Source organism: Patella vulgata, chromosome 6 (assembly GCF_932274485.2).
Source record: "Patella vulgata chromosome 6, xgPatVulg1.2, whole genome shotgun sequence".
Lineage (NCBI taxonomy): Eukaryota > Metazoa > Mollusca > Gastropoda > Patellidae > Patella > Patella vulgata.
The window spans coordinates 72,032,457-72,176,635 of NC_065884.2; the positions used below are offsets into that span (position 1 = coordinate 72,032,457).

The 144,179-nt window shown below is 37.0% G+C and overlaps 4 protein-coding genes and 4 long non-coding RNA genes across 9 annotated transcripts in view; 6 read left to right on the forward strand and 2 right to left on the reverse strand.

Moving 5' to 3' along the window:
• Positions 1-36,315: 36,315 nt before the first annotated feature.
• LOC130013239 (uncharacterized) lies at positions 36,316-38,040 on the forward strand. The gene is made up of 3 exons (XR_008788612.1): positions 36,316-36,663; positions 36,853-37,055; positions 37,577-38,040. It is a non-coding gene; the product is annotated as an uncharacterized LOC130013239 (long non-coding RNA).
• A 2,198-nt stretch (positions 38,041-40,238) lies between these two features.
• LOC126825513 (ankyrin-2) lies at positions 40,239-43,895 on the forward strand. The gene is made up of 2 exons (XM_050555157.2): positions 40,239-40,768; positions 41,530-43,895. Exon 2 carries the CDS (start codon positions 41,812-41,814, stop codon positions 43,396-43,398), a length of 1,587 nt encoding a protein of 528 aa, XP_050411114.1. The 5' UTR covers positions 40,239-40,768; positions 41,530-41,811; the 3' UTR covers positions 43,399-43,895.
• A 92-nt stretch (positions 43,896-43,987) lies between these two features.
• Positions 43,988-47,639, forward strand: LOC126825548 (uncharacterized). The gene is made up of 3 exons (XR_007682051.2): positions 43,988-46,767; positions 46,963-47,037; positions 47,202-47,639. It is a non-coding gene; the product is annotated as an uncharacterized LOC126825548 (long non-coding RNA).
• Positions 47,640-50,742: 3,103 nt separating this feature from the next.
• LOC126825504 (mediator of RNA polymerase II transcription subunit 25) lies at positions 50,743-87,367 on the forward strand. Of its 2 annotated transcripts, XM_050555145.1 has the most exons (21): positions 50,743-51,071; positions 55,654-55,699; positions 57,899-58,023; positions 60,186-60,284; positions 60,982-61,102; positions 62,401-62,466; positions 63,139-63,229; positions 64,476-64,541; positions 65,397-65,486; positions 66,467-66,573; positions 66,827-66,860; positions 68,182-68,466; positions 69,432-69,720; positions 70,181-70,346; positions 71,107-71,265; positions 74,976-75,044; positions 78,040-78,138; positions 79,183-79,377; positions 80,158-80,287; positions 85,003-85,118; positions 86,357-87,367. In XM_050555145.1, the coding sequence occupies exons 1-21, from the start codon at positions 50,959-50,961 to the stop codon at positions 86,510-86,512; spliced, it is 2,622 nt and encodes an 873-aa protein (XP_050411102.1). In that variant the 5' UTR covers positions 50,743-50,958; the 3' UTR covers positions 86,513-87,367. The 2 variants fall into 2 exon arrangements, with proteins under 2 accessions (XP_050411102.1, XP_050411103.1); XM_050555146.2 differs by lacking the exons at positions 65,397-65,486; positions 66,467-66,573; positions 66,827-66,860; ... (8 more) ...; positions 85,003-85,118; positions 86,357-87,367 and having other exon boundaries at positions 64,476-65,181.
• A 70-nt stretch (positions 87,368-87,437) lies between these two features.
• On the forward strand, positions 87,438-93,758 carry LOC126825544 (uncharacterized). Its single transcript, XR_007682046.2, has 2 exons — positions 87,438-92,798; positions 92,849-93,758. It is a non-coding gene; the product is annotated as an uncharacterized LOC126825544 (long non-coding RNA).
• A 3,954-nt stretch (positions 93,759-97,712) lies between these two features.
• On the reverse strand, positions 97,713-99,268 carry LOC126825551 (uncharacterized). The gene is made up of 3 exons (XR_007682053.2): positions 99,131-99,268; positions 98,667-98,771; positions 97,713-98,058 (listed from the first exon to the last, which is right to left on the reverse strand). It is a non-coding gene; the product is annotated as an uncharacterized LOC126825551 (long non-coding RNA).
• Positions 99,269-99,411: 143 nt separating this feature from the next.
• Positions 99,412-111,806, forward strand: LOC126825223 (uncharacterized protein KIAA0930 homolog). The gene is made up of 8 exons (XM_050554789.1): positions 99,412-99,526; positions 103,010-103,170; positions 105,775-105,879; positions 106,790-106,867; positions 108,458-108,559; positions 110,046-110,186; positions 110,708-110,908; positions 111,777-111,806. The coding sequence occupies exons 1-8, from the start codon at positions 99,418-99,420 to the stop codon at positions 111,804-111,806; spliced, it is 927 nt and encodes a 308-aa protein (XP_050410746.1). The 5' UTR covers positions 99,412-99,417.
• Positions 111,807-143,290: 31,484 nt separating this feature from the next.
• LOC126825564 (cytochrome P450 4F4) overlaps positions 143,291-144,179 on the reverse strand; it is a 17,370-nt gene continuing 16,481 nt past the window's right edge. The window contains exon 13 of the mRNA XM_050555219.2: positions 143,291-144,179. This exon is cut by the window's right edge and continues 1,358 nt beyond it. The gene's annotated coding sequence lies outside the window, so the exon portion shown is untranslated.

The following is a 144,179-nucleotide window of genomic DNA, read 5'->3' on the forward strand; positions in this document are numbered from 1 at the left end:
CTCTACAAATCCATGGTTAATTAAGCAGTCGCTTCTTTTTTTCTTAGCTTCATTCCTAATAATGCATAATATAGGTTTATGGTCAGAGTAATAACTCTCAAGACAATTTGCTTCCATGTACTTCTCTTCAATATTACTGAATATAAAATCTATACATGTACCAGAATCTGTTGTTGGTTTTATTATCCACTGCCTCATTTTAAACGTTTCACACAATTTTTCATACTCTTTACTGCTTCTCTGTAAATTAAAATCCCCCAGAGCCAAAATGTTCTCTTCTTCACCCAAATCAGCCAACAAGGTCTGTATAGTAGCCAACAGAACAGGCAAAGGTACTTTTGGTGGTTTATATACACCTACCAATTTTAAGATTTTCACCGAGTCGCCTTTCTGAATACTTGTCTTAACCACTGACATTTCAATTCCATCCTTGTTCCAGTTCTGAACTTTGCTCATCTCCTCTAATTCCTTTTTTATGTAAACAACCATTCCATGGTGCCCTTTGTCATTCTCAGTAACTGCGTCATTTCTATGCAAGGAAAATCCTTCTATTTGTAAAGTATTTTCAGTCTTACACTTGAGATGTGTTTCAGATAAGAATACCACTGCAGCATGCTTAAAATATCTCTCACATTTGACATCGTCTAGATACTTTCTCAGTGACCTTACATTATGATAAACAAACATTAGACTATGAAGAGAAAACTCTGGCAAAGTACAAAATTCCACCTTCAACATTCTTTCTTTTCTTAGCCTGTCCATTTCAAGTTTTACATCCTGACTAACTTTAATCTTCGTTTCGGCTAAGTTTAATATGTTCAAACCCTGTAATGTTCTTACTCTACTCAGACCCACATAATGCATGTGAGGAATTCTCACGCCTTCAAAATCAACCACTACCTCATCCAATGTATCGCCCTGTGACCTGTGAATTGTTTTGGCTGCTGATGGTCTCAGAGGGATTTGCGTTCTCATCACTTCAGCGTTTTTATGCCTCCCGATTTGAATTTGTCGTGAAACTGGCATCACAGGTGTCCATTTTTGTTTAATATTGCATTTGAACAAGGTCTTCAATTCCTCCCGTGTCCTTTTCCCGACATCTTCATCCTCAAACTCTACCCAAATAACGCTTCCAACTGCTGAACTTTGACTTGATGTTTCAATATGCGTTACTACACAACTAGCTCCATTAGTCATACCATCATCTATTCTTACATTTATACACATTTCACATTTTAGTCCAACTGCTATCTTCAGGTTAGTGCTTAACTGCATAGTCTTTTTCGGATCATCAGGAATGTTATTCAAGACCATTTCTTTCACCGTTTGAGCTGCAGTCCCAACAATACTATCTTTAGCTTTGATAATAAACTTTTTACTCTCTATCTTATTAAACACTTCAATGTTAAACTCTTCTACTTTCCGGTTACTCACAAACAAATGCTGTACTTGGTACGGATAATGACTTGTATTTCTTTCGAGCATTCTGGTCTTCAAGAGATTAAAATCACTTTCCTTCTCTTTGTCACTTTTATAAGTGCACTCCCTGAGTCTATTTAATAACTCTGCAAATACTCTGCTATCCTTCTGCCTCATTATTTCAGTTAGCTCAAAAAGCTCAAAATTATCTTGCCAAATATTACTTGCTAGTGGACCATATCCATGTTTATGATTCTGAAATACATACCCATCAAATACTGGTTTTAACTGAAATAGATCACCAACAGCAATGACACTAATACCACCAAATAATAATGGACACCCCTTTATATCTTGGAGACGTTGTTCGATAAAATTCATCATTCCATTTCCAACCATTGATATTTCATCAATGAATATTACTTTCAAGCCTCCTAGTTCTGTCCTTAATGTATTCAGGCTACTACAGTTTAATGCTCTATAGACAAATGATTGGCATGCAGGCACTCTCAACGCTGTATGCACGGTGTTCCCCTTTATGTTATACGCGGCCTTGCCTGTAGGAGCGACAAGCAACAAGCGTGTTGTTTGGTAATCATCTCCTGCTCTACTTTTATAATACCTTAACAAGCTCTGATACAAAGCTGTGGTAACCAAGCTTTTTCCTACTCCTGCACCACCAGACAAAAATCTGAAAACTTGTCTTTCAGTAGTCTTTAATACATGTAGTGTGTCAAATACAAACAATTGCTGTTTTTCATTCAGACATCTCATTAACTTCCTATAATCCTCATCTGGCATTTCATACAGTGTTACTTCATCGCTTTTTTCCAATTTAGGAATCCCTAAATCTCTGCTCATATCATACTCATATTGAACATCCTCTCCCTTTTCTTTAGTGTGGTCTTTCTCAGTCTGCTCTTCCATTTCATCTTCTTTATCTACTTGTTGTGTTAGGGGTGCTTGATTATCCCAAATTTCTTCCTGGTCATTAAAGTCTGCCCCCATGGCAGCATCAACCTCAGTTCTTGTATTTTCAAACTGTTTCCTTTGCTCTTCAATGTCATTCTTATTTAACTCATAGCTCTCAATATAACTTTCGCATCCATGCAACAAGTCTACTTCTTCATTTCGCCAACATGTGAATAACATTAACAACTCTCTATAGTGTTTTTCTGGATCCTTATCTACATTAAAGTGGACATACCTAATAACTCTTGCTCTCTGCCTAATTTTTTCGGATTCCATGCCTTCATCATCTGAATTATGCTCTTCTGCATTTTCCTTCAGTGTGCCATCCTTTTCAGTTTTTGATCTCTTTGAATATCTTTTTTTCTGGTCATATCTTGAAACGTAATCTGCTAAAGTCAACTTAGATAACGATTGAGGTCTTTTCTTATACCGTTCAATAATATTACTTGATTGGACATCTCCATCGTCGGATTCCATTTTCTCCAGTTCTTCCTTACTTTTTATCAGCACCACTCTTTCATCTGGGGGTGAGGTATTGATAAATACAACCTCTCTTGATGACATTCGCATAGGTAACTGCAAGAGGACATATGCTGCTTCCTGGGCACTGATCTCCACATTATTTAAAAATCTGTTTCCTATTTCTTTTACTTGCTCACGAACAGTCATATTGCCTTTCCTTACATCCTGACATGCTTTACGTAATAAATCACTTATGCCTCTCTGAGATTTCATTATATATGATGCTATATACATTGCACATCCATATACACTCAATACAAACTGAATGTCAATGTTAGCCCTCCAAGCTCTTAGCAAATCATTGTTGAAGGCATTTAAACGCAATGCATTTGGTTCTCGTTTCAATAATACAGCATCATCTTTTAAAGACGACCGAATTGCCAATATGTAGTTTTCATAACTCAATGAAGTTTTCTCCAAAAACTCATCAAACGTTATATCTTCACCTTGTTTCATACTTTCCATTATTTCATTTAATTTTCTATAATTCTCTTTGTGCCTTTTCTTTTCCTTCTCATCCATTGTCTTTTCCAGGGGATCCAGTATCTCTGTCTGCTTCATTGGTGGCTTTGGAAAACCAAAACGGCACACATTCTTTGCTTTTTTTCGACAGGTATGCGAGTGTGAATGCCACTGGTATTGCACTAGATTCTTTAATTCTTCATCTACATTTTTGTTACATGTCATCGTAGAATCTATGAACTTTATAACATCCTCATTGCTACTCTCCCCATATACCGGAGCATCATCAACCCACAACAATGAATGAATATGTGGTGAACCTCTGTGTTGAAATTCCACTCTATAAAAATAGTCCGTCACTTTTCCAATAGGTGAATTTTCTTTTAGCAACAGTTCTTTAAACAGTTTATGTACCTGATGATCAAACTGTCTTGCACAAGTTACAGGATCACATGAAATCAACCGACACTTGGTTTCCCAGTCCATTTCTTCAAGCTCTTCGTCATTATAAATTTTCCCATCTTGCACTTTACCAAGCATTTTTAACAAATGTTTCCATTTTGATTCTGCAGCAGAAAAGCTACAGAAAAAATTTGCTGGTCCTAACTGCCTTATCATAGCAAACAGATCACTCTGTGCTTTCTTAAAGTATGGGGGTGATCCTCTTACACTCTTCAGGATCATATATCCTTCATTAAACTGAATCAATCTATCAACATTCTCGGCTTTACATAGATCTCCAGCAGTCACCATTTCACCACCAGTTTCTTTCTTCCTTAATGCAAGCTGGACTTTTCCAAGAACACTTTTCATTTGATACTTTTTCAATTTGAAAAATATATTATCAACATCATTAGCAGCTCTTCTATCACTTCTCCTTAACTCCGACTTACATATTTCACTATAGTATACCTTTGCTTTTCTTTCTGAAGCTCTCATTCGGCCTTTACCCATAAATATATTGGGAAATGCCAGTTCTTCCGCAAATTCATCCATAAATATACTTACTGGTACATTACCTTCTCCAGGAGCAAATGCATGAATTCGGTCTTTTTCATTATTCTCTATAAACTCTGGAGATGTCAACAATGTATCTTTTGTACCAACATTATAATTTTCATCGTCTTCACTCCATTCATCATCACTATCAAGTTTATCAGCAACTTTCTTACAGCCCTTTCCTTCTGCATTTGTACACAAAATCTTCACTTCAGTATCTTCCTCTTTTAGTTCATTATCTTGCATACATTTATTAATGCCATTTTCTTCTTCGATACATTCATCACAACTTCCTTTCAAATGATTCAATCTATGTCTTTCTTCCCTGGAACTACTCAGATCCACATCCCTATCATCTTGTTTATCCCCCTGCAAGCAATTGGAAACATAATTTTCACTCTCTTCTTTATTCCATTCTAAGTCAAAACAAATTCCTTCTCTTTCATACAACTCTCCATGCTTTTCTAGCCAAGATGCTGCCTCTCTAATTTTATATGGCCGGATATTTTCTGTCATTACAGCATGGGTATATTTCAATTGTCTTTTCAACTTTGCAGCAATCGTCATACTATTATCCACTGCTCTTGGAAGCATATTCACAGTGTTAACTACATTTGCTGGGACATTTACTACATTACCCCTTATCTTTTTCTGCTTTCCGCGTGGTGCAGCATACACTTTCATAAAGGGAATCCTTGCAGACAACAAACGCCATTCAAGAGGATATAGCTCCATTATATCTGGCTTCTCCGGAAACTCCATACCATTTCTTACTGACATTGGAGGAAGCTTGTCTTTTCTAATGTAGCGTTCACATGTGCCACACACCCAACCTTTAGAACCCTGGGTTAAACAATTCTGTGCTGTATCATTTAAATTTCCCAAACGAGCAGACTTTTTCACGCTATGCTTAAACCACAACTGATTGCAGCACTCACAAACATATACTGGGCCTGTATTTATTGCCCTGTGAAAGTTTTCTATAAGTTGATTAACAGTTCCAGGTTGCCTTCGCCTCAGTAATTTCCGTTTACATTCCTTTGCACGTTCAGCATTCCTGTAATTTGATTTAGTTCCATCAATTTTTGTACTAACTACATTTCTTCGTCTCTTCATTGCTGATGCATTTTTTTTTCTCTCCAACTTTCTGTATTTCCCACTGAGTCTACGTTGTTTCATTGTGGTTAAATTCTTCCGTCTCTCCCTAGCTCTGTTCTCTTCGCATTGCCTACCTTGCTTCATTCTAGCTAAATTCTTCCGTCTCTCCCTAGCTCTGTTCTCTTCACATTGCCTACCTTGCTTCATTCTAGCTAAATTCTTCTGTCGATCCCTAGCTGCATTCTCGTCACATTGTCTGCGTTGTTTTATTCTGGCTAAATTATTCTGCCTCTCTCTAGCTGCATTCTCGTCACATTGTCTGCGTTGTTTTATTCTGGCTAAATTCTTCTGTCTCTCCCTAGCTATGTTCTCTTCAATTTGTCTGCGTTGTTTTATTCTTGCTAAATTCTTCTGTCTCTCCTTAGCTCTGTTCTCTTCACATTGCCTACCTTGTTTCATTCTGGCTAAATTCTTCTGTCTCTCCTTAGCTCTGTTCTCTTCACATTGCCTACCTTGTTTCATTCTGGCTAAATTCTTCTGTCTCTCCCCACTTCTATACTCCTCACTGTCTCTACGTTTCTTCATTGCCAATGCATTCAATTCCTTTTCGCATTTCTGATCATTTAAATTCATACTTTTCCGTTTTAGTTGTCTAGCCTTCCGATCTTTTGCTTTTTCTTTCAATCTATATTTATTTTCATTTGTCATCCTTGCATTCTTTGCCCTAGTTTCATCTTGTTCAAACTGGAAATATCTCTTTAACATTTCTGTCATTTTATTAGAACTTCCCTTCATGTCTAAGTCATTATCTGACATCCATTCTGGACAAATAATATTGCTGTCGAGAATATTTTGTACTCCATTTGCACATTCATCATACTTCAATTCATCCTTAGCATGATTACTTCCATGATCATGTCCGCCTTTAACAGAATCCGCATATCGTAATCTTTCCATAATGTCTCTTTTCTTCCTTAACTTTTTAGCATAACTATCTTTTTTAGTTTTAGGCATTCTTCATCTGGGGCCTAGTTTGTAAAATAAGAACATAACAACAAAATAAATTGGTTGGTTTGGTGGGTGGGGTGTAGCCGAATGGTTCAGACATGCGCGTTTGATAACTAAGTCTGTTATTGAGTCGAGAGCATGGCAATAAAATAAGTGCTTTTCAGTCATATCTGAGTGACGTCATATGGGTATTTTCCCATCAGAATCGCTAGTACCTATTTTAAAACTGAAATACGCACGTTATTGTCAGCTAAGATCGATTAAAATCGAATAATTTGAATGATAATGTCACAAATATTTATAATCTGGATGATATTACAAAAACGTAGGCTATATTTAGTCGAACTTTAGCAAATTTAACAGATAAATTCTGTTTTCTACGACTGTAATTGTCGGATCTCGGGGTAGGCCTATCACGGACCATAATAATGACAAAAATGTTATATATCGTTTGATTGGTTCTATGTCAAAATCCACCGGAAACTAAGGTGCGGATTCACCAATGAAGTGAGTCGTAGCAATGGAAAGTTCCCGGTCGCGTGACGTCAGAGCGGTATTTTCCACCGAGTGTCTCATGTAAGTGGTAATTTTGCTGATATTTCGATAATTTTTGAGTCTGAATCTTTGATGATATTGAGAATGATATTAAACTATTACAATACAATTGCTAGGAATACATTTTAAAAAAATAATAATTAAAAAAACTGGCAGTCCGATTTCACGCTAAAGTCACGTGATCAGAAACTTCTACTGGATATGTTTAATTTGTCTTAAAAGTATAAAATTTGTGTCAAATTGCTTCACTCCGAGCAGAGAAAAGCTTATATTTTAAAATCTATGTAATTGTAACCGCTGTCACGATAATTAACAGTCTCGATTATCCAACTTTGTGTTTAATCACAAACAGCATATTGGATTCAAATCCAATGGAAATCTGACACATAAGATGACATAGCGAGTTGATTAGGATCATTTCATGTTAATAAATGACTAATTAATAGTTCACATAATATTTTAGACACAAAGAAAGACCTGCGTAAACAACACCCACCCCAGTCAGTGAAAAATGCATTGCGCGGACGTTCGTGAAAGCATTTGCGAATAACGTGTAGTATTTAGCTAAAAAAAAACCAACAGATTTTAAAACCAGGCGTATTGAACAGTAGAGAATTAGATTTATTTATATCAATATACGTATAGGCTTTACGGGTCTAAATATTGAGAGCATGTGCAACGATAGTCTTCTTACGCCACGGTCTAACCGATCCGGATGACGATAGATATATCACGCACGCCTGTCTGTCTGAATCTCACTCCCAGTCCTTTAAAAGATTGACAGTAGTGAAAGATTTGAAAATAAAGTACTTGGGACACATCGATTCTTACCTCAGATGATCTGCCGAAAAGTGCAAACTGCGAATGATGTACAATAAGGAAAGTGTCATTTGATGACTGAGATTCCTTGGTTTCACGCACGTTTTGTATTCCGCTTAAAATTAGAAGTATCGGGTACCGGACGTTTCGCCGAAACGAAATGAATAGACTTAACCTTGCCAAAGTCATGAAAAAATAGTTGGAGTCTACACATGTCAAATGCATTTGCATTTCTCAAAATACTGTAAACTGTGGTAATTTGATCTAGTCTAAACTTTTCAATTTCTACTGTCCGTTGGGGTTTGCTATTTTTATTATTAATCAATTATTAATAATAAATTTGGGACTAAATTTTAATGACGAATGACACCCAAACAAATAACCGGTATAAATGCTTGTAACACTTTTATTAATTTTCTCTGGTTACAAAGCGTTCTGAAACGTCAACAAATAACCGGCATAAATGCTTCTAACACTTATTAATTTTCTCTGGTTACAAAGCGTTCTGAAAAATAAGTTTAACAAAGGCTATCAGAAAACACTCACAAAAACCCGAATTTTACATGGGAGACAACTCTTTAAAGCATATCACGCCGAATTTTACATGGGAGACAACTCTTTAAAGCATATCACGCCAGTTTGACATTGTTAGACGGAGTTATCTCCTCCGAACCAAGTGAAACCGAAGTCTGAAATTAAATCCCAATCTGACAAAAGTACTTAATATTCTTAAAAGACAAATTATTAATAATAAATTTGGTACTAAATTATAATAACGAATGACACCCAAACATAAGACTTTTTAAAAATGTACATCCTGAAAACGCACATGTACTTGCAGTTACATGAATTTATAATTTATTTAGTGTGAGAGAGAGAGAGAGAGAGAGAGAGACATTGTCATTGCAGTACCAAAAGGTCTTTAGCAGTGGGAGGAAAGGGGGAGAAAACGGTGGTTTGAAACGTCAACAAATAACCGGTATAAATACTTCTAACACTTACAAAGCGTTCTGAAAAATAAGTTGAACAAAGGCTCTCAGAAACCACTCACAAAAACCCGAATGTTACATGGGTGACAACTATTTAAAGCATATCACGTCAGTTTGACATTGTTAAATGGAGTTTGACATTGTTAAATGGAGTTATCTCCCCAAAATCGGGCATGCACCCAAAAGAAAAGGGACCAACCTCAGGGTATAAGGAATATGTATTTTAAGTTTCAAGATGATCGATTTAGAATTGTGGCCTGTAGGCGACACACAAAAAGAAAATTAGCATGGCTCTGCCCCTGGGGGTTGGGCATGTAGGGCCTACTCCAAATGATAAGGATGTTCCAAATGATAGGAATGTTCCTTAGGGTACAAAGAATAAGTATATAAAGTGTGGCTCTGCCCCTGGGGGTTGGGCATGTACCCCAAACGATAGGGATGTTCCTTAGGGTACAAAGAATGTGTATGCAAGATTATAAGTTAAGAAATGTGGCCTGTAGACGACAAACAAACAAATACTAGAAATGGGCGTGGCTCTGCCCCTGGGGGTCGTGGGGGATGTTCCTTAGGGTACAAAGAATGTGTATGCAAGATTATAAGTTAAGAAATGTGGCCTGTAGACGACAAACAAACAAATACTAGAAATGGGCGTGGCTCTGCCCCTGGGGGTCGGGCATGCACCAAAAACAATAGGGATCTTCCTTGGGGTATAAGGAATAAGTATACCAAGTTTGAAGAAAATCCAGTAAGAATTGCGCCCTGTAGGCGACACAAAGACACACGAAAAGAAAATGGGAAATGGGCGTGGCTCTGCCCCTGGGGGTTGGGCATGTACCCCAAACGATAGGGATGTTCCTTAGGGTACAAAGAATGTGTATGCAAGATTATAAGTTAAGAAATGTGGCCTGTAGACGACAAACAAACAAATACTAGAAATGGGCGTGGCTCTGCCCCTGGGGGTCGGGCATGCACCAAAAACAATAGGGATCTTCCTTGGGGTATAAGGAATAAGTATACCAAGTTTGAAGAAAATCCAGTAAGAATTGCGCCCTGTAGGCGACACAAAGACACACGAAAAGAAAATGGGCGTGGCTCTGCCCCTGGGGGTTGGGCATGCACCCCAAACGATAGGGATGTTCCTTAGGGTACAAAGAATGTGTATGCAAAGTTTCAAGATTATTAGTTAAGAAATGTGGCCTGTAGACGACAAACAAACAAATACTAGAAATGGGCGTGGCTCTGCCCCGGGGGGTCGGGCATGCACCAAAAACAATAGGGATCTTCCTTGGGGTATAAGGAATAAGTATACCAAGTTTGAAGAAAATCCATGAAGAATTGCGCCCTGTAGGCGAACCACAGACACACACACACACACACATACATACATACACACACACACACACACAGACAGGGGCGACGGCATAATACGTTCACATTATGAATGTGGACGTATAAAAAGATGGCTCTAGTACCCGAGAGTTTGCTGGAAAATTTGCAAACACCTAAACCCCAGATATTACAGCCACCCTCTGTGAGAAAAGTTTCTGAATTAGACGTCGAAATACGACGCATCCTCGAGGACCCCGAAATGGATGAAAAATATTATCTAAAATACTTAATCATTCAATATTCCATTATTTTGAAAATAAAAACCACACAAAAAATGTTTAGGAAGCAAATTTCTGAGCGTTAATATCCCCGTGAATAATATTATCTAAAATACTAAATCATTCGAGTTACCGTATATCCCCAAAACCTGTAAGAAATAAATTAATTGTTAATTATCATCCTAGTTTATACATGCAATGTGTTCATTTTATTGTATTTCGTACTTGGTCACTTTTGAGAGTAAATAGCAGTTTTATCAATAATTTTCTCAAATTGCATCAATCACACACCAAACGTCAATTGTGATTAGCTTATCAAACGGGGGGAAATTTGTTGCAATAAGAAATACCTATATTCAGACATTGATTTACTATAACATTAATACATCAGCAGTAACTATAAAAAACGTTAAAGGAGCTAAATCGGTAATATTTATGGGACCTAGAAATTGACAGAAATGGGTCGCAACGAATATAATAATGTAATATGAATGTATATAAACTGATTTACATTCAATCGTTTCTGTTTTTACCGTAATTTCTAATCAGTTATGTTCGGCGAAATGCGCCAAAGTCTCAATTGAATGACGATCTTTAGCGTCTGGTTATTCCAGTCTAAACCGATGGTATTTATTGCGCATGCTCTCCATATAAGAATATAGCATTGACATGACTTGTGGAATATGTCTAGCCTCGGTCTTCGAGTCCCTTGTGCCAAATGGTAAATGTACCAATGGTAAAATGTTTCTTTTGTCTTGAATATTGGATATCAGAAGCTCATCTATTCCTTGTAAGATCACAAGACCAATGCTGATTTGAATTGACAAATAATTCGTGTTTTCAATGTCGAAGATTTTGATGATATTGAGTTAGAGACTTAGCTACTTTAACAATAATTTTTGTAGATATGGAAAAAAAGATATTGATCACATAGAAATACCAAAATTTTTTTAAAGATATGGAAAAAGATGTTGATCACATAAAAATACCAAATTTATATTCCATAAATGGTAGATGTAGACATTAAACATACATTATGCAAGGGCTATATCTCCCTATTGCAGGACTTCCTTTAGGCCTGAAATGTTTTCTAAATTATTAATTAGACATTAATTAACTGATCCAAGGCCATAATTAACTGATCCAAGGCCATAATCAACTCTCGATTGCTTCGGATTTCTCAGATATTAAATAGATTAGAACGGTTCAGCCATATTTTAAGGGCTGCAATTATTGCAACGTCTTGTCAAACCTTCAAAGGCTAATATCTTCTCTCGCAATAGAGTAATTGGAATGAAAATTTCAAATTATTCACTTTACATTATCTATTGTCGAACTATTATAGCAAGAATGGCTAGCTCTTTATCGAAATCTTACATACTGTATCTTTAAGTTAAAGATAAAAGTTACAAGTTTGTTTTTATATGAAATTTTACAATTTTATAATAATCTACCGGAAATATACATAACAGGGATAAAGCATAACGTTTCCACGATATAATAACCATGAATGTAAGTGAATAAACAACAAACAACACTTCAAAATTCATACGTTCATGGAAAAATCTTACCAATCGGTGCATAGATACGATAAGCATTCATTAAAAATCACAGAGAATATAAAATATGTGACTGGACAAAAATATTACTATATGATATATATGTCCAGACTGAAAAATCTCTGTTCAGACTGATATAATAAAATATCTGCAGTTTATAGCGAACTCTGTAAGATGCACATAAGTATATACCACTGTTTTATTTCGAACAAGTATAAAAACATTTCATTGGAGAGATTAAACATTATTGACATAGATTTATAACGATGTTTAGTTATTTTCGAAAGATATTTACTCGTGAAGTAAGGTTTGTTAAATAATCTCTTCAGTGTTTAATCAATTGTAACGGTGATTTTCCGAGTTGTTTGACTTGAACCGTGAATGTTAAATATGTTTTGTACTAGACAATGTAACGGCATATATATACATTTCGATAATTGCACTTTTATTAAAGTTCAAATGTTCGGGGTGCATATTCCATATGTCGTGAATGCGGCGAGGAAAATGATGCATGCCTATTTTTTAAGTCTTCATAATAAACCATCTAGAAACCTCAATTTAAAGCCGGAAATCAGCTGTATCGCGTTATGGGGAATGGAAGTAATTGTATAAGGTATTAGACAGGGAAAGATTTGTCAATGAATGTCGGTGAAGGGGAAATTTCCAAATAATGTTTAACCCGTTTCATATAAGTTGTGAATAAAAGGGGTAGCTTATTCCAAACCATATAGCTCATATTGTCTTGATCATCCCTATGTTCGTAAATAATCATCTAATAATGTGTTTAAGTAAATATAGCCTCATGCAACAGAATGACCATATGTTCAGATAGGGAAAAATGCCTCTTCAGACTAAAATATCTGCAGTTTTGCAGAACGACGAAGTCCATTTAAGTTTATCCACGTAAAAGTAACTCCATCTCGACAAATAACGACACCCCAGTTTGAAAGGTATATTATTTGTGTGCTGGTGATATCAAATGGAAGTACTAAAATGGCTGAAGTATGTCGAATGTACAACCGTCTGTTATCAACACAATGACGACAGGGTATTACATTATAGTAGTAAACCAAGCATCCATTTTTTTAAATGCAGTTACCCCCCCCCCCTTTATTATATAATCTGTTACTCTAATGAACTTTTAAAAAAAACCAAAAAAAAAAACGAAGAATTAATTTATAAAATTAAAAATGAATTTATAAAATTAAAAATGAATTTATAAAATCAAAAATGAATTTATAAAATCAAAAATGAATTTATAAAGTTAAAAATGAATTTACAAAATTGAAAACAAATTTACAAAAATAAAAATTATTCTACAAATTTAATTTATTTCTTTTTTTTTTTAAATTGAGGATTATTTTCCAAAATTAAAAATTATTTTCCAAAATTAAAAATTATTTTCCAAAATTAAAAATTATTTTCCAAAATTTCGATTTCCATACTCCCCTGGCAATACAATCTTTTGTTCTTCAAGTGCTGACAGAATCTATTTTTCACTGTCAGAGCATCTAAAATATGGAATAATCTTCTAGATACATACTTAGTCTTCGTTGTGTCATTAGTAACAATAAACAAATTGGAGGGGGGGGGGGTGGAACAAGAAAACTAACAAAATTCATACTTTCAAATGAAATCTTTATTATACACATTACGGTATCAGAAATTTAAAATCGAAAAGATTATGACGAATACATATATATTTATATATATATATTTATATATATATATAAACAACATATTAACCATGCCAGTATGACAAAATGTGTATTGTTTTCAAAACGTTTTAGGTATGCCACTCTAGAATTTCGTTGGATTTCGTAATGGGGTTTTATTATCTTTCGAGACTTGTTGTCGCAGAATCTCCATTTTAAGTTTATGTTCATTCACGATAGCATTGATCTTAGCATTTAACAATGCCCGTCTTAAATCATGCGCAGATGTCCTATTATTTACACTGAATGGTTCGGAAATGATGTCGAGTGGTTGCTGACTGATTACATTCGGATCTACATTACCACCGTGGCGACCGCCACAGTATTCAGTATTATCTGAAAAAAGAAAATATCCAAATAGTTTAGTCTAACAAGGACATATCAATATTTTAATTATGTGAATAAAATATGTTGTTGCAATGTATCTAAATCTTTCAAGCAAAAAACAACGTATCCACCGATGCATCTAATGTGTCGTTTTAACATAGTATAGTGTTTTAAGTGGCTTTTAATTACTTACCAAAAGAAGCCCCATTTTTTACGCTTTCACCCGGCCTTTTCTTTGACGTTCTTGTTAGCTTCATTTCGTTTCTTTTAAGATGACGCCAGTAATTCTTTAATTGAGTCGAACTTCTAACAGGGAAATTTGGCTGTGCACAGAAACGTTTTTCAATTTCTTTCCAAGCCTGTTCTTTGAGAGAAACCGATTCTACATCCCTTCGCTTATTATCAATTATATTTAGGAATTCTTTTACCACTGTCAATAGGAATTGTTTCTCGAAATCTGTCATTGAAGGTGAGTGACTTTTTGGGGTATCCATCACGTACAAATTATGTCTGTTGTACTGAGAAAACTTATCACAACTCTACTTTATAAATAATCACAATAATACAATAATAGAAGCATTGCAAAAGAAATTGGCCAGATTATAGTACAAACGGTAGTTGTGTACAATATACACAAGATCTGCTACGTCACACAACGTCTTTCAATGCGACTTTTCCGACAACGATACCATTTCGTCCACGCCGTCAGTTATTTCGCTAGAAAAATTTTTGTGGTAATTCACTGTTTAAACAAATAAGCTTCGAAATCAAGTGTTTTGGCTGACATGTTGTCTATATCCCACTGTTTGACTTTATCTTCTTTGCAATTCCACTCTGTCAGGAATAAATAAGATCTACCCATACTATCAATATAGCTAAAGTCGGCTTTCTTAGCAGCGTCAATACATTCGGCTTTACACTTGTACAACACACGGGAATGTGCCAACTGGATGACTTTTCCATCTAGTATTCCTTTGTATTCCCATCGGTAACCACCACCCAAAGACCCTTTAATCATTCTCATATAGGGGCAGTTTGGTTTATATTTAGCATGTTCGTGGAATGGATCGTCGAATGGCTTCCAATCCTTCAATATCAATTTACAACTGAAACACTGCACACGACCATTATCCCCGAAATAAACAAATCCGGATTCACTTAACTTGTAAGGTGATGGATGAACATGGGTCCATTGGTTGTCAAACGTGGCTAGACGATTATTATACTCAATGTACTCAGACATGACCGTCTAGTAATGATGCTTGGTGTGGTGTGTGTGATGCGTGGTGTGTGTGGCTGTGTGTATGATGTATATCGGGGACCAAACATCTGAAGGTACAATTACCACAAAATTTGTCCTATCGAAATACCTGATGGGTGTGTGTATGGTGTATATTGGGGCCAAACATCTGAAGATACAATTACCACAAAAATTTTTCTAGCGAAATAACTGACGGCGTGGACGAAATGGTATCGTTGTCGGAAAAGTCGCATTGAAAGACGTTGTGTGACGTAGCAGATCTTGTGTATATTGTACACAACTACCGTTTGTACTATAATCTGGCCAATTTCTTTTGCAATGCTTCTATTATTGTATTATTGTGATTATTTATAAAGTAGAGTTGTGATAAGTTTTCTCAGTACAACAGACATAATTTGTACGTGATGGATACCCCAAAAAGTCACTCACCTTCAATGACAGATTTCGAGAAACAATTCCTATTGACAGTGGTAAAAGAATTCCTAAATATAATTGATAATAAGCGAAGGGATGTAGAATCGGTTTCTCTCAAAGAACAGGCTTGGAAAGAAATTGAAAAACGTTTCTGTGCACAGCCAAATTTCCCTGTTAGAAGTTCGACTCAATTAAAGAATTACTGGCGTCATCTTAAAAGAAACGAAATGAAGCTAACAAGAACGTCAAAGAAAAGGCCGGGTGAAAGCGTAAAAAATGGGGCTTCTTTTGGTAAGTAATTAAAAGCCACTTAAAACACTATACTATGTTAAAACGACACATTAGATGCATCGGTGGATACGTTGTTTTTTGCTTGAAAGATTTAGATACATTGCAACAACATATTTTATTCACATAATTAAAATATTGATATGTCCTTGTTAGACTAAACTATTTGGATATTTTCTTTTTTCAGATAATACTGAATACTGTGGCGGTCGCCACGGTGGTAATGTAGATCCGAATGTAATCAGTCAGCAACCACTCGACATCATTTCCGAACCATTCAGTGTAAATAATAGGACATCTGCGCATGATTTAAGACGGGCATTGTTAAATGCTAAGATCAATGCTATCGTGAATGAACATAAACTTAAAATGGAGATTCTGCGACAACAAGTCTCGAAAGATAATAAAACCCCATTACGAAATCCAACGAAATTCTAGAGTGGCATACCTAAAACGTATTGAAAACAATACACATTTTGTCATACTGGCATGGTTAATATGTTGTTTATATATATATATAAATATATATATATAAATATATATGTATTCGTCATAATCTTTTCGATTTTAAATTTCTGATACCGTAATGTGTATAATAAAGATTTCATTTGAAAGTATGAATTTTGTTAGTTTTCTTGTTCCACCCCCCCCCCTCCAATTTGTTTATTGTTACTAATGACACAACGAAGACTAAGTATGTATCTAGAAGATTATTCCATATTTTAGATGCTCTGACAGTGAAAAATAGATTCTGTCAGCACTTGAAGAACAAAAGATTGTATTGCCAGGGGAGTATGGAAATCGAAATTTTGGAAAATAATTTTTGATTTTGGAAAATAATTTTTAATTTTGGAAAATAATTTTTAATTTTGGAAAATAATCCTCAATTTAAAAAAAAAAAGAAATAAATTAAATTTGTAGAATAATTTTTATTTTTGTAAATTTGTTTTCAATTTTGTAAATTCATTTTTAACTTTATAAATTCATTTTTGATTTTATAAATTCATTTTTGATTTTATAAATTCATTTTTAATTTTATAAATTCATTTTTAATTTTATAAATTAATTCTTCGTTTTTTTTTTTGGTTTTTTTTAAAAGTTCATTAGAGTAACAGATTATATAATAAAGGGGGGGGGGTAACTGCATTTAAAAAAATGGATGCTTGGTTTACTACTATAAGGGAATACCCTGTCGTCATTGTGTTGATAACAGACGGTTGTACATTCGACATACTTCAGCCATTTTAGTACTTCCATTTGATATCACCAGCACACAAATAATATACCTTTCAAACTGGGGTGTCGTTATTTGTCGAGATGGAGTTACTTTTACGTGGATAAACTTAACTGGACTTCGTCGTTCTGCAAAACTGCAGATATTTTAGTCTGAAGAGGCATTTTTCCCTATCTGAACATATGGTCATTCTGTTGCATGAGGCTATATTTACTTAAACACATTATTAGATGATTATTTACGAACATAGGGATGATCAAGACAATATGAGCTATATGGTTTGGAATAAGCTACCCCTTTTATTCACAACTTATATGAAACGGGTTAAACATTATTTGGAAATTTCCCCTTCACCGACATTCATTGACAAATCTTTCCCTGTCTAATACCTTATACAATTACTTCCATTCCCCATAACGCGATACAGCTGATTTCCGGCTTTAAATTGAGGTTTCTAGATGGTTTATTATGAAGACTTAAAAAATAGGCATGCATCATTTTCCTCGCCGCATTCACGACATATGGAATATGCACCCCGAACATTTGAACTTTAATAAAAGTGCAATTATCGAAATGTATATATATGCCGTTACATTGTCTAGTACAAAACATATTTAACATTCACGGTTCAAGTCAAACAACTCGGAAAATCACCGTTACAATTGATTAAACACTGAAGAGATTATTTAACAAACCTTACTTCACGAGTAAATATCTTTCGAAAATAACTAAACATCATTATAAATCTATGTCAATAATGTTTAATCTCTCCAATGAAATGTTTTTATACTTGTTCGAAATAAAACAGTGGTATATACTTATGTGCATCTTACAGAGTTCGCTATAAACTGCAGATATTTTATTATATCAGTCTGAACAGAGATTTTTCAGTCTGGACATATATATCATATAGTAATATTTTTGTCCAGTCACATATTTTATATTCTCTGTGATTTTTAATGAATGCTTATCGTATCTATGCACCGATTGGTAAGATTTTTCCATGAACGTATGAATTTTGAAGTGTTGTTTGTTGTTTATTCACTTACATTCATGGTTATTATATCGTGGAAACGTTATGCTTTATCCCTGTTATGTATATTTCCGGTAGATTATTATAAAATTGTAAAATTTCATATAAAAACAAACTTGTAACTTTTATCTTTAACTTAAAGATACAGTATGTAAGATTTCGATAAAGAGCAAGCCATTCTTGCTATAATAGTTCGACAATAGATAATGTAAAGTGAATAATTTGAAATTTTCATTCCAATTACTCTATTGCGAGAGAAGATATTAGCCTTTGAAGGTTTGACAAGACGTTGCAATAATTGCAGCCCTTAAAATATGGCTGAACCGTTCTAATCTATTTAATATCTGAGAAATCCGAAGCAATCGAGAGTTGATTATGGCCTTGGATCAGTTAATTATGGCCTTGGATCAGTTAATTAATGTCTAATTAATAATTTAGAAAACATTTCAGGCCTAAAGGAAGTCCTGCAATAGGGAGATATAGCCCTTGCATAATGTATGTTTAATGTCTACATCTACCATTTATGGAATATAAATTTGGTATTTTTATGTGATCAACATCTTTTTCCATATCTTTAAAAAAATTTTGGTATTTCTATGTGATCAATATCTTTTTTTCCATATCTACAAAAATTATTGTTAAAGTAGCTAAGTCTCTAACTCAATATCATCAAAATCTTCGATATTGAAAACACGAATTATTTGTCAATTCAAATCAGCATTGGTCTTGTGATCTTACAAGGAATAGATGAGCTTCTGATATCCAATATTCAAGACAAAAGAAACATTTTACCATTGGTACATTTGCCATTTGGCACAAGGGACTCGAAGACCGAGGCTAGACATATTCCACAAGTCATGTCAATGCTATATTCTTATATGGAGAGCATGCGCAATAAATACCATCGGTTTAGACTGGAATAACCAGACGCTAAAGATCGTCATTCAATTGAGACTTTGGCGCATTTCGCCGAACATAACTGATTAGAAATTACGGTAAAAACAGAAACGATTGAATGTAAATCAGTTTATATACATTCATATTACATTATTATATTCGTTGCGACCCATTTCTGTCAATTTCTAGGTCCCATAAATATTACCGATTTAGCTCCTTTAACGTTTTTTATAGTTACTGCTGATGTATTAATGTTATAGTAAATCAATGTCTGAATATAGGTATTTCTTATTGCAACAAATTTCCCCCCCGTTTGATAAGCTAATCACAATTGACGTTTGGTGTGTGATTGATGCAATTTGAGAAAATTATTGATAAAACTGCTATTTACTCTCAAAAGTGACCAAGTACGAAATACAATAAAATGAACACATTGCATGTATAAACTAGGATGATAATTAACAATTAATTTATTTCTTACAGGTTTTGGGGATATACGGTAACTCGAATGATTTAGTATTTTAGATAATATTATTCACGGGGATATTAACGCTCAGAAATTTGCTTCCTAAACATTTTTTGTGTGGTTTTTATTTTCAAAATAATGGAATATTGAATGATTAAGTATTTTAGATAATATTTTTCATCCATTTCGGGGTCCTCGAGGATGCGTCGTATTTCGACGTCTAATTCAGAAACTTTTCTCACAGAGGGTGGCTGTAATATCTGGGGTTTAGGTGTTTGCAAATTTTCCAGCAAACTCTCGGGTACTAGAGCCATCTTTTTAGTAAATTCCATTACAACCCGAATATTTTAGGTACCACACTCCCTAGAATCCCTACCAGAGGTGCTAGCAAGCTAGCAAGAAATCCACCCCTCTGCAGGATTTTTTTCTTCTGTTTCAGGGCGACTTTACGGTCCGCTAAATGTCTTAGACTACGTTTGTGTTTCGACAATCGTTTCTTGTGGTATGCCGAGAGTCGAACTCTCCCTTTCAAGATGTTAAGACAACACTCACACAATGCGTCAATGACTGGTTTACTTGCGTTTTTAATAATATGTATTCGCTGTCTTGGTTTGACCCGCTTGAGTGCTTGTAATAGCTTGGCGTGACGATCTAGACCATACATTATCTATTTTCGGCCCCCCTGGGGTGTAGGGGGTGATAAGAATATACCCTTCGTATTTCCTGCGTGTCGTAAGAGGCGACTAAAAGGATCCCTGTAATGGGGCAACGTGTTTGCCGTGCGTTGCGACCCGTGTCGGTGGAGAGTGGAATCCTGGTAATTGAGTGGGGATTTGGCTTGCGAGCCCTTTCTCTGCAACACATTACTTTGGCCCATGGTTCACCTAGACGGGAGGTCAGAGTGGCCCACTCTGATCAATCGGCTCTGGTCGTTTTTAGCTTTGTAGAATGTACCCTTTCCAGTTTAATGCTCTGTTGTTTATTCACTCAGCATACTACTTACCTTTGTGTCCTTAGTACATTCTACAGAGCGGCGGCTTGGGTCAATCAGGTTGGAAAGTATTTTTTTTTACTTCTGGCTTGAGTATACCCCTCTTCGAGCCCTGAGGCCATGCACTGGTGACCCGTGCTAGTCCTCCCCCTGGTAGGCAGGGCAGTAACCTGGGGGACGACGAGGGGTGAAACATAAAAAATAATACTCCATGGATTCCCCAATCCCCCCAACCCCAATAAATAAAAATCAAAACAAGAAACGTCCTAATTCAGAGGACGTTTCTAATATATTTAATATTTCAAGTAAGGTATTGAAATCTTGGCCGAGGTTTCTCTTGATTGAGAGTCCCTCTAAGGATTTATCGAAAGTTTCACCATTCTTGATAGCAAAGGGCATAGCTGGCTTAGCTGGTGAGCCTAAAGCTATTAAGAAATTAAAGAACGGAGCACTCTTGATAGAATGCGCTAAAGAGCAACATGCTACCATGTTGCTTAAATCATCAACATTAGCAGACATTCCTATCAAGGTGTCTCCCCATAGATCTTTAAATTCATGTAGAGGTGTAATTCGCTGTCGGGATCTTGAAGGCAGCAGTGAGGATGAGATGGTAGAATACCTTTCTCCTCAAGGTGTACAACACGTTAAACGAATAAGTATACGTCGAGGAGACAAGGTGATTCCAACAAGCACCTACATCCTCACTTTTAATCGTCCCGACATTCCGAAGACTCTCAAGGCAGGTTATCTCAATATACCTGTTGATTCTTACATAGCCAATCCTCTTCGCTGCTATAAGTGCCAGAAATTTGGACACAGCAAAACCGTCTGTAGAGGCAAAGACACCTGCGCTCGCTGTGGCCTTGATGGTCATGAGAGCAATGCCTGTCAGGCTGAGTTTTGCTGTATAAATTGCAAGGGTAAGCATTTTGCTTATTCTCGCGAATGTCCAGTATGGCAGAAAGAGAAAAGAATTCAACAGGTAATATCTGAACGGAAAATTCCATACTATGATGCTAAGAAGCAAGTAGAGCTTTCTTCACTCTTTCCCACTGCACCACAAGGGAAAACTTTTTCGAGTGTTGTTAAAGCATCTACTAGATCCATATCTGTTCAGACAGATATAACCTGGCCGCGTAAAGAGAAAAAACCTAAAAATATTACATCGGAGCATATTAAAGGGGCCTCGAGTTCCTCTAATATATCTGAGAGCTCAACTCAAAGCACTGCTTTGATACCCGATGAGGATGAATCCTCCTTGCCTCCTTCTGGAGTTATTGGGACTATTCCCAATACTCCTATTAAAAATGGCAAGGGGGCGCCGCCATTGTGTACTTCTCAAATTGATACTGTTGGTCCCAGGTCCACTGGGTCAGGGGTGCAGTTTAAGGGTACTTCATCCTCAGAGGAGAGAACAGTGCTTTCAAAGAAGCAACAAAAAATTTTAAAGTTGCGGGAGAGGGATAAAAAGGGTTCACAAAACCCTATCCTTCTCTTTAATAAATATGGGGATGCTTCGATGGGCGACATTACCATAGCGGATGTCCATATGGACCCCGTTGGTAAGCCGCCAAAAATTAAATTTCCCTGACAATGGTAAATTCCATTATTCAATGGAATTGTCGTGGTTTAAAACCAAATTTTAATGAAGTTCAATTATTAATTCAAAAATACAATCCTTTAGCTATTTGTTTACAGGAAACTTTCTTAAAGAATTCTGACACTTTGTCTTTTAGACATTTTGTTGGTTACCATCATCACGCAGTTGGTGACGGTAGAGCTCATGGGGGTATTTCTATTTTTCTTAATGGAGAAATCCCTCAGAGTCAAGTCACCCTCAACTCGCCTTTACAGGCAGTTGCAGTTAGGGTGACTTTGCATATTCCTATAACACTCTGCTCTGTATATCTTCCACCAAGTTTACATCTTAATCCCAGAGATCTTGATGACCTTGTTGCACAACTTCCTCTCCCGTTTATAATTACGGGAGATTTCAATGGTCATCATTCCCTCTGGGGTAGTCCAGATGATAACAACAGAGGTAAACAAATAGCGGACTTCATTAACATTAATAATTTGTGTTTATTAAATGATGACTCGCCTACTTATCTACATCCTGCCACAGCTTCTTTTTCTTCCCTGGATCTCACCATTTGCTCTCCGGTCCTGTTTCAGGATTTTACATGGAGGGTAAATGAAGATCTATGTGGTAGTGACCACTTTCCTATCTTGATTGATAATAATGGGCCTTCTCCGGTCGAAAGACCGCAGAGGTGGAAGTTGCATAAGGCTGATTGGGCTCTGTTTGAATCTTTGTGTCTCTTCTCGTTTGATGCAAAGGAGTTAGAAGATGCAGATGAGCCCATGACCTTATTCACTTCAATACTACAAGATGTAGCTGAGCAGGCGATTCCAAAAACCACGACTGAACCAAAGCGTTTCAATAAACCATGGTATAATGACGAGTGCAAATCCGCTCTCAAAGAGCGTGATCGTGTCTTGAGACGATTAAAGAACCATCCTTCCATGGAGAATATTGCGGCTTACCAAATGGTCCGGGCGAAGGCCCGTAGAACCATACGTCAAGCAAAGAAGTCTTCATGGCAAGGTTATGTCTCAAGGATCAATTCCCGTACCACATCCAAGTCGGTATGGGATCGGATTCGTAGGATTAAAGGTAAAAGTAGTGCATTATCAGTTAACCATCTGAATGTTGATAATACCACCTTAACAACATTTCCTGATATTGCCAATTCTCTGGCCAGTACATTTTCATTCAATTCATCATCCAATTTCTCCTCTGATGCTTTTCGGGGCATTAAGAATCAAGAGGAGAAAAGGCGACTTAATTTCAAGTCCCGCAATGATGAATGCTATAATGATCGTTTTTCCATTGCAGAGCTCCGTGATTCATTAAAACGAGCTCGGGACACTGCAACTGGTCCAGATGAAATACACTATCAAATTTTAAAACATCTACCTTATCCAATACTTCTAATTTTACTGGATCTTTTTAACCGGATTTGGGTTGATGGGAATTTCCCTCCTTCGTGGCATGAAGCCACAATAATTCCTATCCCTAAACCGGGTAAAGATCATACGAATCCTACCAACTATCGTCCGATCGCTTTAACTAGCTGTATTTGCAAAACCATGGAGAGATTGATCAATCGAAGGCTTGTTTGGTACCTTGAGTCCAACAACCTGATTGCAGACCTCCAATGTGGATTTCGGTCCCAAAGGAGCACTCTTGATCATCTCGTTCGATTTGAAACGTTCGTCAGGGACGCTTTCATCCAGAAGCAACATTTAGTTGCAATATTTTTCGATCTGGAGAAAGCTTATGATACTACATGGAAACATGGTATCATGCGCGACCTCCATAACCTCGGCCTACGAGGTCGCTTACCTATCTTCATTAAAAATTTCCTGGAAGATAGGTCATTTAAGGTACGACTGGGATCAATCTTCTCTGACCCTTTTCCTCAGGAAATGGGGGTTCCCCAGGGAAGTATTTTATCTCCGACATTATTTGCAATAAAAATTAATACCATCCCAGCGTGCCTTAAACCAGGTACAAACGGGGCTCTCTATGTTGATGACTTTCAGATGTGCTATGGTTCTACAGACATGCGGATAATCGAACGTAAGTTGCAGCTTTGTTTGAATTCACTTCAACAATGGGCAACCGAAAATGGATTTCGTTTTTCGAAATCCAAGACTGTCTGCATGCATTTCTGTCAGAAAAGAGGTTTACATCCAGATCCAGAACTTTTCTTGGATGGCAAACGCCTTCCAGTTGTGGATGAAACCAAATTTCTGGGGCTGATATTTGATAAGAAATTATCATTTATCCCCCATATTAAAAACCTTAAAAAGAAATGTCTGAAAGCCCTCAATATATTGAGAGTCCTATCAAATACTGACTGGGGAGCAGACCGCAAGGTCTTGCTCCGATTATATCGAGCACTTATAAGATCAAAACTCGATTATGGGTGTATTGTGTATGGGTCTGCCCGCGAGTCTTATCTCAAAGAGCTCGACACCATACACAACCAGGGACTTAGAATCAGTTTAGGAGCATTTCGTACATCTCCAGTGGACAGTTTATACGTCGAGGCGCATGAGCCCTCACTGCACAACAGACGGGATAAGCTGGCCCTGCAGTATGCTACGAAAATTGCATCACTTCCAAACCATATTTCATTTAACACCATATTTAGACCTCTTCATGAACATTTGTATCTTGTTAAGACTAACGCCATTCCATCTTTCGGTATTCGTATTCAACCCCTTTTGTCTGAGGCTGGTATCAGTCTTGACAGTATCGCGAATACCCCTCTCTTTGAGACTCCACCATGGGCTGTATCTCCCCCAAAGATCGATTTCGATCTTTCGCAACATAAAAAGAGAGATACTAGCTCGACGGTGTTTCAGTCTCTCTTTCGAGAGTTAAGGTCTAAATATGGTGATTATGCTCCAATATATACAGATGGTTCGAAAGATGATGATCGGGTAGCCTCAGCTACTGTGACACCATCTGAGACAATTTCTGTCCGCCTTCCACCTGCTTCTTCCATCTTTACAGCTGAACTTCAGGCCATTCTACAGGCTTTGGAGTTCATTCAATCATCATCTATATTAAAATATATAATCTTTACTGATTCTTTGTCCTCACTACAAGCAATAAACAACAAACAGCTTGATCACCCATTAGTGGCAGACATTTATCGTCTGCTACTATTATACGAGTTAATCAGCAAAGACATTGTCCTTTGCTGGCTCCCCAGTCACATGGATATTAAAGGGAATGATCAAGCAGATTTGGCTGCCAAGTCTGCTCTAGATCTTCCCTTATCCTATTTTTTAATACCATTCACAGATTTTAAATCTGTTATTAAAAAATTTATTTATGACCGCTGGCAACGGTCTTGGGATCTGGCAGGCACAAACAAACTTCATCACATCAAGCCTCTCTTAGGAGATTGGCCCAACTCCTACAGAACCAACAGGAGGGATGAAGTTGTTTTGTGTCGCTCTCGCATAGGTCATACTTTTTTAACACATTTTTTCATCTTAAAGCGAGAGCCTCAACCAGAATGTGAACATTGTCATGTTCCTTTGACAGTGAAGCACATTTTGATTGAGTGCAAGCATCTCAAAGATACAAGATTACGGCATTACCGTTGCCAGTCACTTCATCAGTTGTTTGCCCAACCGGGTATATACAGTAAAGCGCTAGATTTTTTAAAAGAGACAAATTTTTATCGAAAATTTTAATTGTATATATTTGATTTTCACCTTCATGTTTTAAATATATATACATAAAGTTTATATTTAGTTTTATTTGATATTTACTGTGATATTTGTTTTTATTTATGTATATATAGATAATGTGATTATTTGTTTCTAGTTAGTCTCGTAACATCATCATATGTTTGGCGCAATATAGCCCGGTTGGAGCTGACGTGCCATTAAACAACATTTCATTCATTATCTATTTTCGGACAACTGTGTGTAGGTACAGTCGAAAATCAATTGCTTTTATACCTTTGGTACGTACACCGTGGGGTTATCCCTAGGGAAAATACTACTCCGAAGTCTCAAAAAGGTCGGGGGTTGTACTCTTCAAATCGAGAAATAAATACGAATAGGGTTTCCTTGTAGCGTCCTCGTAACTTTCACGAACAAAATTAGTTTTCCCAGGGTACATCTGCTTGGCTAATTGCGTTATAGCAGACATGTCTCGAGGGTTCTTAAATATAATCATGTAATGGGCATTGAGACTGATCGTCCTGTGATGTTTACCTTTATGAAACAGATTTTGAACAATATAAATGACGGAAGTATTTTCGTGGTGACTTCCGCGGGTAAAGAGTTTTGATACTTTGTCCGTTGTCTCGTCCATCAAATCATCAATGATCAATAGTGTTCTTTCCTTGGGGTTTAGACTAGCGGATAACCCTTCGACAAATTCTACGATACCCGCTAATTCTTCGTACAAAGGTTGCCAAACACCGTAACACCACACGATACGATCTATGGGTTGATCGACAACTTGTGGTAGTTCTAGAATCAAGCGCCTGACCAATTGACGCTTACCCGATTGTGTGGGCCCTGATATCATACATGTAAATGGGGTCTTTAGCCTTACATCCATTTCGTTAGCCGGGGTAAAAATAACTAATTCCATTTAAAAATGTTTAATCTTTTATTATATCAAAGTACAAATGTAATACATATAGAAAATGAAAATTATAATCATAAAAAAAATAAAAAAAAATAAAAAAAATTTTTTTAGTCAACGTGTGAACACATTCTAGGATTTGAGGTTTCCAATACAACGTTGCGTGTAGAAACAACTCTTCGCTCTGATCGCGAATCTCTGGGACGAATCGTGCTATCTGTAAAAAACGATCTTTGTTCAACTCTAGAAAACAGGATTCGAAGTACAAGTCCACAAAGTTGATTTCATCGAACCAATAGTCGATCCCCAGGCATGTATGTTCAAGCTGCCCTCCACGACCGTTGAGACAACCTTCACAGCAACCGGTTACACTTTTTGAAATCTCCGTGTTGATCATGTCTCCCAATATTTGCACAACTAACGTACGTATATTTTCGGCAGGACAGTAATGGTCGTCATTGACATGCATAGGTTTTGAGCACATGGTGCACGGTACGAGGTGTGTAACGTGTTCCTCCGCATCTACAAGATCCTCGTGGAAAATGAGTTGATTTTCGGCGTAGACCCCTTCTACGCGTACTTCCGTGCTGTAGCAATCAGGCTGGTCCCATCCTTCATTGTTTGCTGCAGAAACACATTCCTCTGGAGTATTGTGCCACGCCTGTCCAGATTTTAACAAACTCCAATCCTTTACCCCGAGACCCGACTTGGCAGGCGAACAACCATACACATGATAACGGCCGCGCTTGAACGATCTTGTAACTCGAGACACGCCCGTTAGGTCGGAAAAGGTTTTTTCGGGTATCACCAATTGTCTACCATTTTTTCTCTCCAGAACCATTTGGCGGGCGGTTCCCAGTTCACAGCTTAACTCACTGTTGATGGCAAATTTGGTAGGTTTTGTACAGGATAAATATCTTTTGAAACGATCAACAACCCGACTCCACTCTTTTAATGTCATCTTAAAAACCATTTTACGCTTCAACCCTAAATAACCAGCCTTCAGTAATATTTCAGGGGTTGTATTATCATTGTCCCCTAAACTCAATGTCAAACCGACTGAAACATCTGATATCTTGGGTGAAGCCATGCTGTTTCGTATGATAACTCAATAGTTAGGCATCTATTTATATATATATATACAACTCGTTATATTATTGGTTCGCACAGACCGACCAATACAAAATACGTTGGACAGAAATTATACACAAGTCTCCGCCTTTGCTAAGCCTACTACACCTAGGGGTGATTCCTCACCCGTAAAATTATTTTCACACAACTCTTTGAAGCTAACTTTCAATGCCTCCCATTGTTTCACGTTTAAATGAACACCCTTTCGGGTAGGTTTTGGCATTCGTTCCTCTTCACACCACCAAAATTTACGAATGTTGACTCCAGGGTATTTGTTGTCGATCGTTACGTACACGTCATTACCAATAGGCACTGATTTCTTTACAATGTTTTTTTGTAAATACTCATCTATCTCTGAGGCAGTGTTCATCAAGGATTGCCATTGCCGCTCGAAAAACATGATACCATTGGGTGTTGGATATCTATCACTCTTAAAACCGTAACCATACAGTCTGATGTGATAACACACATCTTCTTGCCAAATACATTTTACAACCAAATAATCATTTCCAATATCCTTTCGATACAAGTCAATACTCATAATGTTAATCTCTTGTTTTCAACTTCATAAAACAATTCTACATTTGAACGTGTAATCAACCCCCTTTTATACCTAGATTTTCGAAACTTAAAACCAAAATTTAACTACACCCTGTCACAAATATGTAGATTAAAACTATTGGCTTAGAACAAAATCGACAAAATCACCTGTCAAGCTTAATGGCGGAGGTCATTGTCCCTTAATACAGGTATAGCTACACTTGACGTGAACTCAATGTAACCTCTACACACCTGCCTATAAAGCGAAATATCTTCCCCCCTACCCTCCAATAAACAATTCGAGGACCCCATACCCTCGTTACAAAAGTCAAACACGATCAAAGAATACAACACATGCAGACCTTTTTTATTATTCATAACCTCATTGTTCAGTCAACAATAACCATATTCAAACTATAAATAGAACACCTGTGGAATGCTCTGACGTCAGACCTTAGGAATGTGTGACGTCAGACCTTTGGAATGTCTGGAATTCCAAAATTGCTCCAGACTACCGCACATACTACTTCCGTTTTTTAAAGTCTTGACTTCGTGGTGCCGTGTATAAACAATATCGCCCCGGGTGATGACTTTTGGTCGCGTTTGTCACTAATACACATTTATAGTTCACCCAGTATTGTTGTTCTAAAATATAGAAAAGGAGAGAGGGGGGGGGGGGTAGCGTCCAATCGACACAAACTAGGTCATTTCGGAACTAACACATGGTTTAATTTTATTTCAATAATTCGCTTGCACGTAGGGGTCTTTAGCAGTGGGGGGGGGGGCGGATAATCTGGAGAAAACCCGCGAAGTTCGACAGGCAAGTAATAATATTGGCTATTGGTTTTGGATTTTTACGTTTTAATGCTTTTTTTCTAATTTAGAACAATAATACAATCAGAGACGTGACAGGCTTACTGGATTGACCGGAGAACAACACGTGTTAGACTCACAACTAGTCAGCACAGATGTGGAGTGTGGAGATTTAACATAGAAACCACCACGATCACCATGGGCAACAGTGACAGTAAGGCACTGTTGAGGTCATGTAAGGATGGTGATTATGGTAACATTGTGTCGTTACTGGAACGTGGAGCCAACGTTGAAAATACCGATTCATATGGTAATACACCACTGCTTACAGCTATCAAGAATCATTATACAAATTGTGTAGATTTGTTACTGAATAATGAATATTCCCCTGCCAATACAAAACACAGAGACAAGACTGCGAACACTCCTTTAATGATGGCAGCAAATAATGTAGATATTGTCAAATTGTTGATAAACAGTGGGTGCCAATTAAATAAGACGAACCGGTTTAAAGATTCTGCACTACACCTGGCTGTCCGATTTAAAAATGTTAAAGTTGTTACATTACTTGTTTCCAGTGGTATTGATGTTAACCTCACTAACAAGAAAGGTGAAACAGCACTGGACATTGCTACAACTCTTCTCAACGCAGCTATATTCGGTGTATTAAAAGAACTTCTCGGTTCCGATAATGTGAACCCTGTTTGGCAGAAATGTATGGAGTATTTTGCGCCACATCGTGACATAAAATCAGCGACTAAATTAATCCAACAGGACACTCCAATGATTGCTGCTTCATTACTAGAATACGCTTACCGTAAACAAGACATGGCAATGGTGGACACTTTAATAGACGCTGGTCTTAACCAGAATTACAAACCCACCAGATTTAAGGTGGACACGTTTTTACATAAATGTATGGAGTATTCTGTGAGTTATTGTGACATAAAATCGGTCACAAAATTAATCCAACACGGTACGCCTGTCAAACCCTCCTTACTGTCAGACGCTTATTGTAATGGGGACCTTGTAATGGTGGACACATTAATACAAGCTGGTCTTCACCAGAATCACGATCAGACCAGATTTACAGCTTTCATCTATTATTCTGTGTCATATAGAGATACTGAGCGGGTTAAAAAATACATCAAATATGCCAGTCCCTTCGGTGCTCTGGAGGATGGTCGGTCGTTATTAGATGTCGCATATCATGCTGAAAACTATGACATGGCGGGAATTTTACTCCAAAATGGCCATGAACTGACTTTTGGCAATTGTTTAAGAGCATTAAATTTGCATCTTAACCAATACAATCGCTTTAAACACAGTATCGTAATAATTAAACATGTAATACAGTATGGTATAGCCCACATGTATCGTTGGCGAACACAGTTCATGCCCCCCAAAATACGTCTTGAATACGACGTAGATCTTTGCGTATTTGAGAATATCAACATACTGTACTTGTTGTACATGTCCAACTTAATAAAAAACCACGAGTTACATCATAGACTCTCACAACTGTCTATAGCTTTTAATTACCATGTAATTGTAAACAAATTACAAAACATGGCTTCCGATCGGGCGCCATATCTTAGTCCCTCGCTAAAAGCATTACAAGAACTTGCTTCAAGTCCTATGCCCCTTGTTTGTATAACCCGTAATGTGATTTGTGAATCCCTAGGTCCGCCTAATATGTGGTTTAATGTTGGGTTATTGCCCCTGCCTGATAAACTTAAATCGTTTCTAAGATATGAAGATATCCTTCATGAAAATTTCGTTCCGATACAATTTTTGTGCCACAACATTAAATGGAATTCCACAAGGAACTGTCGATGCTTGAGATTCAGAACGTGTTTAACATGTAGCCACAGATTCGGAAGTCTTCGGGAACTTTGTGATGGAATTTGTTGAAACCATGCTCACGAATGAAACGACAAACCCTGAATGGTTACATGAATGTTGACCAACCATTCGGCCATCCAACTCCCCGAATGTTGACCAACCAAAGATGCTAGCAAGGAGTTGTATACTGTTTTTTATATGTAAATAATAAATACAGGTAAATTGCCTTTGTGATAACGGGAGATATAGGAGTAGGCTTAGATTAGTTAGCCATCATTGCTACATTATGGTCATCTGCCAACTAATTGAATCTTACAAACATCTGCATTTCTCCAATAATATAACGTTTGAAAACTTAATTTCATAAATTGCTAGGCTACCAAAATAAAGCTTATCACAAAAATATAATAATGGTAAACTTAATTTTAACTTCAGTGGGAAATGTTTTAAAAAAAAACGAGAATAAATGGGAATCTAAATTTCAAATCAGCAAAGATATGGATTGGTGGAAGAATGTATATACTCAAACCTTTATATTTACTACTGACATGAAACTAAATTTGTTTTAGTTCCGGGTAAGTCACAAATTTGCTTTGATGTAAAATTCGTATTAAACATTGCGAACTGTGTCCAGCAGACTATTGTACAGTTTAATAGATACCAGGAGATAAGAGGATTTTACATAGCCTAAGCCTGTTCCCCAATCCCATTCAGACAACCTGAATAAAATATTGTTTTAAACAAAAGTTGGTTAATAATAGAACAAATATTGTAATAGTTAATAGTACCAATCACCAGATCTTGTACAAACTCTAACATTATGCTATAGTTGATAGCACCAATAACCGGATATTGTACAAACTCTAACATTATGTTATAATAGTTGATAGTATCAATCACCAGATATTGTACAAACTCTAACATTATGTTATAATAGTTGATAGTACCAATCACCAGATATTGTACAAACTCTAACATTATGTTATAATAGTTGATAGTACCAATCACCAGACATTGTACAAACTCTAACATTATGTTATAATAGTTGATAGTACCAATCACCAGATATTGTACAAACTCTAACATTATGTTATAATAGTTGATAGTACCAATCACCAGATATTGTACAAACTCTAACATTATGTTATAATAGTTGATAGTACCAATCACCAGATATTGTACAAACTCTAACATTATGTTATAATAGTTGATAGTACGAATCACCAGATATTGTACAAACTCTGATATTATGTTATAATAGTTGATAGAACCAGTCGCCAGATATTGTACAAACTCTGATATTATGTTATAGTTGATGTATAAACTCTAACATTATCATATATTAGATATAGAACCAATCACCAGATATTATACTTAGTAGGATTTCATATTTATAAACAAAGACTTTAAATTCAAAGCCTATATTAAGTATTTGTCAGCTAATAAGAAAACACCACTACCTACAAAAACACATGTATGTATCGTGTGGTGAATTAAATACGGATCATTATTCAAATCGTCATCACCTACAAAACAAATCCATGTATCGTGTTGTGAATTGAATACGGATCATTATTTAAATCGCCATCACCTACAAAAACAAATTCATGTATCGTGTGGTGAATTGAATACGGATTATTATTTAAATCGGTTTTCTAGATTCCCTTAGACGCCATAGTTTTCTCAAATTTAGTAACTGCTAATTTATGATAACATTGAATCATTTATTCTTGTTAATTATTTTTATATGAGCAAGGAGTGTTTTTTTTTAAATAAATGCTTACATATATAATTGTGATGTTTAGTTTGAAAAGACTATTAAAGAAAGAATTAATGATTTGATTTTCATAGTTTGATTATAAATGGCATTAGTTTTAAATTGTAAAGGCAGTGCCATCTTTAGTTCGAATGTTTGGTTTCATCGAAAATGTCTGAATTAATTTTCAAATCCTAACGGTTACTACCATCAATCTATTGGATCAATAACTATGTTTCGATACTATCAATTCAAAATTTCTACACGGTATTGCACAAAGGAGCAGGTGTGAACTAGTGATGATTCTATTGGAATATGCATCGCATCCGATACATTTTGGATAAAATCAAGTAAGTGGTTTAGCAATCTGATAAAAACACAGATCCTATTTCGTTTCGTTTTTATAGTTCAAAATTTCGTTTTGTTTGCCTTTACTAAACTAGTATTTCGTTTTATTTGTACTAAACTAGGATCTGGAAGAGTTTTTGTATAACCTGCGTTATAGATAGCGTGAGGGATTATCCAATGAAACCATCTGTTACGGCGACTTCTTGGCGTCCGATGCACGGAACTGTGGATAAACCACTAGAAACGTCAATGTTGATTGATTAATCAATGCCTGGCGTTATAGGGCCAAAATCCGCACGTACCCCTGACATGACCTCCCACTACAACCAGTCAGATCTACATGTAGTATAGGCCATTGTTTAGGAGACGATGTCGAAAATGTTCAAAGATGTCTGAAGTTGAAATTCATCAGACAGTGTTTTAGAGAAGACAGTGAAGGCGGTCACAAAGTGGTGGAAGATCTTCAGGGTAAAGGCAAACTGTTCTCCGTTCTAATAAACAATACTACATGTATATACAACAATTAAAGATGCCTTTCCACGTACAAACTGTGTGACTAGAATAATATTTAAACGAAATTAATAGTTTGCTTTAAATCCCTCTCAAAACATTTTTAATCGCAAGAAATAAAATAAAACCAAGTACGAACAATCCAAACCATAAGACAGAATTCGAAGTCCTAAAAAACGTTATAAGCAAATAGTGTTTTCAAGCAAAATAGTGTAATCAGCAAATGGACTGCTCCTCGTGTACAAAATACACGACAAACAGTGGTAACAGGTGTCCGGAAGAGCAAGCTTACCCTGCCTGGCGCCACACCCGCCATAGCTGCATCCAAACTATTAGGCGAAATGTCGGTAAAATAGCGTGATTGGCCAATGAACTATCGGTAAGCAAAATGCACGCGATGAACTGTGTTAACGATGTAGTAGACATTATCAGGGAGATAGTAATAGTATACTTGTCAATTAAATATATCTAGAATAATAGCCGAGAGAGACACGTTATATTTACCAATCAAATCAATATGGCGGCCATAAAACTTTTTGAAGGTTTTAATAAGTTTAGTGCGCAAGTATCCTTGTAGTTTTAGCTTAGATGACAAATGCCTCGATCTACTTAAAAAATCAGAATAAAAGGAACAAGCTCTCGCGTAACGAATTAGCTGAGACACAAACACTCCATAAGCTGGTGATATTGGAATGTTACTACTAATAAATGGAAAGTTAACAATCGGAAAGTCAAAGTCATCACGTTTATCGTACAATTTAACACTCAGTTTATGGCAATTGTCAAAATCGAGACGCAGATCCAAGTAGGAAGCGTAATTGTCACTGTCAGTGGTGTTTTTAATTTCGAGCTCATCAGGATATATGAATTCTACATAATCACTAAATTTAGGATTATTAAGTGATAAAACGTCATCGATATATCGATAAGTGAAATTAAAAAGTCTGACTGATCGTTTATTAGTTTTTACGAGCGTCTGTATGTAATCGGCTTCGTAAGAATAGAGAAACAGATCAGCAAGCAAAGGTGCACAGTTGGTGCCTATGGGAATGCCAACCACTTGCTGATATATTTCCCCTCCAAATTCAACAAAGATGTTATCAATTAAAAAATCCAACATCTGAATTATCTTGATGGCCGTGAATTTGTTTTTGGAATCACTGTGATTCTTAACGAAATATGTGGAATTGTAATTTACAACTAAATATTGATATCTAGCAGTACCTGATTTAGACGAAAAGACACTGTGAATAATGTCTTTAAACCGGGCTTTTAATTTACTATGGGGAATTTTGGTGTACAAAGTAGAAAAGTCAAACGTTTGAATAGATGAGACTGAAGCAAGGGATCTAGATTGCAAACCATCAAGTAATTCTTTGGAATATTTCAATATCCACATTTGATTAATACCGCTACGAGAGTATATTTTGTCACAGTATTTTTGAATACCCTCTTTAACAGCCGTTAGTATAGATGTCAATACTTTTGAAAGTGGTTTTGTGGAACAACGGGATGAACCTGCTATAAAACGTTGCTTGTAGGGATTTTTATGTAGTTTAGGTATCCAATATAACAAGGGCAAATCTGTATAGGTATCCCCACACGGAGTACCAAATGAAGTGAGTACAGATTTGTGATTGGATATAATTTCATCCTTACTAAGAGTAGATCGTTTATATGTAGCACTGTCGATTGGTTTCCCGAAATTAAGTTCTTTGAACAGACAGTCAAAATAATGTCGTTTACATATAAACACTATGTTATTGGACGCCTTGTCAGCCGGAACAATGACATACTTGTCATGCAAGGCATTGAGATTTTCAACAATGCTAACATCATTGAAAATAGACTTAGTCCTGACAAACGTTGCATGTTTATTCTTCGTTTAAGTAAACGACTGATAGACTTAGTCCAATCAGAGAGAGTATCCGAGATAACATCTTCCCTCTTGGCCCATGATCTAGCGTAGTCCTCTACGGCATCCATAATAAGTTTGAAATTTTGATCCCATGAAAATGGTTGCGGTCGTTTAAGTATCTAAATGTTCTCACACCCGTTCGCATTAAATTAACACATACGTCACTGAAACAGACAATAGGGACTTTTCGCATCGGTACGAAAACGAATACGTAAACGAAAACGTCATCGATTTGTGTGTACTTGTGACGTCAAGCCGTACACGTGTGTCCGGTCAACGAGAAGTAGTAGCGATTGTGGCGGGATTCACGTAGGTACGTAAACGAAAATGTTTCTTGTCTCATATATTGAATTTTTCACCTTTTTTGAGGCCTTGTGTATATTGTTGATTGTGTAGAGTATGTAGAATGTGCTCAAATTGCCTCAAATGCAATATTCTGCTTGATTCGTTGTACATCTGCCAAAAAACCGTGAAGTTCATGGAGCGGCAGGTTTAATTCAAGTTGAATAGAATAGGCCTAATACTTTTAAAAAAAAAAAAAAAAAATATCGAATCGAGATCTAGATCTGTATTTCTAAATAATCAGTTTATGAAAAAGGGCCCCTTTATCAAGCCGTGGGGGGGGGGGGGGTAGTAGGCCTTTTCCCTAGCCTATTGATTTATTGATTTATACTCTGATTGACAGGATTTCAGTTGATTCGAATACAATTGGCTCATTTACTTAAAAGGCTACACTATTATTCTTTTCAGATTCATCATCAAGGATCACAGACTCAGACTGTTTACTTTTATCCTGCTCTAGATGCAGTTCTACTGCGCGAGGTTTACAGTCTTAATCCTTACGCTCACGGCGGTGCTCCGAAATAGGAGACTGTTTGTCGACATGTAAATAAGGCCTTATGTGGAAACACGACAGTGTAAAGAGAGAACTACAAGACTTTTGACAGTTTTCAAAAACAAGAGATAGCCTCACTTAAGGCGTAAGTCGGCCTATTGCCATTTTTCATTATCTTTAGATTATGGGTCTATCGATTCCTCATTTATTTTTTTATGTCGAAAAGACACAAGCCCACGACTAAATATTTTTATGCATAGTCCTACTTTTGCTTACAGATATATTTGTCTGATATTTATCAATTAAATTAATAGTATTGGGGTTTTATTTGCAGTTCAGGATTTGCAGAGGAGGAGTTTGAAGAAAGGGAGAGACTTTTAACCGAGTTGTAAGCCTTGCAAGAGGACAGCAAGGAATCTGACCAGGAACAGAAGAAAACGATAGACAAAGAAAATGAGAAAGAGAACGAGAAAGTAAAAGAACAACAGGGGAAATTTATCCGTGAGGCAGCCATGGAATCTCTGAAAAGTGCTGAAGGTTTGTGATTGACATCTATTTAGCCAGATTATTTTTAGATTCATTTTCAATAACCTATTTCTCATTTTTTGGGAGTTGGTGGTGCAGTACGCGTGGCGCTGGTGCACTAACACACGGAGTCAAGGGTTTGATCCCAGTGATACAGTGCTAGCTGAGATAGTACTCCGTATTTTCCAGCCTGGTTTCCACTTTATCAGTGGCACTGGACAGGAAAATGAACGGGGCTAGTTGATTCGGATGAGATGAGAAATCTAGATCCAACCGTATACTCATTGTCTTGGATGTGAAAGATAGTTGGATTTCGATGAGGAGGAGACGGAAGCGTTGCTGTCCGAGCAAAATTTCCCTCATACTGGATGGCTAATGGCTAAGCTGGGTTAATTCCACACCCTACATTTGATTTTCGACAAAATCCCCGTCTAACAGTTTTTCAAAAAATTTAAAACTTACTATTTGTTCTGAGCCCTAAAATAACAATGGAACATCAGTATCTAAATAATGCCTATAAATTTCCATTCTAGATGGCAAGTGTGAAGAAATTGATTTTGGAACCCTTCGCGGCACAAAAACAAATGAAAGATGACATACTGAACTTTCTGAGGGAAAAGCATGAGGCTGAAGTCAAACTTTGTCAAGAAGAATTACAGCTTGGTATTGGAGGGGAGAGAAAGAGAAAATGTAATGCAGCTAATGTTGCAGATGATGCAGCGTTTCAAGGACACTTAAATCAATTTTTTATTTATTCACAAGACACAAATCTATGTAGTACAAGAACAGTTGTGTGATTAAACTGTTAAACAGTTTTAAAGCCTTTATAATTGTATATATTTCAGAATAATATGATAGGCTACCGTCCAAAAATATGCGTAAGTTTTGGGTTAATTTCAAATATGTTGAAGTTTTATTTGGTCAATTTTGTAACATCAGGGAATACCTCTGGATACCTCTGCTGATTGACAAAAATAGTTTTAAAATCAAAAAGAAAGATTATGTCGACATTTTATGATTTTATTTTCTATCGTGATACCTGTCAAGCCAGATGCAGATTTTCTATTTTAATAAACATAATATTAATAACCATTCTGTTTTTTGGTATTTGGGGGGTTGGATGGCTGAATGGTTAGCGTGCGCGCGCTGTATCATAAAGTCTGTCATTGAGTCGACTGGCGTGATTTCGAATCCCCGGTTGTACGTGGCAAGGAGTAGGGTCGCCTGTCCAACCTCGTGGTTTCCTCCCACTGCTAAAGACCCCTACGCGCGAGCGAATTATTGAAATAAAATTAAACCATTTGTTAGTCCCGAAATGACCTAGTTTGTGTCGAGTGGACGTTAAACCCCATTTCTCTCTCTCTCTCTCTCTCTCTTTGGTATTTACTGAAACTAAGCTAAATATTCCTCCAGGTTTGGGGGTATAACTGAAAAATAATCACTTGTTTGTGAATGATAAAGACACTTGTGGCAGTTTGTATGTAAAGCACCAACCAAATAGTACATGGCTACTGGCTGCAGGAGTACCTTCCGATTTTTTTTTAAAATCCAGATAGGCAAATAAAGTTAAAATCTTTCCAAATTGCCACTCCACACACTCCCTCAAAGAAGACATTGTCTTGTTAAATAATGCTTGCTGAGGAGTAAGGTTTGCTCCTTTAAAAGGGCAAAGTAGATAGTCTCGTACTAGGTATGCTTGATCCCCATAGATAGAAAATGGAAGTCCATTACCATCCTGCCATTGAAGTTCCTCAAACTGCTCCATTACTCCACCGAATCTTAGCAAAGCACACTCATGCCTCCTTCCTTCCATCGGTCCAAACATATTTGAAATCATGCAATCTGGGGTTACAATCGATTGAAATGTCAGCGCATGTATTCTCTTGTGTCCGTTGTAACTTATCCTTTGATCGAGCGTTGGTCTGCACAATGGACGTACATTTCCATCAACGAGGGCAAAGCAATTGGTTAGGGGAGCAGCATGGTTGTGTACAGCATCAGCATAGTTTTGGAGACGATTTGTAATCCATGGTTGGTCAAGTTGAATAAATATGGTTAAGAACCAGTTCGATGGCCATAGAAAGAGTCGATTGGGGTCTTCCAAAAAAAGGCTCCAGGTCTACAAGTCTCTTTGGATAAGCCAGGCGCCGTAACAACATACAAAAAGCATCAATCCCAGTGACAACACCTCGATTAGGGCAGATGAAAGTCTCTGGTATTTGCAGGGCATTCGCAAGACGACGAATATCGGTCTTATAAAAGCGAAAATAACTTGCACATTGAGCATCAGTAAATTTCTCTAGTTCAATTTTTTTGCAATCAGTATCGTATGTTGTTTCTGTGGATTCTGATAGCGAATACAGCAGAAATTCATCAAAATTTAAGTCGAGAAGGGTGAGCTCTTCTAAAGACATCGGCGCTGCCATTTTGAAATTAACGCCATCTAGCTATTTTCGTACGTAGGATTGCGAAACCGCATATTAGAAGACACGAAAACGTAAACGGACATATGTTCGTGTTCGTTTTCGTACCGATGCGAAAGGTCCCTATTAAGTCGACATGTTGCCAGTTGGTGATATCCTTACAGTTTGGTGCAGTGGGCGCCCCATGGGTATTTTGTCAGGGAATCCAGTATTTTTCTAGTACGACGACTGTGTCTCTCCTTTCTATGTATACACAATATACCATACGTTTAATGGAAAATAACTAAGGTATGGTAGAGTATTAAACGTGATATTATCTACCAGATATGGTATATTACCTACCAGGTAAGATATCGTGTTATAAATGTGATATTACCTACCAGGTATGGTATCGTGTTATGAAGGTTATATTACTTACCGGGTAAGGTATAGTGTTATGGTGGTTATATTACCTACCAGGTAAGATATGGTGTTATACACGTGATATTACCTACTAGGTAAGGTATCGTGTTATGGAGGTTATATTACCTGTATACATATTAGTTATAAATAGTAACTTGTACACGTCACTTACATTCGTCATTTATATATTAACAATGTATAATCACTGAATGAATCTATTCAATATACCAGGATAGGTCACGTGAATTGTACACTATCAATAGAGACAGGTTATCAAACTGCACGCAGCGATCCAACTACGTCATACGTCATTATAGGCGGAGCTAGCTGTTGTTGTTCTTAGCGTTTAACGTCCGCTTCCACCGAAGGTGATATCGCAGACAAGTTCATTTTAATTATCTTAGCGCACGCGCAGGGGTCTTTGCTGTGGGAGGAAACCGGAGTACCCGGAGTAAACCCACGAGGTTGAGAAGGCGCCCCTATCTCCAAGCCACATACGCTCACACCTGGGATCGAAACCACAGCCGCAAGCCAGAGGTGACCGGCCAACTAGAGGTCGAAGCGTGACACTCTAGACCACTAGGCCATCCCAAACCCCTAAGTTTGGGATGACAGGTTATGTCACGTTGTATGACGTCAATAGAAAGGGGAATACCCCGATATAACATGGAAAACAAATATTTAGTCTACATGAACGTCTTCTAGCACAAGTAAAACTCTTTATTTAGTAGTTTTAATAATACAGTTTAAGAGTAAGTTGGATACTATCTGGGTGTAATATGGTTTATTGGATACAATTTGAGTGTAATGTGGTATATATTGGATACAATTTGAGTGTAATGTGGTATATATTGGATACAATCTGAGTGTATTATGGTATATATTGGATACAATTTAAGAGTAAGTTGAATACTATCTGGGTGTAATGTGGTATAAGTTGGATATAATTTGAGTGGATATAATTTGAGTGTAATGTTGTACAATTTGTGTATAATTTAAATGTAATTTAGTAATGTGGTATACGTTGGGTATAAGTTTATTGTTTGGGGTTGAATGCCCTACTGTTGGCTAAAGAAGACTGCCTACTTTAATATAGAATTCCAACTGCGTAGTGTTCCTTTACGTGCATAACAATGTGTACACGGGGTCTCGGGTTTTTCCTTCCATTCCAACGACTACACGTTGTCGCTCGCCAGTCCTTCCGTCATGTACCATTGACAAAGGGGGGGGGCACTTTCTCGGCAAGGGACCTCCAGGTTAGCGATCCAAAGTCTTACTCACTGAGCCACTGCGGTTCCCGTAATATAGTATAAGTTGGATACAATTTGAGTATAATGTGGTCGTCTGCCATGTGGTCGTTGTTAAGCAACAACAGTGTAAAGTGGTATAAGTATGATATAAGTTTAGTGTAATGCGGTAAAAGTTGGATATAATTTGACTGTAATGTGGTATGTATTGGATATGATTTTAGCACAATGTGGTATAAGTTGGGTGTATATATTGGATATGATTTTAGCGTAATGTGGTATAAGTCGGGCGTAAGCTTAGTGTAATGTGGTATTTTGACATTTCAAATATAATTAGAAAAACAGATTTGGTTTGAAAAAGTTGATTAGCTTTCGGTCCTTAGTAACGGTGTTTATTTTGTTTTCTATTTCAAGGTCTATGGTACAACCACCTTTTGACGCGAATATTTGTTTGTAGAAGTTTTGAGGTGGTCTTCAATCCAGGTTCCTGTTATCTACATACGCCTCCAGAATGTCAGCTTGCCCGGGCAACCCTTTTCTTTAATTTCTCGGAATTAAAGGACGCTTCAAGTTATAATACCACGGTTACTTCATTAGATTCGTAATCCGACAAAGAGGCGTCATATATTCCTCTAAACAGGTGCTTGGTACAGCAGTAGAGAGTGAAGATCTGTGAAACGAAACAATATAAGCAGTATGGAAAATAGTGGAAGTAAAGTACTGTTGACTTTATGTGAGGATGGCGATTCGGATATAATCGCTTTAGGTAAAGCACTGTTGAAATCATGTAAGGATGGTGATTATGATAGCATTGATTCCTTGCTGAAACGTGGAGCCAACGTTGAATATACCGATTCATATGGTAATACTCCACTGCTTATAGCTGTCGGGAATCATCATACAAATTGTGTAGATGTGTTACGGAATAATGATTATTCCCCTGTCAATAAAGAACACAGGGACAAGGGGACTGGCCCCACACCTTTCATGAGGGTAAAAATTGTCCGATTGCTGATAAACAGTGGGTGCCAATTAAATAAGACGAACCGATGTAAAAATTCTGCACTACACCTGGCTGTCACATTTGAACATTTAGAAGTTGTTAAATTGCTTGTGGATAGTGGTATAGATGTTAGCCTCACTGACCAGAAAGATGAAACAGCACTACACATTGCTATAACTCTTCGCCACGTAGCTATTACATGTGTTTTACTTTCAAGACAAGGACGTCTTGATTCTCATTCTGTTTCGTTAGTAGACAGGACTTATGGTTATGGGGACTCTATTATGGTTGACACGTTTTTACAGAAATGTATGGAATATTCTGTGAGTAATAGTGAGATAAAATCGGTCCAAAATTTAATACAACACGGCATGCCTGTCGAAGCCTGGTTATTAGCACACGCTTACCGTAATGGAGATCTTGTAATGGTGGACACATTAATACAAGCTGCTCTGCACCAAAACCACGATCAGACCAGATTTCCAACTTTCATATATTTTTGTCTGATACATAAAGATATTGAGCGTGTTAAAAAATACAGTAAATATGCCAGTCCCTTTGGTGCTTTGGGGGATGGTCGGTCGTTATTAGATGTCGCATATCGTGCAGCAAACTGTGACATGGCGGGGATCTTACTCCAAAATGGCCATGAACTGACTTTTTGCAATTGTTTAAGCGCATTAAATTGGCATGTTTACCGATGCGATCAGACTAAATACAATATCATAAAAATTAAACATGTAATAAAGTATGGTATAGCGCATTTGTATCGTCGGCGAACACAGTTCATATCCCCACAGCTACATCTGGAAAACTATCATGAACTAGATAATGACATATTATTTCAGTATATCAACATACTCTACTTGATGTACATGTCTAACTTGTTAAATAACCATGAGTTACACGGTAGACTCTCACAGCTGCCTGTAGACTTTAATAACCAGGTGGATGTAAACAGTTTAACAAATATAGCTTCCGATCTGGTGCCATATCCTAGTCTCTCACGTGATGTGAATGTCGTCAACGGACAGTTAGAAGAACTGGCTTTCGGTTGTCTAAGATCATTACAAAGACTTGCTTCAATTCCTATGCCACTTGTTTGTATAACCCGTAATGTGATTTGTGGATCGCTAGGTCCGCCCAATATGTGGGTTAATGTAGGGTTATTGCCCCTACCTGATAAACTTAAATCGTTTCTAAGATATGATGATATCCTTGGAGACACGGACTATAATATCGCGAGACCGACATGCGCCATGGACAATCCGGGTAGGTAGGATTTTTATACTACAACACTTATAAATGGACTACCCCGGTTGTACGTGACAAGGAGTAGGGTCACCTGTCCAACCTCGTGGGTTTCAGCGTTTGACATGACTTGTGGAATATGACACTAGCCTCATTCTCCGAGTCCCTTGTTATAAATTGCACAGAAACGCATTATGGTCCACGATTCGTGTACCAATGGTAAATGTTTATTTTATCTTAAATAGTGTGTATCAGACGTCCACCTTTTCCCAGTAAGATCACAACACCAATGTTGATTTAAATTGATAAATAATTCGTGTTTTCAATGTGGAAAACTTTGGAGGATATTGAGTTAGAGACTTAGCTACTTTAATAAAGATTTACCCAGTAAAATATAATAGATAAATGCTACTGATTTCGACAATTATATTTATAAATAGATATTTAATGTCTTTGTTATTTAACATGTTCATTTTGTTATCACATTTTTGTTTGATTTTGACAAATAATTAAACTTCTGTATTGAACTCGCCAAAGCTAAAAACCTTCTTTAAACATGAGAGGAGCCATCTTGGAATTGTTACCGCATGTCCAATCTATTTAATACACAGATTCTATTTCGTTTCGTTTTTATAGTTCAAAATTTCGTTTTACTTGTCTTTACTACACTTGGATCTGGAAGAGTTGTTATTTAACTCGTGTTCTGAATAGTGTCAGGGATAAGCCAATGAAACGGTCTGTTACGACGAGCTTTAGGCGTGTTTTTCACGGAACTGTGAGTAATCCACTAGTAAGATCAATGCTAATTGGTTAATCAAATGTCTGACGTCATAGGGTCATAAGTCGGTCTTTTGACCCCTGACGTGACCTATCGCTATAACTTGTCAGATCTTCATGTAGTGTAGGCCATCGAAAGTATAAAAAAAACGAAACGAAATATAGATCTATATTTTAATCAGATTGTGGCATGTCAATACTCGAAGTCAGGGAAACGAGTATGCCAAATTTCACATTGATCTTGCTTGCATTGGAGGGGCCTTCAGAAGAAGAGTATCCCTTGGGGTCCTAGTCCTGGCCAAAACATTGAGACATAGATATGAGTTCTTGCTAGTAGGTGGTCTATAGTCAAGCTTACTTTTGAAGACGATATTGTTACGCATATAAAGTACCCCTCCTCCACCACGGTGGCTTGGTGAGTAAGACGCTGACTCGCTAGCCTGGGGGTTCGATGTTCGCTTCCGGTGTTGACAGAGAAAGTTCATCAGGATTTTCCGGCGTGGTTTCCCCTTGTCAGTGGTGCAGGACGGGGGGCCTGGCAAGGACAGCTGTCTAGTCGTTCGCATGGGACGAAAACCCGAGGTCCCGTGTACACATTGGCATGCACGTAAAAGATCCCTTGGCAGTTAGAATCCGATATAAGGGTAGGCCGTAGCGCAGCTGACTGAGCTAAATTTCCTTTATAGTAAACTGCATTACGTATATACCGGTCTTCATTAGCCCAGTCGGAACAGTAGAACGTTAAACCCCATTTCATTTCCAAAGGGCGTGGTCACAGCTGATTTTACATATACACGGAGAACAAGCTCCCATAGGCGAGAATAACTTAAATATTGAATTAAACAAGCATACCGAAAACATAAAGGGCGTGTGTACGTCAGGATTTATTAGGAGGATCACGTGGCTAAGCGGGTAAGACACTGGCTCGCTAGCCTGGAGGTCAGGTGTTCGATCCCTGGATTGGCCGAGAAAGTTCTACCAGATTTTCCAGCGTGGTTTCCCCTTGTCAGAGATGCAGGATGGAGGGCCTGAGAAGGACAGCTGTCTAATCGTTCGGATGGGACGAAAAACAGAGGCCCCGTGTACACATTGGCGTGCACGTAAAAGATCCCTTGGCAGTTGGAATTCGATATAAGAGTAGGCCGTAGCACCGCTGCCCGGGCAAAATTTCCCTCATAGCACACTGTATGGCGTATGCCCGTCTTCATTAGCTCAGGTTAGGAGCAGAACATTTCATTTCATTTCAGGAATTTTTAAAATCCATTATTGGTACAAGACGTGTTATCTCCCTTTATGACAAATGTCGGCAATTATTGCATACTGCACGCAGCGACCCATCTGCGTCATACTTCCCAGAATGTGACACTGCCCTGATTACCCGCCATTTAAAACGCTCACGTGATCATTTTGGGGCGGGACTTATCGACTAGACACCGTTCTGTTTAGACAACAGAGTAAAAATAACCCAAGCACGTGTGTTTTATGTAAACACGCCATGTCGCTGACACTCGCGTAAAAGCGATATATAATATGTGCTATGGGTAATATTGCAATAAATTCTTTACCATTGTAAACTGTCTTTAGAGTTTCAATCTGTTTATCTTTCAAAACAAGGTTAGATACTCCTAAATTTGTTTTCGCAAACAAAACCGCCTCTGTGAAATTATGTTTTATGGGCGCCGCCATATTGAATAATTAGAGGACTATTTTGTGATTCGGCTTTGATTAGTTTGACATCTTTCATACACACAGCGGCTAAATAAACATATTTAATTTCATTCAATATGACAATAGAAGAGAAATAAATACTTTTAAAAATTTCTAAAAGCATACTCAGTGTTTTCGACTAAAATCGTCGATGTAGGAATTAAAATGTCGGTTAATTAGCTTAGGGCCTATTCTCAGCCGGAGCTAGCTGTAGATAGGCAGCCTAAGTTTGGGATGCAATTATTGAAAACAGTATTTCTATCACGTTCCACACTGATCCGCAGTGAATATTCGCAGGCTACTACAATCACTGAGAGGGGTGACATCGATGCGACTTAATAAGCCCCCAATATTAACTTTTTTCCTTCTGCAATTGAATCCTAGAACATATTGTTGAAAGATGAGAAAAATATATAAAAGTGGGCCTACCAGTTAAAGATGGGTTTCCGCGTACAAACTGGGTGATTTAATGATATATATGGACCGAAAACATATTCAAACTAATTAATTTGTCATAATTATGCTTCAAATCCTTCTCAAACATTGTAATTGCGAAGGAATGCCCTGCTATTAAAATTCGATCAAACCAGGCCATGTTTACGTCACGTCTTGGGAGTCAGAGGAGAATTCATTGCATATGTGGTAGTGTATATTTGTGTATATTTGTATTTATTGTATCTTGAATATTTGTTGTATTATTGTCCCTTTAATATATTAGTTATTTATGGTATATTTGGTGTTCGTTGTATTGTCCCTTTAATAGTCCATCTCTAAGCTGGTTAAGAATATCTTTACAACAGCAAGTCTAAACTCTACTCACTTTTAACTCACTAAAATAACCACATCTCAGCTTCTCTTTCAAATCTCACTTGCAACTTAACCTTGTTACAAGGAGGATCACATTCTGTCACTTGGTAAGTTTTATATTTATTTGACTGACTTTAATATTTTATCTATTTAATATGGTAATGTAATTAGAATAAATTTATATATGAAATAATTAAGTTATTAGTATATTTCTATAAGTATTTCCATAAGTATGTTTGTGTAATTGAGAATATTCTACTCTCAGCTATTTAGTGTTAATTTATTCATAACCTTAATTTCAGTCTTTGTGTCATACTGTGTCTGTATGGTAGCCATATTTAAGACATCAACCCTATTATAAACTCCTATTTTATAGGGTATGTATATGTATTTGTATGTAATTGTATTAGTTAAAACTCATTGTAAATATCTTATTTATTCCTTTGTTTCAAATCAATTTTTTCCCGCTACTATTTTAAATATATATATAGTGTAAACTATTACTATTCTTGATTTTTATACATTTCTTTATGTCTTTCAGAGTTTTTTTTATATGTATACTAAATTGATGATCCACAATAAAATCCTGAACCCATGACCTGGTGTTTTGTTCGTCTTTGTGAATAGAACCCTGCTACACATACATAAGACGATGTTGTCTTTAATCGCTTACTATTTATTACAAATATCGAATCCTAATTAAATTCTCGGATTATCCACTACCCGCGTCTTTTTCCGTCATTTTGATCTCAGAAAGTATTGTACGTTTAACTCTTCATAAAGTTTATCAACTTGTACATCAAGCGCTCAATGTTCGCTTGTGACCTTTGACATCACGCGTGCAGAAGTTCTTAATCGTCGGGCTGTTGATTAGGGGAACCCTTACATTTTTGTCCTGTATACGCTCCATGAGTGTTTTTCGGGGAATCCAGTATTTTTCTAGTAAGATTGGATATCTCTACTTTCCATATATACCAAAATTACCATACTTGATTGGAAATAAACACCCGATAACAACATTTCTGGAAACCCATCTTTAATATGAACGATATCTTAAATTGTCGCCTATACATTTAATGTGATTGTGTCTTGTATTGTCGTATAACATTGGGGTATTCCCCCTTTCTATTGACGACATACAATAGTTCCGTTCATTGGTTATTCTTGCAATATAATGTTACTATATTAATGACGTCATTAATAACGAATAAGTTACTATTTATATACCTGATGTGTATAATCGCAGCGAGGCTGTCACGGGATTATAAGAAGGAGCTTGGGTGGCTGAATAGGGTTGGGGTGGCCTATTGGTCAAGAGTGTCGCGCTTCGATCTCTAGCTGGTCGGTCACCGTTGGTCTCTATCCCTGGTGGCTTGTGGATTGGGACGCCATCTCAACCTCATGAGCTTACTCCGGGAGCTCCGGTTTCCTCTCACGGGAAAGACCATATTGCGCGTGCGGTAAGATAATAAAAAACGAAAGAAAATAAGACAAGTTCGATGGAAGCGGACGTTAAACACTAAAAAAACAACGAATAGTTGAACGCGTGCACGTTGGATTATAAGGTCTGTCATTGAGTCAAGTGGCGTGGTTTCGATTCTCCGAGTCTACATGACAAGGATTGGGTTTTCTCATGTACCACATTCAACTTAAACATACATTATGCAAGAGCAAAATCTGCTTATTACAAGTCTTTCTTTAGGCCTGAAATGGTATCTAAATTATCAATTAGACATTAATTAACCTATCCAGACCATAATCAACTCTCGATGTCAAGGCTAGCCTTCGATGTTGACTGGATTAGATTCCTATATGCCGCTAACGGCCATTGATAATTAAATCAAAACAATATATAATCGGGACTATGCTGTTTATATTAATGATTTTAGTAATGATGACCGAGACTATGCGAAAATTTCACCCGCTTCGTTCTCGGCTCATAGTGTATCAATTTGACTGAAATTTTCAGCAAATTACCTTTACACTATCTAGTTTTTAACTATTATAGCGAGAACTGCCATCTCTTTATCTTATCTCCCATAATGTATCTTTAAAGTATATATTATAATATCTAAAATATACATACCGGTACCTAAACCCATGCTACATCACAATTATACGTATACCAAATTATGCTCAAATTTCATGATAAGTCAAATTATATATTCAAATTGCATGATATTACCGTACACCAAATCATATGAAGAAGAAGAAGAAATGGGGTTTAACGTCCTACTGTTCTGCTCCTTTTCTGGGCTAATGAAGACGGGCATACGCCATACAGTGTGCTATGAGGGAAATTTTGCCCGGACAGCGGCACTATCGCCTACTCTTATATCGAATTCCAACTGCCAGGACCAAATCATGATAATACAATTATATTATATGTTACTATACTCATATTATATGTATTTACACTCACGTAAAGTAAATACCAATTGCAAATTACACCAAATTATATGTAATTGTTTAGTTCTATGAAAGGCGTCCTGTTTAATATATTGAAGTGTTTAAACAAATGGGTGACAACGAGAAATCGGCTAAATAGGTATTTTGCAAGATTCAACTTTCTTAGACTAACTCACAGACAGTTCTTGCCACCATCAATTGCTGAAATTATGGTACTATCGTCCAGTCATCTGGTGCACAGATTAGTCCAATTAAATAGAATAATGTTGACGTAAAACGAAACACCCAAATATGGTAATTGTCCCGCCCTAATAGCTGACACATCATCTATACTTTCTATATAAGAAAGGGCGAGAATAAATTTCCCTTCAGACATCATTTAGAGATCCTAGGAGAAACATCATTCGGAGTTACTAGGGGAACATCACACCCTCGAGGGAATTATTAGTGAACAGAAATTCGCCCATGTATCTGTCGTCACCCGACACTTCTGTCAGTTACATAGAGGGATAATTGGTGTTTTCTTTTTGCATTCGTCACTTCCGATTATTCAAGCATTGATTAGCCTACGCATCTATCGTAGCAATGATCTCTGTGATAAAATAATATTTGGAACGTGTTTTACCAGTTCTATCACATATGTGATAATGACTGGCACCAATATTGTCCTTTAATGTTTAATTAATAATTTAGAAAACATTTCAGGCCTAAAAGCTGCAATAGGCAGATTTAGCTCTGGCATAATGTGTGTTTAATGGCAATACACTCAAATTATATCCCTTTCTGCCTGGATTATTGAATACTTCCACTAATTATTGCTTATTCTTACAATTCATTGTTAAAAGATGCATTATGCAAGAGCTAAATCTGCCTTAAAATTTAGGCCTGAAATATTTTCTAAATTATTAATTAGACTCGTATTAACAGGGCCAAATCGGATGCTCACGATTTTCAATGGGTTGAAACAAGATCGTCGTTTAATAATTGAATTAAAAAATGTATAATCGAGACTTGGTTTACTATCATACTTTATTTAATATTTCCGTCTTTATTACTCACATTAGCCCAGTCGGAGAAGAACAGTAGGCCTAAGGGCGTTAAACTAAACTCCATTTCGTTTCATTTATTAAATATTCATAACTGAACAAAGAAAACATGCTTCCCAGTTTGATTTTATTATTCCATAAATAGTAAACCAATTAAGCCACTTAAGTAAATCTGTATTGGACTACTTTCTTAATTGTTTATTTGCTTTACTCGGGAATTGCAGGACGCGTTTTCGGTCGTAAAATTTCCAAAGTTTTATTACTTTTAATATTAAATCACAGGCAGCCACAGCGCATGACCAGATATCACGTTACCGGGGGAAAACCAATGACGTCTGTACTGACGTCATTGGGAAAACCGTAAGATCGTGTTGAAATTGTATCGTGACGAATAAGACCCACACAAGTAACGAAAAGACTTTCAAGAAACGAATCATCTCTTAAGTAGAGTTGTCTACCTTTAATTGGTATCAAACGCGTATTAATATTATTTCATCCAATTAAACTTGATTATTAGCCTTTATCATGCGATATAGAATATAATTGTACTTATGAATTATCATGTTATGTACCCGTGTCCACGAGAATAACTGTTATTCTACAACGTATGTGGGAATAATAGTATAACTCTCGAACTATGTTCTGACGCGAATGGATAATATGGGTAAAGGAAGTTGTTAGTTATTTCCGCCATATGGAAAATGAATAACCAGGATGTGGAGAGCTGAATAAATATTGCTATTTATTGTCATTGTTTTTTTACAACTGGCTGAGTCCGGTGTCATGTTTTGTTAGCTTTATTTTTGTTAATTAAGTTTTTGTTTAATTGTTTTTTTCCTAAAAATGGTGGTCTCCACTAATCCTGTTTACGATGTGGTTTTTGTTGTGGAAGATACGGCGAACTTAGCAGCTTACATGGAAACACTCAAAGCCAACTACATTTTGCCAACACTGAAGTAAGTATTCTACAACTTCTCGGTCGCCGTGAACATCTTATCTTATCTATACACAGCATATTATGCATACCGGTTGCGGTATGTAGACGCAATGGGAATTCCCGACTCATTCATATTCACATGGGATGACTGATATGACTATTATGAGTCATTACTCTCAGTCTCACAATGATATGTAATAATACTCATACTGCCTGTAAGTGAAATGAAATGGGGTTTAACATCCTACTGTTCTGCTCCTAACCTGGGCTAATGAAGACGGGCATACGCCATACAGTGTGCTATGAGAGAAATTTTGCCCAGGCAGCGGCGCTACGGCCTACTCTTATATCGAATTCCAACTGCCAGGGGATCTTTTACGTGCATTCCAATATATACATGGGTCCTTGTTTTTTCGTCCCATCCGAACGACTAGACAGCTGTCCTTATCAGGGCCCTCCGTCCTGCATCACTGACAAGGGGGAACCATGCCAGAAAATCGGGATGAACTTTCTCGGCCAATGCAGGGATCGAACACCCGACCTCCAGACTAGCGAGCCAGCGTCTTACCCACTTATTCAAGTGATCCTCAAAAATGATATGTAATGATACTCATACTGCATGTCATGTATGAAAGATGAACACTAAATAAAATAAGGTACATATACATGTACATACATGTACATATAGTTAGAATTCACACTTTCAAAGACAGCACATTTGTATGCATACGGGTGGCCTGCAGTGGACTGAACGTAGTCGTGAGTCATTAATTACTCTCCCAATAATATAACAGTATAAGTAAAGTAGGACTGATGTGTTTCTTTTTAGCTACGATTGGATGCCTATAGTTTCACCTGGCGAACTTAATTTCTTTATTGATGCATGTAACATCTTAAAATTAAATAAGTTAATTTTATACTAATTAGAACTAATTAAACGTACCCAGCCCAATGTAGTAAAACCACTTTCATTTTATCTGCAAGTATTGTCAGTAAAGTTTAATCAAGCAGTGTCGCCGGGGAGACATTCCTCACGGGGTCAATCACTTTGAATTGCACATGACGTCAGAATTTTTGGACCAAACCCAACCCTAACCCTAGCACGCGTTTCCTGTCAGTGTCGCTAAAAATAAACCATCATCTCGTTTATGAACGCGAGATTTAGTCAATTAACCATGGCCGGTGTTGTGAGGAATGTCTCCCTTGTGCAAAATTTAAACGGATATTGACATTCATAGTTCGGTGGATTAGTCATGCACATCCTCCTTACCTGGTGGTTTTATGTTGGAACCGTATCTTCATTGGCTAGCTTGTACATAACATATATTTAGCCCCGCCTTCATGACGTAAAGACGTCAAACCTATTCCATATCCCCTTGACAGTGGTGCAGCACGTACATGTAGGGCCTGACAAGTACAGCTGTCTAGTTGTTTGGATGAGACGAAAAACCGAGGCCCTGTGTATACATTGGTGTGCCCGTAAAAGATCCCTTGGCAGTTTGAATCGAATATAAGAGTAGGTAATAGTGCCGCTGCTCGGGCCAAATTTCCCTGGTTGTACGTGGCAAGGAGTTGGACTGCCTGTCCAACCTTGTGGGTTTTCTCCAGTTTCCTCCCACTGCTAAAGACCCTTTAATTCAAATAAAGTTGAATCATATGTTAGTCCCGAAGTGACTTTGTTTGTGTTGAGTGGACGTTAAGCTCTCTCTTTCTTGCCACCTATAACGGTAGACCATTTCTTAATCTGATTGAATGAAAGCCAGGAGAGAATTGATCTGCCGTTCATGTAGGTTTTGTTGATGTTAGGTATCCACAGTCTTGATTCGTGCTGCGACTCAAATAGTGATTTTAATCGTGTAGTAATTGCATTGGTTCTATCAGGTCTTAACATACATGAATATTGAGGTCTGTTGTACATAGCAATCATGCGATCCTATCGTAACACATCACACGACAATGGAAACCTGACATAAACAACCAAGTGTAGACTTATCTGTTAAAAATTGGAGGTTTATTAGAAATTGTTGGAAGAATGCACGATAATGAGTGGCAACTTTAATATCCGAGGACTAATAATATACCTGTAGGCTACGTAATGTATATTAATAGATTAATCCAGGGTATTCTAGGGAAGTATTTACGCACTGTTCTTAAAAATATGAAAGCCCTGTCATACCCATTCACATACAGGATTTCAGGTATCTTGTCTGACGTGTATGTCCTTTGTCATAAATCCATACCTATACATGTATTTATTACTTCCTTGTAAGGTGTTTGCCTGTGAATATGAATAATTTTGAATGTTATATGACATGAAAGCTAATGCCTAATATAAATGTATCCGAACGTGCTCTATATTCAATCTATAGTCAGTTAAATACATATACATAGGCCTATACACTGTAACCCAGGTATCGTTTAATCTTGTGTTTCTAGCACTAATTTCTTTCACAGTCGTTTAATATCAAATCTTTGTTTAAAAATTCATAAAAACTGTTTAAAATCCCCATAAATCGTTTAATTTGTACATGTACATGTGTCCAGTTTAAAGCTGACTGATTAATTTTGATAATGAGTGTCCAATTTACAAATATTTAATTTCCTGATCACTGTTCAAAAATTAATCATTATACATCATTAATCAATTGGGTTGTTTATTTTTTAACAATGATTGAGAAATTAAACACTTGTAAATTGGACACTCGTTATCAAAATTGAATGGTCAGCTTTAAACTGGACAGAAGTACAAATTAAATGATTTTATGGTGATTTTAAACAGTTTTTACAAATTTTTAAACAAAGATTGGATATTAAACGAATGTGAAAGAAACTAGTGCTAGATACACAAGATTAAACGATACCTGGGTTACAGTGATAGTACAGGTACATACATGTATAGATGATATATTGTATATCAAGCCTGAAAATAACAATTTTAGTTGTAGGCCTACCTGACAAAATGATAAACACAAATGGAGTTGTACTGGACATTTTTAACTTTGTGTCGGTATTATTTTGGTGGTGGGGGGTTGGATGGGCGAATGGGCTGCGTGTTGCATCATAAGGTCAGTCATTGAGTCAGCTGACATGGTTACGATTCCCCGGTTGTAGGTTACAAGGAGTAGTGTTGCATGTCAACCTCGTGTTTTTCCTCCGGGTCCTCCGGTTTCCTCCCACTGCTAAAGACCCCTACGCGCAAGCAAATTATTGAAATAAAATTGAACCGTATGTTAATCCCGAAATGACATAGTTTGTGTTGATTGGACATTAAACTAACCCCATTTCTCTCTCTCGTGCCGGTAGTATAAAAATATTAATTCAAAAACTAAAAATAGGCAAATCTGTGCCAGACAAAATGATAGACATGCTGTCTATAACAGGTGCTCTTATTTCCAGGCTTGTAAATGTACCGTATATTTTAATTTATGTATTTTTGTTTATGTTGATTGTACATTGTATCGCATATGATATGGGCGGGGCAACAGACGCTATCGTTTGATTGTCAGTTGTTTGCATAACTTGGAGTAAACGGGAATTGTTGTTTCTCTTTTACCGGTAGTCAGGATTTAAGTCGTGAGTAGCTGATCATGATAAATTATTTCTACAGGTATTATTTAATTTGTTTATCATCAAAACCGATTCATTTATCACAGACACTTACTCACAAATTTAACAGGATGTAATAGACGGCCATGTTTGTTGTGGGCGGGACTTTAATGACAATTTCACTACCATACGAGCAACAGAATTACAGCTAAAAGTTATGCAATAATGCAATTGCATATTATTATTAATATAAACAAATGTAACAAAAACAATTTATTTCATAAAGAAATATAATTATATAAAGCTTGATACGGCTAAATATCGGTAATTATTATAACTGTAAACAATAGAGTTTGACCTAGTTACTGGAGATCGCAGGTGGATTTGAGTCACGTATGCTATGGCACGAGTTTCACGGGGCGCTGGGAAAGGGTGCGCCTAAAGCACACATATTTTTTTTTCCTGAAACACCTCTGCCAAAGTCGCCCTGCGCCTTATCTACGCATGCGCCTAATACACCGAAAAATACGGTATATTTTAATTTATGTATTTTTGTGCATATACATTGTATCACATATGATTTTATTTCTGTATGATCCCTGTGTATATATATGTAGCAACTTGAAATCTAAAGTCTAACTTCATTTAAAGGCTCAATACCACTCTTGTTGTAACAGAATAATATGTCATAATCTTTATTCTGGTCAACAAATTGTACTATTTTACAGTATTTCAATTAATTGATGATACAAATTTCATCTTAACACACCTACATGTACTTTAAAAAAATGGAAAAATTCAACTAAATGATTTGAAAAGCCTAATGTAAACCTTTTCAAATGTGACTTGGATTTAAAAATATTTACGAACCCTCAGAACAAGTAAAATAGGATGTAATGGATAATTTACACAACAGGTAGGACACTTAAACATCTAATACTTAGAATAAGGCTAATATTTATTTACTGGAGCTGTCAAGCCAGCAAGAGTGTTATTGTCCCTTTAAAGATCCCCCCCCCCCCCTAACATCTACTTAGCTAATGCTTTCATTACAGATATTTTAATGGTGGGCCACCTGATTCCATTGACTATGGACATGACGTAAGTTTTACTAAATCAATATTTAAATATGGTCGTATATATTGTGGTCATTCTTCTCTGTGGTTCATGAGACGAAGGTGCTGATTGATTTTCAACAATTACCGATAAATTCTGTTGGAATTCTGGCTCTTGATCAATTTGAAAAACTTTGTTTATGCTCTAGAGACTAAAGTTATCATCCTATGTGATATTTATACATGTAGCCTAAATGTTTAACTGTATATAAAACGCCTATTGATTTTCAATGATTTCCAATAATTTTGTCGGAGGCATAGCCCATGAAAAATTCTATGGACATTCTAGTTATTCAATGAAATAATGTATGTGCACATGCATGTATGTTATAAATCGCCATAGCACATGTATATTCTAGTAGGAGGTCGGAGGGGGGGGGAGCATTAAGGGATTGCCCTTAAACATGCATTATGCAAGAGCTAAATCTGCCTATTGCAGGTCTTCTTTAGGCCTTAAATGTTTTCTAAAGTATTAATTAGACATTAATTAAAGATACATCATGGGAGATAAGATAAAGAGCTGACAGTTCTCGCTATAATAGTTAAAAACTAGATAATGTAAAGGTAAATTGTTCAAGATTTCAGTCAAATTGGTCCACTATGAACCGAGATATCAGCTTTGTAAATTTCCGCCTAGCCTCGTTCAACATTACTAAAGTTAGTACGTTAAAAAGCATAGTATCGATTATCCATTGTTTTGATTTAATTATCAATGAGCGTTTGCAGCATATAGGATTCTAATCCAGTCGATATCGAAGGCTAGCCTTGACATCGAGAGTTGATTATGGTATGGATAGGTTAATTAATGTCTAATTAATAATTTAGATAAGATTTCAGGCCTAAAGAAAGACCTGCGATAAGCAGATTTAGCTCTTGCATAATGCATGTTTAACTGATCCAGGCCTTCAGCTGTAGAGTCCAGTGATATGGTTCCACACTTATTCATGACCCATTTGATTATAATACAGATCTATGTTTCGTTTCGTTTTTTTTATACTTTCAATGGCCTACACTACATGAAGATCTGACAAGTTATAGCGATAGGTCACGTCAGGGGTCAAAGGACCGACTTTTGACCTATGACGTCAGACATTTGATTAACCAATCAGCATTGATGTTACTAGTGGATTACCCATAGTTCCGGGCAAAAAAGGTCAAACACTCGATTCGACAGACCATTTGATTGGCTGACACCTCATTTCAAGCAGAACACGAGTTAAATAACAAGTCTTCCAGATCCAACCAAGTGTGGTAAAGACAAGTAAAACGAAATTTTGAACTATAAAAACGAAACGAAATAGGATCTGTGTTTTAACCAGATTGATTCATGACAAGGAATACATGCAGGGTGGCCTGCCCAACCCTGTGAGTTATCTCTGGCTACAAGCAACTGAATTACTGAAATAGAGTTCTACATGTACATTGTACATTGTATAGTTCCCAAAATGACTGCTTGTATTAATGGAGTTTGAATTTTAAGCCCCATTTATTTCGATCTCCCTCTCCGTGTATGAGAACGGCAGTATACATGTACTGTTAGATGGTTATAGATCCCCGATAATAAGTTCTTTATTGTATATTTGGGGGTTGAATGGCCGAATGGTTAGCGCGTGCATGCTGTATCATAAGGTCTGTCATTGAGTCAACTGGCGTGGTTTCAAATACATGTACGTGACAAGGAGTAGGGTTGCCTGTCCAACATCGCGGGTTTTCTCCGGTTTCCTACCACTGCTAAAGACCCCTACGCGCAAGCAAATTATTGAAATAAAATTGAACCGTATGTTAGTCCCGAAATGACCTACTTTGTGTCGAGTGGACTTAACCCCGTTTCTCTCTCTCTCTCTCTCTCTCTCTATTGTATATAACATGTATTCAACAGTTTAACTATATTCTGTATGTTTTGTTTTATATATTATTCAACAGTTCAGCTGTAGCCTATGTTTTGTTTTTTATATTATTCAACAGTTCAGCTGTAGCCTATATGTTTTGTTTTATATATTATTCAACAGTTCAGCTGTAGCCTGTATGTTTTGTTTTATATATTATTCAACAGTTCAGCTGTAGCCTATATGTTTTGTTTTATATATTATTCAACAGTTCAGCTGTAGCCTATATGTTTTGTTTTATATATTATTCAACAGTTCAGCTGTAGCCTGTATGTTTTGTTTTTTATATTATTCAACAGTTCAGCTGTAGCCTGTATGTTTTGGTAACATATAACAGTGGTGATTCAATGTCATCGCTATCTGCTAACTGTACCAGACCTACAACTAGTATACATGAATTTACAACATGGCTCGATGGAACTGAGTAAGTATTTCTAGCACAGAACATCTGTTCATTTTTTATGGACTGAAAAATGTTAATTTGATGAGATGAATGACAAAATAGATGTATATAGCTATAATTACCAGTTATCAAATTACAGGGGCCTGCCCCACGTCAGAAAATCCTGATGAACTTTCTTTGCGTGCATGTAAAAGATCCCTTGGCAGTTGGAATTCGATATAAGAGTAGGCCATGGTACCACCGCCCAAGCCAAACTTCCCTCATAGTACACTGCGTGGCGTTAGCCCATCATCAGTAGCCCAGTAGGATGTATAACTCCATTTCATTTCATAAGTGTGCACTTTAGATCATAAATGAAATGAAATGGGATTTAACGTCCTACTGTTCTGCTCCTATACTGGGCTAATGAAGACGGGCATACGCCATACAGTGTGCTATGAGGGAAATTTTGCCCAGGCAGCGGCACTATCGCCTACTCTTATATCGAATTCCAACTGCCAAGGGATCTTTTACGTGCATTCCAATGTTTACACGGGACCTCGGTTTTTTCGTCTCATCCGAAAGACTAGACAGCTGTCCTTGTCAAGACCTCCGTCCTGCATCACTGACAAGGGGAAACCACGTCGAAAAATCGGGATGAACTTTCTCGGCACTTTAGATTATAAGGTCTGTCGTTGAATCAAGTTGCGTGGTTCAGATTCCCTGCTTACAGTATATGTCTAGGAGTAGGGTCTCCTGTTCAACCTCGTGCGTTTCCTGTGGTTTGGGGGGTTGGATGGCTGAATGGTTAGCGTGTTTCGAATCCCCGGTTGTACGTGACAAGGAGTAGGGTCGCCTGTCCAACCTCGTGGGTTTTCTCCGGGTCCTCCGGTTTCCTCCTACTGCTAAAGACCCCTACGCGCATGCGAATTATTGAAATAAAATTAAACCATATGTTAGTCCCGAAATGACCTAGTTTGTGTCGAGTGGGCGTTAAACTCCATTTCTCTCTATCCCTTTCCTGTGGTTTCCTCCCACAACTAAAGGCCACTATGCACAAGGGAATTATTGAAGTAAAAATTAACCAAACATGTATGTTAGTCTTGAAATGTGTTGACGTTAAACTTCATTTTTCTGTCTCTCTGGGTTTGTTGTTCATGACTTAAACATACATTATGCAAGAGCTAAATCTGTCTATTGCAGATCTTTTTTTAGGCCTGAAATGTTATCTAAATTATTAATTAGACATTAATTAACTTATCCAGACCATAATCAACTCTTGATGTCATCGCTAGCCTGCGATATTTACGGGATTAGGATCCAATTTGCTGCTCAACTTTCATTCATCATTTAATCATGAAATGGATAATCAAGACTGTTTTTTATAGTATGGACTTTAGTAATAAACTTAAGTAATAATGATCGGGGCTAGGCCAAAAAATGTGGTCGTATATTGTCGTCGCCCCCGTCCGTCCAGCCGTCCGGCGTCCACAAGCAAGCTAAAGTTAATATCCGATTGACTTTAAATTTATACACAGTGTTTAAGGTCATGAGACAAAGAATCCTATTGATTTTCAGCGATTTCCGATAATTACTGCCAGAGTTATGGCCCTTGATCACTTAAAAAAATCTTGTGGACGCTCTAGAGGTCAAAGTTAATATCTGATTGACTTTAAATTTATACACAGTGTTTAAGGTCATGAGACATAGAATCCTATTGATTTTCAACGATTTTTGATAATTACTGCCAAACTTATGGCCTTGATCACTTTGAAAAATCTTGTGACGCTCTAGAGGCTAAAGTTATCATCCAATTGACTTCAGATTGATAATTACTTCATGAGTTGTTACTCTTAATCAGATTTTAGTGTATTATAAATGTTTCATTACCCAAAAAAGTAAAAAATAGGCAACAACACTTGTTGACTGCCCAGACGATTTAGCTGCTGTAGGCGTATGTTTCATTGCCTGGCAACCTCTCTTTAACTATTATAGTGAGAACTGCCAGCTCTTTATCTAATTTCCCATAATGCATCTTTAATAAGAAATACTTTTTACCATCAATGACCTTATTAGTCTGGATGATTTAGTCTCATATAGTCTTGTACATCATCCATAAAAATTAAGGATAAAGCAGAATTTCATTTATCTTCAATAAAGTATATAACACATTTTTTTCTAATTCATGTTGTATTTTTGTTCAGGTTTTTAGGCGGAGCTGGTCAGAGTAGTAGCCTGTTAGCGGAAGGTTTGAGTACAGCCTTGCAAGTATTTGATGATATTAAAACCCGAAGACATGAAAGGTGTGTGTAACAGTTTTGTGAGAATGACAATATGGGATGGGTTTCGTTTTTTTTTTATTATTGATGTCGCATTAAATTTGTAAGGTGATTTCCAAGATATTGCCGTTGATCAGGTTGAAAAGTCTTAAGTTATAAGGGAGGGTGGATGGCTAAATGGTTAGCATGTGCGCACTGTATCATAAAGTCTGTCATTGAGTCAACTGGCGTGGTTTCGATTCCCCGGTTATACGTGACAAGGAGTAGGGTCGCCTGTCCAACCTCGTGGGTTTTCTCCGGGCCCATTTCATTTGCCCGGGAGGGTCGTTAATTGAAGTGTGTTATTGAATCAAATGGTGTGGTTTTGATTCCCAGGTTGTATGTGACAGGGGGTACGGTCGCCTGTACAACCTTGTGGGTTTTCTCCAGGTCCTCCTGGTTTTCTCCCACTGGTAAAGACCCCTAAGCCTATGCAAATTATTAAAATAAAATGGAACCATACGTTAGTCTTAAAATGACCTGGTTTGTTTGAAGTTAATGTTAAGCCCCATCTCCCTCTCTCCCTAGCTTATTATTGTTATTATTTTACTTGTTGTTTGATGAATTCGTCATATGTTTTTTATTGTTTATTTCAGTGTTATCAGTCAGAAACATTGTATTTTGTATTGTTTATTTCAGCATTATCAGTCAGAAACATTGTATTTTGTATTGTTTATTTCAGCATTATCAGTCAGAAACATTGTATTTTATTGTGTAACTCTCCTCCATACCATCTTCCGAGTCAAGAAAGTTTTAATTATTCTGGTTTATATAGTAATCAGATAGCGGCAATGATGGCAAAGGTATTTATACTATGTAACCTTTTCTGGTTAATCCCGATTGATTTTGTTATGTAGTAATGTACTGGTTGATGATCGGTCATAATTTGGGACAGAAATTTGCGCTGAGAATGGTAGTGTTTGAGTGGGGTCTAATCAAACGAAATACTGTGAGGAATGTGGTTATAAGAGCCTTTATCTGTTTCCATATAGGCCTGTCATTGAGTCAGCTGGCATGGTTTTGAATCCCCGGTTGTATGTGACAAGGAGTAGGGTCGCCTGTCCAACCTTGTGGGTGTTCTCCGGTTTCCTCCCACTGCTAAAGACCCCTACGTGCAAGCGAAGTATTGAAATAAAATTAAACCATATGTTAGTCCCGAAATGACCTAGTTTGTGTCGAGTGAGTGCCGCTGTCCGGGCCAAATTTCCCCCACAACACACTGTATGACGTATGCCCGTCTTCATTAGCCCAGTAGGACGTTAAACCCCATTTTATTTCTATTCATGTTATATATTCAGCCCTGGGATTTTAGTCTTGATTGCCAGCCATATACATGTTTTTGCCAGCGGGAAAATGACGCGTTTCTGTGGGCGATTTTCTGTTTGTATATCCATTTGTACAGAAAAACCGCTGAAAAGTTTGGGGAATTTCTTGTTAATGACGTCATAGATGAGAATTTTCTCTTTACAACGTGGAGGCTGAGATTGGCTGACATTGTTAACGTGCAATTGCCGCTTTTTGCAGAAACAAAAGCGGTTAATTGACTTTGTGGAAGAGAAACTTTGTTTTTTTAACTCCAGCGAAAAAGTTGCCGAAACGCTTACATTGAAACGTTCCCATTATATTTGCATCATACCGACTTTTTTCACCAGCCGAAATGCCTACATGGATCGCTGGTCTTGATCTTGCTGCTTACCACATCTGGGGCCTTAAATTATTCAAGAAACTTTAAACTAAGATTTTCTAAAAGATCCAGCCTTTTCATTGGTGGGTGGGGGGTGGATGGCTGAATGGTTAGCGTGCACGCGCTGTATCATAAAGTCTGTCATTGAGTCGACTGGCGTGGTTTCGAATCCCCGGTTGTACGTGACAAGGAGTAGGGTCGTCTGTCTTATTGAAATAAAACCATATGTAAGTCCCGAAATGACCTAGTTTGTGTCGAGTGGACGTTAAACCCCATTTCTCTCTCTCTTTCTTTTCATTGGTTGAGCAGTGGGAGGAAACCGGAGGACTCGGGGGTGGGGGAGGGGAAAACCCACGAGGTTGGACAGGCGACTGAATAAACATACGCTTGTATAAATCTTGTTTTGTTTTATTTTAGAGAGGCATCAACCTGTCAATCATCTCACCTAGAAAAATCCCAGCCTTACAGGAACTGTTCGAAGAGGTAAGTCAGGATTTTAGGGTACTGGGCTCTCATTAAAAATGTCTTTTGAAAGTCTGCAAAGATGTTTGGGTGGGGGAGCTATCTCAAGGGCGGTCCATGTGCACATAAAATAATCATTGACAGTGAAACAAAGATTTGATATTAAACGAATGTGAAAGAAATTAGTGCTAGATACACAAGATTAAACAATACCTGGGTTACAGTGTGAAATACTGTACCAATAAGAAGGCTGTAAATGCTGCTCTCCAGGCAAATATTTCCTTGCTTAGTACATAATATTCATTGATGGTTATTGCCACTGCAGTCTCGATATGGTACCTACACTGTAATGTGATTCAGGTGCTACGATACGATTCATATCACGATTCATAACTAGGTCAGTATTTACCAAGAAAACAACAGGATAAATGAATAATTGACATATTTAGTACTGCCATTGTTGAAGAAATAAAACTGTTTTATTTTACAATATTGATGTGGATCAAAATAAAGACCAGAATAATTTAGAGAGTGTTTGTGTACTTTCAGCTCTTTATCTGATCCTACCTAATTCCCCTTTAAGCACTGTTCCTTACACAACGAACAAAGTCTGTACATTTTAAACAGTAGATATATCAAAATTAGTTTATCTTCTTGCTCATATAATTATTTATATCTTTGTTCTGTTTACAGGCGTCATCCCCAGATCTGGCCTATTTACCCCATAAAGACTATACGATAGATCCTAGGCATATGGTTTTATTGCATGGATATCAACTCGAAGGTAAGCATTGTCTGTTGTATCTATGGCACTCTGGTTTAATCTGTTTATCAACGTGGAATGACTCTCTTAGCCAAGCCTGGGCATAAAGCATCTGCCACAGACAAGTAGGACACAAATTATCACACAACATATGGGTCATTCCATGTCAAATCACCCAATGGGTTAAACCCCACCTCCTTGGATTTTCATGAAATTTTATGTACATGTTTATATGGTGTGGTAAAGCTGATTTCCTAAATTGTATCCCATTTTCACAAATTTCGGTCACCCATAGCAACCAAACCGTTCCAATTTCGTTAAAATTTAGGAAATCAGCTTTACCACCCCACATAAACATATACATAAAATTTCATGAAAATCGAAGGAGGTGGGATTAAAATTTTTAATTTTTTGGGGTGATCTAACACGGAATGATATTTTGTGTATGACAATGTCTGTGACAGATGCCTTATGTCCAGACTTGTATACGTACATTGTGCAATAAATTGTAGTTGACAAAGTCTGTAACAAGTTGCTTATACCACGGCTGGCATTTAATCCACTTTATACACAGGTGTTTATATAATGAAAAATTTGTCATTTGGTTTAAGCAATGCTCCTGCCAAATTTTAATGAATGTCACTGGTGGAAATATTTATTAGTTCATTAAAGGAAAATCTCTTTAAGGTCACTGATTACACATATTGCAAGCAATATCTAATTTCATATTCCTAAATGCCCACTAAAATGTACTCAAATTGATTATTTAAAATTCAATTTAGAAAACAAAACCAAAGTATCAAAGCTAGATAATCTCCCGTTTATATTCAATCGGAATAAAATGTGGCTTAACTAGTTCATTTCAGGACTAACATATGGTTGAATTTTATTTCAATAATTCGCTTGCTCATATAGGGGTCTTTAACAGTGGGAGGAAACCGGAGGACCCGGAGAAAACCCACAAGGTTGGACAGGCGACCGTTTAACCGGGGAATCGAAACAACGCTAGTTGACTGAATGACAGACCTTGTGATAAACCGCACACATGCTAACAAAAATTAAGATGCATCATGCCTTTGTAAATAGTGAAGAGAAGCTTTAAGATAGAAAAAGTATTAATAATAAAACAAAAAAATCAAAAAATCTGAAAAAACTTTAAGCTATACATTATATCATCTATTAAGTTTGTGTCTTGTGGTAAGCAAGGTGTCCAGTACAGAACAATGGGTGATGGCCTAAATGAGCTTTATTTTTATCCATCTTGCAGAACGATCTCACAGTCCAAGTTTAGAGGATGAAAAGCAGACGTCTGAATTTATCAAATTAAACATAGGTAAGACAGAAGGTTCTGATTGGTTGATTCCAGATCAACCTAGCAATCAAAACCTGTGGTACTGAAGGAAAGATATATATGTTCGACTTAAAAACAAAAATCGTTCAGAATGAAGGGAAATATGAGTTTTTTTCTTGTTGTTCCATTTTATTTTTCAGTTGTTTGCTTCATTTATTTAAAGGGAGACACATTTAGTAGGTTGTGATTGGTTGATTCCAGATCACCAACTACCAATCAGAAAATTCAACTAAATCTTTCAAAAAGCTTTAATTATTGAAACAAAGCTCAAAGTTATTACATTCCCAGAATGCGAGAGAGAGAGAGAGAAATGGGGTTTAACGTCCACTCAACACAAACTAGGTCATTTCGGGACTAACATATGGTTTAATTTTTATTGCTCCTGTTTGCTCACTACACTTATTATTTTAACGTTTTCTGATTAACGCCCTTTTGTAAAGTATTTGATTTTTTGATCACTGTTAAAAAATAAACAACCCAGTTGATTATTGATGTATAATGATTGATTTTTGAACAGTGGTCAGGAAATTGAATATTTGTAAATTCGTCACTCATTATCAAAAATGAATGGTCAGCTTTAAACTGCACGCAAGTACAAATTGGATGATTTTTGGTGATTTTAAATGCTGGTTACAAATTATTAAACAATGATTTGATATTTAACGAATGTGAAAGAAATTAGTGCTAGATACACAAGATTAAATGATACCTGGAGTATAGTGTTTGCTGTTGGTTGGTGTATATAGGAGAATGAGAAGCTAACTGTTTAAGGTATTGTAGCAGCCCCTTGTATATATTTCCTTTTTATACCTGAACATGAATATCATATATTTACAGGTAGTCAAGGCCCTAACAGTGTTAGTTCTACAGGATTTAATGTAGATGGTGGCTTTAAGGTGCCAAGTACAGCTCTATCGTCACAAATGAGTAAGTTCAATACATGAGTTTTATTTTTTTATTTTGAGAAACAGTTAGATTTGTATCATGAAAGACTGAAATGACTGGGCTAATGAAGACAGGCATACGCCATACAGTGTGCTATGAGGGAAATTTTGCCCGGGCAGCGGCGCTACGGCCTACTCTTATATCGAATTCCAACTGCCAAGGGATCTTTTACATGCATGCCAATGTGTAAACGTGACCTCTGTTTTTCGCCCCATCCGACAACTAGTCACCTGTCCTTGTCAAGCCCTCCGTCCTGCACCAGTAAACAAGGGGAAACCATGCCGGGAAATCTGGATGAACTTTCTCGGCCAATGCAGGGATCAAACACCCGACCTCCAGGCTAGCGAGCCAGCGTCTTACCAACTAGCCATCATGATCCCCCATCATGAAAGATTAGTAATTAGGTTAAGGAACTGATTAATTAACCCGGTATCATTTAAACTGCCCCAAACCGCCCTGTCACATGCAAAGCTGTGGTGTCCCCACAAACTAGTACTTGGTCCTTTAAAGCAGAAAGCTATTCACATAATATCTCAGGCTGGTTGATTTTGAGGCAGTCTAAGAAACAACTGTTTCCCTCAGTCCAGGGATGTATCGGTATTGATATCACTCTTCTCTAATCTTCCTGGGTGGGGGTGGAGGTGGGTCGCTGAATGGTTAGTCCGTGCACGTTATATCATAAGGTCTGTGATTATTCAACTGGCGTGGTTTCGATTCTCCTGTTGTACGTGACAAGGAGTAAGGTCCTATGTCCAACCTTGTGGGTTTTCTCCTTGTCCTCCCTTTTCCTCCCACTGCTAAAGTCCACTATACGCAAATGAATTATTGAAATAAAATTGAACCATGTTAGTCCGAAAATGACCTAGTTTGTGACGAGTGTACCCCCCCTCTCTCTATCTCTCCCTTCCTTCCCTCCCCCTCATCTTTTCGTTTTAATATATCTAAATTGGTTGTTATTACAGTTTCTACCAGCCAACAGCCATCCCCTCAACAAGCTCAATTATCTCCCCTTAACATCCAGAATCAGCCATCACCCGTTATGGTACAACAAGTACAACCTCAACAACCGGTAAGTAAGAACATTCATAGAAAATGTCTGCAAAAACACATTGTTAAATCTGAATTCTCAGATTGGAAATCAACCTTTTTTCTCATTGCCTCTCGACAGGGATATAAAGTCTGAGTTTAACTTTGTATTTATGGATTTAGAATTTAGAACCTATAGTTTAACACACCGTACACTGCTGTTCTAAGCTTTCTACAGGTCAATCACGTAATTTGAGTTTTTCGCTTTCATATTTTTTGTTTATTATTATTTACAGCAGAAGAAAGATCCGCCACCTAATGTGATGTTAGGTAAGTCTTGTTGGTTGAAACATCATCATTAATAAATTTTATATCTCAATTAGATTAAAACACCATCAGTAAAAAAAACCTGACGCTAAAATATACTCAAATTATCCATGGCTTAGCTAACATGTAATGAAATTGATATTGATGATTTGTGTTTGTGGGTGGGGGGGGAGGGTCTGAATGGTTAGCGAGTGTGCGCTGTATCATAAGGCCTGTCATTGAGTCAAATGGCATGGTTTTGAATCCCTGGTTGTACGTGACAAGGAGTAGGGTTATCTGTCCAACCTCATGGAGTTTTTCCAGTTCCTCCAGCTTCCTCCCACTGCTAAAGACCACTACGCGCAAGCAAATTATTGAAATAAAATTGAACCATATGTTATCCCAAATTGACCTACTTTGTGTCGATTGGACTTTAAACCCCATTTCTAACCCAGCATTTTAATTAAGAAAACAATATCGAAGGTGTATAATCTTCCGGGTTGGATTCAATCAGATGAAGAAAGGTCTCCCTTTCAAAAGATTCACCGAAACTCATAGTTGACACTATATCGTGTATAGTGTTTCCTTTTCAATGCCATATATTGTCCGTCTTCATTGGTCCAGTTAGAGCAGAACAATATGGCTGGCGTTAAACCCCATTTCATTTCATTTCGCCATACGTTGACAAAATTTTATTTCATAATATCTTTGAAAATACTGAAAGGAATTGAACCATTTCTGTACTGATATTCGTGTTAGAGATTCAACTTTCACAGTATCGCAATCTGATTAAAATACAAATCTTTATTTTGTTTCGTTTTTATACTTTCTATGGCCTACACTACATGAAGATCTGACCGGTTGTAGCGATAGGTTGCGTCAGAGGTTATACGAGCAGCTTTTGACCCTATGATGTCAGACATTTGATTAATCAATCAGCATTGATGTTGCCACAGTTCCGTGCTAAACATGCCTAAAGCTCGCCGTAACAGACCGTTTCATTTGCTATTACTTCACACTATTCAGAACACGTCAATGATAACAACTCTTCCAGATCCTAGCGTAGTCAAGACAAGTAAAACAAAATTTTGAAGTATAAAAACGAAGCGAAATAGGATCTGTGTTTTAATCAGATTGACAGGGGATTAAAAAGCTCTCCGGTGAAGTTCAGAGACTTGTCTTCGATATCACATTCGATGGAAGAGGACATAAAACTCGGGAGCGAACGAACAGTCAACGACTTGAATTATAATTAGTGACAATCAGCAACTGGAAAATGGAAGAAAAAAAAAAATCTAAAATAGAGATATTGTATAGGACTCAATTTTATTGTTTGATTTTTCAGCTGGTCAAAGAACGAATATCTCACAGCAGAGCAACATAGCTCAGATGCGACAGCAGCAGCAACAACAACAGCAACAGCAACAAAATATTGCCACATCGCAACAAAATGCTGTTTCACAACAATTAGTAACATCACAACCAAATATGGTGTCTGTCTCCTCTAATAACCAGACCATGAATCCAATGATGAACGCCCCCAATCTATCACAAGGCATGAATATCCAGTCTTCTAATGCTAGTATTATGGCGTCTCAACCTTCGTTATCCTTGCCTTCAAGTCAGCCAGGTATGTTCTCTTATTTTCAGGGAGGTTGGATGGCCGAATGGTTAGCACATGCGCGCTGTATCATAAGGCCTGTCATTGAATCAACTGGCGTGGTTTCGAATCCCCGGTTGTACGTGACAAGGAGCAGGGTCGCCTGTCCAACCTCGTGGGGTTTCTCCAGGTCCTCCAGTTTCCTCCCACTGCTAAAGACCCCTATGCGCAAGCGAATTATTGAAATAAAATTGGACCATATGTTAGTCCCGAAATGGCCTAGTTTGTGTCGAGTGGATGTTAAACTCTCTCTCTCTCACTTTATCAGTCAAGATTCAGAGGTTCTATGGCATTGGAGTGCCTTTAAAAACAATCACTGTTTGACATCATTGCATTATGTAACAACAGAGCCATTACGGCATTATGACAATAAGCTCACATTCACAAGCCACAAGTGAATAAAAATGAAGCTGTTTCTGGGTAAAAATTTCCTCAAAGCACAAACCATATTGCCCTTATGGTTTAAAAATTGTGTAACAAAAACTCTCATTGCTTTTTTTCTGTCTGAAAAGTTCAGTTTTTATACGGCCACATTTTCATGTGGACGTATATTGTCGTCGCCCCTGTCCGGACGTCCGTCCGTCCACAATTGTTTGTGGACACTCTACAGGTCACAATTCTTATCCGATTTTGACGAAACTTGAAATATAGGTTTATCTCCAAAAGATCTTGGCTGCTTGTGCACCCTTGTGGACCCTATGGAGGTCACAATTTTAATCCGATTTTGTTGAAACTTGAAATGTAAGTTTATAACCCAAAGATCTTGGTTCTTTTCTATATTTGCACATATCGAATTGTAATTTCCTGAATTATGGCCCTTGATTGTAGGCAAAAACAATTTCTTTTTAGCTTGTTCTCTATCCATCTCTCGAAAATGTGGGCGTATCCTGCCTGGCAGCCGCTGGTTAATTTAAAATGTGTGTGTTAAATTTCAGGAATGGTAATGAACCAGGCTCAACAGCAACAGCAGCAACAACAACAACAACAACAGTTTAATATGAATACAATGACTGGTCCCTCATCAGCCCCTAATACCATGCCTGTATTCAACAACCCTAACGATCTGGCCAACCAGCAACAGATGTCTCAACAACAACAACCTGGTCAACAACAGGTGAACAAACGAATGATCTGGAAAGGGGTATTAGAATATCAGGAAAAACCACAGAAAATCTCACGATCTTTGTCCTGCTACGTGACGCTTGGACCAACAGATGCTGATGTGTAAGTTTATTACTTATTTTATCTTGTCTTTGACAGTTGGACAGGAGGGATGAAGTTGTTTTGTGTTGCTCTCGCATGTTCTGTTGACACAGTTAAGCATATTTTGATTTGAGTGCAAACATCTCCAATACATAATGCCGGGGGGTGGTGTGAATGGCTGAATGGTTAGCATGTGCGCGTTGTATCATAATGTCTGTCATTAAGTCAACTGGCAAGGTTTCAATCTAGTCATTTGGATGGAATGAAAAACCAACATCCTGTGTACACATTGGCGTGTTTGTAAAAGATCCCTGGGCTGTTTGAATTTGATATAAAAGTAGGCTGTAGCGCAGCTGTCTTGGCTAAATTTCCCTCATAGCCCACTGTATGGCGTATGCCCGTCTTCATTAGCTCTGTTGGAGCAGAACAGTAGGACGCTAAACCCCATTTCATTTCATATTGTTTAATTTGTACTCTACAGGAATGCCAATAATTGGCCGAGTAAACTATTGATGCAGTTGCTACCACAAAATATGTTGTCGGAATTAACGGGGCTGTTTCGTAATTCACGTCAAGTATCGTTCAACTTTAGTCCTAACGATATGGAAATACTTCGATCTCTTTATAAAATCATGGGAAATGGATTTGTAAGTTGTTTTTTGTTATTATTAAAGTTGAGTTTTGTTATTTTGTTATGGGGGGTCGAGATTTGTTAAGTTGTTGTTATATGGCTGAATCCCCGGTTGTACGTGACAAGGAGTGGTGTCACCTGTCCAACCTCGTGTTTTTTTTCTGGGTCCTCCGGTTTCCTCCCACTGCTAAAGACCTCTATGTGCAAGCGAATTATTGAAACAAAATTGAACCATATATAAGTCTCGAAATGACCTAGTTTGTGTCGAGTAAACGTTAAACCCCATTTCTCTCTCTCTTTTGTCCAGGGCAGTGGTTTGAATTGCCTCAGAATGATCTTTTCTTACCACAGTCATATTTTAACGCATTATGTATCTTTAATGAGGGGGATCACGTGGCTAACTGGGTAAGACGCTGGCTCGCTAGCCTGGAGGTCGGGTGTTCGTTCCCTGCATTGGCCGAGAAAGTTCATTCAGATTCTCCGGCGTGGTTTCCCTCTTGTCAGTGATGCAAGTTTGGTGGGCCTGACAAGGACAGCTGTCTAGTCGTTCAGATGGGACAAAAAACTGAGGTCCTGTGTACACATTGGCTTGCACGTAAAAGATCCCTTGACAGTTGGAATTCGATGTAAGAGTAGGTCGTAGCGCTGCTGCCCGGGCAAAATTTCCCTTATAGCACACTGTATGGCGTATGCTCGTCTTCATTAGGCCAGTTCGAAGCAGAACAGTAGGACGTTAAACCCCATTTCATTTCATTTCATTTTTTTGTTTTTTTCAGGCTGGTTGCGTTCATTTTCCCAGTACTAGTCAATGTGACGTCCGTGTTTTATTACTTCTGTTCAGCAGTAAAAAGAAAGCGTTTATTGGTTTGATACCAAATGATCAAGTAGCTTTCGTACAAGGCATCCGAACAGTCCTCAGTAAACATAAAGAAAGGGTAAGTTTTATAAGTTTTATACGTTATCCACGTGGTATTAGTCTCCATCGCTCCAGTCTAAACTCTCTATACTTTTAACTACAATGAATATCGGTCTGGACAAAAAAAAAACGTGCCATTTGTTTATGCTGGCTGACTGGCTGACTGTGTGTTGGTGCAAAGTAATGGCTTATGTGAAATAGTGTCGTAGTTCACAATGCATTCTGCTTTCTTCAAATTCGCGCAAGCGAATTATTGAAATAAAATTGAACCATGTGTTAGTCCCGAAATGACCTAGTTTGTGTCAAGTGGACGTTAAACCCCATTTCTCTCTCTCTCTCTTTCTTCAAATTTCCTCACACACAAGCCATAGAGTAAACCTAGTATGGCATTTGATTCTGATTACTGCTACAAACTTTTATAATATTTTGTCCAGAGCAGAGTTTGTTGTAGTCAAAGGGAAGATAATTTTGGTTGAAGCTATTGAGACTATTGTGATAATAATGCTTTATATTTGTGGTAGTTTGAATGTTATAATATTAACTTTAAAATCATCCTCACAAAACCTGTTCTCTTCATTATTTGTATTGTAGCCCCAGACTCTAGTTTAATTCATTAAGGGGTGAGGCTACCCGAAAAATGTTTTCTCAAATTCTAAAGCCATTGAATTAAAAATGGCACAAGTAGTTAGGAAATGTAATGAACAAGGGAAAATTAACATTAAAAAAACCCAAAAAAACTATTGTTGCCAGGCCAACACATTTTTTTTTTTGTTGAAAAAGTATGAAAAACATATGTACGTCATATCTCTGATAATAATAAAGATAAATGCCTCATGTTCAGACTGCTTATTCTTTAATGATAACCCTAAAATCAGACAGAGTTTTTCTCTATAATTTTTATTGTTTCTCAGAAAATGATGTCTTTGGAGAAATATTTTGATGACTTTTGAAATATTAATGATAATTCAAATTGCTTTCTGCCTGATTCTGTGGTAGATATTAGTTTATATACCCTCCAATTGTGGCAACGATATTTTAATTAGTTACAGAGATATAACGTACCTACATTTTTCTTAATTTTTTCCCAAGAAATGAGTTAACCTGGCAACAACTTTTTTTTAATGTTAATTATCCCTTGTTTGTACTATTTGTACTAGTTCAATTCAATAGCTTTTAACATTTCAGAACAAAAATTTTGCTACACCCCTTAAAATTCTGTTGCACCATAGCCTCATAATGTCGCTGATGTGATTGGCTCCACATTCGAGATTAGTGCAGGCTGCCATTGTCATGTGATATAAGCATTCTCATTGAATTTTTTAATGAGACCTGATGATCTCGATAAAGGATATGTGTAGACTGGTTCATCCAGGCATTAAACAGATAACACATGAATTGTACCCGAGCTACAAATATTGTCTAGTCTGGGTTTTAAAGGATGCATTTTAAATGAATAACCTTAGTTTATATGTTTATAGATGTTTTGATGTGTTTTGTGAAGATCTTGAATTAACCCATCCAGAATCCTTTGGAGTTCTTTTTTTTATCTCCTCGCATTTTAGTGTGGTCGTATGTATTTTGCTGTCGCCAACTGAAATTAACACGTTGGTACATAAATATACAATTTTAAGTTGATTGGTTAAAACCCCAGTTGGGAACGGGGAACGTAGATTTTAGGATGGGTTTGATTGAATCAAATTCTAATCAAGATTCCGTCTTCATTAGCCCAGTTCGGAGCAAAACAGTAGGATGTTAAACCCCATTTCATTTCATTTCTAATCAAGATTTGTTATTAATTCTGCCACTGCTAGTTGTGGCGTGGTGGATGTCCGAATGGTTAACGCGTACACGTTGTATCATAAAGTCTGTCATTGAATCAACTGCCATGGTTTCGATTCCCCGGTTGTACGTGACAAGGAGTAGGGCCACCTGTCCAACCTCGTGGGTTTTCTCTGGGCCCTCCAGTTTCCTCCCACTGCTAAAGACCCCTACGCGAAAGCGAATTATTAAAATAAAATTAAACCATATGTTAGTCCTGAAATGACCTAGGCTGTGTCGAGTGGACGTTAAACCCCATCTCTGTCCGGGCAAAATTTCCCTCGTAGAATGCTTCATGATGTAGTCCCGTCTTCATTAGCCCATATAGTGAACAGATGATAACATACTGTTCCCCAGACCTATTCAGATATTGGTTAAAAAACAAATATCACAATTTCTGAAATAAAAGGAGTTGAGATTTGAATAGTGATGAATCAAACATACCCTATAAGATAACAGTTTTATTAGTTTTAACAGATTAACAGTGTGTAGGGCTACAATGGTATATTAGGGATAATTTAATTAACTCCCTTGGTTCATTGTAACAAGTAACTTTTATGGAATCCGACCATACAAGAAACATTAACAAGTGGTTGAGTAGATCTTATATGACTGATAGTATAGTATTAAACTTCCTAAATAAATATGGCATGAAAATAAGAATATCAACAAACTTACATAAAATTTATTATTCTGAATATTAAACAATTGTCTAAAGCATTGATCGATAAATAGAATTGACGTTAACCTTTATCCAGTAAATATACGATTGAAGCCCCACAGTGATATTGTAGTTTTAATATAGTGATGTTGTGTTTCATGTATAAAGAGCTTATTTCCATATAGGAGCCACAGTGGCTCAGTGAGTAGGATGTTGGATCCCTCTTGTAAGTGCTGCAAGACAGAGGGCCTGGCAAGGGACAACGTATAGTCGTTCATATGAGACAAAAAAACGAAGTCCCGTGTATATTGTTGCGAACGTAAAAGAACTTTTGACAATTGGAATTCAATATCATTGTAATTTGTCACAGTTAACCTGTAGGTCCTGCATTCTATTGCAGTGGAATTCAAGAAAGTACTTCTGCATTTTCCAACGTCCTTTTCACTTGTCAGAATCAGTGTCTATTCGTACGGATGAGATAAAAAAAATTCAAGGTCTTGTGCTTGTAAAAGAACCCTTGTGATTGAAAATCAAAATAGAAATACATGTAGCTTCTGTAATGCATTATGTATTTCCGTCGTAGCACACAGCATAAAATTTACCAATTGATATTGCACGTGAAAGATCCCTTGACAATTGCGATCCAAGCACTAAGTGAAATCGGCAATCTCCAGGGTAAAATTTTGATGTTATTGAAACTGTAAACCTGGACACTCAATATCAAAATATATCAGTCAATACAAATCAGATGATTTTTGGTGATTTTAAGTGATTTTTAGGAATTTTTAAACAAAGATTTGATATTGAATGAATGTGAAAGAAATTAGTGCTAAATACACAAGATTAAATGATACCCGTATTACAGTAAAACCTGTTGTAATAAAGCCAACAAAGTTTTAAACCGTAATTTGCACGTTTGATTGACACTGCAATATTCTCATGGAAATAAGCTCTTTCTATGTTAGTATCAATGTTTATATGTGATCCGTGACATCAAAATGAGTTGGAAGCCATTATTATACGAATTGATCAAAAATGTCGGAAATCTTCCTTTTTTTCAGTTTGCTCCATTTGTTAAATCTAACTTCTAGGTTTCATGTTATATCATTTGAAATTAAATCTTTGGCATATTTCGACATGTTTTGTTCATTTCGAATAATAATGATTTGTGACATCCGAGTGATTTTGTTGTGATGGGTGACATGTGTTCCTGTTTGTCAATGTGTGCATGTAATTGTTGTTTTCTGTAGTCTCAAGTACGACAAGCTATGATGTCACAATCTATGTCCGTACAACAGTCGTTATCTACACCACCGCAGGTAATCTATTCTCTAACCCATTTCTACATAATAGAACAGCCTTAAGTCGTGGGGGGTAGGGGTGGTGGATGGATGACCGAATGGTTAGCGTGTATGTGTTGAATCATAAGGTCTGTCATCGAGTCAACTGGCATGGTTTCAGTTCCATAGTTGTACGTGACAAGGAGTAGGGGGGCACCTGTCCAACCTCGTGGGTTTTCTCTGAGTCCTCCTATTTATTCCCACTGCTAAAGACCCCAAAGCGCAAGTGAAATATTGAAATAAGATTGAACCATGTGTTAGTCCCGAAATGCCCTAGTTTGTGTCAAGTGGATGTTAAACCTCTCTCTCTCTCTCTCTCTCTTACCCTCCCGCACCCTCTCTTGTGGTTCGCACCCTCTCTTGTGGTTCGGATGAGTTAAACAGACCTGTGTACACATTGACATACAGGTAATACATGTACCTGTATTCATTAGCCCAGTTGGTGCAAACAGGTAAGATGTTTAAATCCTTTTCTACATAATCAGTGGATCATTCACCTAGATTTGCTGAATGAAATATAGTGCAGGTATAAGACCCCTTGGCAGCTGGAATTTGAAATAAGAGAAGACTAAAGCACTGCAGTCTAAGTAAAATTTCCTTTATAGCAACCTGCCTGTCTTTATTAGCCCAGTTGGTGAAGGTGTTTCTAGATAGAGAGAGAGAGAGAGAGAGAGAGAGATGGGGTTTAACATCCACTCGACACAAACTACTGTATATTATTTCGGGACTAACATATATGGTTCACTTTTATCTCAATAATTCACATGCGGATAGGGGTCTTTAGCAGATGGAGGAAGCCGGGGTGGAGGACCCAGAGGAAACTCACAAGGTTGCACAGGCGATCTTATTCCTTGTCACGTACAAGCAGGAAATCAAAACCACACCACTTAATGACAGATCTTACGATCTAATGTGCACACATTAAACCCAACTCCCCCCCCCAACCGATAGTAATTTGCTTTATTTTGAACAATATCTAATTCTTTACTGCTTAATCCACGCTGAAGTATACTCATAAACAGACCAGAGATTTTATGGGAAACAATCACTAGTTACTAGTTTTATTCTGAAAGTACGACATTTGACAGACAATGTGTTTCCCCGATTGCTAAATGCCACTCAAAGATTATAGTCAAATGGATTAACATTTAAAGTAAACACACATCAGTAGTGTAATGGTCGCTTCCTTTCTACAGATGTGAGATCTGGATTTAAAATATGTCGAATGAAAGTGAAATTATCAAATTATAGTCTGGAATATTTAACATTATTCAAGAGCTAAATTGCAGGTCTTTCTGTAGGCTTAAATGTTATATAAACTATTAATTAAACATTTATTAATATGACAAGACCATAATCAACTCTCAATGACATCGGATACTCGAGATTTTAACTAGATGACCTGGCGCCTGGTACGTTCGGGCATTTTTATGCGCAAACTCTTAGGTTTTTTTTACTGGCATGCGCACAGGTACTATTTCTTTTTCTTTTAACAAGTACCCAAATCGGGGATTTCGTGCGGAGGTAGTTCGGAGGTAAACAGTCTGTGAAGTACAACACTTGCCACTGTACCTGTGTATCGCTAATTATAAACCGAATGTGTGAAGACAGTTCATACATATCACTCAAAAATTTTTCAGTACAAACTCAGTTGATTCACGCTCGATTTGCTACTAAACAAACCCATCGGTTTATTTTCTCAACAGTGTGACCCGAAGTGATCGCAGATTTATTGACCTTGTATGAACTTATCCATAGCTATATCCTTACACCGAGAGAAATTATCTAGTCTCGGTGAAAAGAACCATGGTCATCTGGTAGAAAATTACTTTTGTATTTTTTGGAACGGAAAACAGTGTTTTTAGAAGTAAACTAACCTGCCGCACATGAGGAAGTCATTGTACTAATAATAAAAGGCGAGACCTCTTTTTGCGGCGCAGGCTTATCACTGAGTAGTAAACCGTCCACAAACAATAATATAGGAAGCTTAGTGACGAGTGTAGCAAGTAGGCTATAGACTATAGGTTTGAGTCGAGATTACTCGCTTTCAGTTTACTCTGTTTTTGCGATAACCAATTATGTGAGAAATACCATACTGACATTCGGTTTTTAAAAGTTGTACGCGAACTAAATGCGTTTGTTAGATACTGACAGAGCAGCCCCGAGTCGAACAATCGCCGCCCGAGCTGTCTTCGTCAGCTAGTTTCACAATATCGTGCAATAGGTGTATTAATGTGATTTTTAGGTTTAACCCCGCAAACAATGCCAAAATAGTGTTTTCACTGCTTACAGAAAACTGAAATTTAAAAAAAAAAAATTTTTATGAGGGTGCCCCTCCCACACACTCCCCATCGAGCTGCCGCTCGGTCTGCGCAGCCTCATGCCTGGCACATACTGTCAACATTGTATATTTTTCCGTTTCCGCCCTTCCCCCCCACAATATATATTTCACGGCTACGTTGCGACGGTACCAGCATACCAAGTTGTTGACACCCATTACATCACTCCTGTCTAACAAATCATAAAGCTGTGGTGTTACGGTGGCGGCATAGTATTTCACCGTAACACCACAGCCACTCTAACCATTCATAATACATCTAACTATCCCTTTACAGCACTTCACTCCCTACACATATCTCATACATCCAGTTCGCTGATTAACCCTTGTACCACGTCTACTGGATTAGAACGGTTCAGACATTTAATGAATTAATTTAAAAATGGAAAAGCGAGGCTAAGCCTCGAATATACCAGTACCATGGTTACGATAATAAACAATCAATGCAGACATCTTGTTAAGACTACAAACACTGATAACTTGGCTCAGAACAAAGTAATTTGAATGAAATTTTCAGTATATTCATTTTGCATTATCAATTTTATAACTATTATATAGCAAGAAAAGAATGGCCACTTTTTATCTAGATTGTACAAAATGTATCTTTAAGTATTTGTGATATTTTTATATGTTTAGATGCAGCAACAACAGACCGGTGGAGTGGGTAATATTGTACCTGGACCCAGTAATACTATGACATCATCCACATCTACTATCCCCATGATACCTGGACAGGTAAGTTGATTGCTGTGTCGAGAGCCACAGTGGCTTGAGGTCCTGTGCTTGATCCCTGCGTTGGCCAGAAAAAAGTCTTTCAATGTTTTCCATCATGGTTCCCCCTTGTCAGTGGGCTTGGCAACGGACAACTGATAGTTGTTCGGATGGGATGAAAACCAAGGGCCTGTGTACACATTGGTGTACATGTAAAAGATCTCAAGTTGACAGTTGGAATTCGATGTAAGAGTAGGCTGTAGTGCCGCTATTTTGGTCAAATTCCCTCATAGCACATTATATGGCGTATGCCTGTCTTAGCCCAGTCGAAGCAGAACAGTAGGAAGTTAAACTCTATTTCATTGTATGTTTTGGTTGCTATGTCCGCACTGTATCATAAGGTCTGTCATTTAGTCTCAACTGGCTTGGTTTCAGTTTGCCGGTTGTACGTGACAAGGAGTAGGGTCGCCTGTCCAACCTCATGATTTTTCTCCTGGTCCTCCAAGTCTCCTTCCACTGCTAAAGGCCCACAAACGCAAGCGAATTATTGAAATAAAATTGAACCCTGTGTTAGTCCCGAAATGACATAGTTTGTGTCAGTGGAGGTTAAATCCCATCGCTTTCTCTCTCTCTCTGTTTTAGTTCAATGAAATTATTCTACAATTATAGTTTCATCTCCACAGATGAAGCCAGTTTTGAGACCTAACAAATTTTGTCATTCCGCTTTATTATTTTGATACGCTGCCCTTTCCGTACAGTCTCGTCCTTGTCAGTGGTGCCTGACAAAGGGATAGTGTTTAGTCATACGGATGGTACGGAAAAAACATCGCCATGTACGTAAAAGAACCCTACATACTGCATTGCATACATGTATGTTGATCTTTGTTAACCCTTTGCTAAGGACAATGGGATGCTAACCTTATGGACTTTGAAATATGGTTGCTCTTCAAACCCCAATGTTCTTTCTCTGGAATTTGTTTAAAACTCTTGTCTCAATTTGGCTAGACATCAAAGAGAATCCAACATACAAACCACGTCCACGTCAAAATGTTGTAAATGTTATTTTAGATGCAGAATCAGATCCCGAGTACGATGACAACTATGCCGTCGACAACTCAAGGTAGTCAGATGGGACCACAGATACCAACAAACCCCATTCAGCAACAACAACAACAACAGTTGCTAGGGTTACAACAACAAGCTGTTGCTGCTGCTCAACAAATGGGTGGATCTCAACAACAAGCAGTTGATAACTCTAGTGTGGTATGTATTTATGTATCCCTGAATGTTTTAAGGTATCAAGGTATTGTATAGTTAAAGCTCCCCCCCCCCCCCCGCCCCTTAAAGAAATGTGGCCTGTAGTGGCTTCAGCTGCCAAACTTTGCCAGTTTTCAACAAGCCACTTTTCTCTCTACTCTAAAGACCCCTTTCATCTGTTCTAAAGCGGGGGTGTGGAGTCGGTGGGTGGGGGTTGGATTATAATATACAAAACATGATCCGTAACCCATGATGTTGTAATTTGAAAAATTCACAACATTCAATATCCTTTGCAGAGAATATAAACAAGCAGGTGCCACCTGCAGATGGCAGAATGGTTAGCGCGTGCACGCTGTATCATAAGGTCTATCAGTGAGTCAACTGGCATGGTTTCGATTCCGTGGTTGTACATGACAAGGAGTATGGTCATCTGTCCAACCTCGTGGTTATTCTCCGGGTCCTCCAGTTTCCTACACTGCTAAAGACCCCTAGCGAATTATTGAAATAAAATTGAACCATATGTTAGTCCCGAAATGACCTTATAAAAGCCACCTCAAAAGACTATTCTCCACTAATCTAAAGACGTATAACCCCCATCACAAAATGCATGTGCATTTAGTGTGTTCAGTCAAAGTTAATATCCATATCAAGTTGTTTTCAACAGTAACTCCATTTTGTACATGTTAATTTCTCCCTCCTATTGAAGTTTATCCTTCTATCTGTTGGCCATTTGTGTTGCATTGAATGGAAAATTTAAAAGAAAAGATTATTTGTTATTATTTTTAGGCATTGTTGCAACAGAAAATACAGGCCTTACAACAAGAATTACAGGGTGCTAAGCAAAAGGAAATGCAGAAGGAACAACAAGCTAAGATGGCTGCCCGACAACAACAACAACAACAGCAGCAAATGATAGGTAAGCTTTACAACACAACAGGGTTATTGCGTGCTAACTTTCTTTTTATTTTCTGCCCAGCTCCTTTTTCTTCTGCTAATTGTTAGGCTTTTAAATTTATTTTAAATCTGCATTTCTAATTCTCTTCATTCAATATATATACAAAGTGCTATCTTCAAGTTAAAAATATGTAGTAAAATCTATACGGGCAGCCATCCTTCTTGGCGACATCCCCTGGTAAATGGTCACAAGGAATTCCCTCTTGGGTTTTATCGATTTATAAAAAAAACGTCACTCCTCTAACTCGACCAGCAGTCACTGTTGTAGTTTTAAATTGATCAGGGCCCTTATTCACGAAAACTTAAACTAAGATACAATCGAAATTTTAAGAAATACTGCAATTCGATTGGCTGACCAGTAAAATCAATTTGCATATATCCAATGAAGTTGCAGTATTTCTTAAAATTTCGGTTGTAACTTAGTTTAAGTTTTCGTGAATAAGGGCCCAGAGCATCCTCTGTTGATATCCTCCAGGGATTATCGGTTAATTAATCTTTTGTTTTATAAAATAACAAACGCTGATCATTGTGTTCACATGCAACGTTGCATGTATATGATACTGAGGGGAATAAACAGACTATTTGTTCAATCTGATTAAAACACAGATCTTATTTCGTTTTGTTTTTTTATAGTTCAAAATTTCGTTTTAATTGTCTTTACTACACTGAATGATGTGAGGGATTAGCCAATGAAATGGTCTGCTATGGCGAGCTTTAGGCGTGCTTTGCACGGAACTGTGGGTAATCCTCTAGTAACATCAATGCTGATTGGTTAATCAAATGTCTGACGCCAAAGGGTCAAAAGCCGCTTGTATGACCTCTGACACGACCTATCGCTACAACCGGTCAGATCTTCATGTAGTGTAGGCCATCGAAAGTACAAAAAAACGAAACGATATGTAGATCTGTATTTGAATCAGTTTGACTACGTGTGCTGTCACTGCCGAGTTTTATCACGATCATCTATTTTCTATTGATGCCGTGATCGTTTGATGCAAATCTATTTTTGGTCGCCAGATTATTCAATCTGATTAAAACACAGATCTATATTTCGTTTCGTTTTTTTTTATACTTTCGATGGCCTACACTACATGAAGATCTGACAAGTTATAGCCATAGGTCACGTCAGGGGTCAAAAGACCGACTTATGACCCTATGACGTCAGACATTTGATTAACCAATCAGCACTGATGTTACTAGTGGATTACCCACAGTTCCGTGCAAAACACGTCTAAAGCTCGCCGTAACAGACTGTTTCATTGGCTTACCCACGACACCATTCAGAACACGAGTTAAATAACAACTCTTCCAGATCCTAGTGTAGTAAAGACAAGTAAAACGAAATATTGAACTATACAAACGAAACGAAATAGGATCTGTGTTTGAATCAGATCGTCAGATTATTAAATGGTGTACATGATAAGTTAAATTCAAACCCCCATTAAGATAAACAAACCTAAGGCCTGAATACATGTTACTTATATTCATAGGACAGGGAGGGCCAGCTGTCTAGTCATTCGATATAAGAGTAGGCTGGGCAAAATGTCCCTCATAGCACACTGTATGGCGTATGTCTGTCTTCATTAGCCCAGTCGAAGCAAAACAGTAGGACGTTAAACCCTATTTCATTTCTTATCTTGTCTTCATATATTTTGTAAAACTCATTTTCTTGATCATGAGCAGATAACCACGGCCTATATTATGCTGGATCATCTAGTCATATGTATTCTGGTATGTAATTCATCAATGTTAAGTGGTTGCTAGGTTACTTAAGGTGGTTGTGTATATACATACATACATATATATATATAGGCTACAGTATAATCAAATGGTAATAGGCTTCTCTATGTCTTCATGGCTAAATCTATTTGTAAGGCCAGCTCAATTTTTGTCAAGGTCGCTGTAATGTAAGTAAGGTTAGGGCACATGATTGTTGGCGAGATTGTAGGTTAGGGTTAGGGTAATTATTGGAGCTAGGTCCAGGGTTAGGGTTGGGATTAGCGCTAGTCCTGTTTACATCTTGTGACCTTTGACGAAAAATTGAGCTGGCCTTATATTTTAGCACTAACCATGTCTTCATATTAAGGATAATCTATAGTCAAACCCCCATTTGTATTTTATTCAACTAGAATCTATGCAGGGGAGACCACTGTTGTCTTGCTTGTAGAAAATGTCACATGGCACTGTCACCCAGGGTATCATTTAATCTTGTGTATTTATTGCTAATTTCTTTCAATTTAATTCAATATTAAATCTTTGTTTAAAAATTTGTAAAGACCTTTTAAATCACCTCAAATCATCTAATTTGTCCTTGTGTCCAGTTTAAAGCCGACTGATTAATTTTGATAATGAGTGTTCAATTTACAAGTATATAATGTTCTGCACCACTGTTTAAAAAATTTATCAATTGGGTTGTTAATTTTTAACAGTGGTTGAGAAATTAAACACTTGTAAATTGGACACTCATTAAAATTAATCTGTCAGCTTTAAATTTAAACTGGACACAAGTATAAATTGGATGATTTTGGGTGATTTTAAACATTTTTTTTAACGGATTTTTAAACAAAGATTTGATATTGAATGAATGTGAAAGAAATAAGTGCTAAATAGACCAGATTAAATGATACCCAGATTACAGTGTGGTCAAAAACAAAGAGTCTGTGTGATTCTTTAAGCTTGGTACAGACCACCACCCATATTTGTATTTTCTACAATTGGAAAATATGCATGTGGGAACACCAGTGGTAGTGTGTCCTTTGAAAGTCCGATATTCAACTACAAAGGGTTGTCTGGCCAAAAAACAAAAAAAAAATTATTGAAGCTTGTTTGCTGTCAAAGGTAACACTCGTTGGTCTGACAAAAGTCTGTCTAGTTCTTCCTATGGGACAAAAAACAGACAAGTGGGAACAAGGTTTGGAGATTCATCTTTTAAATCCTTGTACTTAAATCTCTTGTCTGGTGCTGTAACTGTTCAACTAATGCCGCTCCACCCCATCCACCATTCTTGTATAGTAAATACAATACAGAGCTGGAAATTTTGGAGATTTTTTTTTCAATGTTACTGAGAGTTTTGTTCATCTACATGTAGTTATGGAAAACAATTAATTATAAAATTCGGAGTTGCAAAACAGGTTATGGTAGAGTTATTACCCCTGTTACTGAAATTTTGTAAATTATACTCTGAAGGTCAGAGTTTTGTGATTGATTTTTTTTCAAACTTGCAGGGATTATTTGGGTAGGACAAACCATCAATTTTACTACTGCTTGTGAGTGTTTATTTGTGGGCTGGCAATTCTTGGTTTAACCATTACACTTCCAAAATCGGGGGATCACGATGGCTAAGTGGGTAAGACGTTGGCTCGCTAGCCTGGAGGTCGGGTGTTCGATCCCTGCATTGGCCGAGAAAGTTCATCCAGATTTTCCGGCGTGGTTTCCCCTTGCCAGTGATGCAGGATGGAGGGCCTGACAAGGACAGCTGTCTAGTCGTTCGGATGGGATGGGAAACCGAGGTCCCGTGTACACATTGGGGTGCACGTAAAAGATCCCTTGGCAGTTGGAAGTCGATATAAGACTAAGAGTGGGCCGTAGCGCCGCTGCCCGGACAAAATTTCCCTCATAGCACACTGCATGACGTATGCCGGTCTTTATTAGCCCAGTTTAGGAGCAGAACAGTAGGACGTTAAACCCCATTTCATTTCATTTTCATACTTCCAAAATCATGACTCGTATAATCGAGATATGTTCTTGCTTTGGATTCTAGAGGTTGGAATTGGTGACTGTTTTTATTATGGTGAAGGTTTTTGTAGGGCATGGGTTTTTGTTCAATGTTAAACTGGTGCAGGTAGAATGTTTTATAGTTTGGGTTTCGGTTTTATTTTAGGGTAGGGGAGGTCACAGGCACATTTAACATGGAAAATCTTTAATAGGTAGTGGGGTATTTTTTAAAGAGATTTTCCATGTTAGTAACAGGAGCCTGTGGGTGAGGTAACTGATAAGCCTGGCTTACCTCAAATTTTTATTATATATTTCCTTAATGTATAAATTAAACTGTGAGATTGTATATAATTTTTGATATGTGATATCAATTTACATCAGTGTTGATTTTTGTTGTTATAATCTCAATTTAAATAATTTATATTTTATTTATATGCAAATTAAGTATTTAGAATTCCTGTTTGTGTTGATGAGGCGTAAAACTCTCTGAACTGCCCTGAGTTAAGAGTTGAATGTTTTTCACCATCAGATGGTACAGAAAAGTAGGATGTTTAATCACAGTTAATTTTTTTCCAGATCACCTGATACAACTTCTCATTTGAGAGATAGAGACTCAACACAAACTAGGTCATTTCGGGATTAAGATATTGTTCAATTTTATTTCAGAAGGCCTGTCATTGAGTCAACTGGTGTGGTTTCGAATACCTGGTTGTATGTGACAAGGAGTAGGGTCGCCTGTCCAACCTCGTGGGTTTTCTCTGAGTCCTCCGGTTTCCTCCCACTGCTAAAGACCCCTACGCGCAAGCGAATTATTGAAATAAAATTAAACCATAAGTTAGTCCGGAAATGACCTAGTTTGTGTCGCGTGGAAACTGAAGGACCTGGAGAAAACCCACAAGCTAGCTTCTCATTTGAGGAGTTCACATAATTGTTTTTATTCACCGAATTTTTTTTTTTTTGCAGCCCACCGTCAGCAGGTACAGCAACAGCAGCAGTTACAACAGAGACAGTTACAGTTACAACAACAGCAACAGGTACCCAATCAACAACAGTTACGACATTTACTGCTGAATCAACAAGTAAGTCTAGTGAAAAATGTACAGTAAACTTCGTATAAGTCTGATCTAAGTGGACTGACCAATTTTATCCCAGTTAAACGAAGATCCGAGTTAGCCGAAGACCAAAATTCAATCTTAGCTTGGTTAGAAATAAACTGCAGGAGTCTGATAATAATTTATTCATAGGCACATTTCAAGCTTTTATTTGTATGTGCGAGTAGATAACTTCTGTTTTGTCGCCATCTTTGAAAAATTTTCTAAATTTTCCCGGAAAGTGTCTCATACAGCAGACAGCGAATTTCGAATTTGCGTCACGTCAAATAGGCTGATTTGAGTCAAAATGATAGGGAAAATATTTTGGGGCTCTGTGCATGGAATACCTAACCGTGTTTTAGACCATCCGGACGAAACTGACTTAGAAAATTCTGAACATATTGCCGATCAGACTTGGGCAATGGTTGTAATTGGAAACTGACCCCTTCAAAAATATCTGGCAAAATACATATATATTTTATTGAGAGGGTTGATTTTCCAGTTTCCTCACAAATGGGCGTCCTCACTAAAGATAAAGGGGCATAATTTATAGGAAACACCATAGAGGAGGCAGTCCCAAGTGACCTCATTGTGTGCGTTACAGCATTGTTTTCCTGTACATTCATTACAAACTGGTGTGTTGACAAATGATAGTTATTGTCGTTAAAATCGAATTTAATCCTGCTACGTCGAAATACAGTTCTCTCACCATTGATAAGGTCATGAGGAACAAATTTTTTACTAGCGATGTCTGTTGGGAATTCCTTCAGCGAGGACGCCCATTGGACTAATCACTACACAGTGAGTACGTTCTCACCAAAAGGTCCCGTACTGGCCAAGGGGTCCTGGGTTTGATTCCAGTGTTGGCCAAGGGGTCCTGGGTTTGATCCCAGTGTTGGCCAAGGGGTCTTGGGGTTCAATCTCACTGTTGGCCAAGGGGTCTTTGGGTTCAATCCCACTGTTGGCCACAGAGGTCTCGAGGTATTAACTCAAGCTTTTCTAGCATGCCTGGCAAGTAACATCGTCTAGTTGTTTGGATTAGATGGTAAAACGAAGTGATGTCTGTAAATGTTGACATGTACATAAAAGATTTTATTTCAATAATTCGCTTTCATGTAAGGGTCTTTAGCAGTGGGAGGACCTGGAGAAAACCCATGAGGTTGGATAGTCCCAAACCCCATCCTATGTCTGGTCGTTCTTTATACTGTTTTGTCTTGTTTCTCCAGCACATTCGTCAACAACAACAGCAACAACAGTTAATGATGCAACGAGGGACGGCACCACAACAACAAATACCGCCAGATGGCCAACAGAACATGCCCATGCAGCAACAACCAAACCAGAACTTCATATCAGATTTTAACCTTCCAGACAACTTCTAGATCATTTCACGATATCATCCTGTCATGCTTGTAAATACACATTTGTTTTCACTCTATGATAATTTTGGACCCTTGATGTCTCTTGCCTTAATGGTCCATCTTTCATACTGAAAGCGACGAAATGCCCAGATTTCACCTTATACTCTTTATTTACTTAACAACGTAAATCATGCAAACTTTTCCCTAAATTTGCTCAGGTTATTCTGGGCCCATGATATCTCCTGCCTTCCAGCCACAATGTAGGGAGGCCAATCTGATTAAAACACAGATCCTATTTCGTTTCGTTTTTTATAGTTCAAAATTTCGTTTTACTTGTCTTTACTACACTAGGATCTGGAAGTGTTGTTATCATTGACGTGTTCTGGATGGTGTAAGGAATTAACCAATGAAACAGTCTGATACGGCAAGCTTTTGACATGTTTTGTACGGAACTGTGGGTAATCCACTAGTAACTTCAATGCTGATTGGTTAATCAAATGTCTGGCGTCATAGGTCAAAAGCCGCTCGTATGACCCGTGACGTGACCTATCGCTATAACTTGTCAGATCTTCGTGTAGTGTAGCCCATCGAAAGTATAAAAAAACGAAACGAAATATAGATCTGTATTGTAATCAGATAGGTAGGGAGGTCTTTCACTATGAAAATGATCTGCCTTACGACCAGAATCTAAGGAGGTCAACTTTTATAGGGAAATTATTTATTATCAAGATGTTCAGAAACTTTTTTTCTTGACGATCTTATGAAATTATTGATCTACATTTTGTAATCAATTTTGTTTTATATTTATACATATTTTAAGTAATATTTTGGTATCACAATCTTGAATTTTCTCGTAAAATACGAAATTAAAATTTTTGTCTCGCAATCTTGAATAGTCTCGTAAAATAGGAAACTAAAATTTTGGTATCACAATAGTCTCGTAAAATACGAAACTAAAATGTTGGTATCACAATCTTCAATAGTCTCGTAAAATACGAAACTAAAATGTTGGTATCACAATCTTCAATAGTCTCATAAAATACGAAACTAAAATGTTGGTATCACAATCTTCAATAGTCTCGTAAAATACGAAACTGAAATGTTGGTATCACAATCTTCAATAGTCTCATAAAATACGAAACTAAAATGTTGGTATCACAATCTTCAATAGTCTCATAAAATACGAAACTAAAATGTTGGTATCACAATCTTCAATAGTCTCGTAAAATACGACACTTAAATTTCAATACATTCTAATAATTTTTCTTAAACATCCATATTGTACAAAAATCTTTTTTTTTTTTTTTTATGCCATTGTTTACATGAATTTTAATGAAGTAAATAAATGAAAATGTGTTTCTATACAATTAGGTTATTTTTAAAAATTCAATAGTCTATTTGAAAAAAAAAATTGAAAATATTGATAAGTCAAATTTTGGATTATGATACTTGTTTTGGAAAATATGTCTTGCAGTATATTGATTATCAATTTTGACAGCGCGGTGTAACTTTATATTAATTAGATCGGCTATTTAGGTTAGTTTGATAGAAATTGTATCATTTACTTTCTCCAAATCTAGCTATTTGATTGTTTTATAAGCATCGGAGGTGCTGCCCCCATCATGTTGTTGATTTTGCTACAAACCAAAAATATGTTTTGTTTATGTCCTGTATTTTGTTTACGTTTCTAGTTCTTTATTTATTTTTTATGAACTTTGACCTCTAATGAACTAATATCATCAGCTGATAATATATGAACTTTGACCTCTAATGAACTAATATCATCAGCTGATAATATATGAACTTTGACCTCTAATGAACTAATATAAAAGTTTAAAAAAAAAACTTGGAGGCATCAGAACTAGCTGTCCACAAGAATATAGATGTACAGGGGCCTGTTTCTCTAAATTTTAACTAAGATAAAATCCAAATTTTAGTAATTGGATTGGATAATATTAGATTGATTTTAGTGCTTAGTCAATTAAAATTGAAGTATCTACTAAAATTTGGATTTTATCTTTAGTTAAGATTTTGAGAAACAGGGCCCAGGTAGTTAATTCCAGATACCTGTGTATATATATTGTATTCTAAATACACCTAGACTCGGCTAATTATTGCAGTTTAATTAGATCCATTTAAAGCATATATACAAACGTATAGCTTTTCTTGGCGATGAATTGGCAGTTATCTCAAACTATTCAATCCAATTTATTCCTAATATATCTGAATATTCAATTCACCGCAAATAGATGAATTGGCAAAGCTTTCTGAAATTTTGAAATATATTCCCCAGTGTATATTCCAAGCTCTTCAAATTGAAAATTATTTTTTTACTTAATAACTAATTATATATAAGATACTTATAATGCCCCTTTTAAAAGCTAATTAGAATAGAATTTTATTGCATCAAAATGTTCTTTGAGGATCGAATACAATATACAAAGTATAAAATTACAAGTTCATGTGAATCATATTTAATAGAAAACGATGGAATCTTCTTTTTTTTTTTACATTTTATATCTTCGAATTATAAATTACACGGTGAATCATAATGAATAGAAAAAGATGGAATCTTTTTTTTTAAACATTCTTACATGTTCGAGAATTATAGATTATATTTGTGAATTAAATAAGAACATTAGACCAAGTTATTGATAAATAATTAAATAAGAACATAAGACCAAGTTATTGATAAATAATTCTATCAGACTTAAATGTATTTCAGATTTATATTTCAAGAATTCATTATGGTTGTGAAAGCAACCTACAACAATCCTCAATTCCCCCTACGTCACCAAATTCTACAATGGCCCATTATTTTCCAACAAATGTCTTATGAAATTAGATAATATTTGAAAAGTTTGACAAACATTGCTCACAAACTTAAAGTGAATGAGAATTGAAATCTACCTCGAATAATATGTTTCAGCGGTATGAACTGCAAGAATCTGTAACAGTGTTTCTATTTTTAATTTTTTTTCTTGTCAGACATTTTTTAATACAAATAAAGAGGAATAACTCTTATTGTTATTCAATAACATAGCATTAAAGGGACAATAACACTCTTGCTGGCTTGAAAGCTCCAGAAAATACAAAATATCTCTATCTAAGTACTAGATGTTTAAATGTCCTACCTGTTGTGTAAATTATCCATTACATCCTATTTTACTTGTCCAGAGGTTTCGAAAATATTTTTAAATTAAAGTTTCATTTGAAAAGGTTTACGTTAGACGTTTCAAACCATTATGTTGAATTTTTTAAAAATTTTAAATAAGGTGTGTTAAGATGAAATTTGTATCATCAATTAATTGAAATTTTCTAAAATAGTACAATTTGTTGACCAGAATAAAGATTGGGACATATTATTCAGTTACAACAAGAGTGGTATTGAGCCTTTAAGATTAGACTACGACAATAGTTGGCCAAACATGCGCTACAAGGCTCTGACAAGGTGACAAGGAATTGAGGAAGTAATCAATCTGAATAAAACACAGATCCTATTTCATTTCATTTTTTATAGTTCAAAATTTCTTTATACTTGTCTTCACTACTCTAGGATCTGGAAGAGTTGTTATATAACCAACCTGCGTTCTGGAATTGCGTGAGAGATTAGCCAATGAAACCATCTGTTACAACGACTTCTTGGCGTTTGATGCACAAAACTGTGGGTAAACCATGCGTACGACCCCTGACACGACCTCCCAATACAACCGGTCAGATCTTCATATAATGTAGGCCAGCGAAAGTATAAAAAAGAAATGAAATTTAAAACTGTATTTTAATCCGATTGAGAAGTAATTATAATGAATGAAATTGTCTTTTTTTAATGTTATCACATGTGAAATATCATATACCGGTGTCGTACTTAACATTTATTTTTCTTCTTAAAACATACTCACTTATCTTAAAAGAGCTAAATCGCTAATATTTTGGATCTAGAAGTTGAACCAAATGGCAACTTGCGACATTCCGATAGCATGAATTTTTTGGCTTCTTATTATGTGCTAAAAATAGCACCACTTTCTCCGTGAGAAAAATGACTGGTTGGGAAAATTTTGAAGTGGAAGCCCTGGTCGCAAGGCATAATAATATAATAATGTAATCTGATTGTAAATGAACTGATTTACATTCAATTGTTACCGTTTTGACTCTAATTTCAAATCAGTTATGTCCAGCGAAATACGGCATCAGTCTCAACCGCCTGGCAATTTTTAGTGTGTGGTTATTCCAGTCTATTGTGCATGCTCTCCAGATAAGATATGGCGTCATGGTACATGATTCGTGTACTAATGGTAAAATGTTTATTTTGTCTTAAATATTGGATATCAGAAGCCTACCTTTTCCCGGTAAGATCACAACATCAGTGTTGATTTAAATTTGTGTTTTCAATGTGTAAGACTTTGGATGATATTGAGTTAGAGTCTTAGCTACTTTAAATATGGCTAGGCAAGTATTTATCAAATTTCTTGAATTATCAAAATAATAATTAGAATGAATCTTGTTCTTTAGTTTCTGAAGGAAAGTTAAAACGTAAAAGGCGTTAATGGTACTTTTTATGAATTATAAAACCTCACTGACAAATCTTGATAGCCATTTTCTATTTATGTAATATTCTCCACGATTTCCATAACTTATTTTGAATTAATCATCTTCCATTTGAAATGATCAATGTTTTGGGTGTTTTATTTAATTTAAATACCTTACAAGTTAAATTTTTTAAATGCTGTTAATTGCATATGTTTTATTATAATATATTTGTTTGTATATATTGTGAATGAAATCGATGACATTTGTATACAGTGTTCTACTCTATTTAATCCGTTTTTTTTTCACACTTTGATTAAAACACAGATCTTATTTCATTTCATTTTTTTTTATAGTTCAAAATTTCATTTTACTGGTCTTCACTACACTAGGATGCGTTCTGGTTAATGTAAGGGATTAGCCAATGAAACGGTCTGTTACGGCAAGTTCTTGGCGTGCGATGCATGGAACTGTGATAAACAGTGGTTGATTAATCAAATGTCTGAAATCAGAGGGTCAAAAGCTGCTCGTATGAACCCTGACACGACCTGACACGACCTGCCACTACAACAGGTCAGATCTTCATGTAGTGTGTAGGCCATTGAAAGTACAAAAAAACGAAACGAAATATAGATCTATATTTTAATCTAATTGCTTTTTTCATGAAATTTTCCAAATTCATTTTATGTAAATTCTAATATTGACAATTTCGTGATGTTGCATCAATTATAAATAAGGAATGAAATGAAATGAAATGAAATGGGGTTTAACGTCCTACTGTTCTGCTCCTAAACTGGGCTAATGAAGACGGGCATACGCCATACAGTGTGCTATGAGGTAAATTTTGCCCGGCCAGCGGCACTATCGCCTACTCTTGTCAGGCCCTCCGTTCTGCACCACTGACAAGGGGAAACCACGTCGGAAAATCCAGATGAACTTTCTCGGCCAATGCAGGGATCGAACACCCGACCTCCCGGCTAGCGAGCCAGCAAAATAAGGATTAATTTGATATTTCCATAAATCATGTTTTTTACCACTTTGAATATCTCTGAACCACTCTTACTCCTGGAGTGCTGTATCATGAGGCCTGTCATTGAGTCAACTGGTGTGGTTTCGAATCCCCGGTTGTACGTGACAAGGAGTAGAGTTGCCTGTCCAACCTAGTGGGTTTTCTCCGGGTCCTCCGGTTTCCTCCCACTGCTAAAGACCCCTAAGCACAAGCGAATTATTGAAATAAAAATAAACCATATGTTAGTCCCGAAATGACCTAGTTTGTGTCGAGTGGACGTTAAACCCCATTTCTCTCTCTCTCTTACTTCTGGAATAAGATTGACACAGTTGTTGGCGTGGTAACCAGAAGTTCCGGCTTTCGATCCTGGTCTTGGTTTAAAGCGGTCATCAGGATTGTCTAGTGTGGTTTCCCCTTGTTCAGTGGCGCCTGGCCTAGTCATTTGGATGGATGAAAAAATTAGACATGCTCATAAAATAACCCTTTGCAATTGGAATTTGATACAGGACTGTAGCGACACCATAGGTAATAATTCCTTCATTGCACACTGTAGGGCGTATGCCTGTCTTCATTAGCCCGGTCGGAGCAGAACACTAGGATATTGGAACCCCATTTCATTTCATTTTTGTAATAAGGTTGATTGAGATTTCCTTAAGGAACGTTTATATCAAATAGGTTTGGATAAGTTGAAAGGTATATCAAAGATACATTATTTAATACATAGGTTTTGTGTAAGTTGAAAGATATATCAAAGATACATTATTTAATACATAGGTTTTGTGTAAGTTGAAAGATATATCAAAGATACATTATTTAATAAATAGGTTTGGATAAGTTGAAAGATATATATTAAAGATATATTATGTACATGTAAGAGCTAAATCGGGTTGTTACAGAAGCTTTTTCTAGCTTCAAATGTTATATAAATAATTATTTAGACATTATTACCATAAGCCTCTAATTGTGTTCTAGACTATAGGATGGCTTATATATTGATAATGGTTAGATGGTTAATCAAGACTTAAGTTTATTATTGTAGCAAGATACTTGATAATCAAGACTATCTTGTCCAAACTTTAGACACTCAACAAGATCAGAATTATTAAATAAACGCTCCGTTAAATCTTACATAATGCATCAGACTTATTAAAACACAGATCCTATTTCGTTTCGTTTTTTATAGTTCAAGATCTCGTTTTACTTGTCCTTACTACACTAGGATCTGGAAGAGTTGTTATATAACTCACGTTCTGGATGATGTGAGGGATTAGCCAATGAAATGGTCTGTAACGGCGAGTTCTTGGCGTACGATGCACAGAACCGTGGGTAAACCACTAGAAACGTTAACACTGATTGATTGACGTCATAGCGGAAAAAGCCGCAAGGACAAGTAGTGTAGACCATCGAAAGTATAAAAAAAAATGAAACAAAATATAGATCTGTATTTTAATCTGACTGATAATGCATCTTTAACAATCTGGTCAGGGATATTTAAATCCGGTTATGTACATTTTATATTTTGTAAATATTATTTGTGTAAATAATACTATACAAATCACCAATGATATACATAATTATGTACGAAGACTGTCTATTGATAAAGAAACCTAGGGTTTGAAATTATTCATGTTTTTTTATATACACATATATACCATATTAAATATGAAATTATCGTTCATCTATGATAATCATTTAATAAATTATTGCCATATATATTATATATATATACACATAGATCTCACTCTTAGACTTCTTTTTATTAATACTACACCGGGCCACGGTGGTTCAGTGGGTAGGACGCTGGCTCGCTAACCTGGAGGTCCCTTGTGTTCGATCCCTACATTGACCGAGAAAGTTCATTGGGATTTTGCTGTGTGGTTTCCTCTTGTCAGTGGTGCAGGACGGGAGGGTCTGACAAGGACAGCTGTCACAATCGGATGGCACGAAAAAAAGAGGTCCTGTGTATAAATTGGCATGCACATAAAAGATCCCTAAGCCGTTGGAATTCAATATAAGTGTAGGCCATAGTGCCGCTGCCTGGGCAAAATTTCCCTCTTAGCAAACTGTATGGCATATGCCCGTCTTCATTTTCCCAGTCAGAGCAGAACAGAAAACCCCTTTTCATTTCATTACTACTATGGGAGTCATGGCTTGGGTGTGAGACGCTGGCTCCCTATCCTGGAGAATGGTTGTGATTTTCTGGCGTGGTTCCCATAGATTTCTTTTTATTAATGCTCATTGTATGGGTTGGGGGTGGATGGCCGAATGGTTAGCATGTGCGTGCTGTATCATAAGGTCTGTCATTGAGTCAACTGGTGTGGTTACGATTCCCTCGTACTTGACAAGGAGTGGGGTCACCTGTCCAACCTCGTTGGTTTTCTCTGGGTCCTCAGGTTTCTTCCCACTGGTAAAGACCCCTACGCGCAAGCAAATTATTGAAACAAAATTGAACCATATGTTAGTCCCAAAATGACTTGGTTTGTGTGAGTGGAAATTAAATTTAGGAGGTCTAGCTAACTGATGTTTGGTATCATTAATACTGATAGCAAAAACCCTGTTGTGGGGAAAAGAATCAACTTGCTTTATGTGGAACCCACATAGCTGTACCTGTGGATTATTTACAAATCAAAAACTATTTGTCCATATTTCCAATTAAAATTTATTTGTGAAATAATGATACCAATTGTAATTGTAGACCAATACTTACACCCAATTATTATGGAATCAAGTTACTAATTACATCAAATTATGGATAACACACTACTAATGACACACCAACACATCAATTATTTATAATACACTAATTATTGATTACACACTAATTACATCAAATTATGGATAACGCACTACTAATAAAACTAATTGTTGATGAGACACCCACATATCAATTATTTATAATACACTAATTATTGATTATACACTAATTATTGATTACACACTAATTGATAACACATTAATTATTGATAACACGTTAATAATTACGGGAGCCACGGTGGCTCAGTGAGTAAGACGCTGGCTCACCACTACTAATAAAACTAATTGTTGATGAGACACCCACATATCAATTATTTGTAATACACTAATTATTGATTATACACTAATTGATAACACTAATTATTGATTACACACTAATTGATAACACATTAATTATTGATAACACGTTAATAATTACGGGAGCCACGGTGGCTCAGTGAGTAAGACGCTGGCTCACTAACCAGGGGGTTTAATCCCGGTGTTGGTCGAAAACTTACCAGCATTCATCGGGTCAGTGCTGCACGACAGATGGCCTGCCAAGCACAGTGTCTAGATGTTTGGGTTGGATGAAACACTAAGGTCCCATGTATACTTTAAGAAACCTTGACAGTTGCAATTCGATATATGAGTAGACTGTAACGCTGCAATCCTGTCAAATTTCCTCCCCCGCAGCCCATTACCCAGTCGGGGCAGCACAGTAGGATGTTAAACCCCATTTCATTTCACTAATCAATGCACCAATTACACGGAAATAATTACACTAGTTATTGATAGCCCGCTAATTAACTCATTATAGATAGCGCAAAAATGATCGCGTACTAAGTAACTAACCATTGATAGCGCACTAATTATAGTACGCTGGAAATTAAACCAATTATTGATAACACGCTAATTAACTAATTATAGGATAGCGCACTAATGATCGCGTACTAATTTACTAACCATTGATAGCGCACTAATTATATCACGCTAGACATTAAACTTATTATTGATAGTACACGAAATAACCAATTATTATGACACACTAATTATAGCACGCTAACAATTACATCAATTATCTACTGCACATTTATCGATTACACCAATTATTTAGGAGACGTAATTATTACACTAATTATTAATAACAATTAGATTATTACACCAATTATTATTATCACCACATCATAATTAAACCCATTATTTATAAAACTAGTTACATGTATTACCTCACGTTTTATTAATACAAATACAAGTACAAACTTTATAATTATTACACCCTTGATCCGCACACATACAATTACACACTTTATACTTATAACACCCTTGATCAGCACACATACAATTACACACTTAATAATTGTTACACCCTTTAGAATTACTACGCCCGTGGACTTGAACTTAATCCACCAGGCAAGCACCAAACACTGATTATGTAAATCGTTGATAACACTACGCGATAATAATTTACAAAGAAAAATATATAATTAGCTGAAATAGAAAAAACAAAACTGAATGTAACTGAACGATGACATAAGTGGGGTAGATTGCTAATTATTGTATCAAATACTCAGGGGGGTTTTATGTACTTGATATCATTTGTACTTGATAACGATACTTGTCGAAACGCCGTGCCATATGTGTATAAAACAGTGATTGTATTCCATATAAATTGTGTTGTGATTTTTTTTTTTTTTTTTTTGTGGTTTTATGTTTTTTGTATTATTATTATTGAAAAATTTATAAAGCGCACAGCTTCCACTGTTAGATGCCCATATGCGGTGTACACAATTAAAAGATATACATACATAAAAGGTACATATAAATAAAAGGGCATCGATGCGAGGGAACATCGACGCATGTGTCTGGAGACCACGTTAATTGAATCTAAGCATCGAGCCGATTGACATTTAGAATTACATTATTTTCAGTTCTTATGATACTATTTGATAAATTATCTATTAATTTTAAGTGAGATTTCAATGAATTAAACGTACAAAAGTAAAAAATAGCGTAAGATTAAATACATGGTTATGAGGGAATAAATGATGTACATCAAAAATAACAAATAATAATACAATAAATAACTAAACAATAATGGCAAAATAATTAACTACTGGCAAATGTACACAGAAAAAAACAAAAATGAGAAAATAATTAACTACCGACAAGTGTACACAGAAATAAATAATAATGATATATACATTGAATGTTGATAATAGAACAATATTTTTAAAAGAAACTAAGGCGGGGGATTAAACGCTTAAAAATGAATTATGTAAAATCCAAATATGCCCATTGCCGGTCTTGCTCTTGACATCAAATGGTAGCCTATATGAATTATTATTTCGACATTTATTCACATTACAAACCAATAATCAACTCTCTAGCTTATCCGTTGATCGCGATTTTGAAAACTATTATTATTACAGCATATTTATAGTGCGCTCTTTCATGTTATAACATGTTCAGGGGCACTTTACAAAGTGACAATGTAATCATAAATAAACAACAAGATTATGGACATGTTAACGATTGTATACAAGCCAAATTAAATAAATGTGTTTTAAGTCAGTTAAAAGCCAAATTAAATAAATGTGTTTTAAGTTGTTTTTTTAAAAGAATATAGAGATGTACATCTTAAACTAAAAGGTAGATTATTCGATAAAACAGGTGCTTGTTAAGTAAAAGAGCGCTGACCATAAGAGACTAGTTATTATTATAGCAATAAAAATCTAAATCTTACATAATGTCTCTTTAAGTATTCTGCTCTAGATGGATTGACTCACAGCATTAAGGGAGACTGTGCTAGACCTTACTAATGAACCCCACGATATATTTCCGAAAATGTTGTACCCCAACCCCCATGATATGTTTCCGAAAATGTTGTACCCCCCCCCCCCCAATGATATGTTTCCGAAAATGTCCCCCCCCCCCTTTCAAACATTAAAAGCCAAAAAAAACGTGAACACTGATTGGTTTAGCCCCTAAAACACTTATTGGTTTAATCCTTTTGCGTATTGATCATAAATTTAGCCACCCTCGTCTTCTGGAAAAGCAGGAAGCCCTGTTCTCTGAGGCTGGTGCCTTCGTCGACCTATTCCGTTATCAGGTAAAGGAAATTCTAAGGGCCGTCTTCTGTAGGGGGCGTAAACTGGATTTATTAACAGATCGACGTGGTTGATGGCTGGAATAAACGGCGCAGGAGGTAAGCCCGGGTTCCATGTTCGCGGACGTTTTCTTTTGGCCTTTATAAATTTTTTTCGTGGATTGTGATGAGTTCTTAATATCCGAGGAATTGGAACTTAAAATATAAATTTAAAATAAGTCATTATAATGAGACATGGAAGGACAACGTGGCAACCTTGAAGGGAATTCTTACCCTCACCAAGAAAGTAAATGCAATCCAATCTTATCATATCAGTATCTCTTTGCATCGTTAATTATAGAATAAATCTCAATCACTGAGCTACTTGATTTATGGAAACCCTAAGCACGGACCTTCGCAGACTTATATAATATTGAGAGAGAGATAGAGAGAGTGGGGGGAGGGGGGAGGGGGTATAACATCACTCGACACAAAATTTATAGCGTTTTCTCCTGTTCAACCTCGTGGGTTTTCTCCGGGTCCTCCTGTTTTCTCCCACTGCTAAAGACCCCTACGCGCAAGTGAATTATTGAAATAAAATTGAACCATATATTAGTCCCGAAATGATCTAGTTTGTGTCGAGTGGACGTACCCCCCTCCGTCTCTCTATCTCTCTCTCTCTCTGACATCAAAGCCACTATACAAAAAACATCTATATATTTCAAAAAATGTTTCCTTCGGTCGCTTTAAATACCATTTTTCTGTATTGTTTTTTTTTTATTTTAAGTACGGCGGCGGACCCTATTCTATCTTCTAATTCTTACCTCTGTTCAGAAACCACGGTCTTGTAGTAGTCCGAACCGGACGCAATCTGTACGCTTCTAATTCTTCTGGTGTTCCAAACCGGCCAAAATGAAGAGGTAAAATATCTACAATAAATAACACCCAACAATAATAAAAACTTATTAGTAGGACAGTCTAGAACATTTAGAGTAAAGTCCGAAAAATAAAAAAAATTAAAAATTAAAAAAAAACCTCTATAAAAGGAATGCATTTTTTTTCTATCTCGAACATATTGTCCACTTTTTGTCCCATTTAATTGAATTGGATGAGCTTTGTAACCCAAATAAATTAATCAATGTTTGGATTTTTATTGGACACTTAGCAGATTTAAAAACCTATATATTTACGGCGATTCATATTTTTATTCCTAAAATATTTTTTTTTTTATTCTTAAAAATTGATAAACCTAACATATGTTTTACAAAATTAATTTTAAAAGAATTACCATTGTTTTCTCTCGGTAGTAATTTCCTGTTGTGTGTGGTAAACATACAAAAGACGGCCAGAAAACTCAACATACGAATGAATCAGAGAATACGAACCAGTTTTCCCAGCCGGAAGAAATAATGCAATGACGTTTGAATCCCACTACTTTCGGTTTTTCACTTGTCAAATCTTGCGTAGACTCAAGTACCTAGTATTTCATCACAGCACAATATGTTATATTATTTTACATTCTGGTTAACCGAGTGAAAAGCGGAAATGTGCAAAGAGTTGTCTTCTGTATTAAGTATGGCGGAGGAGGAGGACTCGAAAAATGAAAACAAAAGTTTATTACAGCGAATGCTGGCGGCCATCAAGGAAGAAAGAAGTAGACACCGTCAAAAGATAGAAATTATAGGTAGAACTATGTCAGTATATGAAAATATGTGAAAACCCAGCGTCAATAGATAAGAAATAGCCGAGTAAAAATGGTTGAAAATGAGCCTTTCTTGATCGGTGATTGATAGTCACCAGTGTCGTAGCTGTGAGTGAGTCACGAGAAAAACAATCATTAATTTTTATTTAAACCATAGTAACACGATTTAATCTTAAGATAAAACGTAATGAGTAAATTAAAGAATAATGCCAATGTCTGTATTTATATTGATTTCATGAGTCATTAAATCTAATCTATACAATGTTGAATGTATTAAAAAAAAAGTCACTATTTAACTATTTATTATTATGTAGACAGGTAATGCTAGTTCAAATCTTGTTATTTTTATAACGGATATTCATAACTACTGTCTGATTCATCGTAAATTTTAAACGGATTTCTTCGATTATGAACAAACTACTTAACGTTGGTTATTATAAACTTACCTGTGTGTTTGTAATGAACTCCCGTTTGATAAAATCCATTGCACAACTAATTATCACAACGATGAAAACAAGTTCTCTCTTGAAAAATTGAAATATCACAAACTTTTCCCAGAGAAAAATACCAATATGGAAGATGGTTACGTCACTCTGCGGAAGATATCATTTCGTATTAGGGGTGACAGCATAGGAAATTCAAGTACAATTACGACAAGAATCCATGACCACTCGGACCAAAGATCACTCGGTTCAAGACCAGTCGGACCAAGTGATAGACCACTCAGCCCAAACAAATAGACTACTCGGACCATACAAAAAGACTATTCGGACCCAACAGAAAGACGACTCGGACCAATAATAAAATGTTGTTTTAATAAATTGATAATTGCGTTTGTTTTAATGATATAATTAATTGAACCAATAATAAAGTGTTATTTTAATAAATTGATAATTGTGGTTATTTTAATATGACCACCCGACCCAATAATAAAGTGTTATTTGAATAAATTGTTAATTGTGTGTGTTTTAATATGACTACTCGAACTAATAATAACGTGTTGTTTGAATAAATTGATAATTGTATTCCAAATCGCAAAATATCGAGAACCACACTTGTAGTCACGTTTAAAAAGGGGCATATAAACGTCCGGTCTTCGTATTATTATGTGCTGTTTATATTAACGCATCAAGGGCGGATAACTTGAAAACGTGTCTCCCCCGCCCCCCATATATAGTAAGCCAGGGGTTAGTGGGGTAGAACGGAATGAAACCACTGGGGATACCGCGAATGTGGAAAAAGTAAAATTAGGCTATCAGACAAGAACAGTATACCCGTATATGTAGAAACTGTCAAAAGTCTGGACATACCGAGTCTCATTGCAAGAGTAAAGAAAAATTAGATTGATATTTTTTTTTGGCACCATTATTAATTAATTTTAAAACTAATCGTTGATTTATTTACATACACAAAATTGAACCAAACAACTCTAAATATAAGAATTCCGTATAAGAATTATTTGCTTCTTTGTATTGTGATTTAATAATAAATAAATAGCATATTGTCTAGCCTTATAATATAATTTAATTGGTCCGACTGGTCTTGTTTTGGTCCGACTGGTCTTAGTCCGAGTAGTCTTTGGTCCGAGTGGTCTGGATACCTGCGACAATTGGCATTGAGTTTGAGCGTTCGCACACATAACTACCCGCATTCCTGTATTTAGTTACCGTCTTTTACATTCTAGTAAAATCTCTGCAAATTTTATAGCTTTACTTTTTGAAATATTTTGTTCTAATTATTTGATTAGCGACTCGGATGGGATTATTTACTTTTGAACACGCATGCCGCACAAACACAACTATACATTCGTTTTACGGGCTTTATCACACTTCGGTCAAAACTGTCGAATCGAAAATTAATGCTCCGCTTCTTACAGGGTCATACGGGCTTAGTAGCATTATATACCCACCCGGGCACCCAATAGGCACGCTGAGGGCTGCCGCAACATGCTTAAAGATGTTACTGAAGCGGTTATTATTCGATCGAAAGAATGCGTATAAAATTAAAAATACACTCAGAGAATTCGGAGGTAAGCTTCATGATCCTTGTTAAATTATTTATAACATAAAGAAAATAGGATATTTATAGTTTATACATGACTTTATTTTTACGAGTATCCGTGCAATCAGTGATATTTTAATTGTGAAGAAAATTTGATAGACTGGCGATCAATGGTTTCCATATAAATCTCCTATGTAATTGCCTTCAATTGATATTTTTCGTCGCCCAAACCCATATACGATCAAAATGATCGCGCTGTCAAACTATCTTTCAATGTTAACCAACCCCCGCAACAGGTATATTGGATTCGACCAATACGTCACGAAGACATTGTTGACATCGACTCTGTCGAAATTACAAGTAAATTTTCAAATTTTTCAAGAGAGAAATTGTTCTCATCGTTGTGATAATTAGTTGTGCAATGGATTTTATCGAACGGGAGTTCATTACAAACACACAGGTAAGTTTATAATAACCAAAGTTAAGTAGTTTGTTCATAATCGAAGAAATCCGTTCAAAATTTACGATGAATCAGACAGTAGTTCAGATATGAACGTAATAGCCAGTTGAACAGGTTGAAAAAAACCTGGGTATCATTAAACAAGTTTAACTTTGTCGTCTGAATGCAAATGTGGGGCAAATAAACCAGTTTAAAACCCCAGCTCGCGACTTGTCTTCGAGAAGGCTTTTTATTTTAAACTGGTTTATCTAGGCTGTCTGAACGGGTTGAACATGCGCAGTACGCAGTAAGTTACATTCCTGGGAAAATGCTGGCGCCATGCAGTGCCAGTGTTCTTAAAAAAGGTGCAAGAACCGAATAAAGAATATGAAGCTACCCATGCGTAGTTAACTCTAACCTCCAACCGAAGAGGTCAGAATAGTTAAACTGGTTTGGCTTATAATATGTGTTAACGCAACACAATGCTGTCTGAAAAAACCCTGGCGATTTTGAACTGGTGTAAAAAAAAGTGTCGAAACGGTATATAAGTTCTTGTTACACTTGCCCTATACTTTCAGGAATGGGCCTATTGAATCCTTGTTGAAACTTTATCAATGCCCAGTAAATTTTATTGGACAAATCTTCACTGCTAAACGGTCTCATGTCAGTCCCCGCGAACACCTGTACAATGTAAAGGAACATTTTAGTGAGAAAATAAGACCTTGTTTATCTTGCTTGATTCATTATGTACAACACAACATGCTGTTAAACATATGTCCCCTTCTTCTAAATAGCTTGTAAAGTTTAAAGTATACTGATCATTTTTACATACAAAAAGAAAGCAAAAACAGTAAAAATGTGTTGCTTCATTTAAAATACAGGTTTTTTGGGGTAATTACAGTTGTTTTGGGTAAATCTATTGACCGGTCTTGATTAGGTCGGTGTAGGTCAGTATAGAATGTTAAACCACATTACATTTATTGGTGAGTCGATTCAAAAAAATGTTTTTCTATTTTGTGTTAAAGATGATGGTGGGTTTGAGTTTGTAGCAGTGGACAGATTTTGGACAGATCTGTTTGAAGAATATTTTTTAGAATCCGAAGGAAGCGAGGAAGACAAACGGGATGATATGTTATTTTATGTTCGTAAAACTCAGCAAGAAAAGAACAAACCTTCTACATTACAAGTAGGTCCAATTTATTTTAGGAAATTGCGTGGCCGAATGGTTAAGGCATTGGATCAAAAGGTCTGTCATTGAGTCAACTGGTGTGGTTTCGCTTCTCCGATTGTACGTGACAAGGAGTAGAGTCGCCTATCCCACATCATGGGTTTCCTCTGAGTCCTCTGTTTCCTCCCACTTCTAAAGACCCCTTTGTGCAATCGAATTATTGAAATAAAATTGAATCATATGTTAGTCCCAAAATGGCCTAGTTTGTGTTAAGTGGAATTAAACCCTGTTTCTTTCTCTCTATTTATTTATTGATTTCTGTGAGATGTCAAAGATCATGTAGATATCAAACAATGTTCTGAGGTATAATCTCATTCACCGATGATATAAATAAACCCTTAGGCATATACAGTACGGAGATCGTGAAAGTTTGACCAAGCACGATTATCGTGTCGTTTTTTGTTGAAAATTGCCACGATAACGCCACAATAAATAACGCCACGATAAATAACTCGGTGTAGCAGTCATGTGACACGATAGGCCTCGGTGTAATTTGATATGTAAAATTAATGATATTTATCAGTCATAAACAATTGATGTCAAAAAGATATACTGCCACGATGTTAACAAACTGCCACGATATTTGAAATGTTGAATAGTTTCGTCAATAATCCTGACACGAAAAGCCGGGATATCTAAAGTTAAAGGATAATATGGTGACATTCAAAGTGATGACTGAATGAAGGACTGAAAATCAATACTTTGTTTATTGTCGCTAGTCTGGGGGTCGCAGGTTTGTTCCCGGTGTTGACCGAGACAGTTCCTTGGGATTCTCCTTGTTAGTGAGAGAGAGAAATGGGGTTTAACGTCCACTCGACACAAACTAGGTCATTTCAGGACTAACAAATGGTTTAATTTTATTTCAATAATACGCTTGCGCGTAGGCCGTAGGGGTCCTTTGCAGTGGGTGGAAACTGGAGGACCCGGAAAAAACCCATGAGGTTAGACAGGGGACCCTACTCCTTGTCACGTACAACCGGGGATTCGAAACCACACCAGTTGACTCGATGACAGGCCTCATGATACAGCATGCACGTGCTAACCATTCGGCCATCCAACCCCCCTCCTTGTTAGTGGTGTGTCTAGTTATTTGGATGGGACAAAAAACAGGTCGCATGTATACATCAATTTGCATGTAAAAGATCCCTTGGCAGTTGAAATTCGATATTAGAGTAGGCCATGGCGTCAATGTCAGGGTAAGATTTCTCTCCTAGCACACTGTATGGGGGTATGCCCATCTTCATTAGCCCAGCTGGAGCAGAACAGTAGGACATTAAACCCCATTTCATTATTGTAGCAATCCATGTTACTTGAAAATCAACAATATGAGCTGTCAGTTGGCAGTCATCAGTCACAATTAAGACTATTGCTGTTTGTCAAAACTTCAAACCTTTATAACTGGACTGAAATGTTCAATATAACCATTTTTCATTATCTATTTTTCAACTATTATTTTAAAAAATGGTCAACTCTTTATTTAAATCTTCAATAATGCCTCTTTCATTCCTAGTTCAATCGGGGGGTTGGGTGGCCGAATGGTTAGCACGCTCGCGCTGTATCATAAGGCCTGTCATTGAGTCAACTGGCGTGGTTTCGAATCCCCGGTTGTACGTGACAAGGAGTAGGGTCGCCTGTCCAACGTCGTGGGTTTTCTCCGGTTTCCTGCCACTGCTAAAGACCCCTACGCGCAAGCGAATTATTGAAATAAAGTTAAACCATATGTTAGTCCCAAAATGACCTAGTTTGTGTCGAGTGGACATTAAACCCCATTTCTCTCTCTCTCCTCGTCCAATCAAATCTCTCCTAAGTACAGCAACATGACAGCCCTTCGTTTAATCTGGGGTCTTCCCTAAAATTTTTGACAGGGTATTAAAAACTGTGAAAGTATTGTTTACATTGTATCCATTTTAATAGCCTCGTTTGTCACACAATTAGTTTTTCTGCAACATTCTTCTATGCACTGGTTAATTGGGCATAATAAAATCATGAGTCATGACATAACTTTATGTAAACAAATTTGGTCCAGTTTGGAGCTCTGGTTAAAGCGTAATGATATTGTTACACAGTTAGGTATTGGTTGTTAATCGGACTATTGACCAGTCATAATTTGGAACAGAAATTTGCTTTCATTATGGCAGTGTTGAGTGGGATTAGGTCATCAGCAAAACACTACGAAGAGTATGCTTTCATTTTATTGTTGTTGTTTTTCCAGCCTGAGATAGAATTGTATCTTTAAGTGATGCCTCTGTTATTATATAATCGGGGGATTGGGATGGCCTAGTGGTTTAGAGTGCTGTGCTTCGACCTCTAGCTGGCCGATCACCTCTGGCGTGTGGTTGTGGTTTTGATCGCTGGTGTGAGCGTTTGTGGCTTGGAGATAGGTGCACCTTCGCAACTCGTGTGGGTTTACTCCGGGTACTCCAGTTTCCTCCCACAGGAAAGACCCCTGCGCATGCGCTAAGATAATAAAAAAAATAAGATAAGACTTGTCTGCGATATCACCTTCGGTGGAAGCGGACATTAAACACTAAGAACAACTATTATATGATTGTTGTTTTCCAGCCTGAGATAGAAGTGTATAGATGGGTGTCTAAAAATAAACCTGGTTTAGATGATGGTAATATAGACTGGGAAGAAACAGTTTATTTAAATATTATATTACATCAGGTAAATATTATATTACATCAAGGTAAATAACATATTAATGATTGGTCGAGATCTGATTAAAACACAGATCTTATTTCGTTTTTTATTGTTAAAAAATTTGTTTTACTTGTCTTTACTACACTAGGATCTGGAAGAGTTGTTATATAACCCGCGTTCTGGATGATGTGAGGGGTTAGCCAATTAATGGTCTGTTAAGGAAAGTTGTTGGCGTGATGTGCACAGAACTGTGGGTAACCCACTAGAAATATCAACGCTGATTGATTAATTAAATGTCTGACATCATAGGGTCAAAAGCCGCTCGTATGACCTCTGACGTGGCCTTCCACTACAAGTGGTCAGATCTTCATGTAGTATAGGCCATCGAAAGTATAAAAACACGAAACGAAATATAGATCTGTATATTTTAATCAGATTGAATTATTGATCTATTGACAGTAAAGAAATATTAAAACAGCTCCATGAATGGTGGAGATCTGCCAAATATAGCTCCATGATCGGTGGAGATTAGCCATATTCAAATATCAGCCAAATTCAAATATCGTCCAATTGGCAGTAAAGAAATATTAATATAGCTCCACGATTGGTGGAGATTAGCCAAATTCAAATATCGTCCAATTGGCAGTAAAGAAATATTAATACAGCCCCACGATTGGTGGAGAGCAGCCTAATGTTGGCCAATCGGTAGAAGATATAAAATTTAAAAATACATGTAGTTTAAAAACATACACTAGGTTGAATAAGTGAGTCATTAACTAGTGTCAATTATTCTGAATTCTGTGTTTAACATAAACACTGCATCTATAATTTAGTCAAATATTAGGCTGCCTGGCTGTCTGCTACTTCAGTGTTTTGTCTCCAATAAAAATTTTCATATTGTCTGCGGATGAAAAAACATGTTGTAATTTTTCAGTTTGAATATACAGTAACATGTGCTATATGTACGAGAACTAGTGATAAAGACTTACAAACGTTACGGAAATTCTCACAGGTAGAACTATTTTATATACTGACTACAACAACATGATACTAAAACCATGACGGGGGTGGGGGGTGGAAGGCCAAATGGTTAGCACGCACGCGCTGTATCATACGGTCTGTCATTGAGTCAACTGGCGGGGTTTTGACTTCCCGGTTGGACGTGACAAGGAGTAGGGTTTTCTCTGGGTCCTCCGTTTTCCTCCCACTGCTAAAGACCCCTACGCACAAGCGTATTATTGAAATAAAATTGAACCATGTATGAGTCCCGAAATGACCTAGTTTGTGTCGAGTGGATGTTAAACCCCATTTCTCTCTCTCTCTCTGTAACCATGATACAAATGTATATATATGAGCTGCTCCCACAAAACCAGGCTCTTGGTCATTTTTATAAAATAGAGTTGGTAGCATATTTGAATAGTCCACAGCCTAAGCTTTCCAAAAATGCAATTCTTTTTAAATTTGTTGTATCATCTGGAGTTGAGTTCGGCTCATTCACAGCAACAAGAAGGCATACAGTTTATGCTTTTGTGCCCGTTGTACATCATGAAGTTGTGCGACAAGCGCCTGGTTTTGTGGTAGCGAGTCACATATATTGACTGGACTGGAATGAAATAGTGTGTAATGTGTCATTAACATAATACTCTTGTTAGATATAATTGATAAGGCCAACTTCAAGTTTGATCAAAGGTCACGAGATGTAAACAGAGTTAGCGCTAATCCCAACCCTAACTCTAACCCTGGACCTAGCCCAAATGCTTACCCAACAACAGGATCATATCCAGGAACTCTTGGTTGGTAAGCAATCACTTTACTAAATGGACCATTGTTGTATCATTTCTACTTTTAGCCAACATTTAAACAGGTATTATGTAAGATTTTGATAAAGAGCTTGACATTCTCGCTATAATATTTCAAAAATAGGCAATGCAAAATGAATATATTGAAATTTCATTCAAATTACTTCATTTTGACCGAAGTTATCAATAGTTGTAGTTTTGACAAGATGTGTGCATTGATCGTAACCACCATACTGGTCAAGGTCGCGTGTTCGAGCCCTGCATTGGAGGAGAAAGTTCATTAGGATTTTCCGCCGTGGTTTCCCCTTGACAGTCGTGCAGGATGGAGGGCCTGACAACTACAGCTGTCTAGTCACTCGGAAGAAACAGAAAAACAAGGTCCTGTGTATACATTGGCATGCATGTAAAAGATCCCTTGGCAGTTGGATTTCGGTATAAGAGTAGGCCATAGTGCCACTGCCCGAGCAGAATTTCCCTCATAGCACACTGTATGGCGTATGCCTGTCTTCATTAGCCCAGTTCGGAGCAAAACATTAGGACGTTAAACCCAATTTCATTTCATCAAGCATGGAAATAAGTTACCTGTCACAGACAATTTCAGGCACAGATTCAGGCTTTGTCAGACACTAAACCTCTGCTGCTTATCATTTTTTGGCGTACTGATTTGTCTGTTTAATTGATATTATAATACATGTCCGGCACTAAGTTGAAAATGTCAGGTACTATTTCATTAGTGCCTGACATTTTGTCAGGTACATCTAAAACCATTATTTGCAGGCTTGTTTTATTAATTCTATTTTTAGCGTGTTTATCCTTCACCTAGTAAAAGAGAAATGTCTGGTAAAGGAACGGAAGAGAAAATAACCTACCCTAATATATTCTTCACTGTTGATAATTTTGAAGAGGTGAGTGAAGCTCCGACACTTAATTTCGACTAGGATTAATTTGCTTCAGGGCCGTAACTAGGTCAGAGCAACGAGGGGGGTGGGAAGTGTTCTCGGAGGTGCTGTAAAATTGACAATGTATATCTATGGTCGACAATTTTTTTTACAGGGGTGGGGGAGGGGGGGGAACTCTTTATCCCTAATTACGGCCTGATTTGCTTGTATACAGTTTTAGAATACTGTATCATTAAGATTACAAGATGGGGCTTTAACAGAACATAGTTTTTATGGGATACAATCACTAGTTTTATTCTAAAAGCACGACGTTTCGACAAGTATCCTCTTATCGTTATCGAGCACAATGACATTTAGTAAACTTGAGGTCCAGATGGGGCTTATTACACTGTTATAAGATCAGAAAAGTAGGTTTGATGGGAGCAAGAAAATCGCCAACCATTTTATCATTTTTGTTTTAGTTTACAGTAAATTTCGTTTAAGTCTGATCTAAGTAGACGGACCAATTTTATCCGAGTTAAACAAAGATCTGAGTTAGCCGAAGATCTAGTTCAGCTCTGAACGTAGGTCTCATTATCGCCCTGTACGTTCAGGAACCGTCCTATTGAATCCTAGGCGAAATAAAATCGGTTCCCAGTCAATTTTACTGGGCAACTTTTTACTACTTTAGTCGTGTGTCAGTCTCTGAGAAGGCCTGAACAATGTAAGACCTTGCTTACCTCGCTAGAGTCAGTATGTGCAACAAATCATGCTGTTAAAAATGCATCCCCTTCGGCTTTGGTGGACGCCATTCATTGAGGTCTAGATGAAATGAAATGAAATTTAGGTAAGCTTGGGTGGGGAAAAATTAGAATCGTTGAAAAGCTGAGAAACTTCAATAATTGCTTTGCCTAGCCCAATTACAATCAAATTTTTTCAAAAATTCCAATTTCGTTTCGTCTTATATGGCCGAGTTGTGTAAATTTATGTGTTGCTCTGTATTTGGATTTCAATGGCGTTTGGTGGAGGGGAACGTATTTTTAACAGCATGTTGTGAACATACTGCCCATCTGACTTAGGCGAAGGAAAAAAAACAGAATTAGATCAAATGGACCGAACATTTTGATCCAAGTTGATCGAAGATCAGACTTAAGAAATCCGACTTACATGCGATTTTATCCGAGTTGAGCGAATATCCGGCTTATACGAATCCGACTTATGCAAGGTTTATTGTAGTTTATAAACTGTTGATTTAATTGCCAGTGATTTTATTTGTTCTTTTTAGTATATTTTATACTGGCAGTTGTTCCACCGGCAGGCTTTCCCTGTTATAATAGTACAAGATAGTGAAAGTATAAATCATTATAAATATTATATTTACAGGCCTTTCAAGATATAATAGTGCGAGATAGTGAGAGTGTAAATCATTATAAATATTATATTTACAGGCCTTTCAAGATATAATAGTGCGAGATAGTGAGAGTGTAAATCATTATAAATATTATATTTACAGGCCTTTCAAGATATAATAGTGCGAGATAGTGAGAGTGTTGTAGTAGAATTATTAGCAAGAGATAAAGATGGAGATTTTGAAAATGTAATATTTCTCGGATCAGTTAAATATGATGCTTTAAAAAAAGTTTACGATGGTAAAGTAAGTGGATCATAATCGATTAAAATTTACTTTGATATAGGATGGCGTCATCTATGGCAATATATGGCGAGATCAGATTGGGTTAAAATGCACAGAATTATATGCTGTCATGTTCTTATCTTTATTCTGTCAATGTACAAATGTCTGTTAACCTGTATTCCCCTTGTCTGGAGCAGAACGGAGGACCTAGTTGTTTAGTTGTCTAGTTGTCCGGGTGGCACGAAAAAACCTGTGTCCACATTGGCAAGCGCATAAAAGATCCTGTGATTGGAATTTGATATAAGAGTAGGCCTTGGTGTGGCTGTACAGGCACAATTTCCCTCATAGTACACTGTATGGCGTATGCCCATCTTCATTAGCCCAGTCGGAGTAGGACATTAAACTTTACTTCATTTTTTGTTAACCTGTAAGTTATTCTGTCAATATACAAAACAATATCGCACAGAATTTTCAAAGTCCGTCCAACAATCGTGTTTTAGACAGACCTGTACCATTGTATTTTTCCGTTAATTTACTTTCAGTTAAGTTTATCATCCAAAATGGCGCAGCGTATGACAATGGGGTGGCTACAGAATAACAACAAAAGGGTTGAATTTTTGCGGATGCGTGGTCCACTAGGAAAAGGTCATGCAGAAATGGCTGTTAGCAGGGTCAAAGGATCGGGACCAGAAACTCCAGATATTGAAAATTTTCCATCAGAAGATTTTGATGACTCGGATTCGGTAAGTATATTAATTGTAAAATTGAATTTTATTTAAGATAAAGGCGACCATTTAAAAGATCGAGGTTAATCTAGTTGATCTTTTTCCTGATCTGATTAAAACACAGATCCTATTTCGTTTCGTTCTTTTTTTAAAGTTCAAAATTTCATTTTACTTGTCTTTACTACACTAGGATATGGAAGAGTTGTTATATAAACAGCGTTCTGCTTGATGTGAGGGATTAGCCAATAAAACGGTCTGTTAGATGAGCTTTTGGCGTGAGGTGCATGGAACTTTGGGTAACCCACTAGAAAAATCAATGCTAATTGGTCAGATCTTCATGTAGTGTAGACCATAGAAAGTAAAAAAAGAATGAAATGAAATATAGATCTGTATTTTAATCAGTTCCTTATCTTATCGGAGGGGGGATGGATGGCCGAATGGTTAGCACGTGCGCGCTGTGTCATAAGGTCTGTCATTGAGTCAACTGGCGTGATTTCGAATCCCCAGTTGTACGTAACAAGAAGTAGGGTCGCCTGTCCAACCTCTTGGGTTTTCTCCAGGTCCTCAAGTTTCCTCCCACTGCTAAAGATCCCTACACATAAGCGAATTATTGAAATAAAATTAAACCATATGTTAGTCCCGAAATGGCCTAGTTTGTGTCAGTGGATGTTAAACCCCATTTCTCTCTCTCTCTCTCTCTCTTTATCTAATCTTACCTAATACTGCTTTAATATACATGTATAAAAGGTGTGCCGAGACAGCAATCTATCTTTAAAATAATCAAAAACTCAGAACCTTTCAGCAGTCAAAATAACCATGAAAAGGCTTGCTAAAGCGTTAGATATTTCGGATTACACATATAAAATGTGACTCAGTTTATTTACAGAATCAGTACACACATTGTTTATTATCGTAAGTAATGATAATCGAGGCTAGCCTAAAATTGAATCGCTAATATCTCTGTTCATAGTGAAGCAATATGACTGAAATATCAGCATATTCTGTTTTCCATATCTATTTTTTTAGCATAAGCGTCAACTCTTTATCTAATCTCCCATAGTGCCCCTTTAATGAACATGTATATAAGGTGTGACGAGAAGGTAATCTGTCTTTAAATAATCAAAAACCCAGATCCTTTCAGCCCTCAAAATAACCATGATAAGGCTTGCTAAAGAGCTTGATAACGGGGCCATTCCATGTCAAGTGGGTCAATTTTCAGAAATTTGGGAAATCGACCCCCTCGAAAAAAACTTGAAAAAATATATGTTATTGTACATGCAAAAACTAGAAACTACCCAATTTGAGCTGTATATCTTGACTAGAAAGGTAAAAACAAGATATCTGAAACTCAAGAAAATTATTGATACACATTTTGTTTCGAAAACTTATCAGTATCTCATGAAACTCAAATGCCCGTATCTCAGTCAATTTTCAAGCTACAGACCACAAATTTTGCACAGTTTCTAGTTTTTACAGGTACAATAACATATATTTTTTCCAGATTTTTTCAAGGGGGGCGATATCCCACCCCTGGTCCACTTGACATGGAATGACCCGAGGACGAGAGTATCCTCATCGCAACGTTGCTTAGTTTTAAACTCAGTAATTGTATATCCATAAAAATGTAACTTGCTTTAATATGTTCCATTACTAAATGCCAATTAAAGAAGATATAAAGTGTGGATTGGTTTATTTTCAGAATCAGTACACACATCGAAGAATGAGTGATCCAAGTTCTGGTATTGGTTCGTTTGTAAGAGGTGGATTCCGATCGTTAAGTATGAAAAAATCCCGATCGGAAACGGAGAGTGTTGAGGTAACCAACGGTGTCAATTGTCAGGAAGTTGAAGCCGGAACTATACAAGATGGTAATAATTCAATCTTTACAATAATCAAACTTGTATCTCTATCTTCATGTACAAGTTCGGGTTGGATGCTCGAATGGTTAGCACATAAGGCCTGTTATTGAGTCAACTGGCGTGGTTTCGAATCCCTGGTTGTACATGACAAGCAGTAGTGTCGCCTGTGCAACCTCGTGGGTTTTCTCCGGGTCCTCCGGTTTCCTCCCACTGCTAAAGACCCCTACGCGCCAGCAAATTATTGAAATAAAATTAAACCATATGTTAGTCCCGAAATGACCTAGTCTGTGTTTAGTGGATGTTAAACCCCATTCCTCTCTCTCTCTCTCTCTCTCTCTCTCTCTCTCTCTCTTTCTTTACCTAAATATTGCACTTGTTCTCATAACATTTGAACAACACCAAATAATAATAGATGATAGTTGTGATCTTTGATTTTGGTTTATTTTACCAGAGTTAGTAGAAGATGCTGATCAATATAATGGATTCTGGGGGAAATCGTTTGGTCAGGCGTGGCATTGGTTTAAAGAGAAAAGGCGAGCAAGTAGTGTGGCTCTTAATGCTTACCTCACCTTCATTACGTTACCATGGCATCGAATAGTAGCAGGTGATTATTGTATTATGTTTGTTATAATTTCATTAGGTTACACAAAGACAAGGGTTAGAGATTCACACGAATCTCCGAATCTAATTCATACAAGGACATATCTTGCCTGGCAACCGCTGGTTACTGTAATTTCTAATCAGTTATGTCCGGCGAAATACACACTCTTTGGTGTCTGTTTAGCTGCGTTCATCCAGTCACATCATTACAAATGGCACTCATAAGCATTCTGGCACGTGATCCGTGTGCCAAGTTTAAAAATGTCATTGTGTCTTTAATATTGGATATCAGAAGCCCATCTTTTCACGGTAAGATAACAACATCAATGTTGATTTAAATTGAGCAATAAATCGTGTTTTCAATGTCAAAGACTGTGGATGATACCGAGTTCAAGACTTGGCTACTTTTAACCCCATTTTATTTCTTTCTCAGTCCATACCCGCATCTGTTATATGATTTATTTTTGAGATTTCTGCGATTTTATTGAAATGAGCTGTTGGTATTTCTGCCTTTAAGTTGTTTTTATAGAGAATGAAAATATTGAATGTTTGAAAAGATTGTTTTGTCAGGTTATCATACCTATAAAATAATGGTTGACAGATTCTCAAACTGAAATGCCTCGTAGGTTTTCTCCGGGTCCTCCGCTTTCCTCCTACTGCTAAAGACCCCTACGCGCAAGCGAATTAAACCATATGTAAGTCCCGAAATGACCTAGTTTGTGTCGAGTAGACGTTAAACCCCATTTCTCTCTCTCTCTCTCTCTAACTGAAATGAAATGAAATGGGGTTTAACGTCCTACTGTTCTGCTCCTAAACTGGGCTAATGAAGACGGGCATCCACCATACAGTGTGCTATAAGGGAAATTTTTGCCCGGGCAGCGGCGCTACGGCCTACTCTTATATCGAATTCCAACTGCCATGGGAACTTTTACGTGCACGCCAATGTGTCAAACTGATTAAGAAACAGATTTGTATTGGCCTACACTACATGAAGATCTGACCAGTTGTAGTGGAAGGTGGCGCCAGAGGTCATACAAGTGGTTTTTGACCCTATGACGTCAGACATTGATTAACCAATCAGCGTTGATGTTTGTAGAGGTTTACCCACGGTTCCGTGCATCGCAGGTCAAGAACTTGGCGTAACAGACCTTTTCATAAACTAATCCCTCACTTCAACCAGAACGCGGGTTATATAACAACTCTTCCAGATCCTAGTGTAGTAAAGACAAGTAAAACGAAATTTTGAACTGGGCCCGGTTCCTAGAAAATTCTTAAAGTAAGCACAAAGTCATGCTTCACTTTTTCTTACGTAAGAAACTTATAAAAATACCATCCCTAGAAAATGCTCAAGACCATTCTTACGAAAGCACAAGTCAAGTATAAGTCTAAGCACATTGTGACTGGTAAAGTTTACCATAAACTGAGACTACGATGCTCTTTAACGTCATAAGAACAACTTTGGTATGCGAATTACGTCTTAAATTTGTCGTCTGCTTCATTGACGTCATATATATATTATATGGTTCATTTCGATGCATTTGACATGTCCCCTATTCACATATAAAATGTGCCACAAGATAAGAAACGAAGAGGCATACAAACTAACTGAAAAATTGTGAGAGCGCCTGATCTTAAAGTAGCCTGTGTGTTTGTAGCCTATTGTTTACAAATTGGCAAATAAAAAAAATGGTTTCAGGGTAGGCCTAGAAGCGAAATTTTCTATAGCATTCTTAATTTGAAATTTCTTCTGGAGAAAGATTTTCTGTCTTGTAATTGTCTCTTTGGTATCAAAAGGTGTCGAAAATGTCGTGGAATATCTCTACGGGCAGCCATCTTTTTGAAGCAGAAACAGACTTAAGGTTGGTAAGCAAGCCGTATACCTTGCTTGGGACTTGTGCTTAGATTGACTATGTTTAAGAACGAAGTTGTGCTTAAGTTTTTTCTTGGAACGCATAATAACGTTCTTGTGCTTACAATGAAGTCCACTTAAAATCTAAGCACAAGAACGTTCTTAAGAATTTTCTGGGAACACAAAATAAGGTAAGATTACTTAAATGCAAAGTCTACTTAAATCTAAGCACAAGAACGTGCTTAAGAATTTTCTAGGAATCGGGGCCCTGATCTATGTTTTAATCAGACTGACAGATTGTATTAATTAACTTTATTTATGCAATAAAGGTCTATGATTTTATTTCTCCTTGTCATTTGAAAGATCATACTTTCAAATAAAACTATTTTTTGTTGTCAACAGATGACCTGAAATGACATGAAATTAGGTTAACGTCCTACTTTCTCTACCAGCTGGGTATTGAATACGACCAAAGTGTGCTATGAGAGAAATTTTACCCAATGAGCCGTATTTCGACTTACGTTCACGCCAACATGTGCACGATACCTTGTTTTTTTTTAATCCCATCCGAACAACTAGCCATTGTTCTATGCAAGGAGTCAACTGGCATGGTTTCGATTTCCTGGTTGTACGTGACAAGGAGTAGGGTCGTCTGTCCAACCTCGTGGATTTTCTCAGGGTCTGCCAGTTTCCTCCCACTGCTAAAGATCCCTACACGCAAGAGAATTATGGAAATAAAATTGAACCATATGTTAGTCCCGAAATGACCTAGTTTGTGTCGAGTGGATGTTAAACCCCATTTCTCTCTCTCCCTTTCCCTGCCAGGTCCTTCGCCCTGCACTACTGACAAGAGAAAACCACAAGGAATAATCCAAAGGAATACCTTGATTGAGAGAGAGAACTGTGGTTTGATGTCCACTCGACATGACCTGGTTTACGTTAAACCCCTGTTTAATTATTGTCATTCGGTTTTATTACCAATCAGTTGGGAATGAATAATGGTAATTAATTACTTTCAATGCTGGTGTGTTGAGAATAGGTGTTTGGTAATTAATTACTTTCAATGTAATTGATGATGGGTAATTAATTACTTTCAATGTAATTATAATGGGTAATTAGTTATTTTCAATGTAATTATAATGGGTAATTAATTACGTTCAATGCTGGGATGTTGAGAATAGGTATTTGGTAATTAATTACTTTCAATGTAATTTTCAATGTAATGGTAATTACTTTCAATTTAATGGGTAATTGTAATTAATTACCTTCCATTAAATTGGTATTTGTAATTAATTACTTTCCATGTAATGAGTAATGGTAATTTTAATTCCATTGCTAAAAATAAGAAAGTGATTATAATGATTAATGAGAACTAATAACCCTATCAGTGATTCTATTCAATTAAAATATTGGTCGTCAAAAATAAAGGAAATAGGGCAATGGCTGTAATATGATAGACCGAAATTGGTCATCAAAAATAAATAAAATACAATAATTTAGGCCAACATCAGTAATATGATAAAACAAAATTGGCCGTCAAAAATAAATAAAATAAAATAATTTAAACCAATGGCTGTAATATGATAGGCCGAAATTGGTCGTCAAAAATAAAGGAAATACAATAATTAAGGCCAACATATGATAAACGGAAGAACAAAACGGTTACATTTTTTAATGAAAAATAGAATGTTTACGGCATCAGCATTATCTTTTATGGTTCAAAATAAATTGTAATATCCTGTAGTGTTTAGATATCAGTCAGATTTTATAATTTTTTATTCTGTTTTCTATATTTTGATCACGATTTTTAATGATGAGAATAACAAAGGAGAGGATGTTTTTTTAGAAGTCTTTCATATAAAAGCTATAAAGATCTTGAATTAAGACAAAATAATTGAATTAAAAAGTCAGTTAGTTATATACAGTGTTGAACAAGGCAGAAAAAAACAAATATAACTAATTTAAAACAAGAAATTAAGGCTGACGAGGAAATTGCTCACTGATTGTGATCAAAGGTTAGTCATGTTGGGGGTCCATGATTGAAATCAGGAAGAAACCTCTGTAATTTTCAAGCCAGGTTCTTAATGAGGAGTGACACCTGCGGAGAATGACAAGGAAGCAGTTTCTGGTCTTGTGATTGAGATAAAACAACTGTTTCCGACGTTTATACATTAACATGAATTTAAAAGAAACCTTGATAAATAGAATTCTTTAAAGAAACTTGGCAGAATTCTCACAAGGTCTCACAAGATCACAATGTCTCACAAGATCACAAGGTCTGTCACAAGATCACAAGGTCTGTCACAAGATCACAAGGTCTCACAAGATCACAAGGTCTGTCACAAGATCACAAGGTCTCGTAAGATCACAAGGTCTGTCACAAGAACACTGCAAGGTATCACAAAGTCTCACAAGGTCTGTCACAAGATCACAAGGTCTCACAAGATCACTGCAAGGTATCACAAAGTCTCACAAGGTCTGTCACAAGATCACAAGGTCTCACAAGATCACAAAGTCTGTCACAAGATCACAAGGTCTGTCACAAGATCACAAGGTCTCACAAGATCACAATGTCTGTCACAAGATCACAAGGTCTCGTAAGATCACAAGGTCTGTCACAAGATCACTGCAAGGTATCACAAAGTCTCACAAGGTCTGTCACAAGATCACAAGGTCTCACAAGATCACAATGTCTGTCACAAGATCACAATGTCTGTCACAAGTTCTCACAAGATCACAAGGTCTCATAAGATCACAAGGTCTGTCACAAGATCACAAGGTCTCACAACATCACAAGGTCTCACAACATCACAAGTGATCACAAGGTCTGTCACAAGATCACAAGGTCTGTCATTGAGTCAATCTCACTGTAACCCAGGTATCATTTAATCTTGTGTATAGGGTCAAAAAACGCTTGTATGACCCCTGATGCGACCTCTCACTGCAACAGGTCAGATCTTCATGTGGTAAAGGCCATCGAAAGTGCAAAAAAAACGAAATGAAATATAGATCTGTATTTTAATCAGATTGTCATTGAGTTAAGTGGTGTCGTTTCAATTCGCGGCTTGTACGTGACAAAGAGTAGGATTGCCTGTCTAACCTTGTAGGTTTTCTCTAAGTCCTGTTATTTCCTTTCACTGCTAAAGCGAATTGTTGAAATAAAATTAAACCATATGGTCGGAGGAGAGTCAAGAGAGAGAGAGATGGGGTTTAACGTCCACTCGACACAACTAGGTCATTTTGGGACTAACATATGGTTTAATTTTATTTCAATAATTCACTTGCGCATAGGGGTCTTTACCAGTGGGGGGAAACCGGAGGACCCGGAGAAAACCCACAAGGTTGGACAGGAGACCCTACTCCTTGTCACGTACAACCGGGGATTAGAAACCACCCCAGTTGACTCAATGACAGACTTTATGATACAGAACGCGCACGCTAACCATTCAGCCATCCAATCCCCCTCGGAGGAGAGTCAAAGTGTCGTATCTGGCATATTTTGCAAAATTCACTAAATTATCTAAATTCTCTCTCTCTGGGGAGTCACAATGGCTTAAGTGGGTAAGAGGCTGGCTCACTAGCAAGTAGTTCACGTGTTCGATCCCTGCATTGGCAGAGAAAGTTCATCAGGATTGTCCAACGGGGTTTCCCCTTGTCAGTGGTACAGGACGAAGGACCTGACAAGGACAGCTGTCTAGTCGTTCTGATGGAACAAAAAAACGAGGTCCGGTGTACACATTGGCTTACACGTAAAAGATCCCTTGGCAGTTGGAATTTGATATAAGAGTAGGCCATAATGCTGCTGCCCGGGCAAAATTTTCCTCATAGCACACTGTATGGTATATGCCCATCTTCATTAGCTGAACAGTAGGATGTTACACCCCAATTCATTTTATTTTATCTTCACTTCAATTGCCTGTATTCATATTTTAGTATAAATTTCTTATTTCTTTTTCAGACATCTTAGATTCGGGTCAAAAACCAGTTTTAACTCATTGATACTGAAGACAAAAAACACTTTTATATTTGATAAAACAAGGGCACATCTGACCAATGCCTATAAGTAAGACTAAATATGTTTTAGTAAATGTGTGTGTGTGTATGTGTGTATTTGTTCTTGAAAGAATCATGTACGATTTCGGTGGAACAAAAATTCGCTTTTTAAATTCCATGTTTTTGCGATTCCAAAGATCATTGAAGACCGACCACCAGAGACGACAACTACCGCCGGTGCTGAAAGACAATGCAGTGAACACTGAAGTCCGCAGAAAGGGTTGAATTCCAGAAAGCAAGGTCAAGACTAAAAGAATGTCTTCCAGTAATTAGTAAATTTGAAGTTTCTGGTGCAATGGAAAGATCAAAGTCAAATAAGACTTGTTGTGGGGGTTAGGAGGGATTCTCAAGTCAAATTTTGTTCATATTCAGGTTTCAAATCATTATATTTTCCTATCTCTGTTATTTTGAAATTAAGTGGATTTTATTAAATTGTTTCAATGGTGTTTAGTAATTGAACTGGATTATACAGGTGACAATTCTATGTAATACAATTATTGCTTGATAATGACTAGAGAAGCCTATTCGAAACATCACTCGGTAATAAGCAGTAATTGTATTCCATAGAATTGTGACCTGTATATGGATTTTACTAAGTTAATATTGTTAAATATTTCCTGACAAAATCTGGTCACATATCATTAGCTTTAATTAACACTGAATTATGAATACCGGCATATATATATATGAGGGCTGGCTGAAAAGTTCTAAGCCTGAAAAGGATAAATCAATTGGGTTGAAACAAACTTTAGCAACCAACAAGTACAATCATTGAATAAGAAGAGTTGTAACTGTAGTATTATTATTGTCTTCGTACCAGACCATCTTGTGAACCAACCCATTGAAATCACCAGAGATGGACAAAGCCCCTTCCTTTTCCACAGTAAAGAAGTTGGTTGTGAAATTAAAGCATGACAGAGAGAGGCTTGACGATGACCTGCATCCTCGAAGGCCATCAACAGCAAGCATTAAAGATAACATTACCCGGGTACATGACATGGTGATGACTGATCGACGATTGACCACTCGACATATTGCCAGTGTTGTGGGCATCTCTCCTGAGAGGGTCGATCACAATATCATCAACGAGTTAGGAAGGACAAAAGTTTCTGTAAGTATGGGTGCTAAAGCTTTTGACTGCGGATCAGGAAGTGACAATCTGTGCGGTTTTGAAGCAGATCCTGATAATTTTTTCTCCTGATTTAACCCCATCGGACTTCAACCCGTTTCCAAAAAATGAAAAAGGAATTAGCGGAGGTCATTTTCCTAGTAATGATGACGTCATGTCAGCTGTGAATGACTTTTTTACTGTGGTCAAAGGAAATTACTTCCTGGCGGGATTCAGGCCTTACAACTTCGATGGCAAAAATGTGTACACCTCGATGAGGACTTTGTAGAAAAATAAATGGAAACCATTGACTTTGTACAGGTCTTAGAACTTTTCGACCAGCCATCATATCATATATCTAGTCCTTGTTGTACTGTTTCTTACAGTCTCTGTGTATTATTTAGATTTTCAGAGACTATCAAATTTTCCACGACGGAAACCACAAAAAATGTGCTCAAGTTGATTAATATTGAAGTTAGAAAAGCAAAAGAAAAATATCAACCGTAGATTCCTGTCTGGGATTCAATCCATGGTAGACAACCTTTCTGGGATTCAATCCGGAGTAGATAATCTGTCTGGGATTCAATCCACGGTAGACAACCTGTCTGGGATTCAATTCATGGTAGACAACCTGTCTGGGATTCAATCCACAGTAGACAACCTGTCTGGGATTCAATCCGGAGTAGACAATCTGTCTGGGATTCAATCCATGGTAGACAACCTGTCTGGGATTCAATCCATGGTAGACAACCTGTCTGGGATTCAATCCATGGTAGACAACCTGTCTGGGATTCAATCCATGGTAGACAACCTGTCTGGGATTCAATCCACAGTAGATAACCTGTCTGGGATTCAATCCACAGTAGATAATCTGTCTGGGATTCAATCCGGAGTAGATAATCTGTCTGGGATTCAATCCACAGTAGACAACCTGTCTGGGATTCAATCCATGGTAGACAACCTGTCTGGGATTCAATCCGGAGTAGATAATCTGTCTGGGATTCAATCCATGGTAGACAACCTGTCTGGGATTCAATCCATGGTAGATAATCTGTCTGGGATTCAATTCATGGTAGATAATCTGTCTGGGATTCAATCCATGGTAGAGTGAGTTCTATCAAAGGGCTCAGCACAACTCAAAGGTCCACTGGCTAGCTTGTAGATGCTGAATCTTCTCAATTTTTCTATTCATCATATCTGTGTAAATACTGAACTGAATTTAACCTTTTTTGTTTTGATATTCCTTTTAGGGATTTGACTTTCACAATATTGTAGTTTTAGGAGAGATTTAAATCCCACAAATAACGTTCAGAGACTTTAAGTTCCATGCTATATAAATAGTTGGGGGGTTGGAAGGCTGAATGGTTAGCACGTGCGCTATATCATATGGTCTGTCATTGAGTCAACTGGCGGGGTTTCGATTCCCCGGTTGTACGTGAAAAGGAGTAGGGTCGCCTGTCCAACCTCATGGGTTTTCTCTGAGTCCTCCGATTTCCTCCCACTGCTAATGACCCCTATGTGCAAGCGAATTATTGAAATAAAAAAAATTAAACCATATGTTAGTCCCGAAATGACCTAGTTTGTGTCGAGTGGACGTTAAACCCCATTTCTCTATATATATATATCTAAAAAAATAGTTCAATATGTCTAAAAATGCATTTTTAATGAAAATTTGATCTCTGATGTGATCTACGAAGACCAAACATTCATACACCACCGACTGTGACCAAAACTACTTACTTGAAGCCCTTTTCGTCTTCTCAGCATTGTTTTAATTTAATCATTTATAATTGAATCATTTTACATCAAAACGTTTTTTCAGGGTTAAATATATCATCTTTATAATTATAATGTAATATGTGTAGTCAACTCTAGTCAAGGTAATAATCATTTCATACCATTTATGTTTGACAGATTTTCTTGGCAATATTTTAGTCCTGACTTGATGCCATTATTTCAGACTATTAATTATGGGAGATTAGATAAAGAGCTGGCAGTTCTCACTATAATAGTTAAAAACTAGATAATATAAAGGGAATTTGCTGAAAATTTCAAATTGCTCCACTCTGAGCCAAGATATTAGCTATTGAATTTTAGGCCAAGCCTTGAACATCATTATTAACGTTGGTACAATAAAAAACATAGTCTTGTTTATCCATTTTTGGATTAAATCATTAATGAGCGTTGAGTAGCAGATCGGATTCAAATCCAGTGAAAATCTGACACATAAGATGACATCGAGAGTTGATTATGGTTTGGATAAGTTATTGAATGTCTAATTAATAGTTTATATAACATTTCAGGCCTAAAGAAAGATCTGCAATCGGCAGATTTAGCTCTTGCATAATGCATGTTTAATACATGAGTCAGGTTAATAAAACAAGTCAAATTAATACATGGAATGCATTAATACATTAATACATGAGTCAAATTAATACATGGGATGAATGAATACACGCAATGAATTAATACACAATGCATTAATACATGAGCCAAATTAATACACGAGTTAAATTAATACACAGGATGATTGAATACACAATACATTAATACATGAGTCAAATTAATACACAGAACACATTAATACGCAGAACACATTAATACACAAATCAAATAATACACAAGTCAGATAATAGGTTGTTAAACGAATTAATACATGATTTAGATTAATACATAGTCTAAAAATAAATCTTATCTTCATGGTTATTCTACAATCTGATTAAAATACAGATCTATATTTCAGGGGTTTTTTTGGGGTTTTTTTGTACTTTCAATGGCCTCTACTACATGAAGATCTGACTGGTTGTAGTTGGAGGTCATGTCAGGGGTCATACGAGCGGCTTTTGACCATATGACTTCAAAAATTTGATTAACCGATCAGCGTTGATGTTTCTAGTGGTTTACCCACAGTGCCATGCAACTCATGCCAAAAACTTGCCGTAACAAACTGTTTCATTGGCTTATCTCTCACATCAACCATAACGTGGGTTATATAACAACTCTTCCAGATCCTAGTGTAAGAAAGACAAGTAAAAAAAAAAAAAAATTTGAACTATAAAACCCGTAACGAAATAGGATCTGTGTTTTAATCAGATTGGATTCTTCTACACAATATGATGAAATGAAATGTGTAAATGTTAAATTAACTGGTTAGCGTTAAATTATTAATGACATGTAAATAAACAAAGATGAACGTGGTTTGTAGTCGTACAGCTTGTTATATACTAGTAATTGTGTAGTCTTTATACATAATTAGCTGGGTTACGTGGGTTGATTTTTTTATCTCCATTTTGTTATATAACTGCCATGATAACGTAATAGGCTATAATTAGCTGGGTTACCCAGGGTTACGTGAGTAGATTTTTTATCTCCATTTTGTTATATAATTGCCATGATAATGTAATAGGCTATAATTATTTGTTAGAGATTTGATATTAAGGGCCTACGCATAATTTATAACTCATTATTTGATATGAATGCTTGATTTATGCCTGATTCTTATAGATTTAATGTGTAGGCTACATCTCATTAGTGACTCTGGGTTTCAGAGATTTGGTGTGTATACATGATTTTATGACTGTAATTTTTAGAGATTTGACATGTACACATGATTTACGACTCTGGCTGTTAGAGATTTGATGTTTATGCATGATTTATGATTGTAATTGTTAGAGTTTTAGAGATTTGATGTGTACACATGATTTCTGACTGTTAGAGATTCAATGTGTAATCTTAGAGATTTGATGTGTACACATGATTTATAACCCTAATTCTTAAGAGATTTAATCTATGGCCCTGGTTCTTACTGATGTGGTATATGGCGCTGGTTCTTAAGTGTGGCTTTTGTCGACTCAGCGACTGTGGACAACTGCTTTCAACCATTTGCAAGTGTGTTTATGTGCTTAGAGATTTGATGTGTTCACATGATTAATAACCCTAATTGTTTGAGATTTCATCTATGACTCTGGTTCTTACAGATATGATCTAGATTTCAGCCGTTCGTTTATTCCTGGCGTTTTACGTCAACCTCCACCAAGGGTGATATGGCAGACAAAAATATCATTTCGAGAGTACACCCTTAAGTACTTATAAACCACTGTTCTTAATCGGCTGTTTTTTGTCGGCTTTAGCCGATTGGTGTTTAATCTAGCTGATTGGTAAAACAATGAACCGACCACTATATATGGTATCATAAATCAATCTGCTTTCAGCTAAATTGAAACAGGTTAATTAATTATTACTTGTTAATTAAGAAGTCAATCAACATGAAATATAACTTTATCCATTAAGAAAATAAAACTTACTGGTGTTAATTGTCTAATAAATCATATTTAATTTATAACTAAATCACAAATTATTGTTACTTTTTTTTAAGTTGTTAAGTTTTTCTTATTTTATGATTATTTGTAATTATGTTGATTAAAATGTTGGGACCAATCATTTATTGTACAATTATTGATAATACTCGCAATTTATTAATTTTCATCCTCCATTTACCACTTTTACTATTATCCCTTTAACACTTTGATTGCAAAAAACTGGTGCTTCTTGGAGCGCCTTAATATGACAGAGTCACGTTATTAGCTATGGCTCCCCAAAGAAGTTTAGGTCCTAAAGTACACGAGGCCTTAGAAGCAGTAGTTTCGACCTCAACTCGGTATGAACCCACTCAGCAAACCTCTGCAGATTCCATTACTCTACATCTAGCCTCGGCTGTATGACGGTAAGTGATATGTACCTACGCCCAGCTATACAATTGCAATGCGGCACCAGTTTACTTATTAGGAAAACCTGCCGCTTTTAAAAAGAAGTTATCAAAATTGCGTCGTTCGAAGCGTGTTTAGAATTTTCAGTGCAAAGTTGTCCTTGTTTGAAGAAAAACAGCTTCAAACTTTGAAATCTTTGTATGATAAAACATTCTTCAATGGCGTCGTCAATCCGGGAACTTGAAAGTAGTTTCAATGACGGACTTCGTCATACAGCCAAGGCTAGATGTAGGGTACTGGAATCTGCTGATGAACCATGATTTTTCTCTGATTGTTTTAAGGAATCATGATACCGGTAGTCTATACATGTACTAGAGGGTTAATCAGAACAATAATCCTATTAGATCTAGGTAAATATTTATAATTATTATATATTAAATATACATTATGCAAGAGCTAAATCTATCTATTGCATGTCTTTCTTTAGGCCTGAAATGTTATCTAAATTATTAGACATTAATCAACTTCTCCAGGCCATAATCAACTTTAGATGCCATCAGATTCTCAAGATTTTAACTAGATTAGAACAGTTCGGTTATTCAATGGTTTAATTTAAAAATGGAAAAACCAGACTAAGTCTCGAATATACCAGTACCATGGTTACGATAATAAATAATCCATGCATACATCTTGTCAAAAATACAAACAGTGATAAGGTGGCTCAGAATACAGTAATTTGAATACAATTTTCAATATTTATTTTTGAATTACCTATTTTTTCGAACTATTATAGCAAGAACAGCCAGGTCTTTATCTAAATCTTACATAATGTATCTTTAAACGAAGAAGAATGCTAGATCAGAGACGATTTCATACGTGGATTCTGGGTTAGGGTTTGGGTAAGGATTAGTCTTGGTCCAGTGTTAGGGTTAGTGCTGGCCCTGTTTACATCTTGAGACCATGACGAAATCTGCAGCCCTAACCCTAACCCACAATCCACAATCCACATATGACGTCATATGTGCTAAAATGTCTCTGATCTAGCATTCTCCTTAAACCAAACCTAGTCTTGAACGTGTGACATGTAAGGTTAGTTGCATGATGAGATTTTGGTATGTTGAAATGATACATTTAATAAATTTGTCTTTAGGAAAGCTCTGATATATTTATGTTTTCAAATCAAAAAATTAAAAGAGTTATTTAGTTATACAGGTTTCTAGTCATACGGTATTTATTGGTGATTATTAATTTAATTACATTTTATTAATTATATGAAAGAGATTATTGGTAACCACAGTATGTAAATGAAATGGGGTTAAACATCCTACTGTTCTGCTCCTACTGGGCTACTGAAGACGGCCACAGTATGTTAGGTTAGGGAAACCTTTTATTGGGAGACTGCATAATAACCCAGTGTTCGATAGATTAAAAAAACTAGGGTTAGGGATAGCTCATTAATGCTACAAAAGTATTTGTAACATGGACGAGAAATTATCCTTTGTTCTTTTCGTTGAATAAGCAGATTGTTTTCCCTCTAGTAGATTGGGTGGAGTTTAACCGTGCAATAACAAGACATGTTCAATGTTATTACACACTTTTGCTGGTTTACTCTAGTTTTAGTAGAAATCATATAGAGAAGTGGGGTGGGTTTTCTGTGCAATAACAACAAGCATGTTGAGCAGGTCTCAATGTTATAAGTCATTTATAGCAGACTTCATTCACTAACAGGTTTAACATCTCAACCTACGGCCTCGATTTTTAAACCTGTTAACTCATAAAAAACGTGCTATAAATATAACTTACGAGTTAATTGTAATTCATTAAAACAGTATCTACGAGGTAAACTTTATTCCTAAACACCATGGTTATGTATAAATGGTTCTAATCATACTTTATGTGTCCGTCTTCTTTAGCCCAGTCAGGAGCAGAACAGTAGGACGTTAAACCCCATTTCATTTTATGTCATTTGTCATGATTATATTTAGTATAAAGAGTAACTTTTGATTCTAGAAAAATTTGTATTAGAGGACTGGAAGGTCGAGGCGTTGGGGTAGTATGTCCTCACCCTGACAATTTGTCTAATTCTGTGGGGGGTTGGATGGCCAGTGGATCAGCACGTGTGCGCTGTATCATAAGGTCTGTCATTGAGTCAACTGGTGAGGTTTCGATTCCCCGATTGTACGTTATAAGGAGTAGGGTCGCCTGTCCAACCTCGTGGGTTTGCAGGAGGGGGTTTGAGGAATACATGGTCTCTATCGTCATTTTGGCGTATATACATACACATTGATCTTTTTGAACAGAGAAATCCAACATCCTGTTTGACGACAATTTTTATTATGAATTAATACAATGACATTGTGATTCAAATTTATTGATGCAAAGCATTAATTGTGATATCACATATGTCTATATCATTAGAACCCCCCCTCTGGATCCGCGCGTGACATTACAAAACACTATTAGCGTGTCCAAACATGATAATGGGAAATATAGTAAAATTTGCTTCTTAATTATTATATTTTTTATTATCTTTCACTATTGATCTTATAATATAAGGTCCATGCTTTTACAACAAACATGATTAAAACAAACATGATGTGTAATTAATATAGGCAGCCACGGTGGCTAAGTGGGTAAGACGCTGGCTCGCTAGCCTGGAGGTCGGGTGTTTGATCCCTGCATTGGCCAAGTAAGTTCATCAGGATTTTTCCGACATGGTTTCCTCTTGTCAGTGGTACAGAATGGAGGGCCTGACAAGGACAGCTGTCTAGTCATTCGGATTGTACGACAAACCGAGATTCTGTGTATACATTGGTGTGCACATAAAAGATCCATTTGGCAGTTGGAATAGTGCCGCTGCCCGTGCAAAATTTCCCTCATAGCACACTGAATGGGATATGGGGAGTGGATGGTCGCCTGTCTAACCCAGCGAGTTCTCTCTCCCTTCCTCTCTCCCCCTCCCTCTCTCTTTCTCTCTCTCTCCCTCTCTCTCTCCCCCCCTCCCTTCCTCTCTCTCTCTCTCTCCGTTCCTCTCTCCCCCTCTCTCTCTCTCTTAGAGGGTAGATTAAGGGTAATATATTTCGATAAGTGGCCCTTCGTTTGATGGACGGTCTTCATTGGCCCATTTCATTTGAATGTTGGGTGTGCCCAGTTTTTGTTCAACTGGTTCAGTCCATATCACTTTAATTAACTCATTGACTTGGTGAAAAACCCCAAAAGATTTTTTTATTTTATATGAAAGAGATTTATAAGGTATTGTATAATGTTTAAGTATAGTGTAAGGAGTAATTTATGTCCAATGTTTATTATATAATTAGATTATATAAATGTATATATTATTGTATATATTGCATTTTGTGTTTTTATGGACCAAAATTAAATTATCGTCATACCTGTCCATCCGTCCGGAATGGCTGGTTGTTTCTCTAGAGACTAGCTAGCTATGAGGACGTCGCCCTAGAGACCAGCTAGCTACGAGGAGGTCACCCTAGAGACTAACTAGCTACGAGGACGTCTCCCTAGAAACTAACTAGCTACGAGGACGTCGCCCTAGAGACCAGTTAGCTATGAGGACGTCGCCCTAGAGACTAGCAAGCTACGAGGACGTCGCCCTTGAGACTAGCTAGCAACGACGACATAGCTAAATATGCAGAGACTTTACTGATCGAGACACGCAGGATCGAGTAGTCTCTATCATCCAGAAAAATAGACTTTTCGTCAAATATTGACAATGGTCCCAGTTGAAGACTAGGACCCAGGATCGAGAGATGAGGTTTCTTATTTAGAGACTAGCCTGATGGCAGGATTGAATTGACATTGTAGTATTGATGTTCATGAGACGAAGCATCCTATTGATTTTCAAGATTTTTTTGATAATTATTGTCGGAGTACTGGCTATTGGACACGACTGTCCTCTCTCGCAATCACCCGCGTTTTTGGCCGAATCCCGAATAACGTCTCCTTTTTAGTCGGCAACCCACGTTCAATTGTCACTACGGTCGGAGGTAGCGAGAAAATGGTCAGATGCAAGGTCGGTTGGTCTGTTTTATTGCCGAATCCCGAACTCACCTGCGTTATTGCCGAATAACGAGGAAATGGTCGGATGCCAGTCGGCCATCTAACGTTCACTCACCGCTACTGTTGGAGGTAGCGAGGAAACGGTCGGATACAAGGTCGGTTGGTCTGTATTATTGCCGAATCCCGAATAACGTGCTAGCTCGTTACTTGGGGTTTGGGATTCGGCAATAACGCGCATGATTTGCTTGAGAGGACTGTCTGCATGCCAACAAACAAGTCAACCCCACTTAACACTACGGTCGGAGGTAGCGAGGAAATGGTCGGTTGCAAGGTAGGCCCATCCCTTTTATTGCCCAATCACGAAAAACGTGCTGGCTCGTTATTTGTCATCTCCGAATCCTAAATAACGAGCCAGCACGTTATTCGAGATTCCGTAATAAAGCAGGGTGCGGGCTGGATGGCCAAATGGTTAGCATGTGCATACTGTATAATAAGGTCTGTCATTGAGTCAACTGGCGTGGTTTCGATTCCCCGGTTGTATGTGACAAGGAGTAGGGTCGCCTGACCAACCTCGTGGGTTTTCTCCGGGTCCTCAGGTTTCCTCCCACTGTTAAAGACACCTACACACAAGCAAATTACTGAAATAAAATTGAACCATATGTTAGTCCCGAAATGACCTAGTTTTGGTCAAGTGGCCGTTAAGCCCCCCCCCCCCCCCACTCTCTGTCTCTGTCTCTGTCTTAATGCTACTCCTAATCAACAAAAATCTCTTTTAAAATTGCAATTTCATATTTTTAAGTTATATTTTTAAAATTTATTAAAATAAAGCCTTAAAATAGATGGTATCTATAAACAGTCCCACCTTGTTAAATTCAAACGTTTGAAGTTAGCTACTCCATGGTGGAGAATAGAAAACAAGGGAGGTGATTGGGAGGTAATTGTGTTTTAAGTGTGAGAATGACACCTATGATCGTATAATAGTGAGTTGACAACCTATTAAGCAAAGACATAGAAATAATTATGTTTTGACTTTCTTAGAAAATATGAAATTGTAACTTTAAAATATCAGACCAACTGATCTTTATTTCTACGAAAATAAAAGACGTAGATGGCTTCAGGTATGGAAATTGATCTCCTGACTCGAATTTTCTAATTTCTTTTGATTGTTTTAATGAAAAAATCAATTTAAAAGTCATGTATTTATTTCAGCTCATGTTTGTTATAATATGTTTCCAATCTGATTAAAGGAGCTAAATCGCTAACATTTGGGACCTAGAAATTCACAAAAGTGGGTCGCAACGCATATAATACTGTAATATGAATGTATATAAACTGATTTACATTTAATGGTTTCCGTTTTTACTCCAATTTAAAATCAGTTATGTTCGGCGAAATAAGTCAGCAATCTCAATCGAGTGCAAATTTCTAGCGTCTAGTTATTCTAGTCTACATAACTCCATTTGATTTGGTGTAATGTGTCTAGCCTCGTCCCTCGAGTCACTCAATACAACTGGGGCTGAAGCGCATTATGGTACACGATTCGTGTACCAATGTTAAAAAAACTATTTTATCTTAAATATCGGATATCAGAAGCTCATCTTTTCCCTGTAAGTTTACATCATCAATGTTGATTTAAGTTGACCAATAATTCGTGTTTTCGATGTCGAAGATTTTGGAGGATTTTGAGTTACGGACTTAGGTCCTTTAAAACGGACTATTTTAATCAGACTAAATATTTTTCTAACGAAATATCCGATTTCAATCGTCGTTTGACTGAAATAAACTTCAAGCAACCCCTGGTTCTTTCTTATCAGGGGGGGTGGATGGCTGAATGGTTAGCGTGCGCGCGCTGTATCATAAAGTCTGTCATTGAGTCGACTGGCGTGGTTTCGAATCCCCGGTTGTACGTGACAAGGAGTAGGGTCGCCTGTCCAACCTCGGGGGTTTTCTCCGGGTCCTCCGGTTTCCTCCCACTGCTAAAGACCCCTACGCGCAAGCGAATTATGTAAATAAAATTAAACCATATGTTAGTCCCGAAATGACCTAGTTTGTGTCGATTGGACGTTAAACCCCATTTCTCTCTCTCTCTCTCTTGTTGAAACGTTTTCAACTGGCGTGGTTTCGAATCCTCGGTTGTACGTGACAAGGAGTAGGGTCGCCTGTCCAACCTTGGGGGTTTTCTCCGGGTCCTCCGGTTTCCTCCCACTGCTAAAGACCCCTACGCGCAAGCGAATTATGTAAATAAAATTAAACCATATGTTAGTCCCGAAATGACCTAGTTTGTGTCGAATGGACGTTAAACCCCATTTCTCTCTCTCTCTCTCTTGTTGAAACGTTTTCAACTGGCGTGGTTTCGAATCCTCGGTTGTACGTGACAAGGAGTAGGGTCGCCTGTCCAACCTCGGGGGTTTTCTCCGCGTCCTCCGGTTTCCTCCCACTGCTAAAGACCCCTACGCGTAAGCGAATTATTGAAATAAAATTGAAATGACCTAGTTTGTGTCGAGTCGACGTTAAACCCATATATATAATATAATATAATGCGTTAATAATAATTCAGATGACAATTATGTCTAGTTATACTATGCGTTAATAATAATGCAGATGATAATATGTCTCTTTATAATGCGTAAGTAATATGTCCCGTTATAACGCGTTAACGATAATGCACATCTGATATCAGAACCTGGTTATGACGGTTCTAGTTCTGGTGGTATTATTAAGGACATCGGCGACCATTTGTTCATCATTCGCACCACCAGCACGTGACTGGCACATATTACAGGAACAATCCGATTTAAAAATGGCGACAAGACACATCCTATACCGCTTGTTGAATAGTACATATATCACTGGATTGAGCAGAGGATTTATAAATAGCAAGCACATGGTCACAGAATGACGTAGTTGATCCTGGGCAGGAGTGTCATAAATGACGTCATACATAATACGTAGCTGAAACGATAAAGATATAATTTATGATATATATTGCCCCTAGCTATTGGCCATAGCGCAATGGGGTGTGGGGCGGCCGAATGGTTAGCACGTGCGTGGTTTCGATTCCCCGGTTGTACGTGACAAAGAGTAGGGTCGCCTGTCCAACCTCGTGGGTTTTCTTCGGGTCCCTCGATTTCCCCCCACTGCTTAAAACCCCTACGCGCAAGCGAATTATTGAAATGCAATTAAACCATATGTTAGTCCCGAAATGACCTAGTTTGTGTCAAGTGGACGTTAAATATCTCTCTCAGTTACGTTCCAACTGAGTAGCATTCTTTGACGTCTAGTTATTCCAGTCTACATCGATAGTATTCCACCCTGGGATATGTTTAGCCTCGTTCATCGGGTCGCGTCAATACAAATGGCGCCCTGAAGCGTTCTGGCATGTGATTCGTGTGCCAATTTTAAAATGTTCATTGTGTCTTAAATATTGGATATCAGCAGCCCATCTTTTCACGGTAGGATAACAACATTAATGTTGATTTATAAGTCGTGTTTTAAATGTCGAAGAGACTTAGCTACTTTAACATCCCATTTTTCTAAAGCAACCGGCATATTAAAGACTGGCACTTTACGTCCAATTTCAACTGTCAAGGGTTTTTTTCCTTGAACGTCAGTGTGTACACGGGACCTTATTGTTGCCCATCCAAACGACTCGAGACTCTTCCTTGCCAGACCCACTCATACAGATCAGCAGTGAATTTTCATTAGGCCGCTTCAATCACTGATAAGGATGACATCGATGCTACTTAATGAGCCAGAAATATGAACTTTTTTCCTCCCACAAATTAAATTCTAAAACATTTTTGTATGTATTAGAAAAATAAATAAACACGTTTGAGGTATTTGTAGGTAAAAATTATTTCCTTTTTAGTGTAAATGGGTATTAAAATGACTAAAAGGCAGCATTCCGCCCGAAGCAGTAATGTCTTATGTAAACAATGCACTCGCCATTCAGCCAATGATTGACGCCGCGTGCTGTGACGACACGTGTTAAGGCAGTCATATTTGACAGAGATATTACTCTAGACTTGTAATTCTCTGTGAAACAGACTGAGACCCGCTCATGGCCATCATAAGAGTAGTTCTTTTGATAGCATGACGTCACCCGTTGGTGAAGAGGGTGTCCTTGTTAGACCAACCACAAATTGCAAATGAAAATATTCCACCTGCATTCATTCAGGAATGACTCTCTCTAAATACCATATTAAATGCATCTCATTAGGGGAAAGGGGTCAAATCGTAGGTAAATAACGTACGAAAATTAAATGGTAGCTGAGTTCCGGTACAAAAAGTAGTGCGTTGACCTCATGACTTGTGACGTTTAGATAACGTCATATGGATATCATGGCTATTCACTTCTCTGCAGGTAGGGTGAGCATGTCGTTCAGATTAGGGCCAAATGTGTGGATTCCTGCTAATTTATTAACCCAATGAAGGCAAATATTCGTCCAAATAAGTTTATACAAGTGTCTAATGTTATCCGTAGCCTATCCAGGAAACCAAAGAAGCTATAAACCAGATTGGGTGAACGTGGTATATTGTGTCCTAGGGTTGATTTGTGTAATTGTGTGTGTGTGGTGCGTCCCCACGCCACCCCACCCACCCCACATAGCACACCCATTGCGCTTACTAATTACTGTGCAATATACAAACGATAACTCACCAGAAACGGACCATATGTCAAACAGTAGACGAAAGACACAACAATGGTAACATTTGCGAATCTTGATCTTTTCTGTAGAATAACTGGACCCACAGTAAATGTATCATCTGCGATGTTCGGTATCACGCCAACTTTATTTCGACGAAGCTATAAGGAACACAATTAATGTTATTAGAGAGAGAGAGAGAGAGAGAGAGGTCATTTCGGGACAAACATATGGGTAAACTTGGTTTCAATAATTCGCTTGCGCGTGGGGGTCTTTAGCAGTGGGAGTAAACCGGGGGACTCAGAGAAAACCCACAAGGTTGGACAGGCAACCCTGCTCCTTGTCACGTACAACCGGGGAATCGATACAACCACGCCAGTTGACTCAATGACAGACTTATCATACAGTGCACACGCGCTAACCATTCGGCCATCCAACCTCGCGTTTTTATCGGACCTTCCGAACGACTAGGCGCCGTTCCGTGCCAGGTGCACTGACAGTCCTGTGCCACTGACAAGGGCCGGAGAAACCAAGCTGAAACATCCAGTTGACCACTCCCGGTCAATACCGAAATCCCGGTCAATACCGAAATCGACACTGGTTGGGCCATCTGGTTAGCGAGCCAGAGCCAGCGCCTTACTCGCTGACCCATCGGGGTTCACATGAACGTGATTTTTCGAATCAAATCAGCCTAGTCATTTAAGCGTAGAATTAAGGCCCATGCAAAATCATGGATCACCACGCCCCGGGTCAGTCCTGAGCCAATCGCCTACTAGGACTATAACTATTGGTAAATCCGACCGTGGCCGCCATACAAAAAAGGAACCTTACCTTTTTGATTAAAGAGCCGTTGCAGAATAGCACAAAAAGAATGGTACCTAGACCCATTACGGACATGACACCCAGTAGAACTCGATGGCTGACACCGCCTGCTCCAGGTGCGAAGTTATACGCGCATACTCTGTTGGACATGTAGTAGTGATACGGTTCCGCTAGACGAAAGAACGGAAACATGGCATATCCGCTACAAAACAGAAGTGTTCCGACAAGTGCGTACTTAATTTTTCTGGTTGTTATTTTAGCTCGGTAGTAAAGCGGTTTAACCATAGCCAAATATCTACACGCCGACATAACTAGCACTATTCCTGCAGACCACGTCACCGTCACTGTTGCTAGGAAACCGATAATGGCGCAAGCGGCACTTCCGTGTAAGGCCCTGCAAGTTATCCAATCAGCCAGCCACATACACATATAGAGAATTGTCGATACGATGTCGTTGCCGGATAACACTCGCACCAGAATGAAGTCGATGCTGTCCCCTGTTTGTTTTATTTTACTCAATGTTACCAAGGCGATGACATTGAACAGAAGGGTCAAATGAAGCAGAATGGGTAATTCTGCATGTTTGATATCGAAATAGCATCTATCGTTATATCGTAGGTGATGGTGGTGGGTTTTATTGAAATACATTCTAAAATTCCACAAATCAAAATGCTTAATTCGTCTAGATGTCCATCAATAAAATAAGAATTGTTTTAAAGTCATTTTAAAATTCCGCACCATACCACATGGCGAACACAGCAACGTCCTGTTCGTAAATCAAATAATCTCTGATACGTTGAAAGTGCCCTAACCTTATTTACCTCCATTCGTGCAGAGAAACGTCACTTCACGTCGTTTAGGTCATTTGTCTTTCTTCTGAGTGTAGTATAATATCAGGAACAAAAGCAAACGAAATTGTCAGTTGATGATACACTGATTCGATCTGGTATAAGCTAGATTTAAAGGAGCTAAATCGCTAATACATGTAGTTGGAACCTACAAATTGACACAAATTGTTTCAACCCATATAATAATGTAAATATGAATGTATATAAACTGATCTACATTCAATCGTTTCTGTTTTTACCCTAATTCCTAACCAGTTATGTTCGCCGAAATACCCCAGAAGTCTCAATCGTATGGCAATCTCTAACGTCTGGTTATTCCAGTCTACACCGATAGTATTTATTGCGCATGCTCTCCAGATAAGAATATGGGGTCACCGTATGACATGACTTGTGGAATATGTCTAGCCTCGTTCTTCAAGTCCCTTGTTATAAATGGCGCTGAAACGTATTACGGTACACGATTCGTGTACAAATGGTAAAATGTTTATTTTGTCTGAAATATTAGATATCAGAAGCTCATCTTTTCCCGCTGAGATCACAACATCAATATTGATTTAAATTGACAAATAATTTGTGTTTTCAATGTCGACGATTTTGGATGATTTTGAGTTAAGAGACTTAGCTACTTTAAACCATACAACATCCACTTGTATGACACATCTGAGCTAGAATGCGACAGTGTTCATTAAACAATCTAATATCGCTCCCTAATCTTCATAAATTTATATTTTTGTAGCAATATATTCATCATATCTCCTTTCTATATTTCCAAATTTAAAGTCAATATAACACGATATCGTTGTGGCGTTTGTAGCACTATTTCTCGTTTTGAAGATGATATCGCTTAAAAGCTGCAATTTCATATTTTTAAATTATATTTTTAAAATGTATTAAAATAAAGCCTTAAAATAGATGGTATCTATAAACAGTCCTACCTTGTTAAAGAATACTCCTATTAATCCTATAATTTACTATTGCCAGTTGAGAAATTGGCAAATATATCATTTTCATTTTCAAAATCAAACGTTTGAAGCTATACCATGGGGGAAATGGAAAAACAAAGAAGGTAGTTGTGTTATTATACCCTGTCATTGATTTTTAAGTGTGGGGAATAATGCCTATGATCTTATAATAGTGAGTTGACAAACTATTCAGCAAAAGACGTAGACATAATTATGTTTTGATTTTCTTTGAAAATATGAAATTATCGCTTTAAGATATATCTGGTGTTGAGAAGATTATATCACTGTAGCATTTATAGCACTCACGCATTAAAGATGATATTGTTGGTGCGTTTGTAGCACTATATCTTGTTATGAAGGGGAAACCTTTCAACAGGCTCAAAGTTCTAGAGCACCTTCCCTTCCATGAAGAAACAGATCGTGAACAGTTGCCACTACGTTCACCCCGTTCGCTTAAGATACATGTCGCGTTGTGAAGATGACTCCGTATAGCACTCACGTATTGAAGATGATGTTGTTGGGTTGGTAGCCTTAAATATCTTGTATAAGTTTATACCCTTGTTGACTGGTTTCATCGATAGAGCTTGAATTCATACTGAAAATAAAACGAATCGGGTATTAAATAAATACGGTCAGTCACAAGAAATATATATTACTATTCACAATCACAAGAAATATATATTACTATTCACAATCACAATAAATATATATTACTATTCACAATCACAATAAATATATATTATTATTCACAATCACAATAAATATATATTACTATTCACAATCACAATAAATATATATTACTATTCACAATCACAATAAATATATATTACTATTCACAATCACAATAAATATATATTATTATTCACAACCACAATAAATATATATTACTATTCACAATCGCAATAAACGATACTGAATCCCTCCAGATTAAATTTTAAAAATAAATAAACTAGCACACCAATAATAAATTCAAATATGGAAAGTTTTATAATTGAATGCAGTAACATAAAAAAAACAGTTAAGTAAATTATGTCAGGGTTTTATTCTGCGTTAAAGTTACAGTTTCATATTTTTAAGTTATATTTTTAAAATGTATTAAAATAAACCCCTAAAATAGAAGGTATCTATAAACAGTCCTACCTTGTTAAAGAATAATCCTATTAATTTTATAATTCACTATTGCCAGTTAAGAAACTGGCAAAAATATCATTTTCAACTTCAAATTCAAACGTTTGAAGATAGCTATTTCATGTTGGGGAATAGGAAAACAAGGGAGGTAATTGTGTTATTATTTCCGGTGTGAAGATTTTTAAGTGTGAGAAAGATAACCTATGATCGTATAATAGTGAGTTGACAACCTATTGAGCAAAACGTTTGAAGATAGCTATTTCATGGTGGGGAATAGGAAAACAAGGGAGGTAATTGTGTTATTATTTCCGGTGTGAAGATTTTTAAGTGTGAGAAAGATAACCTATGGTCGTATAATAGTGAGTTGACAACCTATTGAGCAAAAGACATAGAAAAAATCATGTTTTGACTTTCTTAGAAAATATGAAATTGTAACTTTAAAAGAATGAGTTGCACAACCCTACCAATTCAATACTAGTAAAAATAAATGATATACATGTACAATAAAAAAAACCCCTAAAAAACACCTGCCTCCACAAAATAAAATACCGTTTATTGATGCCCGACGACGTCAAGTTGTAACACGTACCTCGTAGGATCCAAGTACGGTGTAATTCCGTTCATAGTGCAGCGAATTCATTCATGGTACGTCCCAATCTGTTTTACAGAGGATTACCAAAGTCTTGTAATATCTCGGTAAAAGATGACTGTCCTCAACACGTGAGGCCACACCACGCGGCGTCAATCAATGGTTCAGTGGCGCGTGCATTGTTTAACATAAGACGTTACTGGTTTGGGCAGAATGGTAACTTTTAGTTATTTTAATACCCATTTAAACACTAAATAGGAAATAAGTTTTACCTACAAATACTTCAAATGTCTTTATTTTTTTTCTAATACATAACAAAAATGTTTTAGAATTTAATTTGTCGAAGGAAAAAAGTTAATAATTGTGGCTCATTAAGTTGCATCGATGTCATCCTTATCAGTGATTGTAGCATGTAGCGAATATTCACTGCTGATCAGTGTAAATACGCCCATCTTGTTTTAATTACGTTGTCCCTCCGTCAAATTACAGGACGGGGGAAAATTTGAATAGGCTTAAAGTTCTAGAGCACCCTGCCAGTCCGAGCCCGTCCACAAAGTTCTCAAACAAATCATAAACAGTTGCTACTACGTTTAATGAGTTCGCACACAGTCTGAGCCCGTTTGGCAACATTTTCCAGAACGTTGTTGGGTGTGACGGGAGCTTGGTCACCATAGCTCGAAGCGTTGAACGGAACGAGAGATGGCACGAACGCGATGAATATTATAGCCCTATAAAAAATATATCTTCGTGTAGGCCTACAATGGTTTAACAATGCCAATTTCTTGGTATTAGAAATAATAATAAATTCATGATATTAAAATTTAATTTCAAATAGACCTACACTGTATATCATTTTACAATAAACACATTTGAGATTATTGATTTATCTTTTTACAAATCATCAATCCCTAATCCATATGAGTAAATACTTTGTATGTGGGCCTGGTGGCCTTCTTATATCAATAAATTGGCAATTTTAAACCATTGTAGACCTACACGAAGATATTGTTTTATAGAAAGAGTGCTCTTCTTTCTATGACATTAGATATGAAGTGAATTCAGATTTTTTCATTTTGTTTTTTTTTTTGTTTTGTCTATTAATTATTTGAAAAAGGTATAATTTATACTTGAATCATATGGTAATATATAAAATAGTAACAAAGAGTTTTGTTTACTGGGGTTTTGAGTGTTGGCAATTGGCAATATTATCATTATTCCAAATATGTTTATATGTCGCAATAGATCTAACAACGTAGCTCTAATCAATGTTTGTTAATGTCGTGATTTTAAGTTAGGGGAGGGTGACGGCTGTCATATGTTAAAACTGATTTTAGTTAAAATTGTCCCCAAAATAGTTTAGTGAAACGCACTATTTTAAGTTAAAATAGCTACGTCTCTAACTCAATATCATCCAAAGTCTTCGACATTGAAAACGATTAATGTAAATCAGTTTATATACATTCATATTACATTATTATATGCGTTTCGACCAATTTGTGTCAATTTCTAGGACTCAAATATTAGCGACTTATATCTCCTTTAAGATAAAATTTTAACTTAAAATATTATTTTAGTGTATTTTATCTAAAATGCTTAAAATCGTTTTGTGAAACGCATCTATCTTAAATTAGGATGATATTTTAGTTTAAGATGATTTTAAGGAGATTGAAGTTTTTGTGAACAGAGCCCAGGTTAAATATAAAGTTTAAAACCATACACAATCAATAGGTTAAATAGAAAGTTTATGACTATACACAATCAAAACAACCACCCGTCTCCCCTACACCTCCCCTATTTACATACAGCGAACCAAATTTTTAAATTAAAAAACGTTAAAATAACTACCTCATAAACGTTGTACGTCTGTTTTCCTTTCAAGATCGTGTGAGATAGAGGGAACTGCTGTAGGATCCGTTTGTTCACGATTCATTAACACCTTGCTTGTCTATAACTCTTCTGATCAGGTAATATAGACTATTGTTACATTATCTTCTGGCCAGGTAATATAAACTATTGTTACGTTGTTCTTTTATCAGTGTATATAGATTATTGTTATGTGTTTATTATATATCGTATGGTGATGCTAACCGTTATTTTTTTCATATAACATGAAATCAATAATATGTTTCTACACGAACAACCCAACTTTTTAATGTTCGCATCTAAAATAATGACATTCGGCTGGTTAGTTTCAATCAAATATCTTAATGGTTTCATCTTAATATTATATCTTTGAATTAAAACATCCAACCTCGTGGGTTTTCTCCGGGTCCTCCGGTTTCCTCCCACTGCTAAAGACCCTTACGCGTAAGCGAATTATTGAAATAAAATTAAACCGTATGTTAGTCCCGAAATGACCTAGTTTGTGTTGTGTGGACGTTAAACCCCATCTCTCTCTCCCTCTGAATTAAAATAATAGTTGATTCAGATATATATATATATATATATAAATGAAATGGGGTTTAACGTCCTACTTTTTGTATGACACGTGTAACTTTGAGCTTTTTGTCAGTTGCAGTATAGTGAGGTATTAGCTGATTAAATTGAATGTTACATTTGGTCTAAATATGTGCAACAAATCACCACTGAAGTCCCTATTTTTCAAAATGTTCTTGCAACAGTGCTATCTAGCCTAGTCCTTCGGATGAGAGAAATGGGGTTTAACGCCCACTAGACACAAACTAAACTAGGTCATTTCGGGACTAACATATAGTTTAATTTTATTTCAATAATTCGCTTGTTCGTAGGGGTCTTTAGCAGTGGGAGGAAACCCACGAGGTTTGACAGGCGACCCAACTCCTTGTCACGTACAACCGGGAAATCGAAATCGAGGACACCAGTATTCCACAATATCTAGTGTTAATTTTGATTGCTTGTGGGGTGACAACTCTGGTGATTAGACACTTGTATTGGAATTAATGACGCCGTGCCATGGCATACTGTGATTATCACGTGTCAGTATAACTGATAGTCACAATAATTAATCAAAAAACTTGTTAATTATACGCATACACAGTAGGACGTTAAACCCCATTTCATTTCATTTCATTTCAATTATACGCATACCATCCTGTAATCATTGTTAAAATACAGATGTGACGTCACCCTTTGATGTTGGCGTACCATTATTTCAAATAATCGTACGGGCAACTTGCCAATCGTACCTTGTCAAATATTAGACTCGAGTGACGTATTTCACTGTAAACGCACGTGCGGAGTGTCTGTATTTTAAGATGTTTAATGGTCTCGAGCTGAGACATTGCGTAATATATTGTAAAAACACTCGGACCTGACGGTCCTCTTGTTGTTACAATATATTACTTAATGTCTCGCTCTCGACCATTAAACAATACTTAATATACAGATGTGACGTCATACTTTGGTGTTGGAGTATCATTATTTCAAATAATGGTACGGGCAATGTGCCAAACGTACATTATTTATACTAGTTGAAATATTGGACCCGCGTGACGAGTTTCATTGCAAAACATGTGCGAGTGTCTGTATTTTAAGTTCTTTAATAGTCTTGAGCTTAAGACATTGCGTAATAAGACGTCGTGTTGTTTCAATATATTACTTAATGTCTCGCTCTCGACCATTAAACCACACTTAATTAACAATTTTTGAAATAGCGTTTAAAGTCCTGCTATTCTGTAGGACCCTGGCTAATGAAAACGGGCACACGCCATACTGTGTGCTAACAGGTAAAGTGTGCCGGAAAGCGAGCTATCTTTAATTATGACTTACACTTAATGTTAAATTTAAATCGTTTATAGTTTGATGTGAAATGAATTGTGAATTGTGAATATAATGAAAATGTAAAATGAAATTTAATGAATTCGTGTAACCTGATGGTTTTCATGAATAAAGATTATTATTATTACTTATTTCGAATTCCAACTTTAACTTGAACGCCAACATGTAGGCGGTTGATCGGTTGTAATTAGTCTCGTTCGAATGACTAGACAGGCCCCCCGTCGTGGGAATTATTTCTATGAATACCAGGATCGAATCACGGACCTCCTGGTTAGTGACCCAGCGTCTTACTCACTGAGCAACCGTGACTCCCTCTTGCGGGGGACAATATTAAACATTCTAGACCACCCGTTGTAAAAACGGTATATTAGTATGTAGGTGTTCGATCCCGGTGTTTAGCCGAGAAAGTACATCAGGATCTTCCGGTGTGGTTTCCCAGGGCCTGAAAAAAAGACAACGTATACGAAAAACCGAGATCCCGTGTTTGCGTCATGTAAAAAAACCCCTCAAACCTGACAATTGGAATTCGATATAAGAGTAGGCCGTAGCGCCGCCTTCCGTGCAAATTTCCCTCATAGCACACTATATGGCGAATGCCCCTCTTCATTAGCCTAGTCTGAACAGACCAGCAGGACATTCATTCATTTTCCTATTTGCCAAGTGGTTATGTAAGACTATTCTTCTTTTTTTATGCGTAGGCCTATTCTAGTTCTATGGTGCAAAGATAGGTTGCCAGGCAACGAAAATACGCCCATAACAGCTAAATCGTTTACAGGAAATTGGTACATTCACAAGACACTGATATCAATATCATACAGATCAGATGTGGCCAGAGCGTTCACAAGGTTCAACAAAGTGAAATAAGGGCCATAACTTAACAACTTATATACGGAAATTGTTGAAATTTTATAGGCTTCTTCGTTTTTGTAATCTAAATAACGCGTATATATGAATTAATACAGATAGGATGATAATTTTTGTTGTTAGAGCCTTCACAAGGGGTTTAACAAAGTGAACAGGGTCCACAACTGGTAGAAATAATCAACAAAAAATTGCTATTTTACAAATTTAAATAATGTATATAAATTTAATACAGATCAGATAATGACTAAAATTATAACATAAGTTGTTAGAAACTTGACCCGGTTCTGTAAAGTGAAACAAGGGCTATAACTCTACTAGATGTAAGAAAAAAAACAACAGAGTTTCAAGAGTTGTTATATAACCTGCGTTCTGCTTGATGTGAGGGCTTAGCCAATGAAACGGTCTGTTGCAGTGAGTTCTTGGCATGCTATGCACGGAACTGTGGGTATTCTACTACAAACATCAACGCTGATTGGTAAATCAAATGTCTAAATTCATAGGGTCAAAAGACGTTCGTATGACCCCTGACGCGACCTTTCAGTAGATCTTCATGTAGTGTAGGCCAACGAAAGTATCAAAAAAATGAAATGAAATATAGATCTGTATTTTAATCACATTGAGGTCAGAGTTCAAGATGTGACAATCCAAAGAGTACTAAAAATCAATCAAAAGAAATAAAATCAATCAATTCTGATTCATGTTTAAATAAAGATTACATTGGTGTTCATCCAGGTCAGGTGTTCATCCAGGTTTCTATTAATGTCAAGTCGGTATCTTTAAGTTATACAGACATCTACACAAATAATGAACAGATCACATTCCAGAAAATCTTCCTAAGGCCTGCACTGAGTGTTCTCAGACAGGACCCCTCTAGTTCTGCACTGAGTGTTCTCAGACAGGACTCCTCTAGGTCTGCACTGAGTGTCCTCAGACAGGACTCCTCTAGGCCCGCACTGAGTGTTCTCAGACATGACTCCTCTAGGCCCGCACTGAGTGTTCTCAGACAGGACTCCTCTAGGCCCACACTGAGTGTTCTCAGACAGGACTCCTCTAGGCCCGCACTGAGTGTTCTCAGACAGGACTCCCCTGAGCCTGCACTGAGTGCTCTCAGACAAGACTCCAGTAACGCGCCAATATATATCACTGGAAAAGTTTGTTAATGATACTTTAGATAATATTTAGATAAAGAGCTGGCTGTTCTTGTTATAATAGTTCTAAAAAATAGGTAATTCAAAAATAAATATTGAAAATTTCATTCAAATTAATTTATTTCGAGTGGCCTTATCACTGTTTTGACTTAGATTGTTTATTATATAGCAAGCTTTTTTATAAATCAACATTCAGCTTCATTTCTTCATCTTTGAATTAAATCATTAAATGGCAATCGTATTTCAAACTGTTTACATCTGCAACATCCAATAGTCTAGAGAGTTGATTATAGCTATACTAATAAATTTGATTCCAGTAAATTCTGAAGCTTGC

What these genes read in the sequence shown, in the direction of transcription:
- LOC126825513 (XM_050555157.2), top strand. Translation starts at nt 41,812, where the DNA reads ATGGAAAATAGTGGAAGTAAAGTACTGTTGACTTTATGTGAGGATGGC.
- LOC126825223 (XM_050554789.1), top strand. Translation starts at nt 99,418, where the DNA reads ATGGCGGAGGAGGAGGACTCGAAAAATGAAAACAAAAGTTTATTACAG. An exon ending in TCAAAAGATAGAAATTATAG is followed by an intron (nt 99,527 to 103,009) that starts GTAGAACTATGT and finishes TTTGTGTTAAAG; the next exon opens with ATGATGGTGGGTTTGAGTTT. An exon ending in CGTTACGGAAATTCTCACAG is followed by an intron (nt 106,868 to 108,457) that starts GTAGAACTATTT and finishes TTCTATTTTTAG; the next exon opens with CGTGTTTATCCTTCACCTAG.
- LOC126825504 (XM_050555145.1), top strand. Translation starts at nt 50,959, where the DNA reads ATGGTGGTCTCCACTAATCCTGTTTACGATGTGGTTTTTGTTGTGGAA. An exon ending in CCATTGACTATGGACATGAC is followed by an intron (nt 55,700 to 57,898) that starts GTAAGTTTTACT and finishes ATTATTCAACAG; the next exon opens with TTCAGCTGTAGCCTGTATGT. An exon ending in AAGTACAACCTCAACAACCG is followed by an intron (nt 66,574 to 66,826) that starts GTAAGTAAGAAC and finishes TATTATTTACAG; the next exon opens with CAGAAGAAAGATCCGCCACC.